Here is a 124206-nt window from a genome sequence, read left to right as displayed (position 1 = left end):
TCTTTTTGTATTCCACGTCTAATCCGTTGAGGGCGATCCTGACGAATTCCACTTCGGGGAGTGGCACTCGGCACCAATTCCTGGCCGATTTAAACCTTGTTAGGTATTCCATTGGAGACTCATCAGATGCTTGAGCCATCATGGCCAAGGATGATACGGACATCTCCATCCCTGGCCGATAAAATTGTTCATGGAACTTTTCGACCAACTCTTCCCAACTCTGCACGGAGTTGGGTGGAAGATTAATGTACCAGGCGAAAGCTGAGCCTGTCAGTGAAAAGTTAAATAGTCGTAGTTTGTAAAAATCACTATTGACGTCCCCACACTGCGCTGTGAACCGAGCCACATGTTCTAGTGAGGATAATGATGATTCCCCGGCGAAGAGGCTGAAATCGGGGATCTTAAACCCTCGTGGGTATTCAAACCTTTCCACATAAGCCGGGTATGGGTGAATGAATTTTGGAAACTTCGGCCCTTTCTTTAGGGCCGAATCAATCATTCTCTGGACTTCGGTCACGTTTATGGAAGCGACTTCTTCTCCCTGGCTTGGTCCCTCGGATCTATTTCCTGGTCCTCTTCTTTCTAAGGGGACTGGTTGCGGCCGAGCGGACCCTCTCTCGGCTGGTATGGGCACATTCGTCGGGAGCTGCCGCGGTTGGTCGACCTGGCCATCTTCGAAAGCTTTACTGACTAGTAGTTCAAGCATTCTGGTCTATGTATCGCTGTTACTACGTATTGCGTCTAGCAAATCATTCATCTTCTGACCAATCGACTGCTCGACCTGACGATATTGTTCATCCAGTCGTCTTCGAAGGAATGTCCTAGTTGGTGGATCGGAACCTTCCCCACCATCGTCATCACAATCTTCCACAATCCCTTCCATGAACATTCCAGCTGTTTGATTCGGGACTGCGGGGTTGTAAGGTTGCCCGCCGAGACAGACTTCATTCTCTCGGCGTGTTACACTTGTGGCCTCGGGCGGCGCAATTATGATCGGATTTTTTGTAGAGTGCAAATCCTGCCCAAGGCCTTGCACTGGTAAGTCAGTCGTTGACTTTCCCATGGTTGTTTTCTGCTTCGTAGACCGTGTCTCAATGGTCATGAACTCCGAAGGTTTAGCACAAATGGTCCCACTGGGCGTGCCAAAATGTTGACCCTAAAAATTACAAAACCTACGTGGCGCGTAGGCCGAGTAACTAATAAGCTAACTACGTCCTTCGGTCGAATGCGGGGCGTGCCAACTCGTCGGCCGAGTCTGGCCGAGGAGTAAAATTTGTTGATGTAGCTTTGAGCGCGTCGCTGACTTCTTTAACTTGCGATTGCGACCGAGGAAGGAACACTCTCGGTCTCTGGGTTCTACAGCCTGAAGACAAGGCTGCTAATTCTGCGGAGTTCACAAATCGTCCGAGCCCGATTCAGTCACTGTGATTATATTCGTGAGAGTATAAGCACGTCGAATCGAGACCAAGGTGTATGGGCACAAGTACTCGAGCGTGATGTATGTCTTGATGGTAAACGTAGTTCGGCCGTCAGAATGCCGAACCCTGAAACTCACTTGTGAGTATCCAATCATAAAACCACTCGGCGACCAGTACGCCGAGCAATGTAATTCGTAACACCTAACTATGCCGAGAAGGCTAGCAAGGTGACCTCTGCCAACAAAGGTTCGAAAACCTTTCTCGACCGAGACTTGGATAGATAATCGGTCGACCTCGACGCAGTGCTGTTTATCCAAACTGAAGATGCTTCTCGGTCGGCTGATTCTGCGGCAGCAGTGCTGTTTATCCAAACTGAAGGTGCTCGCCGGGCGCTTCCACAGTGCTGTTTATCCAAACTGAAGGTGTGTCGGCAGGAAAAGAAAAGGAAAAAATCTCAAGGTGTTGAGAGGTTTTGCGCAGGGCAATTGTATGCTGAATTGGAGATCTTTTTCTGTTTGCATGATTTCTTGTATTTATAGTGCCCCATTCCTTGAAACTGACTCCGATTTGGATTAGGAGTTCTTGTCCCATTTCGTTTCTTCCTCGATCAAACCTACTCCTACTGGGATTCTGAATTTCCTTCTTTTCGGGACTTCATTCCTTGCTGGTCGAGAATCCTGGTTGCAACAGGACTCCCTCGACCTTTCTATTTATCTGGACTATTTATGATAGGATTTGGCCGACCCTGTTAGCTGGCCCGGGCCTTATTATTCGGCCCATAGTATTTATCATCTCCTTGGGCCGAGCACATCCTGCTGCTCGGCCCAGCAATAATATTTTGGGCCCAAACAAGACTTGAATGAGACTGCAGAGCACCGACTTCTCAATATTATAGCACATGGAATAATATACCACGTGGCTAATGTTCCTGATCCTTATAAAAAAATTCGAGAGAAATAATGAGAGCTATTAACCTAGTCGCATGTACAGCTATATACATACACAAACAAAGTATAATACCGTAATCTTCTTTTTTGGTATGTAATTAAATCGTAATCTTCTCTTCTATGTGAGTATTCCTTGTATTTAATTATACCATGTAATAATAAAGTCTCATTACTCATCATGATTTTCTAATCGAGAATTTTAAGGCCGTGATTGCCTGGATTGATTGGTGCATTAAGAAGTAGGATTCTCTCCCTCCAAGGAGAGACGAAAGAATTTAGAAGGGAGAGAATCCTACTCCATGCAGTAATGTCATCATCGTGATTCTATGAATCCACTTTTTTTCTTTTTATTTATTTATTTTAAACAAAGTGATACGGCTCATTGTGAGGTTAAGCCCACCCTCTAGTATTGTTTGTCCAAAAAATAAAAAAATAAAAAAAAACTTGAGTTTATGTTTTGAATGCCTATTTCGTCCGTGAATTCCAAATTAATGAAGTTATTGAGAAACAAATTATGTACGACCATGACAAGGAGATAGAGATGGCAATATGCAAGATTAAGTTTGGCATTCACCGTGGGGGCTTATTCTACGTTGACAAAAAAATTTAAACAGAAAATTACAATAAAATTAGTAGCATCCAGTTCAATATACATGATAAAGTTACACAAACAGCCCTGTATGGCCACCCTCATGTGATTCACCAGCGTAAGGAATCGAACTTAGGACATGCCATATGGAATACGGACATGTAATTCGTCCCAAACCACTGAGTCACCCTATGGTGGTTGCCCATGGGGTACTAGACCTAACGTATGTCTCCTAGAATAACCTTAATATATTAATGTGAAAAAAATAAATTGTTATCGAACTCATCATTTACGATTTATGAATTTAAGACCTTTCAGGCTTTCACCTATAAGTGAACATGAATACCATTAGATTGTATTACGTATTACTAAATGGCATATTGATGTATAATTTAATTTTTATTTCTGACAAAAAAGGTATAATTTTATACTAAACTACAGGAATCCACGTAAGAATATGTAAGTAATTTGCTCAATTCTTCTAGTTTTTATTCGTTCAATTGTTTCTGAAAAAGAATAAGCTAGTAGCAAGTCCCTTGTATGTGGACCATACAAATTATAAATTGTATATGATGATTCCGGTTCGACATGCATGGTGGAATTTTCGTGTGAACCTTCCTTGGACTTTAGAATTTTCAGGATTGGCGGCATTTGCATGGCCTTCGACCCACATGACTTGACGATGAAAATCAACCCAGATGTTCATAAATTATTCATATATTGGTCGTCCTCCTTGTATGTATATGTATGTGTGTGTGTGTGTGTACACACATATAAGATTCTCCGTCTCACACATATAAGATTCTCCGTCTCACACATATAAGATTCTCCGTCTCATGCAAGGCAATGCAAAGCTTATTTGCATCGTTGCATGGATGACTGTATGTAATGCAACTCTTACGCGAATACACGCAGTATTGAGAGTCAAAGTCTCCTTCCTGAATCCTTACACACGAAGACAGACAAAGACAAAATCACTAATTAACTATTTTCTAAATATCCGACTAATTAGCCTTTAATTTAGTGGTATTTGTCTCTTTTTAGTTGGGGCTTGGATGTGTGGGTGCACAAAAAAGGATATGATTAATAACGATGATATCTGAGGTAAAATAGAAGTGACTGCGATTTAAGATAAGATAAGATAAGAGAAAATCGGTTAAGGTGGTTTGGACATGTCAACTAAAGACCTATAGATGCTCAAGTTAGAAGATGTGATTATGAGATTGAGGCTTAGGACAAAAAGGGTAGATGAACTTAGGAAGACTTGGAAAGAGACTATAAGAAAAAACATGGAGTACTAAGAACTAATGATGTAAGGTTGTGAATGACAATGAATGATGTATTGGATTACTTATGTTGTAGGCCACTTGTCTATTGGGTTGTTAACAACTTAAGTGATTTGATAGTCCTAATGAAATAAGGATTATGGAGTCTTATCCTTTGCAATTGACCTTAAAGAAATCGGATAGATTTCACTATGAAGATATAGAATCATGGTGGGACTTAAACACTCAAGTGATAGGGTTTGGTTTTCACAACCAATACTAGGCCGGCTGTGATGAAAATCCTAATGGTATAAATACTATGGTTATGTCCTTGCTTCCATAACCCCCACTCTATCAAAATACGCTAAACCCTATTCACAGCAGAGATATATTTTGAAGTACTGAAAGTAGAAGATGACCTAGTTCTGTAATGGCTTTTTAAGTAAGTTTCACGTAAAAACTTATATTGCATGAATGCATGTTGTACTTGTTTGCTGCACAGAGGCATGGTCTGTGTAATCCTATTTCCCTCTTGTTTTGTCATCGTATGCATGCTTGTGTATGCATATTATTTATGTAATCCATACAAATGAAATACTTGGCGCAAAATCGAGCACAGTTTTAGAATTCATCCAGCCGATCCAACTTAGTGAGATAAGATTTTGTTGTTGTTGTTTGAAGTCTCAAAATCGACTAACATGAATGACGAGAATGATACAAGAGATGAATTCTATACCTAATTGTGATTACTGCCTTACGTGGATATAATTTCTAATGTTGTCGTGTCATAATACATTGTGAAATCTTTACAAATACGTAATCATGGGTGAAAATATTGATAATCTCCGATGAATCCAATAATATTTTAGACCATGTTCGTAGACACACAGTCACACACATTCGAGAGCAGATGCAAATGTTCGTGTTCAGTCAAAATGTACATGGTGTCAATTATATGTGATTATTTTTTTTCCTTTCTTTTTCATTGACAAGTAGAGCATTGAACTATTTTGGTACGTGTCCTTTGCTGCTTAGCACTTTACTTGATGACTCCTGATACCAGAACAAATATATCCCACTTTGTCAGGATTCAGGAAGATGATTTCCGCAATCTTTCTGCAGCTTCTACACGCCTTTGTTTATTTTTGTCAATTAATTTTGATTTTGATTTATTTGATATAAGACGAAAAATATGCATAAATGTGCAATGAGATAAAGCTCATTGGGTTTTTAACAGAAAAAAATGTGCAGTGTGCGCGTGGGCTTGCATTTGAGTCAAAGATTTCCAGGACGCACATTCCAAACCTGCCAAGTCACAACAGATAAGGGATGGGCACGATTCGATAACCCAACCGTGTGAGAAGAACTGGTTGCCAAACGAACAAAACCGGCAGAGGCAACCGGAAAGCCATGTCGGTTCAGCCGATTTCGTGGTTTTTGGGTAAGAATACCCAGCGCTACAGAGAAGATGTATCTGTGTGCCAAATCAAGGTTCACAGATGAAAAGGCAAATATTACTGCAGTAACTAGTCAACTGAAAGATGTAAATAAAGTTAAAACCCATGATGCCAAACAACCTTACAGTTATAAAACTGATCGTCAGAGAGAACAGGCATGAGTAATTTGCTCAATGCCTCTAGCTTTTAGTTGTTCAATTGTTTCTTGACAAGAATAAGCAAGTTCCTTGAATGTGAACCATATAAATTTAGATTGTATATGATTACGGTTCGACATGCACGGTGGAGTTTTCGTGCGAACCTTCCTTAGAATTTGGAATTTTCTGGAGCTGCGAGCATTTGCATGGTCTTCGACCCACATGACTTGACGATGAAAATTGACACAGATGTTCATATATTATTCATATATTGGTCGTCCTCCTTATTTATAATATATATATATATATATATATATATATATATATATATATATATCAATTATATAATATAAATAGAAGATTCTCCGTCTCATGCAAGGCAATGTAAAACTTCTTTGCATTGTTGCATGGATGACTGTATGTAATGTAACTCTTACACGAAGACACGCCAGTATTCAAAGTCTCCTTCCCGAGTTCTTACACACGGACAAAATCTCTAATTAAACTCTTTTTTAAATCCGACTAACCAGCGTTTGATTAGTGGTATTTTTCTCCTTTAATTGAATGAAATCTTGGATTCGACTGATATAGATGACGAGAATGATGCTATGGATGACGAGAATACAGCTAATTGTGATTAACTCCTTATGCCGATATAAGCTGTAACTTTGTTGTGACAGTAAAGGTACATATTGAATCTTTACAAATACGTAATCGTTGGTGAAAAATATTGATAATTCCCGATGAATCCAATAATATTTTAGACCATATGTGTAGACACAGTCGCACACATTCGACAGCAGGAGATGTTTGCGTTCAGTCAAAACGTACATAGTGTCAAAATATATGTGATGATTAATTTTTCCTTTCCTTTTCTTTGACAAGTAGAGCATTGAACTTCTATTATTGTACGTGTCCTTTGCTACTTAGCAGTTTACTTTATCTCCTGATGCCAAAACAAAAACATCCCACTTTATCAGGATTCCGGAAGGAATATGATTTCCGCAATCTCTGCAATCTCTTTCTGCTTCTACACGCCTTTGTTTACTGTTCATCAATTGATTTTTCTTTTGGTTTATTTAAAGGAAAACTAATGAAAATAGCTTTAAAACTTTGAGTTTTAACGTTAAGGACAAAATAGAGGGTAAAATGAATAGTACTATGATTGACTTTTTAATGTAAAAATATAATTTTTCGTTAAAATGAACAGTACCGAAAGTTTTTCGTCAAAATTCCTTTTATTTACTCTAAAGCCGAAAAGTACGCATAAACGTGCAATGACAAAAACGCATTGGGCTTTTAACAGAAAAAATGTGCACTGTGCACTGTGCGCGTGGGCCCGTATCTGAGTCTAAAAGATTTCCAGGATGCCCATTCCAAACCTGCTCAGCCACTACAGATAAGGGATGGGCACAGTTCGATAACCCAACCGTGTGAGAGGAACCGATCGCCAAACCAACAAAACCGGCAGAGGCAACCGGAAAGCCATGTCGGTCCAGCCGATTTCTCGGTTTTTGGGCAAGAATGCCCAGCGCTACACAGAAGATGTATCTGTGTGCCAAATCATTGTTCACAGATGAAAAAGCAGATATTAATGCAGTAACTAGTCCACTGAAAGATGCAAAATAACCTTCATTTTCCAAACTACAATTATAAAACTGATCTTCAGAGAGATCAGGCATGAGTATACAAAAGTTTTCAACTTTCCTAAAACCAATGACCATCTGACCTTTCATTTCCCACAAAATGCAAAAAAAAAAAAAAGATGGTATCACCACCGCCAGCTAACCAATTGCTGCAAAATACTGCAGCAGCATGTACATTTGCAACGGGTCATAGCAAAAACAAAAAGGGTTAGCATAAACAAAAATGGCCAAACCTATCCAGACGACTGGTATTATCTTCTAGCAATGTCCATAATCTACGGGTGCTGCGCTTACAGCTTCAGTTTCCTTGGCCAACTTGGCATGTACCACTGTCGTCGGTCATCATTGGTAGAGGTTTTGGAATTTCTTCATCTGTTTTAACATCATTCTGTTTCATTGGTGCATCATGAGCTTCTGTTATAACTTGATAAAGTTCCGAAGGGAGAGCTGCTGGATCCAATTCCCAACAACCTATTGGGGCATTATAAGCTTCTTCGCCAGTAAGCAAGTGACTAGGGACCTGATGCGAGAAACGGAACATCTCCTCTTTAGGAATCCTCTTCACTTCCTTGGGGTCTGTGTGCTTACGGAACACTGTTTTAAAACCAGCAACCTTAGATAGAGGAGTGACAGACACACCGTGTTCCTCAGTATAGTCATCGAGTAGTTCCACCATGTCATATTTGTTGATTACTGCATCTGGTGTATGCTGATTCCAATCAGGGGACCAGTTCCTATATAGAGCCCAGATTTCCCCCTTTGTAGGAAATACACGAATCACCCCTCGCTTGCCTTTTGTCCAATTAACCTTGCTTGAGAAAGAATTTAAAGTACCAGTACTTTCATATTTGCCAGGCCAGAAATCCCCACAGGTTTTAGCAAAACCAGAACCTACCCAGTTCAGCGGACCCAATTCATTGTTGCTTCTCGAGTTAAGCCAACTGATCCGCATCTTAAACGGCCTCAAGGAGATCACTTTCTGAATTCGAGCATAATAACGAGGCATACCATCATCGTCATATGCAGCCCAAACTTGGTCCTCTCTAAAGGATCTTTCAGTTCGATCCATGTCAAAATTATGAAAATCGGGATCTGGAACATTGATCGGCATTGGTGACTTATCCTCTACATTTGGACCACTGTTTGTACTTGCGTCAACATTTCCCACACTCTTCTGTTTCTTATTTACTTTCACAGTTTCTTGCTCTTTGTTTGCCTGCTTTGCTTCAGTTGCTGAGCTCCGCTCAAGAAAATTGCGAATTGAAGTTAGAGCCATCTCAACCAGAGCTTTTTTTATTACCGGATATGGAACCTCTCTGAGGACCTTAGGCCTATCGTATGTACTAGAGAAACCATAAATTCTTTTCGTTCCAGCATTACCTTTACTCAACTCAGATATAGCTCCCAAGTCGGCTCCACCATTTCCCATGGACATTTGATTCGCCTTGTTTTTATCATAGCCGTTCAAATGAGGATCATCCATCCTTCTCTTTTTCAATGAAGGATTTCCATTCAAATTTTGACTCCTTTCCCATTCAGCAATTGACTGTCTCTGCTCTGCATCTCTCTTTACATTCTCACTTGTCTGCTGACCCCCGTCCACAGCAACATGACCCGATGCAACTGTGCTACTGATACTAGTCATTTTGGAGTTAGAGCCCTGGTTTAAGTTTGTGTTGTTTGAATTAGGACCCAAAGACCCCCCAGCTCCCACATTTTGAGTTGCAGCGCAGTGTCTTCCAGAACTATTTGAGTTACCTCCAGCAGCATGTTGTCTTGAATTCTGATGCTGCTGGGAAGAAGAGCTTTTGGACGCCTTGAAAAGCTCCGCAGGTGGAGCCCGTTCTACAGCCAAGAAAGTATTCCTACAATTAGGGCAGACAAGAAGATGACGAAGATACATCCTGACATACTGATAATGAGTTTTGCAATGGTTGCAAACAGTCCAAAAAGTAGCAGCTTTTGCACACGAAGGTATCAGGGTGGGACCATGCTGGGTCCTTGCATTCATAACATTCTGAAAGGTAGATGCACTAGGTTGCTTAGTCCTCGCATTCGTAACATTATGAAAGGTAGTTGCACTAGGTTGCTGGGTCTTCGCATTCATAACATTCTGAAAAGTACTTGCACTAGGTTGCGTTGATGGACCTCCACTACAGTGTGCAGCTTCCTGTTGAGACGTTTTTACAGTCTTCCTGACACTATTCATAGAATTTTGAAAGGTGCTTGCACTAGGTTGCACTGACGGACCCCCAGTACTGGACGCTGCTTCCTGTTGAAACCCTTGTACATTCCTCCTGTGGTTATATGCTACCCTCTTGGCCTTGTCTGATAACAAACTCCAGGCCTCTGAAACCAATTTAAATGCGCCTTCTGCACCAAAAGACTTGTTTTTATCAGGATGAAGCATGAAAGCCAACTTTCTATACTGTTTCTTAATCGTCTCATCATCAGTATATGGAGTAACACTAAGTACTCCATACCAATCCGCTTCCCCATTAATTTTATTCTCCGAAGAGATGTAAACATCAAGTATAGTCAACATTTGGGAGAGACCCTCAAGCTCGGGATACAAATTCAGAGCCTTCAAAACAAACTTCTTAGCACTAGCATAATTTTTTTCTGCAAACTTCTTCTCAGCAAGTTCCTTAGCCTTGACCGCATCATCTTTATTACACTCCATAGTTTCCTTGAGAGTCTCAGTACACTTCCTCTTTACTTAACTAGAGGAGTAAGCATAATATGAGAAAAAGTATTAGATTCTACAACAATTGGCCATTTTTCTTTCCCAGAAGATGATCATGACTACAGAAGTTTAATACCTGATCCAATGAGATATTAAACAAATCGCATCAGATTGTGTAACTTGTTAAATAGAAAAATAATACCCAATACAATTATGCTAAAAACTTAAAGTCGGATGCAGAAACAAAAAAATTCATATCGAAACAAACGTTGTTTGAATACTGCGTTTAAAACCCTCCCCCACCGACACCGGGCAAAACCAAGTCTTTGCTATAAATCTAGAAAATAAGAAATCCCATCACATTGAATAGAAACAAGTATCACTTTTATTGACAAAAACAGATAATGTACTAAATTAACTTCAAATCTCATAGATGCTGTGGCAAATTAGCAATGCATTCTTAATCTCTCCCTTTCGACTTGAACCACGGACTTTCCCGTTCAAGGACGAAAGGATTCCGCTTCATTACAAAGCCTAGGCATGCGTTTTCATCAAACACTTGGAACTACACCAACAGAACTCCCCAACACAACAATTCCACTACAATTTCCAACAGATCTAACCAATTGATGAAGCCATATATGGAGCTCCATTGCACATTATTACAAGAAATTACCTTAATGAAGCTTCACTAAATGCATACAACATGTCACATTATGAACAAAATGCAACAAATAAAAAAGCCAACTTTTCGAGAGAAAAAAAAAAAAAAAAAAAAAAAAAACCCTTCAAAATATCCCCAAAACCCACTTGGAGGAAAAAGTCCCCAACAAAATAATGATCAGAATTTACCAAATCAGAACACTCAAAGCTTACAAGATTTCTGTGTGGGTTCACAGAAACAGAGCTTTTAGGGTTTCAGTAACACCGCCCGAACTTCTGATATAAACCAATATTTTGGGTGGGAAAGGTCTGAAATTTAGCACTTTCAAAATTTCGGAAAGTCTTACAAACCCTAGCTCTGTGCCAATTGACAAAATTGAACAAAACCAGAAAAGCGCTTAAGCAAAAACGAAAATTGACAAGAAAAAGTGATTACCCACAAAGAAGGAAGAGGACGAGTCTGACTTGAAGGAGTTAGAATCTGAGACGACCATCAACGCCAGGTACACTGACACTGACCCATTAGCCCCTAGAGAAATTTCTTAATTGCAGATTTAAAAATTGAAAATTTTTAGGGAAAAAGTAGGAATGCGTTTTGGTGCATCTAGGCTCTAGTATTGTTTAGATTATATAGTGGTTTGATTTAACCCAAGAAGACTAACTAGGGTTAAGTTTTAACCTCGGCGTAAGATTTACGCTAGATAGACGCCGCATATTCTAGATGTAAAAGAACCGTTACGCTAAATGGAAGACTAACTAGGGTTAAGTCGGCGTAAGGTTTACGCTAGATGGACGCCATACATTCTAAATGTAAGAGAACCGTTACGCCAAATGGAAGAACTAAAATTATAATCGAAATAGGTCTTGAGTTCGATTCTCAACACGCATATTAACTTTTAACAAAGGTACTACAACTGTGTTCCGTTTAGTGGGTGGAAATTTAGTTTAATTAAGAAAATATGCAACTACCATATTTCTTTAGTTCTTTAATTTGTTTTTTCAACATATGGTACACACAAATTTTATATGCAATTGGGTTGGCAAGAAAAAGACCAACTCTTGCCAATAATGTGGATAAGTGTTACATTGCAAACATTCTCAAATTTTAAATGATTAAATTACATTTTATATATATATATATATATATATATATATATATATTACATTTTTAAGAAATAAGATAATTAAATATCAATAAAACATTAACATTTAGTCGTATTATAATTTCAAGCGTAGGTTAGTATGCACTCTTCCAACTGTAAACCAAATTTCATTTGGTAAATACTCTGTAATTCAATTAGTTAAGAGTATTCATTTTTGCATCTAAAGTTCTAAGGTCATATCTCTCTTCTGTAATTTAAATAAATTTAATGTAGAATATTATTATTGTTTGTCAAAATAATTGTAACTAGAAAATGAAGGTGAAAACCACAACTAGGTCAAATGAAACACCAAACATTGTCACCAAAACACAAAATGAAAACAGAAGGGGCCAAGCCACGTACAACATCAACAGCACAGGGTACAAGCAGCTTTACTCAAAATTTCACCCCCACAAAACCACAAAAACTACAAAACACCACCTGTCATTTTGCCACTCAGTACTGCGGATCTGGTAGTATTCATCTTCACTTGAAAGTGAGAGTTCTTAGGTTCGAATCTTGTCGATGATAAATTCGATATCAAATTAGGTTTCTTATTGTATGGCTTAACCGAACTCCTTTCGATAATGTAAAAATATCGATGCACTAAAAAAAGCCAAAACACCACCTGCCTGTAAAAATAACGATGCACTAATAAAAAAAACAAAACACCACCTGCCTGCGACCGACGTTTTCACTCTGTTTCCCTTCCCACTTGGTTTAAAATTTCTACTGCTTGATCTCTATTAACACCAACGTTTCAGTAAACCCTGCAGCCTACTTGCCTGCATCTGGAAACCCTAGCAGTAGCAGTCCTCCTCCTCCAAAGCCTTCCATTTTATGGTAACTCCAAACCTTTTTGTTTTTTCCTCCCCCCACACGATTTTTTTTTTCTGGGTTATTTTTCTCCTTGTTTTTGCTTCAAGATGCTTCCTTTCAGTTTTCGTATCATAAATTTTGATGCTTGTTTGGTTGCTGAGAAAAGGGTAAGAAGAAAGGAATGGAATTTCTTGGATTTTCTTGGCAACCAAACAAGGGTTCAGGGGGAAGTGATCATTGGTTGTTGGTTTCTGAGATTTGTGCTCTGTGTAGATGCCGAGAGTTGATGGGAAAACGAGAAGGAATTGTACTTTATCAATTAATTGCAGAAACAGAAAAACAAAGTTGTTCGTTTCACATAAATGGATGATTGGAAGTGGTTACATCAATCCATTTCCTTGTTTGGCATGTTATACTAATCTTATTAGATGAAAATTTGCCCGTCTTGCATATTCGACATTCCAATTGTTCATCCTTTTTTACACAATTTTTATGATATTTCAGGTCATGATTGGATTCATTGGTCTCTCTGGTTTAGCCATCATAGAAAGTTGAACGGAAGATCTCGAGCCAAACAAAAGCTCGGAGTTTAGGTGCATTGAAGTGAAATGAAGATATTGCAGGTTTTAGCATCTTTTATATGTATTCTCAATCTGCGAGTCATCGTTGATTTTATTAATCTGACAGACAATGATAGCACCCCAATTTCTCTAAGCCAGTGTTGTTGTATGAAAATCTCTTAGCTGTTTGTTGCCATAAACCATACAACTGAATTGTTTCCCCCTCCTCGATAGCCTCACATTTCGATGAGTTCAAAACAATACATTTATTTCGCGAGTCTTGTTTACTTCTTTGAGCTTCGTATCCCTAAGCAAGAGGACTTTCACAGGATAAAGAGAAATCGACGGAGAAGCAATTCCCCCGTAATGACCAACAAAATGGCGTCAGTGAGGTTCCTACGGTGGACTCTGGTTCAGTATCTATTTCCAGCAACAAGAGTACAAAAGTCACGCGTGAAGATATTGAAGTTGTAAGACATTTTTTTACTTGTTTGAGCTGTGAGTGTGATTTTTGTTCCAAAGATGAAACTTAATTACATTATTTTGCTTTGGTAATATAATGAACATTGTAGGTCCAGAATTTGGTTGAAAGGTGTCTGCGGTTGTATATGAACAAAAATGAAGTCGTCAATACCCTGTTAGATCGTGCTAGGATTGAGCCGGGCTTTACAAGCTTGGGTATGCCGCTACATACATAATTTCCTTTGTTTTTTCTTTCTCCAGATACCTGGAAATAAAGCTTTCCATTCCCTTTTATATGACATCTTCACTTTTCTTCATTGTTCGCAATGCATAAGTATTACTAGTTGATGGCGCAAAAGAAGATTTTGACTTTGTCGTTATATTGCTGCTATATGTTTCGAATTGCTCTAATTGTCATATTTTTTTATTTATTTAGTACTTGAGAAATTGGAAGTAGAAAATGCAGAATTTTTCAAGGCTTACTACATGAGGCTAAAGCTGAAAAATCAAATTGTTATGTACAACCGTTTGCTTGAGCAACAATACCATCTGATGAAACAGCAAGAGCCTCCAGAGGTTCCATTGCCTCCTTTGCATAATGGGATGCATTACATGCCTGGTATTTTCTTCTCAGAGAACTTGAATGTTTAGGCGCACGTCAGCGTTTTAAATTTTTGTAGAAGAAAGGAGTAGGAGCTGCATTGCGTTTTCTCTTCTTTCAGTACCAATGATCAGTTATTGAGTTCGAACTTTGGTAAAAAGGAAAATTGTACTTAAAAGTCAGAAAAATAATCGAGGGGAATTCACTCCTAATCGAGATACACCTTGTTTGGTTGATTTGTTGAGGCATTTCTTTCTTAAGCTTGGTCATGTAAACTAGACTGGACGCAATTGGCTAAAATGCATGTCTTCTCGTATTCAAATTCCTTCTCACTTTTGGTGTTGGTTTATTGGAAGGTTGTCGGCTACTTCTAACTGAATTCTATGCCATAGATCTAAATGTAATGTGATCCCTTATTCCTCGTTTGTTTATATTTAGTGCAGTTAACAATTTACCTATGGGATACCCCGTCATGCAGCAGCCTCCATTTCCGTCTAAGGGTCATCACCAAATCAATTCCATGGGCACTATATCGAGTTGTCATTTGGTCAATGGAATCCCTGCTCACGGAAATTTCCACCATATGCCCCTAAACTTATGTCAAGAGTGAGGATTCTATCTCACATCCACTTTTTCTTTAGTTGTTCTAAGCATTCAGTAAAGCTTCTGTCACGTATGCACACAGTGACCATCGTTTGTGATGTGTTCTTGATCATCCTTGACAGCGGTATCAAGACAGAGATGGTTTCAAGTCCTGTATCAGTGTCCAATGGCCAGTTTCCTTACACTCCATCAGAAATATCAGAGCTAGGTGCAGGCACATCGATGCTTGATCCTGCATTTACTCACTTTGCAAATTTGGAGAGGTTTGGTGATGAAGCAGATAGTGGAAAGTTATCGGGGCAGGCTCCTTGGAATTTCAGCCTCATTGATACTGCTGGATGGCCAAACTTACCAGGTAAGAACAGTATTCCTTGTTGCACAATCTTATGTTGAAGAACATGGACACGGGAAACAGTGCAGTATACCGAACTAGAGTTTTTAATAAGTTTCGGGTGTGAAGCCATCGTGTGCTGGTTATCCGTTTCCTCTTTTGTTGATGGATTCTTCTTTCATTTGTTTCATGAACAGATCTGGGATCACTTGGAAACTATTCGGGTTCACCCTTTCTGCCTTCCGACCCAGACATTATGCTTGATTCTCCAGAGCAAAATGACATGGGTACGAAAACCACATTACTCAAATGCTTCGTCCCTCGATGTTTCCATTTGAACATTCTTTCCATTTCTTACTAGTTTGATTGCATCGATGATTCTTTGATATGGAGAAGAAAACTAAGTATCACCTTACGCGTTATTTTCGCAGTGGAAGAGTTCTTTGTCGACCCTGGTCAAGGCTCTCAATCGGAGTAACGTTTCTTACGCGCCAAGGCAACACGGTCTGGTGTATTTTGGACCTCTTTTTTGTCTAGGATGAGAAAGATGCTATTTTTGAGCAATATTATGTAACCGATTGATAAGTACATGTAAATTTTGAATCTCAATTCTCTTCGTCTTCGTACGTACTTTTTTGGGTTCGACTTTTACGGGTCCGACTTCAGACTCTACATGTTTAATAATTTAGGGATTGCGCCCTAAAACATGAAGTGCGCCACTCAAAACATCCCGATCCGACATTTAACAGCTATGCAGAAGAGGTATACAATACAAACGTAGACAAATACAGCAACCAAACAGGTCGAAAACCCCGTCTTCTACGTACAAGAAATCGAAAAATTTAGATACAAAACCAATGAATAAACAAAATTGCTTTAATTTCTGTAAGCACATTCATCCATTTGCATGCGCAAATTTAATATTCAGTTTTCTTAAAAATGTTGACAAAACCACACATGCAATATGTAAATTTTCAATCTTGAGCACTGCCTGGCTCTGCTTTGTCATGCTGGAACTTCACCACAATGCACGTTATGTTGTCGGCACTGCCACGGCAAAAGGCGACCGCCGTTAACTTTCGAGCTGCTGCCTCGGGTTCTTCTTCTGTTTTGGCAACTTCAACAGCAACCTGACACATGGTGCAGAAATAGATAAGCAGGGAGCCAGGGTTCTTATCATTGCAATCATATTGCAAAACAACCGTTCGCCTACACAAAAGAACTCGCCCATCCCATGTCCGATCGGGAAAGGACCGGTGAATGGCCTTGTGTCTGCGTATGTGTCAAAATCGAAGGTTACAGCCAGGATAGAATTTACCTCATTCGTTAGCACATCCCATACCCCATCACTAGCAAGCACTAGAAACTCAAAATCTTCATCCACCACTTGGTCCTGAAACAGAGAAAAAAACTGATGAAAACTCTGCTCTAACTTCCAATCTGTGTTGGTTTTCTTTTCGACATCGGGTATGAAAAATCTTACAATCTAGGGGATACAAATATATGTAACATCCACGAGTAAACAAGTATTTTGTGATTTATGCTACCAAAATAAGACTCCTCGGATACAACAATTACTAGGAAATTACTATTTACTATTCACAACTAGGCTCCTACACCAGATTGTAGAAAGAGTAAAGACGGGTTCACCACATGGACAGATTAAATCCTCAGAAAACAAATCAAGAAATAAGTTAATTCAGAACCAAACAGCGAGAAATTCAATGATAACCTGGATCTCAGGTTCTGCAACAACATATTGCTTCAACATGCGGTTCCCAAAAGCCCGAGACATAGCCAGCACACCTCCTACCCTCCAAGTGCCTGAGAACATAGCAGAATGAAGTCGGTCACTTGCTGATTTATCATAATATTGTAAACAGTGAAACCGTATAGAAATTTCAAGCCCATGAATAAAATCAACACCTGATGCTTGAATAGCACTTTACCTGCCCACATTACAACACCCCCAGCATTTTCAATTCTCTTCCTCTCATCACTTCGATTTGGTTTATGATCCTCGGATAAAGCAATAGCTGTCCAAAATGGGAAAAACGAAAGTTAATTTTAGATATCCAGCATATCAAAATATTAAACTCTTACATTATATACGATTACATTCAACATTTTCAGCATGGAAAGGTGTCCGATATACTTCATGATGAATTCCGTTATGTATCATAATATTATTAACCACTTTTCAATGACTAATGATTCAATTTATACCTTTTCCTGCCCTTGATATTACTGTACGTGAATCTCCAACATTGGCAACATATAGATGGTTACCAACCAAGACTGCTGTTGAAGCAGTAGAACCATCATCCCGGTATGTATCTCTTTCAGAATCCAAAAAGTCTGCATCGGTCTGTTGATACGATTCACCTGCAAGGTCACCCAAGTTACACAGAAGAACCAAACAGACCTATGTCACAGGATAGAATAGTGCTCAGTGCAGGACCCCACAGCTTGATGAAATGACAGGCGTAAAAAAATTTCATCTCTTTCCATCTGAACTAAGAGGACACAAAACGAAATAATTCCACTCGTATGGGATCCTGTGTCAGAACAATGGACATGCTACAACCATATCACCCTAACACTTCATTGTATGTGCTGCACAAATTTAGGTATAAAGGAACGCACTAATAGCTAACTTTGTGTCTGTCATGAATTGTGGATGCTTCATGAGATTGTCAAATAGATGCTCCTTCAAATATTGAGCAGCACGAGAACCACCGTGACCTGTAAAGACAGACAAAAAAAATTAGAAAACCTTGCAGCATACATAGGACAAGTACTTTCTACTTCAGCCAATAGGCAAAATGCTTATATTTGACTGAAATCTCAGGACAATTACATCTTAGGAATAAGGTCAAAGTTATGTAGCAGAACCCTCAGATATATGCGAGTAATATCAACTGGCTCCGTAATTAAAATGATACAAGCTTTGATATTTTCCTTTACGTGGAAAGTTACCACACATAGCATCTAAAGCAGCAAAAGTTATCAGTTTCGCCCAACCGTTTGCCACTGCAGTTTCCTAAGGGTTCAGCCACTAAATGGTCTCAAATATGTTCGAAAAACCTAAATATACTCCACGTGTCCAGACATTCTGGATTCTTATGTAGACAGCATTCCATAGACATTGTAACGAATGATTTTTTGCCCTACAATTTAGACTTTTAATAATCAGAACATATTCCGTTATCTAAAACAAAAAAGGAATATAACGAGAATCTAACCATCGAAAATTCCAAACAGGCAGACCGTTTGCCCATCAATTTTGGACATTTTAACATCATAAAAATCCTCCATAGTTGCTCTTTTTCCCCTGAAACTTGAATAACCGCAACTCAGTTTTCCTCCTTCGCTGTCAACGAGACAAAAACAGGAACATGAAGGTAAGTCCAAAAGGCACCAGTTAGATCATTCAATATCAGAACGGGTCATCTTATAGCTGAATAAGGATATCACTTTTGCCTATAAATTTTACCCAAAAAATAAAGACGAATAAGGAGAATCGATATAACCTTCTACACCCTCCACTGGTATATTCACCATCCTCATCTTTGTCAGGCAGCACATCAAAAACGGATCCCTGGTCATCTGTCGCACCTGTATCAACCATCATCCTTAAACTCGCCCTAAAAGCTCGATTCGGCGAATTGGCAAGCATGCAAAATCTATCAGTATTGTTGAAATGCACCCTTACTAAACTCGCCCTAAATGCTCGGTTCCGCGAATTGGCAAGCATGCAAAATCGATCAGTATTGTTGAAATGCACCCTTGCCTTTGTAGACGTGACGATATGCCCAGCTTGAACAATCACACTCCTTATGTAACTTTTGCATATCATCTAAACATAAACCGGTCTACCAGCGGAAACCAGATCTTCTGAAAATGCACAGCAGAAATCGAAAATCACCAAAAGATGCCAATGTAACTAGCAAAATTTTGAGTAAATCGATTAATCGAGCCTACTCCGATTGAGCTAAAGTTAATTTCATGAACAAGCAACAAGAAGAAGCGAAATGAAAACAACATTTTCTAGTTTCTATCACTTTCCTCCTCAGCTTTCTCGGCAACCAAACAGGAAGTTAATTGACAAGTTCACAAACAGAAAACACAGACGCACGTCCACAGGCAACCAAAAGCAGATCAAGAGCTAAATTCGATCAAATTTCGCGATGAAATTAAGGAGAAAAAGTTGAATTGATTACAGAATTGTGGATGGAAATCTTCGAGTTCGAGCACCGAGTCGGATCGGATCGGATCGGGTCGGATCGAATAAACCGGGCGCAGACGGCGAGGATCCGAATCTAAAAGTGTGATCCAATCAGCTCCATGCGTGCACAGGTATGTTTAAAGTACAATTTTCTCGCTCTAAAAACCTGTTAGAATATGGAACCCTAGAGAGAGAAATTAAGAGAGAGACTGAGTGAGCGAGTGAGATTCAGGAGGTGGATAGAGAGAGGAGAGAGAGAGAGAGTAAACGAAGTGAGAAAGAGAGACGCTTTTTGTAGCTTGTCAGTGAATAGAGGTGGCCACGTGGTGGCTTTCATGCATCCACTTAAGGAGTCATATGGTGCAGCAGCATCCACGAGGGGTTTTGAGACTCGTAATACCTGTGTTTTTCTACTTTGCTCTCCGCCCTTAAGCAGTAGTAATGTTGGGAATGCAAGGATCTACGCCGTATATTGTTATATAAGTGAAAGAAAGTAAATACAATTTTGATAATTTAATATCTGACATTAATAATAAGTACCGACTTGAAAATAACGTGTTAAATTAATAATTCATTAAATTTATAAGATGAGATATTATTAAAAGTTTCATTTAGGTCTCACATAATATATAAATTAATAATTTTTTTGATTTCTTTACATGATTGAGATTAGAAACCATTGTTGCATATATGATGTGTCGTGTTACCATAGCTTTTGTTTATTTAAATAGAGTTTTCGCTTAGTTAAATTTTCGTAAAATAGAATAATTAATACATTGAAAAATGACCAATCTATTTTTGGGGAAAAAAAAAAAGAAAAGAAGCAAATGCTACATTTTACTTCGTTAAAAATATATAAAATTGTTAGTTTGTAAAGCGAATAACTAATAAGATGTATAATATTTAAGAAAATAAATAATACCTCGATAAATTTAATATTTGCTAGATTAATAGATTTTCTTTGGTTCCAAGGCTATTATCTACAGAAGTTTAATTGTAGGCGTTTTTATTTTATTTTTAGAATACATATATATGAGTGTGATGTGAATGCACATAATCCATTGGGCTCAATATGTCGATAACAATACCATATTAAAATATGCATGATTATCGCCCGCACATTTGTTTCATGAAATAACGATTGAGATTTAACTTAGAGGTTTTTGAACTTTAATCCTTAAAGAAAATTAAAATTCAGTAAAAATCTGGTGTTAGATTTGATATTGATTTTAGTCCTCTAATGTATACTTAATTCAAATTTATACTAGTAGAAAGCACACACTTTGTGTGTATTAACAATTTCTCTTAATAAGTACATTTTTTTAAAAATATTACATAATTACTGTTTTGTTTGTCCTATTTATGTAAATATTGTGTATCAAAAGTGAGAGTAAAATTGAAAAAATAAGTATAAAAAAAAGAGGGTAAAATAGGAAAATTAGGGATATGATTGCCATTTTGTCAAAATGTACAAAATTACTATTTTGCCGTCCTTTTGTCAATAGTGTATATCAAAAGTGAGGGCAAAATAGAAAAAAATGGGAAAAAAAAAAGTTGACAATGAGAGTTCTCTTAATAGTATATAAATTATATTTTTGTTTTAGTATTTAATAGATATCTTATTTAATGTCATTACATTAAAATTAAAATGATTTATTATTATACACATTTTAATTCATTATATTTATTTTACTTTCTCTAATTAGTGTACCTAAACAGCCGTATCATAATATATTTTACTAAATTAGTGAACCGAAATGTTCATACCTAAATGTATTACAGTGAATTAGTGACACTTCAACTTCCGTTTGCCCCTCGACAGTTTCAGTTGACAAGGGGAAGTTAGATAAGCTGGCACAGTTGATCAGCACCCAATCGAAAAGCTCGTCTCTGTAGAAGTCACCTTTGCCAATAAATCTTACCCTAGCAGCAGCAGCAGAGGCGGTGTAAGTCAATAGCTCACCGCGTGTGACGAAGAGCATCTCAGCAAGTGGCTCTCCCTCATGAAAAATGATGCTGTTCTTCGCGTACAGCACCAGCGTGAGATGTTTGCAGATAGCTTCCAACAGTTGTTCGTCCATGGTTTGAAGTATTGGCACTTCTCTGAGTGGACCTGAGAAGAGATGCCATGTTATATCCTTACAAAGTTCCACTGGCAGAAGGTAAAGAAAGTTCTCCATGTCAATGCGTATATTTTCTTTCAGTTTGTGTTTCACGGATTGCCAAATCCGTGCCTTTAGACTCCGAGGAAGTGAATGGAAATACATCCACAATTCTATTTCTGGTTTCTTCAATCCCATTTCCTCCGATCTCGCAACTTTTGACAGCAAATGTTTCTGTTTGACAAGTTGGAAATAAAAGACGGCTCATCAGGTTTACATATAAATGAAACTTAGATTAAATAACTGATAAACCAATGTGTGATCAGTCATTCGATAATTAAACTAAAGAATTAGGAGGGAATGGTTTACCCCCAACCTGCAGATTTCCAGCAAGAATTGCAAGTAGCACGATGCCGGATATCGAAATATAAATTTAAAAGTATACATCCCTTAAGTAGGTAGTGGGTTTGAGGCTTTGGCCGAGGGAGCTGCAATAACACGATACAACTAAACATATTAGAGTATAAAACTTAAGAACACAGGTTTTTCACTTGTTTGCATACCCATTTAACTATGGGATGCCTTGTATTTATAAGCTGTTCATGATTACATCAGAGGGTTTGAAAACCCTAATTACAAGGGGTTTTGAAAATCAAAAATACAAAACAGAAAAGCTAAACCCTATCTCCTACAAACAAGGAGTGGTAATTAGATAACACTTCCAAACTCAACAAACTCCTCAAATCATGGAGTGGATGAAACGGCAGATTGACTTGGGTTAACAGCCCCCCGCAAGCGAACAGGTGGGGGAACAACTGGAAGCTTGGAGACAAGAAACTTAAATCGTGAAGAAGAGAGACCTTTAGTAAAAATGTCAGCAAGCTGGTCTTGAGAACACACATAACTTACTACGAGCTGCTTACGAACCACCTTTTCACGAACATAATGGTAGTCGACCTCCAGATGCTTAGTGCGCGAGTGGAAGACTGGATTGGACGCCAGGGCAATTGAGGAAATGTTGTCACACTAAATGGTTGGTGGAACCAAATTTAAATGAAGATCTTTGTAGAGAGACCTTAACCATGATAATTCTGCAGCAGTATAAGCTAACTGGCGATACTCCGCTTCTGCACTCGAGCGTGAAACAGTATTCTGCTTCTTTGAACTCCAGGAGACAAGATTAAAACCCAAATAAACACAGAAACCACCCGTAGAATGACGAGTATCAGGGTTGCCAGCGTAATCTGCATCCGAATAAGCTGTCAACGTAGCAGTTCCTGGTTGGTACAGTAAGCCATGATTATATGTAGCCTTTAGATACCGAAGAATTCTCTTGACTGCCATCCAGTGTGTGTTTTTCGGGGAATGCATAAACTGGCACACTTGATTCACAGCGTAGGACAGATCAGGTCGTGTGATGGTGAGGTACTGGAGCGCCCCCACAACACTGCGATACATCTCTGGATTGACGTAAGGATCGCCAATATGAGCACTCAGTTTCTAACCAGACGACACAGGAGTAGAAATAGGTTTGGCATCTGTGAATTTTGTGCGAGTGAGGAGATTCAGTGCATATTTAGACTGACAAAGATGCATGACATCACCATTATACTTCACTTCAATGCCTAAGAAATAACTGAGCGGTCCCAAATCTTTCATTAAAAACAAACTACCAAGTTTCTGAATCAAATGAGCCACCTGGCGTGGATTGTTCCCTGTTATAAGAATGTCGTCGACATAAATTAACAGAATAATATATACACCCTTCTTGTCAAACACAAAAAGGTTGTAATCACACGTAGATTCCTCAAACCCTAGTTGAAACAAGAAATCAGAGAACCGTTGAAACCAAGCCCTAGGCGCTTGTTTGAGACCATAAAGAGATCGATGTAGCTTACATACATGATGAGGAAACTGGTTGTCAATGAAGCCTGATGGTTGTCTTATGTAAACATGTTCATTTAAGTATCCATGCAAAAACGCATTCTGCACATCAAGTTGGCGTACAGGCCACTTCTTTGACACAGCAAGACTCAACACGAGTCGAATGGTGCTATGCTTGACCACAGGGCTGAAAGTTTCGGTGTAATCCACACCAGCTTTCTGATGAAAACCATTGGCAACTAATCGAGCTTTATGACGCTCAAGAGTGCCATCAGCGTGACGTTTAATTTTAAACACCCATTTGTTTGGTAGCACATTCATTGTAGAATTGTACGGAACTAAGCTCCAAGTTCCATTTCTTTGTAGTGCATTAAACTTCTGCGCCATAGCTTCTCTCCACGCTCGATGTTTGACTGCCTGACTGAAACATGTAGGCTCAACAAGAGAGTTATCAAGTGTAGCATGCATAGCATATTTTGGATTTGGTTTGAGAACCCCTAATTTAGACCGTGTAGTCATAGAATGTCCAGTATCACTAGGGACAGTGGGTTGCACACGATGTTCAGTTACTAAAACTTGCTCATTTGATGATAGTGAGGGTCCTATAGACATGTTAGGTTCTAAAGGTGGGTTGAGCTGGGATACAGGTTCAACCATGGATGGTGTATGGTGCGGAGAAGTTTCATCAGGATAGGATTCTATGGCTGGTGTAAGGCTCGGGGCAGAAGGGATTTGTGGGAGGGGATCAACAGTAGTGAAAGTAGGATTCTCTGGTGGAGTAGTGGGTAATGGAAAGTTAGGTAAGATATGAGGGAAAAAATTGTTACCTTGTTCGTCGACACTGTCAGAAGGAGATGTGAGTCCCTTAAAAGGGAATGAGTCCTCGTCGAATAGAACATGGCGAGACAAATAAACTCGTCTTGTGGTCATGTCCAAGCATCTGTATCCTTGATGGTTCAAAGAATATCCAAGAAAAACACATGACTTTGATTTTGGTTGTAACTTGTTTTGCGTGTATGGTGTTAGCCATGGAAAGCAACGGCAACCAAACACCTTCAAAAACTCATAATTGGGTTTTCTTTGAAATAATTTCTCAAACGGAGATGTATCAAATAATACACGAGTAGGTAATCGGTTTATTAGATATGTGGCAGTTGAGCATGCATCAAACCAAAACGTAGTTGACATGAAAGACTGAGCAAGCATAACCATGGCAGTTTCGACAATATGTCGATGTTTTCGTTCAGCTAAACCATTTTGTTCAGGATGTTTAGGGCAAGAAAAACGTTGAGAAATACCATGAATATCAAGAAACCTTTGAAAAGAATGATTCTTATATTCACCACCTTCATCACATTGAAGAGTTTTTATGGATTGATTAAACATATTTTCAACTTTGGCTTTAAACTTCACAAATATCGCAAAAACTTCAGATTTTTGTTTCATGGGAAAAATCCATGAATATCGCGAATAATCATCCACAAACAACAAATAATAACGAAAACCTTCGTTAGAATGAATTGGAGAACACCACACATCTGAATGAATAAGTTGCAAAGGAAATTGAGACCTAGACTCGGACAATTGGAAAGGTAATTTAGTACTTTTACCTAGAGGACATGACTCACAAAAGCGTACATCAGAGGTACCATGAATTGGTACCAATTTATTTGAAATTAAAAACTTTATTATTGGTTTTGCAGGATGGCCAAGACGTGCATGCCACTTTTGAACCGACACTCGAACTCCCACACATGCAGTAACAGAATGCTTGAGATAGCCACTGCCATTTGGAAATGGGTACAACCCATTCTCACATCTCCCTCGGAAAAACGTCTTCCGTGTCTTGAGGTCCTTAACAAGGAAAACATGGGGAAAAATAAGTAAGTAACAATCATTATCTAGGGTAAACTGATGAGTAGAAAGGATATTAGTGGAGGCAGTTGGGCAATGAAGAATGTCACGTAAAACAAATGAGCAAGATTTAGTATTAAGTTGACTGGAACCATAATGTGCAATTGAGATGCCCGTGTGATTACCTACACCTCCTACTCCTTCATTCCCGTGATACTCTTTGGGATTGGCCAGATTCTGAATGTCAGGAGTAATGTGTGCATTGGCTCCTGTGTCGAGGAGCCAAGAACCATTCTGCTGTTTGTTAAGAGTAATTGGTGAAGAAGTCATTGTCGAGAAACGTTTGGCCGGAATTCGTCCTTCAAAGGCAGTGTTCATGCGCTGGTAGCAATCCAACGCAGGATGACTTGGTTTACCACATATTTGACACACAATTATATCACCACAAGAAACAAACATTTCGCCAGTACCTTGATTATTCTGCGAAGCATTGTAATGGCGAGGATTGGGACCTCATTGAGCACCACCACGATGTGAGTAGTTCCCGCGTCCACCACCACGAGAACGACCACGCCCACGTCCTCGAGAAGCCACGAAGGCATTAACAGTGGCTCCTTCAACCAACGAAACATTGTATTCCACCATTCTCCTTTCTGTTGTCAGCAGCAAGGATTCAAGGGCAGGATAAGTGATAGGGTTGTCACGAGCTTGTGCTGCGCTCACAGTCATCTCATACGCTGGTCCAAGATTATTCAACACAATCTGGACCAGTTCGTCATCACTCACATGTTGCCCAGCAAGAGCAAGATTGTCAGCAATCGCATTCATGCGATCAAGGTAATCCGCCACAGAGAGATCACCTTTTTTGGTCTGCAACAATTCATTCCTTAGAAACAAAATACGATTCTGAGACGTGGATGCATACCTTTGCTCCAGAGCTTCCCAAGTAGCTCGAGCAGTTCTTTTGCTTGCCACCACAGACAAGACAGACGCAGTCAGAGATCCATTAATCCAGCTAAGGATCATTTGATCCTGTTGCACCCACGTTGTGTACGCAGGATTCACGGTTGTCAAACCAGCAACATGTTTTGGGGGACACACCAAAGTGCCATCAACATACCCCATCAAGTCCCGGCTTTTTAAAATAGGGAGAATTTGAGCCAACCACAGTGGGTAGTTGGTTCTATCAAGTTTGATATTGACGACAATGGAAAAAGGTTGAAAAGTGGTGGTTTGGGGGTTAGGGTTGATAGCAGGGACATTGTTTCCAGCCATGGAAGCGATGATGGACAAAATAACAGGTTAGGATCTTTGTCGTTAGACAAAAAAGGCTCTAGAGACCATATAAAACTTAAGAACATAGGTTTTTCACTTGTTTGCATACCCATTTAACTATGGGATGCCTTGTATTTATAAGCTGTTCATGATTACATCAGAGGGTTTGAAAACCCTAATTACAAGGGGTTTTGAAAATCAAAAATACAAAATAGAAAAGCTAAACCCTATCTCCTACAAACAAGGAGTGGTAATCAGATAACACTTCCAAACTAAACAAACTCCTCAAATCATGGAGTGGATGAAACGGCAGATTGACTTGGGTTAACATAGAGGAGATTCTCAAAAGTGCTTAATCCAGAAGTAGTAGGAAATCCTTAGATTCTCTCAAAAGTGCTTAATCCAGAAGTAGTAGGAAATCCTTAGATTCTCTCAAAAGTAGGATGATTGGGATAAGTACAAACCTTAGATTTTGTATCCCCCAACCAGAAGCAGTAAGAAATCTTTGCTACAAGATGAGTTGAATCCTGAACTATAAATTCAAGGGCATCAGACTATATTCCAAAATCCATTGTGTTTGTAGAGCAGGAGTCATCGACGGATGAGTTAGCTCCAAATGTGTCATCGCAATATAAATAACAGTGTGAACCTCCATGAGATTCACAGACTTCTCGCCAGCACCTTGCTATTCTTTGTATAGAAAAAAAGTACCAAAGGGCTCCAAGAACCTACGTACAAAACCAGAAAATCGGTATACAGAAGAACAAAAGCGTCTCAGAATGTCGAAGGACTGATTAGAAAGGAAAATGACAGGAGACCATCTTTTTAGACTATATTTTATAAACCATATGATGTGGCTGTTGGATTCCTTCTTTATATCAAAATGGTCTCACTAGCATCACCCGAATTAGAAATGGTTATTGAACTTACATGACAGACATGCATAAAAAAAAAAAGAGATCAGCCCATGCAGATTCGGCAAGGATGCTAGAACCCTTTCGAGCTACTTTTAACGAGAAGCCCATTCGAAAAAACCTCAGCAGATATTGAAACACGAACATAGTGTTCCATAGCCTTGCTTCAAACGATGAATATTTTAGTTTTGGAATGACAGCAAACACTAGCACCTGGACAGATCAGAGCAAGCTTATAAGCTAGCATACCTTGTAAATATTATAGCTCAATTATATATTATATATGGCTTTTCCATACCTGCGGAAGTGGAAGAATTATAAGCATGTCGACTAGTAAGTAAATCAACAAATATTTCCGGGCTCTTGCTCGAGTCTCTGTAACTGATTCGCCTTGTCGAGAGGCTTGAAAAGAATGAGAAACAATGCTTGCACGGAATTGAAAAATGATATGAAATATATAAAAGAAATCGACGATGAACCGCATAAGCGTAGTCATGGTCCCCATTGTTCTGTCCAGCGTAAGACACTTCTGCTCAGTGTTAGCACTGAGGAGGTAAAAGAACAAAGGATCGGTTGAGAGAGCGATAACACAGACAACTAAAAGTATCTGATTCCACCTCTGTAGGACGAACTCCCATAAATCAAGAATCATTTTCTTGGGGAATTTGTTCAGTGCTTCTCTAATAATCTTTGGGAAGTTTTCTGCAACATTTTTTTCCAAGTCACAGTGATGTAGCCTGAATACAACATATTACAAACAGAAATTGGCTTAGAACTTTTACCTAAAACTCCAAAATGGCAAACATAAAAAGGATAGCATTCGCTTACCGCGGCATTTGAACCTCCATTGCCATTTGCCAGTGCCACAAATCTTAACCTAGCAGATTATTTTCCGGGATAAAGAAAGGAAAAGACTCGACAACTAGGGAAGAAGAAAGAAGCAAAAAGATCGTGTCAGAAAGGTTTCATGAAAACCAGTTGAGTTCCAAGAAATGCAATATGTTGGAAGTAAAAATTGAAGCAGGAATTAGCAGTCATGGCGACCCTAAAAAGTGCGAAAATCAACAAGTTCCTTCATGTCAACAGGGCCAACCAAGGCCATGGATCAAATTCACGCGCACATTGTCAAAGAAATTTCCAGGAGATTTCATTCGTCACAAGTCAACCAGTCCACTGCTTCTGATGACTTGATCTTATATATGCTTCTTCTTTGTACGCCTCTCCTCGGTTGCCAATCGATAACTGACCTTGATTGGATACTTCCGTTGGAAGGCGAAGGCGGTTCAGATTTCAGAAAAAGATGTAAAAGGTGCACGGGAATGCTCCTATTTTTGTATAACCGATTAGAATGGATTCATACTTGGGGTTTTGGAACAAGTACATTTATGTCATTGATCCGTCAAATAGCATTGACATCTGATAGCGGGTATTGTATTTGATGTTGTGGATTGTGATTAGAAATTGCAACCAACATTTGCCATATCCCATCTATACAGGGAAAATTATGCTGTTTTGATTAAAATTACAGCTTATTATCCTGGTTCATGAGTTTTCGTTTTGCAAAACAACGAGAGAAGTGTCATCTGAGCTTGAGTTTAAAAGGTAAAATAATTATCATGGACTGTTTAAGTTTTGGATTGCTTCGATGGATAAGAGATCAAAAAGGCCACCATTGGGGCAAACGATGCAATAGCTTCGGTTAGAGCAAAGCCCAAAATGGCGTTCATTCAGGCTTTGCTAAGTAAGCAGTTGTCAGACACCGCACGGAAGGGCTAATGAGTATAAAGTGAGCGACAAGACGAGTGGAAGTACGAAGATGTGAACGAGAAAAGTTGCAGCAGAGAAGTGAGTAGAAGGGAAGGGTGATAAAGCATGCTTACAAGGTGTTGCAGCAGAAGGAATAGCGGATCCTCACAGCCAGGCGTTTTATCTTCCTTAGGGTGTATTCAATTGAGATTTTAAGATATTTAATTCTTTTAATTAATCTAAGAGTATTCAATCAGGATTTTAAGTGATCCTCTAAAATTCAAGGTGTATTCAATTAGAATTTTTAAAAAGTTTATAACATTCCAGGTGTATTAAATTAGAAATTGATTTTAAAGAATTTGAGAAAGTTGAGGTATTAGAGGGAATTGCAGAGATTTCGTGGTGTATTTTAAACATCCACAAATCTCACCTCTTCCCATGAGATTTCGAGATAATTGAATCAAAATTTTATATGGAATCTCTACAAATCAATTAAACTCTATAAAAATTCATGAATGTATAAATCCATTAAAATCTCTCAAATTCTCAATTGAAAACATTGCATCTCTTGCCTTGCTGAGAAAATATATGAGCATTATTATATGTATCTCATAACACAAACATCGCTTTCGTTGCAAGGGAGCGCAGATATTATACAAGCATTATGTGGACCAAACATAAAAAAAGGTTCATACGCCGACGTGGACTTAGCCACTTTAGCTACAGCGGGATGTCTACGATGCACAAACACGGAGGATTACTTACCCCCACACCCCGTATCTGACACGCGGGATACGATACGTGATGGATACGTAGTTGACTGCTGGGATACTTGTAGCAGACTGTCGGGATAAGAGTATCTGACTTTCCGGGTACGTAGTTGCATTTAATCGGAAGAGAATAGGGATAATTGAGATATAACCGTGATATTGACCAAAAATTTGAAAGGATTCCGTGTATAAAATTTGGGATCTACCTTTTTATTTCTTCACTCGAACTTCAGAAATCAGACTCTAGTTGAAGACCTTCATCCGTTCACCACCGTCTACAACTGCTCGTCGTCTGGTCTGCAACTGCTGGTCAGTAACTTGGTTTCGAATTCGACGCTTTCCTTTCTATGCTTTTCTTGTTGCTCCCTTTTGTTATATTAGTTATAATATACCGTATAAAGCTGGCAGAACAGTAATTTTTTGTGTCACAAGCTTCATAAAAAAAATATAAACATAAATGTTCCTCAAATAAAAAATTTCAAAAGCAGCCTAAAATAATGCATCAAATCTTATGTACAAAGCCGGCAAATCTTATGTACAAAGCCGGCAGGCTTTTGAATAGTGATTTTTGCTGTTACAAGCTTCACAAAAAAATAAAAATAAAAAAAAATTCACAAATTCACAAGATAAAAAGCAGTCATATTCCCGGGAAGCACGCGGTCACAAATTCACTTTTCGCATCGTGGAGGTTTCCTTTTTATGGCGACGCCAAGCTGCTTGCAAAGCATAAGCTGCCCTTGGTTTCCATTGCTCCACGTTAAAGCTAGTATTAAGGCTCGAGTGGCGGCGTTGCCCTTTGGTGAAAAGCCACCAGAATTTAAAGATAACCGTCTTCAATTGCTGCGCCCTTAGAACAAACACTTCAACTTCCGTTTGCGCCTTGACAGTTTCAGTTGAAAAGGGGAAGTTAGATAAGCTGGCACAGTTGATCAGCACCCAATCGAAAAGCTCTTCTCCATAGAAGTCACCTTTGCCAAGAAATCTTACCCTAGCAGTAGCAGAGGCGGTGTAAGTCAATAGCTTACCGCGGGTGACGAAGAGCATCTCAGCAAGTGGCTCTCCCTCGTGAAAAATGATGCTGTTCTTCGCGTACAGCACCGGCGTGAGATATTTGCAGATGGCGAACAACAGTTGCTCGTCCATGGTTCGAAGTATTGGCACTTCTCTGAGTGGACCTGAGCAGAGATGCCATTTTATATCCTTACAAAGTTCCACGGGAAGAAGGTGAAGAAAATTCTCAACGCGTATGTTTTTTTTCAGTTTGTGTTTCATGGATTGCCAAATCCGCGCCTTAAGACTCCGGGGAAGTGAATGGTAATACATCCACAATTCTATTTCTTGTTCCTTCAATCTCATTTCCTCCGATCTCGCAACTTTTGACAGCAAATATTTCTGTGTGACAAGTGATAACAAAAGGCTGCTCATCACGTTTATATAAGTAAATTAGAATATCTGATAAACCAATGCGCAAACAGTCATTTGATAATTAGATAAAGAGCTAGGAGGGAATGGTTTAGCACCAACCTGCAGATTTCCAGCAAGAATTGCAATTAGCACCAAGCCAGATATCGAAACAAGAAGTGAAAAGTATATCTCCCATACGTGGATTGCAGAGGGCTTGAGGCTTTGGCCGAGGGAACTGCATAACACGATACAACTAAACATATAAGAGGAGATTCTCAAAATTGTTGAATCCAGAAGCGGTATAAAAGAGATTCGCTCAAAAGTAGGATAGTTTGGATAAGCAAAACCTTAGATTTTGTATCCCCCACCAGAAGCAGTAAGAAATCCTTTTCACAAAAGGAGTTGAATCCAGAACTATAGAGTCAAGGGCATCAGTGTATATTCCAAAATTCGTTGTGTTTTTAGAGAGAGAGTCGTCTGCCAATGGTTTAGCTCCAAATGTGTCATCGCAATATAAATAACAGTGCGCACAGGCTTCTCGCCAGCACGTTGCTATTCTTCCTAGTGAGAAAAAATACCAAAAGGCTCCAGTAACCTAAGTACAGAACCAGAAAATTGGAATATAGAAGAACAAAAGCGTTTCAGAATGTTGAAGAACTGATTAGAAAGGAAAATGATAGGGAGACAATCTTTTTAGACCATATTTTGTAAAACACATGATGTGGCGGTTGATGATTGAATTCCTTCTATACATCAAAATGGTCTCTCTAGCATCACCCGGTTAGAAATGGTTATGGAACTTACATGACCAGCAAGCATAAAAAGAAAGAGATCAGGCCATGCAGATTCGGCGAAGATGCTAGAACCCCTTAGAGCTACTTTTAACAAAGAGCCGATTCGAAAAGCCCTTAGCAGATATTGAAACACAAACATCAAGATCAATAGATTTGTTTCACCGGAAACCGTCGAGTTATTTCGTTTGGGAAAGACAGAAAAAACTAGCTCCTGGACAGATCAGAGCAAGCATATAAGCTAGCATACCAAGTAAATATTATAGCTTAACTATATATAAAACGGTTTTCCATACCTGTGGAAATGGAAGAATCATAAGCCCGTCGAGTAGTAGGTCTATCGACAAATATTTCCGTGCTCTTGCCCGAGTCTCTGCAACCGATTCACCTCGTCGAGAGGCTTGAAAAGAATGAGCAGCAATGCATACACGGTATTGAAAAATGATATGAAATACATAAAAGAAATCGATACTGAAACGCAGAAGCGCAGTTACGGTCCCCAATGTTTTGTCCAGGGTAAAGCATTTCTGCTCGTTGTTAACCGTAAGGAGGTAAAAGAACAAAGGATCAGTTGAGAGAGCGATAACACAGAAAACTAAAAGTATCTGATTCCACCTCTGCAGGACGAACTCCCATAAATCAAGAAGCTTTTTCTTGGGGAATTTTTTCGGTGCTTCCCTAATATTCTTCGGAAATTTTTCTGCAGCATTTTCTTCCAAGTCATAGTGATGTAGCCTGAGTACAACATATTACAAACAGAAATTGGCTTAGAACTTTTTCCCATAACTCCAAAATGGAAAACATAAAAAGGACAGCATTCGCTTACCGTGGAATTGGAACAACCACTGCCATTTGCCAGCGCCACAAAATTTAACCTAGCAGATTATTTGCCGGGTTAAAGAAAGGAAAAGACTCGAAAACTAGGGATGAAGAAAGAAGCAAAAAGATCCAAGTGTCAGAAAGGTTTCATGAAAACCGGTTGAGTTCCAAGAAATGCAATATGTTGGAAGTAGGAAGCAGCAGCAACGGCGACCCTAAGAAGTGCTAGACAAGTTCCTTCCAGTCAACAGAGCCATTCAAGGGCATGGATTCAGTTCACACAGATATTCTCAAAGAAACTTCGCGGAGATTTCATTCCTCACAAGTCAACAAATAAAGTCAACAAATAGAGTCAACAAATAAAGGCAACCGGTCTTCTGAGTCTAATGACTTTGATTATCGTTTAATTTTCAAATGTGGTTTCAACTGAAATTTTTTTGAATAAGTCTTATCTCACAAGAAGTTGATTAGTCTAAGGCATATTCCAAACGTTTGTTGTACGTTAGACAGTCTGTAGCTTTCTTTGCTTTTCTGTTTGTATTTTTGAATTTCGACATGTAAAAAGGGTTTTCAAATGCACAGCAGAAACCAGATCTTCTGCAAATGCACAGCAGCGGAAACCAGATCTTCTGCATATCATCTAAACATAAACCGGTCCACCAGCGGAAACCAGACCTTCTGCAAATGCACAGCAGAAATCGAAAATCACCAAAAGATGCCAATGTAACTAACAAAATTTCGAGTAAATCGATTAATCGAGCCTCTCCGATTGAGCTAAAGTTAATTCCACAAACAAGCAACAAGAAGATGCGAAATAAAAACAACATTTTCTAGTTTCTATCACTTACCTCCTCAGCTTTCTCGGCAACCAAACAGGAAGTTAATTGACAAGCACCGAGTCGGATCGGATCGGATTGAATAAACCGGGCGCAGACGGCGAGGATCCGAATCTAAAAGTGTGATCCAATCAGCTCCATGCGTGCACAGGTATGTTTAAAGGACAATTTTCTCGATCTAAAAACCTGATAGAATATGGAACCCTAAAGAGAGAAAGTAAGAGAGAGACTGAGTGAGTGAGTGAGATTCAGGAGGTGGATAGAGAGAGGATAGAGAGAGAGACAGATGCTTTTTGTAGCTTGTCAGTGAATAGAGGTGGCCACGTGGCGGCTTTCTTGCATTCACTTTAGGAGAAATTTTTAATTATAACGGAAAAACAAGTAGTACACCACGACGTGGTGACCACGTGTTTTAATAAGAATGGAGAGAAATTTTATTTTTTAAATTATTAATTTTTTAGCACATATATCCTACCATTTGTTTATTGACACGTGATATACCATCCCGTGTACCGGTCACATTGAAAAATCTCTCCCACTTTAGGAGTCATATGGTGCAGCCGCATCCACGATAGGTTTTGAGACTCGTAATCCTAGTATGCCACGTGTTTTTCTACTTTGCTCTCCGGGTATGAAAGATTTTTTAATGTGATCGGTACACGTGGTGATACATCATGATACGTCCCGACCCTGATATTGCTTAACTACCAGGATAGACACGTGCTGGTAGACACTTGAGGGTGACAAAAGCCATTAATTGATACAAAAGCTAAGAATGAGAAATAAATAAGGGTTATGAATTGAAATACAATGAATTAACAACTTAGGAACGTGTTCAAAGCATACAGCTAATTAGAACACTAAAAGAAATAATATAAAAGTGAATGAATAAAGGAGTGGGTCCTACACCGAGAGGGCTCGAACATGCCGATGCTGAAGTGCCTTGACGCCGGGATTGTATGCCTCGATTCTAAGACCTGAATAGGGGCTAAAAACAAAGGTGAGTAGACCAGGTTCATATATACAATAATAATAAAACAGTTATCAAAATACTAACCCCCACAGTTTATATAAAGAAAACTATTAGCATAATAAGTGATAGGTTTACTGAAAACCCTAGCATGCCAAAAACATCTAAAAAGACATATCGCGGAAATCAAAATATCAATCGTCTCACAGACCATCTCGTAAGCGCGGTGTGTTGCTAGTAAGATCACTGAATAAATATAACTCCCGGCCCTATGCCAACACCGTGGTCTCTGCGCCTGTAGCCAGAGATTACCAACTCCCGACTCAATGCCTGCTCCATGTCCCTCAGCCCGTAGCTAGGGATTATTTCTCCCGGCCTAACTGCCAACACCAGATCCTCGTCCCAGGCGGCATAGTGTCCACTAGGTACGCACAAATAGTTACGCCTCCAAAAAATAACCACTTCATAGTATAAAGTCATCCATCATCTATACTATAAAGAAAGGAAAAGACTCGAAAACTAGGGATGAAGAAAGAAGCAAAAAGATCAAGTGTCAGAAAGGTTTCATGAAAACCGGTTGAGTTCCAAGAAATGCAATATGTTGGAAGTAGGAAGCAGCAACAACGGCGACCCTAAGAAGTGCTAGACAAGTTCCTTCCAGTCAACAGAGCCATTCAAGGGCATGGATCCAGTTCACACAGATATTCTCAAAGAAACTTCGCGGAGATTTCATTCCTCACAAGTCAACAAATAAAGTCAACAAATAGAGTCAACAAATAAAGGCAACCGGTCTTCTGAGTCTAATGACTTTGATTATCGTTTAATTTTCAAATGTGGTTTCATCTGAAATTTTTTTGAATAAGTCTTATCTCACAAGAAGTTGATTAGTCTAAGGCATATTTCAAACGTTTGTTGTACGTTAAACAGTCTGTAGCTTTCTTTGCTTTTCTGTTTGTATTTTTGAATTTCGACATGTAAAAAGGGTTTTCAAATGCACAGCAGAAACCAGATCTTCTGCAAATGCACAGCAGCGGAAACCAGATCTTCTGCATATCATCTAAACATAAACCGGTCCACCAGCGGAAACCAGATCTTCTGCAAATGCACAGCAGAAATCGAAAATCACCAAAAGATGCCAATGTAACTAACAAAATTTAGAGTAAATCGATTAATCCAGTCTCTCCGATTGAGCTAAAGTTAATTCCATAAACAAGCAACAAGAAGATGCGAAATAAAAACAACATTTTCTAGTTTCTATCACTTTCCTCCTCAGCTTTCTCGGCAACCAAACAGGAAGTTAAATCACAAGTTCACAAACAGAAAACACATAACATCCACAGGCAACCAAAAGCAGATCAAGAGCTAAATTCGATCAAATTTTGCGATGAAATTAAGGAGAAAACGTTGAATTGATTACAGAATTGCGGATGGAAATCTTCGAGTTGGAGCACCGAGTCGGATCGGATCGGATTGAATAAACCGGGCGCAGACGGCGAGGATCCGAATCTAAAAGTGTGATCCAATCAGCTCCATGCGTGCACAGGTATGTTTAAAGTACAATTTTCTCGCTCTAAAAACCTGATAGAACATGGAACCCTAAAGAGAGAAAGTAAGAGAGAGACTGAGTAAGTGAGCGAGATTCAGGAGGTGGATAGAGAGAGGAGAGAAAGAGGGACAGGTGCTTTTTGTAGCTTGTCAGTGAATAGAGGTGGCCGCGTGGCGGCTTTCATGCATCCATTTTAGAAGAAATTTTTAATTCTGACGGGAACACAAGTAGTACACCATGACGTGGTGACCACGTGTTTTAATAAGAATGGAGAGAAATTTTATTTTTTAAGTTATTAACTTTTGAGCATACATATCCCACCATTTGTTTATTGACACATGATGTATCATCCCGTGTACTGGTCACATTGAAAAATCTCTCCCACTTTAGGAGTCATATGTTGCAGCCGCATCCACGAGGGGTTTTGAGACTTGTAATACTAGTATGCCACGTGTTTTTCTACTTTGCTCTCTAGGTATGAAAGACCGACCCTGATATTGCTCAAATACCAGGATAGACACGTGCTGGCCGATACCCGAGGATGACGAAGGCCATTAATTGATACAAAAGCTAAGAATGAGAAATAAATAAGGGTTATGAATTGAAATACAATGAATTAACAACTTAGGAACGTGTTCAGAGCATACAGCTAATTATAACACTAAAAGAAATAATATAAAATTGAATGAATAAAGGAGTGGGTCCTACACCGAGAGGGCTCGAAGAAGCCGATGCTGAAGTGCCTTGACGCTGGGATTGTATGCCTCGATTCTAAGACCTGAATAGGGGTGCAAAACAAATGTGAGTGGACCAGGTTCATATATACAATAATAATAAAACAGTTATCAAGATATTAACCCCCACAGTTTATATAAAGAAAACTACTAGCATAATAAGTGATAGGTTTACTGAAAGCCCTAGCATGCCAAAAACATCTCAAAAGACATATCACGGAAAAACATCGTAGAAATCAAAATAGCAATCGTCTCACAAATCGTCTCGTAAGCGCGGTGTGCTGCTAGTAAGATCATTGAATAAATATAACTCCCGGCCCTATGACAGCACCGTGGTCTCTGCGCCCGTAGCCAGAGATTACCAACTCCCGACCCAATGTCTGCTCCATGTCCCTCAGCTCGTAGCTAGGGATTATTTCTCCTAGCCTAACTGCCAACACCAGATCCTCGCCCCAGGCGGCATAGTGTCCACTAGGTACGCACAAATAGTTACGCCTCTCAAAAATAACCACTTCATAGTATAAAGTCATCCATCGTCTATACTATAAAGAGGGGTTTCTAAAACATGTTCTAGCATCCTATCGTCATCCATCAGATAGTCTACCAGTTCATGGTTTTTATAGAAAATACGATATATCAAACTATAGCTCAATGTAGGCTAATAATTAATTCCTCACCAAAAACGAGACAATAAACAACATATTCCATAAACATGCTTAACATAAATCAGTTCATAAAACTCGTAAGGCATACTATTCATTTATGCAATTAAACTATGAAATCATGTAATTTTAGAAGGGGTCCAGTCACAGATACTCTGTAACAGCAGAGTTATGCGGAAAAGGATTAAGGAAATCCCCACTAGCAAGTTCACCTAAGCACAAGAATGTACAATTTATCAAACTATGCCCAAACGATAAAATTCCAGGAAATAGACGCCAAAAACGGATTCGGAACATCGAAATTGGCCTAGGAGAGATTTTGGGTTTTCGGGTCCTAAGATTTTTGGTTAAAAAGAGTTAGGGTGAAAAAGGGTGGTTTGGGCTTAAACCCAAACCCACACAAACATACACACACACGGCACAACACACACACATGTGCACACACTCACATGGACACACATACGCACACACTTCACAAACACACACACATGCACAGCATATGGACACACATACGCACACACTTCACAAACACACACACATGCACAGCATGCATACGTATGCACGGCATGCGCGCGCGCGCGCGCACACACACACAGCCCGCAGGCCTAACTAAAAATAAAAGGGCTCGGGCCCAAGTTTAATAGGACCCAGAGCATGGGTTAGGTCTCTAAAAGGTTATTGGGCTTAACTTAAATAAATGGGTTAGACAAATTTGAATAAGGTTATGGGACTTGGATTGGAAAGGCCCAAAGGCCTTGGGTTTGGTGGGTCGTCGGATTCCAAGGAAGGAGATGGCTGGATTTCGGCCGGAGAATTCCCAAGCTCCGATGGAGCTCAAAACTCAACCAAAACATGTCATTCAATATACCAAATTGAAGCCCCGAAGGTAAGGAATCAAAATATACCCTTGGTTCCAGTCATCGTGGCTGGAGTTGGCCGGAAAATGGCCTGGAAGCCACGGGTACCCGCCGGAATCTTGGTTTAACACACCCGAACTGATTTCAAGTCCAACCTTCACCAAAACAGGTATACATGACACGCCCCGACCCCGATATTCCCCGAATACCAGGATAGACACGTGCTGGCCGACACCCGAGGGTGACGAAAGCCATTTATTAAGTGCAAATGCTGAAAATAAGGGATAAATAAGGTTTATAAATATAAAAGAATAATTAATATGCAAATAAGGACCGTGTTCAGAGCACACCTCTAATCTAGAACACTAAAAGAAAATAATGTAAAATTGAATGAAACCAAGGAATGGGTCCTACACCAAGAGGACTCGATGATGCCGATGCGGAAGTGCCTGGACGTCGGGATTGTATGCCTCGATGCTAAGTCCTGAAGGGGGTGCAAAAAAAACATGAGTGGACCAAGTTGATATATATATATATATATATATATATATATATATATATAATAAAACAGTTATCAACATACTAACCCCCCAGGTTTTATGAAAACACATATATATAATGATAAACATAGGTTTTCCGAAACCTAGCATGTCGTGCAACGTCTCAAATCATAATTCGCATAAAAATAGTAATCACTAGTGAATGTCCGATATAACACTTCAGGCCCTATGCCGGCTCCCCGTCTCTGAGCAGACAGTCAGAGGAAAATACACTTCAGGCCCCTTGCCGGCTCCCCGTCTCTGAGCAGACAGTCAGAGGAAAACACACTCCAGGCCCTATGCCAACACCAAACCGTCGCCCGGGACGGACCGGATCTATCCCTACGTCCCGTAGCGGAAAGGATCACTAGGTAAGTACAAAACCAGTGAACATACATATATTGAAAATCAACTTCATAGTATAAAGTCATCCATCATCTATACTATAAAGAGGTGTTCTAAACATGTTCTAAATATCATATTGTCATCCATCAGATATTCTATAAGAACATGGGTTATAGGAAAAATAGTAATAATTCAAACTAGCCTCAGTAAGCATGTTATCTCATAAAACGTTTCATAAAACATAATCATCAAATCATGCTTTTCATGTATGCATTTATACTATCAAAACATGCATTTTTAGAAGGGGTTCACTCATAGTACTTCGCCGTCGAAAAGCCATGCCATCTAGCGAAGAAGGAAACGTCACAGATAATCGCCCCTAAGCACATAAATGGTACATTTAGTCAAACTCTACTCACACAATTGAATTTGGGAAAACTGACATCGGAAACGGGTTTAGAACGTCGAAATTAGCCTAGGAGGGGTCCCGCACGAAAACTCAAAAAGTCAACAGTCAAAGTCAACGTTGACCGTTGACTAGTCAAAGTCAAAAGTCAACGCTGACCGTTGACCCAGTTAACGGTCAACGGGTCAGGGTCACGGGTCAACGGGTCAGGGCCTTAGGGTTTTGGGTTAGGGTAATTGGGTTTAGGTTTTAGGTGGGTTGGGTTTGGGTTAGAAGGAAAATGGGTTTGGGTTTGAAACCTCATGGCCCAATGGCCCAATTAAAAGGGTAATGGGTTTGGGCTTGCAACCAGGCCCTAAGGCCTTTGGGTTTGGTGGTCGCCGAATTCCAAGGAGGGGGAAGGCCGGTTTTCGGCCGGAGAATTCCCAAGCTCCGTTGGAGCTCAAAACTCAACCAAAACATGTCATTCAATATACCAAATTGAAGCCCCGAAGGTAAGGAATCAAAATATACCCTTGGCTCCCGTCATCGTGGCCGGAGTTGGCCGGCGTGCGAGGTATCAATCTCTTCGTCTCGCTGAGTACTACAACTTTCCTTTTTGTTTCACCTAATTTCATTGAGTATTGAAGAAGTTATGCTCATTTGAATCGGGTGTCGGCCAGCACGTGCCTATCCTGGTATTCGGGGAATATCGGGGTCGGGGCGTGTCAATACATACTCAGAAATTCGTACCAACATCTAAATTAAGATAGAGTAAGATGATTCTGAGCCTCACCTACTCGCAAATGGTGGAGTTCAACGAAGTTCACCATTGCACCCTCTCGGTGCTTGCCGTGGCAGAAGGAAGAGAGAGACTTCAACGTGTTGAAGATCCTAATGAGGGAGTCTCAAGGGTGATGGGTTCATCAAGGCTACAAAAGGGTGGGTGGTCTGCATGCGTGTGTGTGGTGCTCGGGAGAGAGTTGAGAGAAGAAAGAGGGAAGGAGAGAAAGAAAAGGGTCACAGGGTGGGGGACACAAATAAAGGGGTGGGCCCTTGAGCTCACTAATTAAGAACAAAAAAACCATTTTTAAATAAAATAGGGGTGGGTTTAACACATCATGCGTTACTGTACAAATGATTAGATTATAACTTTTTCCCATAACTCCAAAATGGCAAACATAAAAAGGAAAGCATTTGCTTACCGTGGAATTTGAACCTCCATTGCCATTTGCCAGCGCCACAAAATTTAACCTAGCAGATTATTTGCCGGGTTAAAGAAAGGAAAAGACTCGAAAACTAGGATGAAGAAAGAAGCAAAAAGATCAAGTGTCAGAAAGGTTTCATGAATACCGGTTGAGTTCCAAGAAATGCAACATGTTGTAAGTAGGAAGCAGCAGTAACGGCGACCCTAAAAAGTGCTAAAACCGACAAGCTCCTTCAAGTCAACAAAGCCATTAAAGGGCATGAATCCAATTCACACAGATATTCTCAAAGAAACTTCGATCAGATTTCATTCCTCACAAGGCAACCAATAAAGTCAACCTGAGTCTGATGGCTTGGGCTTATGACATTAATTATCATTTAATTTTCAAAGGGTATTTATCATTTATAACTAAAATTTAGCACACAAATTCATTAATGTCAGTTTTTGTAAGACAATTCAAAATTTTACTTGAATAGACCTAAATACCCTCAAAATTAAAGCTTAATTACACCTAAAACCAAAACCTAATAAAGCATCATTGTTCACCAGTAACATTGCTGCCATATTGGGATCAAGAAGCAACAACATCAATTTTCTTAGACTTTGGATTTGAATCGTCATATATATGATTCTCCTCACGGAAGAAGCCAATCACCATAAAATCGATCTAAAATATTCTCATCTTCCAATGCACTTGTCTGGAGTGAATTTCCCTTAATTAAATGCCTAATTTGGGTATCCCTCTACTTAAAGAGATCATATGCAGAATGCATAAGAACATGCAATCACAGTTTCATAAAAAAATACCTGCCGAATACTATTTAAAAAATATCCAGAAGTTAATAGTTCTAACAAAATTTTCTAAGAAATATCAATTAATTATCACACAAGAATATTAAAAAATTGTAGTTATGTATCATGATCTTCGTTGTAGGCTTGTAAATTAAGAAAGGAAATTTGATAATTTGATTGACTTAATTTCCATTAGAATAAATACCTCTTTATTAAATGTTTAATTTCATCATGCTCCTCTTTCTATCTTTTTGGATTCGAATTGAGATATGAAAATAATTAAACCCTAAAATGAAAAAAACACAAATAGATCTCTTTGGCGTTTGTTTTTCATTTTGAGGGTAATTTGGTATATTTGTGATAGTTCGTCCCGAAATATTTGTATCGATGACGTGAGGGTAATTTGATAAATTCAATGTTTGCTAGATTAATAGATTTTCCATGGTTCCAAGGCTATTAATTTATGGAGGTATAATTGTAGGCCTTTTTTTTTAGAATACATATATATTGAGTGGGGATGTGATATCCACACACTTTTTTTTACTTCTCACACACTTTTCTAATTTTCAACTGTCAGATCGGATAAATTGAAGAAAATTAATAGACAAAAATTAACAAAGGGTGTGTGAGAAGTAAAAAAGGATGTGTGGATAGCACACCCGTATTGAGTGTGACATGAATGCACATAACTCATTGCGGCCAATACGTCTATAACGATACCATATTAGAAATTAAATCTACTTGTTACAAAGTAGCAGTACAATGATTCTTTACTTTACCCTATATAGAAATAACCAATGATTCTTTACTTAACCCTATATAGAAATAAAATCTACTTGTTACAAAGTAGCAGTACAATGGAGAGATTCTCAATAATTAACTTCTCCTTCGCACCATCGAGGTTTCCTTTTATGGCGACGCCAAGCTGCTTGCAAAGCATAAGCTGCCCTTGGTTTCCATTGCTCCACGTTAAAGCTAGTATTAAGGCTCGAGTGGCGGCGTTGCTCTTTGGTGAAAAGCCACCAGAATTTAGAGACTACCGTCTTCAACTGCTGCGCCCTTAGAACAAACACTTCAACTTCCGTTTGCGCCTTGATAGTTTCAGTTGACAAGGGAAAGTTAGATAAGCTGGCACAGTTGATCAGCACCCAATCGAAAAGCTCTTCTCCATAGAAGTCACCTTTGCCAAGAAATCTTACCCTAGCAGTAGCAGAGGCGGTGTAAGTCAATAGCTTACCGCGTGTGACGAAGAGCATCTCAGCAAGTGGCTCTCCCTCATGAAAAATGATGCTGTTCTTTGCGTATAGCACCGGCGTGAGATGTTTGCAGATAGCTTCCAACAGCTGTTCGTCCATGGTTTGAAGTATTGGCACTTCTCTGAGTGGACCTGAGCAGAGATGCCATTTTATATCCTTACAAAGTTCAACGGGAAGAAGGTGAAGAAAATTCTCAACGCGTATGTTTTTTTTCAGTTTGTGTTTCATGGATTGCCAAATCCGCGCCTTAAGACTCCGAGGAAGTGAAAGGTAATACATCCACAATTCTATTTCTTGTTCCTTCAATCTCATTTCCTCCGATCTCGCAACTTTTGACAGCAAATATTTCTGTGTGACAAGTGATAACAAAAGGCTGCTCGTCACGTCTACATAAGTAAATTAGAATATCTGATAAACCAATGCGCAAACAGTCATTTGATAATTAGATAAAGAGCTAGGAGGGAATGGTTTAGCACCAACCTGCAGATTTCCAGCAAGAATTGCAATTAGCACCAAGCCAGATATCGAAACAAGAAGTGAAAAGTATATCTCCCATACGTGGATTGTAGAGGGCTTGAGGCTTTGACCGAGGGAACTGCATAACACGATACAACTAAACATATAAGAGGAGATTCTCAAAATTGTTGAATCCAGAAGCGGTATAAAAGAGATTCGCTCAAAAGTAGGATAATTTGGATAAGCAAAACCTTAGATTTTGTATCCCCCACCAGAAGCAGTAAGAAATCCTTTTCACAAAAGGAGTTGAATCCAGAACTATAGAGTCAAGGGCATCAGTGTATATTCCAAAATTCGTTGTGTTTTTAGAGCAAGAGTCGTCTGCCAATGGTTTAGCTCCAAATGTGTCATCGCAATATAAATAACAGTGCGCACAGGCTTCTCGCCAGCACGTTGCTATTCTTCCTAGTGAGAAAAAATACCAAAAGGCTCCAGTAACCTACGTACAGAACCAGCAAATTGGAATATAGAAGAACAAAAGCGTTTCAGAATGTTGAAGAACTGATCAGAAAGGAAAATGATAGGGAGACAATCTTTTTAGACCATATTTTGTAAAACACATGATGTGGCGGTTGATGATTGAATTCCTTCTATACATCAAAATGGTCTCTCTAGCATCACCCGGTTAGAAATGGTTATGGAACTTACATGACCAGCAAGCATAAAAAGAAAGAGATCAGGCCATGCAGATTCGGCGAAGATGCTAGAACCCCTTAGAGCTACTTTTAACAAAGAGCCGATTCGAAAAGCCCTTAGCAGATATTGAAACACAAACATCAAGATCAATAGATTTGTATCACCGGAAACCGTCGAGTTATTTCGTTTGGGAAAGACAGAAAAAACTAGCTCCTGGACAGATCAGAGCAAGCATATAAGCTAGCATACCTTGTAAATATTATAGCTTAACTATATATAAAACGGTTTTCCATACCTGTGGAAATGGAAGAATCATAAGCCCGTTGAGTAGTAGGTCTATCAAATATTTCCGTGCTCTTGCCCGAGTCTCTGCAACCGATTCGCCTCGTCGAGAGGCTTGAAAAGAATGAGTAGCAATGAATACACGGTATTGAAAAATGATATGAAATACATAAAAGAAATCGATGCTGAAACGTAGAAGCGCAATTACGGTCCCCAATGTTTTGTCCAGCGTAAAGCATTTCTGCTCGTTGTTAACCGTAAGGAGGTAAAAGAACAAAGGATCAGTTGAGAGAGCGATAACACAGAAAACTAAAAGTATCTGATTCCACCTCTGCAGGACGAACTCCCATAAATCAAGAAGCTTTTTCTTGGGGAATTTTTTCGGTGCTTCCCTAATATTCTTTGGAAATTTTTCTGCAGCATTTTCTTCCAAGTCATAGTGATGTAGCCTGAGTACAACATATTACAAACAGAAATTGGCTTAGAACTTTTTCCCATAACTCCAAAATGGAAAACATAAAAAGGATAGCATTCGCTTACCGTGGAATTGGAACCACCATTGCCATTTGCCAGTGCCACAAAATTTAACCTAGCAGATTATTTGCCGGGTTAAAGAAAGGAAAAGACTCGAAAACTAGGGATGAAGAAAGAAGCAAAAAGATCAAGTGTCAGAAAGGTTTCATGAAAACCGGTTGAGTTCCAAGAAATGCAATATGTTGGAAGTAGGAAGCAGCAGCAACGGCGACCCTAAGAAGTGCTAAAACCGACAAGTTCCTTCCAGTCAACAGAGCCATTCAAGGGCATGGATTCAGTTCACACAGATATTCTCAAAGAAACTTCGCGGAGATTTCATTCCTCACAAGTCAACAAATAAAGTCAACAAATAGAGTCAACAAATAAAGGCAACCGGTCTTCTGAGTCTAATGACTCTGATTATCGTTTAATTTTCAAAGGTGTTTCATCTGAAATTTTTTTGAACAAGTCTTATCTCACAAGAAGTTGATTAGTCTAAGGCATATTTCAAACGTTTGTTGTACGTTAAACAGTCTGTAGCTTTCTTTGCTTTTCTGTTTGTATTTTTGAATTTCGACATGTAAAAAGGGTTTTCAAATGCACAGCAGAAACCAGATCTTCTGCAAATGCACAGCAGCGGAAACCAGATCTTCTGCATATCATCTAAACATAAACCGGTCCACCAGCGGAAACCAGATCTTCTGCAAATGCACAGCAGAAATCAAAAATCACCAAAAGATGCCGATGTAACTAACAAAATTTCGAGTAAATCGATTAATCGAGCCTCTCCGATTGAGCTAAAGTTAATTCCATAAACAAGCAACAAGAAGATGCGAAATAAAAACAACATTTTCTAGTTTCTATCACTTTCCTCCTCAGCTTTCTCGGCAACCAAACAGGAAGTTAATTGACAAGCACCGAGTCGGATCGGATCGGATTGAATAAACCGGGCGCAGACGGCGAGGATCCGAATCTAAAAGTGTGATCCAATCAGCTCCATGCGTGCACAGGTATGTTTAAAGGACAATTTTCTCGCTCTAAAAACCTGATAGAATATGGAACCCTAAAGAGAGAAAGTAAGAGAGAGACTGAGTGAGTGAGTGAGATTCAGGAGAGACAGATGCTTTTTGTAGCTTGTCAGTGAATAGAGGTGGCCACGTGGCGGCTTTCTTGCATTCACTTTAGGAGAAAATTTTAATTATAACGTAAAAACAAGTAGTACACCACGACGTGGTGACCACATGTTTTAATAAAAATGGAGAGAAATTTTATTTTTTAAATTATTAATTTTTTAGTACATATATCACACCATTTGTTTATTGACACATGATATACCATCCCGTGTACCGGTCACATTGAAAAATCTCTCCCACTTTAGGAGTCATATGGTGCAGCCGCATCCACGATGGGTTTTGAGACTCGTAATCCTAGTATGCCACGTGTTTTTCTACTTTGCTCTCCGGGTATGAAAGATTTTTCAATGTGATCGGTACACGTGGTGATACATCATGATACGCCCCGACCCTGATATTGCTTAAATACCAGGATAGACACGTGCTGGCAGACACTTGAGGGTGACAAAAGCCATTAATTGATACAAAAGCTAAGAATGAGAAATAAATAAGGGTTATGAATTGAAATACAATGAATTAACAACTTAGGAACGTGTTCAAAGCATACAGCTAATTAGAACACTAAAAGAAATAATATAAAATTGAATGAATAAAAGAGTGGGTCCTACACCGAGAGGGCTCGAAGATGCCGATGCTGAAGTGCCTTGACGCCGGGATTGTATGCCTCGATTCTAAGACCTGAATGGGGGCTCAAAACAAAGGTGAGTAGACCAGGTTCATATATACAATAATAATAAAACAGTTATCAAAATACTAACCCTCACAGTTTATATAAAGAAAACTACTAGCATAATAAGTGATAGGTTTACTGAAAACCCTAGCATGCCAAAAACATCTAAAAAGACATATCGCGGAAATCAAAATATCAATCGTCTCACAGACCATCTCGTAAGCGCGGTGTGTTGCTAGTAAGATCACTGAATAAATATAACTCCCGGCCCTATGCCAGCACCGTGGTCTCTGCGCCCGTAGCCAGAGATTACCAACTCCCGGCTCAATGCCTGCTCCATGTCCCTCAGCCCGTAGCTAGGGATTATTTCTCCCGGCCTAACTACCAACACCAGATCCTCGTCCCAGGCAGCATAGTGTCCACTAGGTACGCACAAATAGTTACGCCTCTCAAAAATAACCACTTCATAGTATAAAGTCATCCATCATCTATACTATAAAGAGGGGTTTCTAAAACATGTTCTAGCATCCTATCATCATCCATCAGATAGTCTACCAGTTCATGGTTTTTATAGAAACTACAATATATCAAACTATAGCTCAATGTAGGCTAATAATTAATTCCTCACCAAAAACAAGACGATAAACAACATATTCCATAAACATGCTTAACATAAAATCAGTTCATTCTCGTAAGGCATACTATTCATTTATGCAATTAAACTATGAAATCATGTAATTTTAGAAGGGGTCCACTCACAGATACTCTGTAGCAGCAGAGTTGTGCCGGAAAGGATTAAGGAAATCCCCACTAGCAAGTTCACCTAAGCACAAAAATGTACAATTTATCAAAATATGCCCAAACGATAGAATTCTAGGAAATGGACGCCAAAAACAGATTCGGAACATCAAAATTGGCCTAGGAGAGATTTTGGGTTAAAAAGGGTTAGGGTGAAAAGGGGTGGTTTGGGCTTAAACCCAAACCCACACAAACATACACACACACGACACAACACACACACACATGCACACACTCACACAGACACACATACACACACACTTCACAAACACACACACATGCACAACATGCATACGCGTGCACGACATGCATGCACGCACGCGCGCGCACACACACACACACACACTCGACCCGCAGGCCTAACTAAAAATAAAAGGGCTCGAGCCCAAGTTTAATAAGACCCAGAGTATGGGTTAGGTCTCCAAAAGGTTATTGGGCTTAACTTAAATAAATGGGTTAGACAAATTTGACTAGGGTTATGGGACTTGGATTGGAAAGGCCCAAAGGCCTTGGGTTTGGTGGGTCGTCGGATTCCAAGGAAGGAGAAGGCCGGATTTCGGCCGGAGAATTCCCAAGCTCCGATGGAGCTCAAAACTCAACCAAAACATGTCATTCAATATACCAAATTGAAGCCCCGAAGGTAAGGGATCGAAATATACCCTTGGTTCCCGTCATCGTGGCCGGAGTTGGTCGGAAAATGGCCTGCAAGCCACGGGTACCCGCTGAAATCTTGGTTTAACAGACCCGAACTGATTTCAAGTCCAACCTTCACCAAAACAGGTATACATACTCAGAAATTCATACCAACATCCAAATTAAGATAGGGTAAGATGATTCTGAGCCTCACCTACTCGCAAATGGTGGAGTTCGACGGAGTTCGCCATTGCACCCTCTCGGTGCTTGCCGTGGCAGAAGGAAGAGAGAGACTTCAACGTGTTGAAGATCCTAACGAGGGAGTCTCGAGGGTGATGGGTTCATCGAGGCTACAAAAGGGTGGGTGGTCTGCATGCGTGTGTGTGGTGCTCGGGAGAGAGTTGAGAGAAGAAAGAGGGAAGGAGAGAAAGAAGAGGGTCACGGGGTGGGGGACACAAATAAAGAGGTGGGCCCTTAAGCTCACTAATTAAGAACAAAAAAACCATTTTTAAATAAAATGGGGGTGGGTTTAACACATCATGTGTTACTGTACAAATGATTGGCTTATAACTTTTTCCCATAACTCCAAAATGGCAAACATAAAAAGGACAGCATTTGCTTACCGTGGAATTTGAACCTCCATTGCCATTTGCCAGCGCCACAAAATTTCAGCTAGCAGATTATTTGCCGGGTTAAAGAAAGGAAAAGACTCGAAAACTAGAAGGAAGAAAGAAGCAAAAAGATCAAGCGTCAGAAAGGTTTCATGAATACCGGTTGAGTTCCAAGAAATGCAACATGTTGTAAGTAGGAAGCAGCAGTAACGGCGACCCTAAAAAGTGCTAAGACCGACAAGCTCCTTCAAGTCAACAAAGCCATTAAAGGGCATGGATCCAATTCACACAGATATTCTCAAAGAATCTTCGAGGAGATTTCATTCCTCACAAGGCAACCAATAAAGTCAACCTGAGTCTGATGGCTTGGGCTTATGACATTAATTATCGTTTAATTTTCAAAGGGTATTTATCATTTATAACTAAAATTTAGCACACAAATTCATTAATATCAGTTTTTATAAAACAATTCAAAATTTTACTTGAATAGACCTAAATACCTTCAAAATTAAAGCTTAATTACACCTAAAACCAAAACCTAACAAAGCATCATTGTTCACCAGTAACATTGCTGCCATATTGGGATCCAAAAGCAACAACATCAATTTTCTTAGACTTTGGATTTGAATCGTCATATATATGATTCTCCTCACGGAAGAAGCCAATCACCATAAAATCGATCTAAAATATTCTCATCTTCCAATGCACTTGTCTGGAGTGAATTTCCCTTAATTAAATGCCTAATTTGGGTATCCCTCTACTTAAAGAGATCATATGCAGAATGCATAAGAACATGCAATCGCAGTTTCATAAAAAAATACCTGCCGAATACTATTTAAAAATAATCCAGAAGTTAATAGTTCTAACAAAATTTTCTAAGAAATATCAATTAATTATCGCACAAGAATATTAAAAAATTGTAGTTATGTATCATGATCTTCGTTGTAGGCTTGTAAATTAAGAAAGGAAATTTGATAATTTGATTGACTTAATTTCCATTAGAATAAATACCTCTTTATTAAATGTTTAATTTCATCATGCTCCTCTTTCTATCTTTTTGGATTCGAATTGAGATATGAAAATAATTAAACCCTAAAATGAAAAAAACACAAATAGATCTCTTTGGCGTTTGTTTTTCATTTTGAGGGTAATTTGGTATATTTGTGACAGTTCGTCCTGAAATATTTGTATCGATGACGTGACGGCCAACACGCCTTGATTTTGGTCGGGGTGTGTCAATATTGATGTGAGGTTTTGGTTATAAATGATAGTTTTTATAAAAGCACCTCACCAAACCAGTACTTCCTCTCTCTCCGTCTCTGTCCAAACGCCTGTCTCAAAGTCTATAATTTATTTAATCACGAGGAGGGGTAGGCCAATGGAGTGTTCAACTCACTTGACTCGGGACCCACCAACTTACTTATTGCCCTACGCATTTCCCAGAACCTTCGTCTTCTTCTTCTTTTGCTTCTTCGTCCTCTCTAATCAATCTCTCTCTCTCTCTGTCATTGATTGAATATCGAGCATTAAAAGCTATCTGGGTCTTGGGAGATAATCACAAGGAGAAGCTTCTGTTTGGGTTGTTCCGCCATGGATAATCTGCTCTCTTGGTCGCTCTTAAACTTTATTGTTTGGTGAGTTATTGTATTTTCGCTGCTTTTGTTGTTGGGTTTTCTTCAATTTGCTGTTTCTGTTCATTTTTTCTTTTGTTTCAATAACATGGTTTTACCCAAGGTTTTAAAAAACGCTAGGCGTTAATCGGGCGTCAAGTTGGGGCCATGTTGCCGCCAGAAGCCCGTATTTCGTCTAGAGAATCTCCTAATTGTTCCCGAGCAACTAGAAAAAGATTCTTTAACTAGAAAGAATTCAGTTCAGATGTAGGATACCTATCCAGAAGGAATTTTGGGTGCTTAGGCAGCTAGGCCGGTCCTAGGCAAATTTAAGTAAATCTGTTATATTTTTGGTAAATAAATATGAATATATATAATTAAATCATAAATTATAAAATAGAATTACATGTATATTATGAAGTACTGAAACATAATGAAAATATGAGCAACAAACATATAATGTGTGTTCATTTAAGTATTCAATAAGTCTCTTACAATTTATTAAAAAAAAATGCAAAATGAAAGTTATCTATTGTTTTTTTCTAAGTGAGTCACAACATAGGTGGGTGTCTAGGCAGGTCTGGGCGGACTAGGTGGGTGCTTAAGCGGGTGCCTCAGCAGGTCTAGGCGCCCTTTCTAAATTTTCAAATGCCTAGGCATTAATCAGGACAGTGGTCAACCGTCTAGTGCCTAGGCGGGGATTTTTAGAACGGTGGTTTTACCTCAAAGATTGGATTTTTAGTTTTTGAAATGTAAAAGATTTAGTTTTTTTGGTCTTTTTTTGGAAAGGATATGAAATTGGAAATCCAAAAATATCAATTATTTTTGTTGAAATTCGTTGGCTTTTGGTTCAAATTTTGAATGCAAGAGGTCCTGTTGGTCCATTTGTGACAATATTTTTTATTTACTTACTATATTTTGTTGTTAGCATTGATTTTATGAATGTATGAAAAAAATGGATGCTAAATTAGGGAGATATTGCTCAAACGAAGATATTTTTGTATGGATATCTAGCGTTAGTGCGATTTCTGCTTTTTGAATTGGGGCAAACTGCACTTGGACATTGCTCTTGGACCCAGATAAAGTTTCCCCTTTTATTAACGCGCTTAGGCGAGTAATTCTACGAAACATCTTGTGAAATTACAGAAGTTTCTATGTTGAACTCATTTTGCTTCACTTTGAATCGTTGTCTAGGGACTGCTTTTGGAAACTTGGTGGTGCACGAGGAAGCTCTTCGGGTTATTCAAACGTTCGGAGGTTAACTTTCCGTTTGGAGATTCTTTCGAAAACAAATTGTAGTCATGAATTTTCAGCAAGAGAAGTTCGTCAAGGGCCATTCCTTCAGAAGTGGAATAAGATATTTGTATTGGCATGTATTATTGCCGTCTCCCTTGATCCCTTGTTCTTTTACATCCCTGTGATCGATGATAAGAAAAAGTGCCTTGGTTTGGACAGGAAGATGGAGATAACAGCTAGTGTTCTGCGTTCATTCACAAATATATTTTGTATTGTTCACATAATTTTCCAGTTTCGTACTGGATTTATCGCTCCTTCTCGAGTGTTTGGAAGAGGTGTATTAGTTGAAGATGCTTGGGCAATTGCAAGTAGGTATCTCTCGTCATACTTCCTAATTGACATTCTTGCAGTCCTTCCTCTCCCACAAGTAAGCTAACCCTTCCGACTTTGCATGAGGTGCAATAATTTACTGTTCGGTTTCGATTTAGTGCTTTGCTTCCCACCCTTAAGCAGTGGTGATGTCACCCTTAGACGTTTGATCTAAAAGTATATCAAGATAAAAGCACATAAAAGATGATTCCAACCCCTCCCTTTCCACCCAAACAAAAAGTGATCAGCGTGTAGTAAATTAGGAGAGATCCATGTGCCGAAATACGAGTACATACATCATATATCAGTATACAAGCAGAAGCAAATAAGTACAACCTCGATAATTTAATATCTGATAAATTAATACCGGTTAAATCTTGGTTAACAAATATATAGAATTATTAGTTTGTAAAGCGAAAAATTAATAAAAAATACAATATTTAAGAAAATAAGAAATCCCTTGATAAATTCAATGTTTGCTAGATTAATAGATTTTCCATGGTTCCAAGGCTATTAATTTATGGAGGTATAATTGTAGGCTTTTTTTTTTAGAATACATATATATTGAGTGGGGATGTGATATCCACACACCTTTTTTTACTTCTCACAGACTCTTCTAATTATCGACTGTCAGATCAGATAAATTGAAGAAGATTAATAGACAAAAATTAACAAAGGGTGTGTGAGAAGTAAAAAGGGATGTGTGGATAGCACACCCCTATTGAGTGTGACATGAATGCACACAACTCATTGCGCCCAATATGTCTATAACGATACCATATTAGAATAAGCATGATTATCTCCGGCACATTTGTTTCATGAAATAACGATTGAGATTTAACTTATTAAGATTTAGTTAAATCTTAACCGTTTCTTTTTGTCTTTTGATGCTTATGAGAGCAAAGTGTTGTGCCTCGTTACCTCACCAAGATATAGACCCACAGTTAAACAGAATAAAATACAAGAAATAAAGACACTGAGAAATTTACGAGGTTCGGCAAAAATTTGCCTATGTCTTCGGAGAGATATTGATCTTCACTATGAGAATAACAGTACAAGTACACATGAGTTAAATCGACATAACCCAATCCCGAATCTCTTGTACACCCACTCATAGAATTTTCCCAAAAGCCTCACTCTACCCCTAAGAGCTCTTTCACCGGAGATCTTTCACTCAAGCTCTCTTAATTTCTCTCAACCCATGTTCAACCTTTTCATGGGAGAGCCGGATGCTCTCCCCCTTGGATGCTTCCATGATGCTTACTCTCTCACTCGGCAAGCATGCCTAACGCAAGCATTTCCTTGCATTAAATAAAGGACAAGGATTGTCTGTCCTCTAAGCCCTTTCATACCCTCTTGTTTTGTGTGGTTACTGTTAAGCTACGTTAATATTTTATATTTTTTTTTTTATAAAGATAATAAGATAAAAATGAATAGTAATATAAAATGTTGATATAGCTCAACCGTGATCATACAAATAAAAAAGTACGAAATGACACCGAAAATGAAAAGGCAGACGATCATTGTCTTTAAATAAAGGCCAAGTCATCACATTTCTAACAAAATGCTCCCAAAGTCAAAAAGCAAACCCACTTTTGCTTTTCCTTTGTAGCACTTGTCACTTCCAATGCAGTCCACAGACATGTGATATTTCCACCGAAAGCAAACACACAAAGTCACAAATCATCCACTACCGAAAGCACACGGGTTAATTCATTGTTGCCAGCTCAAGATATGAGCCAATCACAACACAAAGCTCATTAAAATACATATGAGCATCCATTCTAAAATCATTTAGTGGTACGAGGCACATGAAAAATAACGTTTTGAATAACCTTATTGCTAAAATTTCTATTGAGTGTTCATCATCCTCTGGCTGTGGCGTCTATGGAGTACCTCAAGTTATACTTCTTACTTCTAAAGTTCGATGGGGCAAATTCTCGATGGTCTATCAAATGTTGACATATAATGAGCAGTGTGATTTGAGAGAAACCAACCTACAACACGGGAAGAGAGTTTCAAACACGAAACTTCGGGTGCTTGAGCGAATAACCAATGATTCTTTACTTAACCCTATATAGAAATAAAATCTCCTTGTTACAAAGTACCAGCACAATGGAGAGCTTCTCAATAATTAACTTCTCCTTCGCACCGTCGAGGTTTCTTTTTTATGGCGACGCCAAGCTGCTTGCAAAGCATAAGCTGCCCTTGGTTTCCATTGCTCCACGTTAAAGCTAGTATTAAGGCTCGAGTGGCGGCGTTGCTCTCTGGTGAAAAGCCACCAGAATTTAGAGACTACCGTCTTCAACTGCTGCGCCCTTAGAACAAACACTTCAACTTCCGTTTGCGCCTTGACAGTTTCAGTTGACAAGGGGAAGTTAGATAAGCTGGCACAGTTGATCAGCACCCAATCGAAAAGCTCTTCTCCATAGAAGTCACCTTTGCCAAGAAATCTTACCCTAGCAGCAGCAGAGGCGGTGTAAGTCAATAGCTTACCGCGTGTGACGAAGAGCATCTCAGCAAGTGGCTCTCCCTCATGAAAAATGATGCTGTTCTTCGCGTATAGCACCGGCGTGAGATGTTTACAGATAGCTTCCAACAGTTGTTCGTCCATGGTTCGAAGTATTGGCACTTCTCTGAGTGGACCTGAGCAGAGATGCCATTTTATATCCTTACAAAGTTCCACGGGTAGAAGGTGAAGAAAATTCTCCACGTCGATGCGTATATTTTTTTTCAGTTTGTGTTTCATGGATTGCCAAATCCGTGCCTTTAGACTCCGAGGAAGTGAATGGAAATACATCCACAATTCTATTTCTGGTTTCTTCAATCTCATTTCCTCCGATCTTGCAATTTTTGACAGCACATATTCCTGTGTGACAAGTGATAACCAAAAGGCTGCTCATCAGGTTTACATAAGTAAATTAGATTATCTGATAAACCAATGCGCAATCAGTCATTTGATAATTAGATAAAGAACTAGGAGGGAATGGTTTAGCACCAACCTGCAGATGTCCAGCAAGAATTGCAAGTAGCACCAAGCCTGTTATCGAAACAGCAAGTGAAAAGTATATCTCCCATACGTAGATAGTTGTGGGTTTGAGGCTTTGGCCGAGGGAGCTGCAATAACACGATACAACTAAACATATAAGAGGATATTCTCAAAAGCGCTTAATCCAGAAGCAGTAAGAAATCCTTAGATTCTCTCAATAGTAGGATAATTTGGATAAGTAATAACCTTAGATTTTGTACCCCCCACCAGAAGCAGTAAGAAATCCTTTTTACAAAAGGAGTTGAATCCAGAACTATAGATTCAAGGGCATCATAGTATATTCCAAAATTCATTGTGTTTGCAGAGCAAGAGTTGTATACGGGTGCGTTAGCTGCAAATGTGTCGTCGCAAAATAAATAGCAGTGCGCACCTCGATGATATTCGCAGGATTCTTCCCAGCACCTTACTATTCTTTCTATAGAAAAAATATACCAGAAGGCTCCAATAACCTACGTACAGAACCAGAAAATTGGTATACAGAACAACAAAAGCGTTTCAGATGTCGAAGGACTGATTAGAAAGGAAAATGACAGGAGACCATCTTTGTATGATTGGCGGTTGATGGTTGGATTCCTTCTTTATATCAAAATGGTCTCTCAAGCATCACCCGAATTAGAAATGGTTATGGAACTTACATGACCGGCAAGCATAAAAAGAAAGAGATCAGCCCATGCAGATTCGGCAAGGATGCTAGAACCCCTTCGAGCTACTTTTAACGAGGAGCCGATTCGAAATACCCTTAGCAGAGATTGAAGGACAAACATATTTTTCGATATACTTGCGACAAAGAAAGCCCTCGAATGTTTAATTTTTGGAATGACAGCAAAAATTAGCACCTGGACAGATCAGAACAAGCTTATAAGCTAGCATACCTTGTAAATATTATAGTTCAACTATATATAAAATGGCTTTCCATACCTGTGGAAGTGGAAGAATTATAAGCATGTCGACCAGTAGGTACATCAACAAATATTTCCGTGCTCTTGCCCGAGTCTCTGCAACCGATTTGCCTTGTCGAGAGGTTTGAAAAGAATGAGCAACATTGCTTGCACGGAATTGAAAAATGATATGAAATATATAAAAGAAATCGATGCTGAAACGCAGAAGCGCAGTTACGGTCGCCAACGTTTTGTCCAGGGTAAGGCAATTCTGTTCGTTGTTAACCTTAAGGAGGTACAAGAACAAAGGATCGGTTGAGAGAGCGATAACACAGAAGACTAAAACTATCTGATTCCACCACTGCAGGACTAGGTCTGGTAAATCAAGAATCTTTTTCTTGTGCAATTTTTTCAGTGCTTCCCTGATATTCTTTGGGAATTTTTCTGCAGCATTTTTTTCTAAGTCACAGTGATGTAGCCTGAATTATACAACATTTACAAACAGCAATTGGCTTAGAACTTTTACCCTAAAAATTCAAAATGGCAAACATAAAAATATAGCATTCGCTTACCGCGGAATTTGAACCTCCATGGCCATTTGCCAGTGCCTCAAATTCTAACCTAGCAGATTATTTGCTGGGATAAAGAAAAGAAACGACTCGAAAACTAGGGAAGAAGAAAAAGGTAAAATGATCAAGTGTCAGAAAGGTTTCATGAAAGCCAGTTGAGTTCCTAGAAATGCAATAGTTGGAAGTCAAGGGAGCCGGCCAAGGCCATGGATCCAATTCACACACGCATTGTCAAAGAAATCTCCAAGAGCTTTCATTTTCACAAGTCAACCAATCAAGTCAACTAGGTAGGGGTGGGCACAGTGCAGCTTAATCTAGCTCTACCCTAAAATTGGAACCAGAATCAGAAAATACCAACAGTTCAGTTTGGTAAGGTTTTGTTTAAATTTATTACTAAAACAGCTCCGGTTTGGTTTACTACAGCTTCGGTTCAGTTTATGTCGGTTTACGGTTCTAAATACTAAATCATTTGAATCTTGCAAACATACATTTAGAGCACATAAAAAAGTCGAAGAATTTTATGGTAAAATATAGTAATTGGATCACACAATGAAGAACATGCATGATTAATCATAAAGAATGATGAACTACAATTGAAGGAGATTTAAAAGTTAAATGGCACCAAAACTTTAAGTTAATGAATATTATTCATATCAACAATTCACAAAACAAAAACACATAACTAACAAATTTAGCTCACCAAACCTATTATGGTTTACTAATTTAACAATCTAGAAACGAAGACTGAAGCACTTTTATTAAGAAACACGATCAAACAGTTACAATTCAGAAAATTTTCAAATCCTAATTAATTATTTATATTCAAGGTTTGGTTCTAAGTGGTTCCACGAATATGAAAACCGAAATCGGAACTGCATTGAACAGTTTGGTCTAGTTCTTGAATCTAAGTTGACTTTTTTTTGTCAACTCGATCTTTTACAGTTTCTCTTATCACAATTCGATTCGATTTCTCGGTTCCACGATTTTTATACCCACCCCTACAACCTGTCTAATGATTCTGATGATTTGAGCTTATGCTTCTTCTTTCTATGCCCTCTTCTCGGTTGCCAATCGATGACTGACCTTGATTTGGCTACTCCGGTGGGAGCGAGGTGATAGCTGGGACTGTATTTGATGTTGTCGATTGTGATTAGAAATTGCAACCGACATTTGCCATGTCTCCTCATAATTTAGATAAATTTAGCACAAATTTTCTATCATTTGTCCAAAGATAAAAATTTAAAATTTAAAATTGCATAGCTCATGAGTATATAATTGAAAAAAGGGATCATTAAACTCATTTTCTCTTTACATACACTTATTTATTTTTACATTTGAATTTGATAAATTAAGCAAATCGAGAGAAAAAGACAAACAAAATTATGTAATGAGTGTGCAAAATCATTTTGATAATTTAATTGCTTAAAACTACTTTTAACGTGATTAATAAAAAATAAATTAATTCAACTTCTTAGAACATCTCCAACCGATGAGTTAAAACAATGTTATTTCTTCCAACCGAAATGTTATAAGTTGACATGGATTGGTTGCATTGGGTGTCAAATGCTTTTAATTCAAGTTATCCAATACACGTAGCATTTAACTATTACGTTATATAAATAATAATTAAAGAAAATGCTATTTAACAAGATTATAAAACTTGCTTATACAAATTTTGGGCTTAACCAAATTAGCTACATTGTGTACTTTTTCTTTTGCACCTAGACTCTAAGTTTTTGTTGGCCATATTAGTAATTAGCAGACTGCATTCTCTCTGGATCCTTTCCATCGGGATCCTCGAGATCCTTCAATTCTAGAGCTAGGAGAGATGGAGTAGAGGGAAGAAAAAGGAAGAAGATGAACATTAGAAGGTGAACATGGAAGAAGATGAAAGAAGATAAACATAGGACGATGAAGACAAAAGAAGATGAACAAGGGATTAATTCTTAGCCGTTTGATTTTCGATTGAATAGATGAGATTGAAAGATCCAAAGAATCCAGATGGAAGGGATTTGAAGAAAATCCTAATCCCATATTAGTCAGTTGTGGCTCTCTCAAGGACAATTATCTGTAATTCCAACCAAGACATGTTTATAATAACAACTAATCACCATTGGTCACGCAATACTCTCCAAGTGGGATTTAAAATCTGTTTGTTACAAAGTAGCAGCAGAATGGAGTGCTTCTCAATAATTAACGTCTCCTTCGCACCATCAAGGTTTTCTTTTTATGGCGACGCCATGCTGCTTGGAAAGCATAAGCTGCCCTTGGTTTCCATTGCTCCACGCTAAAGCTAGTATTAACGCTCGAGTGGCGGCGTAGCTCTTTGGTGAAAAGCCACCAGAATTTAAAGACTACCGTCTTCAATTGCTGCGACCTTAGAACAAACACTTCAACTTCTGTTTGCCCCTTGACAGTATCAGTTGACAAGGGGAAGTTAGATAAGCTGGCACAGTTGATCAGCACCCAATCGAAAAGCTCGTCTCCGTAGAAGTCACCTTTGCCAAGAAATCTTACCCTAGCAGTAGCAGAGGCGGTGTAAGTCAATATCTTACCGCGCGTGACGAAGAGCATTTCAGCAAGTGGCTCTCCCTCATGAAAAATGATGCTGTTCTTGTGACAGCCCCATTGCACTTGACATCAAATATGTCAAAAATCGACACGAACACTCAAAGATTAATGTAATGTAGGTAGATATCAGTAAACACACAAGATTTTCCGCACCTAAAATGAACATCAGTCTCCCTCCCCGTATTTCCCCATCATCATCACACTCCCTTCACTAAATAAATGAAATAAATGAATCTGAGAGTACAGAAGAGCCAACTTCATTGGTGTTTCGAGGATTCATACAGTCGACCACAAATAGTGAGATAAGACTTTGTTGTTGTTGAGAACAAAGAAGAATAGTCGGCATCACACACCGTCTGCAAAAAGATTTCTCCAATTTTTGTTATTGAAGAGTGCGAGCTAAAATTCTCCATGCTCAGAAACAATAATCCAAATCAATTCAGGCATCCAATGTATGTAGCACGAACCTCAAAACTCATATAAAATAATAATTTAAAAAAAAAATCTTAATGAAACACTTATGGTATTGTTCATTTTTAACGAAAATGACATTTTTACCTTGAAAAATCACTTCTGGTACTATTCACTTACACCTTTATTTTGTCATTTTCGTTAAAATCTAAAGTTTTTGATGACTTTTCGTTAGTTTTCCTTAAAAAAAATGCTAGTTAGGAAGATAATAAAAATTGCCTACGCAGATTTTGGGCTTAATCATATTACTACAACTGTATACTCTTTCTTTTGCGCTTGAACTATGAGTTCTTGCTGGCATCCCCCTCATTTGGATATAGAAATAGAGTTGGAGAAGAGAGAAAAGAAAGAAGATAAACATGAAAATGTGAACATGAAAGAAGATGAACATGAAGAAGTGAAGATGGGAAAACATGAATAAGAAATTAATTCTTGGCCGTTCGATTTTAGGTTAAATGGGTTGGAATTTTTTTTTTCTTTCGTTCATGTCTTAATATAGGAATTTATACATCTTCCATAAAGGAGCCAAATGAAATCAAAGTTTCACGTTCAACCTTGAATTAGAGACACTAAAAATAATAAATTAACTTTGACTATTACCCCTAGCTTTCCAAGCTAACGATGCGGGTTCAATTACTGCTACCCGTTTTTGTTTTATTTTTTATTAAATTAATAAGATAAGAAATAAGAAAATGATTAAAGGATTTGGAGAATCCAGATAAAAGAGATGCGAAGAGCATCCTAATCCCATATTAGTGAGTTCTCTCTAATACAAATTATCGACAATTCCAACCCAAAAATGTTTATATATAATATCGACTAACCATCATTACTCACGCAATACTTTTCAAGTGGGATTTAAAATACTAAATATTTGTAATAATTGCCTAATAAAAAGACAATTTTGGATTCAAACGTACAAACCTGATTGAAAAGATATTATTCTGGTATAACCAAAAGAACAAAAAAAATTTTCCAAGCGGGATTTTCTTTTCCAATTTCAGAAATAGAAAGCCAGAAAATAATTGGGAGAGATTTGGAGTGCAAATTTATGATACTCCTGCATTCTTACAAATTTTAAAAAGAATAATTTTGTTAGTGTGACGTTATCCACCCACCTATTTTATCCCTCACACACTCATTGTTAATTTATGTCCTTTTATATTCTTCAATTATTCGTTCCGATAATTAAAAAAATCGAAAAATCTGTGTAAAATGTTTAAAAAAAACAAGTGTAAATATCACCACACTTTAATTAAATAAGGATAAATTAATAAAACAACCGAAGAAAACAACCTCACCCAACGTAGATTTTTCAAATAAAAATAAAATATTTAAAATACCAATAATTTGAAAAAAAAAATTGTCACGCGCATTAGAGTTTGAGGAGAGGCTAGTAAAAAAAATAAATTCTAAATTCCAAAAAAAAAGAAAAAAAGAAAAAGAAAACGATTGAAACAGGAAATAAAAAATGGGCTTTTGGATGTACCTTCAAAAACATAGGTAGTTTTTTAGACTGAGTGTGACATCCCATATCGTCTAGGGGAGTGATCCTTATATGTATATTCTCATCTCTACCTAGCACGAGACCTTTTGGGAGCTCACTGGCTTTGGGTTCTATGGGAACTCTGAAGTTAAGCTAGTAGCACCCAAGAGCACTCCCAAGATGGGTGACCCATCGGGAAGTTCTCGTGTGAGTTCCCAGAAACAAAACCGTGAGGGCGTGGTCGGGACTCAAAGCGGACAATATCGTGCTACGCTAGAGTCGGGCCCGAGAAGTGGTCCCACCCGGACTGGGATGTGACAATTTGGTATCAGAGCCTAACCCTGGCCGCGTGTGTGCCAACGAGGACGTCGGGCCCCTAAGGGGGGTGGATTGTGACATCCCACATCGCCTAGGGGAGTGATCCTTATATGTATATTCCCATCTCTACCTAGCACGAGGCATTTTGGGAGCTCACTGGCTTCGGGTTCCATGGGAACTCCGAAGTTAAGCGAGTAGCGTGCGAGAACACTCCCAGGATGGGTGACCCATCGAGAAGTTCTCGTGTGAGTTACCAGAAACAAAACCGTGAGGATGTGGTCCGAGCCCAAAACGGACAATATCGTGCTACGGTGGTGGAGTGAGCCAGGGAAGTGGTCCCCCCCGGGCGGGGATGTGACAATTTGGTATCAAAGCCTAACCCTAGCCGCGTGTGTGCCGACGAGGACGTCGGGCTCCTAAGGGGGGTGGATTGTAAGATCTCACATCGCCCAGGGTGTAATAACCCGTCCCGGGATTTACGTAAGAAAATGGGTATTTTTGTATTTTCACTAAGTTTGGGGATACTTTCCTTTTTAAAATTGTTTTTGAGCCTTAATTGGTGAGCCCAAGGGGCCCACCCCCTGTTTTTGTTCCCCGGTTCCCTTTCCCTTTCCCTTCTTTTCTTTTTTTTCTTCTGAAAAGTCTTCTCAGTCTCTCTTCTCTCTTTCTTTCTCTCTGTCTTTTTCTCCCTCCCTCCGAGCAGAATGCGAACACACACACACCCACACACACCCATGCCCACACCTATAACTCTTTTCTAACCCCGTGGTTGTGTTTTGGACGTCAAACCACGAAGAAACCACCCCGGAGACATTTCCCAGTTTTCCGGCGAGCACCGCCCCTTTCGAGGCAATTTTCGGCCAAACCACGGCGAGTTGGCCGGCGTGCAAGGTATCAATCTCTTCGTCTCGCTGAGTACTACAACTTTCCTTTTTTGTTTCACCCAATTTCATTGAGTATCGAAGAAGTTATGCTTATTTGAATCTTACCCAGTTTCCGGCGGACACCCGTGGCTTCCAGGCTGTTTTCCGGCCAACTCCGGCCACGATGACGGGAACCAAGGGTATATTTCGGTTCCTTACCTTCGGGGCTTCAATTTGGTATATTGAATGACATGTTTTGGTTGAGTTTTGAGCTCCAACGGAGCTTGGGAATTTTCCGGCCGAAAACCGGCCTTCTCCCTCCTTGGAATCCGGCGACCACCAAACCCAAAGGCCTTTGGGCCTTTCCTGCCAAGCCCAAAACCTGGGCAGCCCAACCCAAGCCTTTTATTATTTGTATTTTTTTGTTTTGTTAATTTTAAGGCCTTTGGGCCGTTTCATTTAGGGCCTTTGGCCTGTTAACCCTAAACCCATTAGACCAAAACCCTAAAGCCCAAACCCGTGACCCTGACCCGTTGACCCGGTCAACGGTTGACTTTGACCGTTGACTTTTTGGGTTTTCGTGCGGGACCCCTCCTAGGCTAATTTCGACGTTCTGAACCCGTTTTCGATGTCCGTTTTCCCAAATTCAATCGTTTGAGTAAAGTTTGACTAAATGTACCGTTTATGTGCTTAGGGGCGTTTAATTGTGGCGTTTCCGTCTTCGCTAATGGCGTGGCTTTTCGACGGCGATGTACTGTGAGTGGACCCCTTCTAAAAATGCATGTTTTAATGGTAGAATTGCATACACAGAAAAGCATGACTTTACAATTATGTTTTATGAAACGTTTTGAGATAACATGCTTACTAAGGCTAGTTTGAATTATTACTATTTTTCCTATAACCCATGTTCTTATAGAATATCTGATGGATGACGATATGATATTTAGAACATGTTTAGAACACTTCTTTATAGTATAGATGATGGATGACTTTATACTATGAAGTTGATTTTCAATATATGTATGTTCACTGGTTTTGTACTTACCTAGTGGTCATTTCCGCTACGGGACGTAGGGATAGATCCGGTCCGTCCCGGGCGACGGTTTGGTGTTGGCATAGGGCCTGGAGTGTGTTTTTCTCTGACTGTCTGCTCAGAGACGGGGAGCCGGCAAGGGGCCTAAAGTGCATTTTCCTCTGACTGTCTGCTCAGAGACGGGGAGCCGGCATGGGGCCTGAAGTGTTATATCGGACATTCACTAGTGATTATTATGTTATGCGAATTATGATTTGAGACAGTGCACGACATGCTAGATTTCGGAAAACCTATGTTTCTCATTATATATATATGTTCTCATAAAATCTGGGGGTTAGTATGTTGATAACTGTTTTATTATATATATATATATATATATATATATATATATCAACTTGGTCCACTCATGTTTGTTTTGCGCCCCCTTCAGGACTTAGAATCGAGGCATACAATCCCGACGTCCAGGCACTTCCGCATCGGCATCTTCGAGTCCTCTCGGTGTAGGACCCACTTCTTTGTTTCATTCAATTTTATATTATTTTCTTTTAGTGTTCTAGATTAGTGGTGTGCTCTGAACACGGTCCTTATTTGCATATTCATTATTCTTTTATAATTATAAACCTTATTTATCTCTTGTTTTCAGCATTTGCACTCAATAAATGGCTTTCGTCACCCTCGGGTGTCGGCCAGCACGTGCCTATTCTGGTATTCGGGGAATATCGGGGTCGGGGCGTGTCACAGAGGAGTGATCCTTATATGTATATTCCCATCCCTACCTAGCACGAGGCTTTTTGGGAGCTCACTGGCTTCGGGTTCCATGGGAACTCCGAAGTTAAGCGAGAAAGGGGCTAGAGCAATCCCATGATGGGTGGCCCACTGGGAAGTTGCTCGTGAGTTCTCAAAAACAAAACCGTGAGGGAATGGTAAGCCTAAAGCGGACAATATCGTGCTACGGTGGTGGAGCGGGCCCGGGAAGTGGTCCCCCCTGGGCCGGGATGTGACAATTTGGTATCAAAGCCTAACCCTGGCCGCGTGTGTGTCGAAGAGGACGTCGGGCCCCTAAGGAGGGTGGATTGTGACATCCCACATCGCCCAGGGGAGTGATCCTTATATGTATATTCCCATCTCTACCTAGCACGAGGCCTTTTGGGAGCTCACTGGCTTTGGTTCCATGGGAACTCCAAAGTTAAACGATTAGCGCGTGAGAGCACTCCTAGGATGGGTGACCCATCAGGAAGTTCTCGTGTGAGTTCATAGAAACAAAACCGTGAGGGCGTGGTCGGGGCCCAAAGTGGACAATATCGTGCTAAGGTGGAGTCGGGCCCGGGAAGTGGTCTCGCCCAGGGCGGGATGTGACATTGAGTCCAGTTATTTAATTACATATTTTGAAATCAATTTTGCCCCTTCAGATAAAAATATTTAATTTCTTTAAATTTTTTTTATCATTTATTCCGTTTTTAAATTTTGAATATTTAAATACTCAAACTAAAATATTATCTAGTAACTACCTACTATTTATGAAGAAAACAAAACCAATATAATCTAGTAACTATCTATTGTATAGGAAAAAAGATGCTCTATACCTACAAAGCAGATATAATCTACCTGCAAAACAAAAATAAACTACCTATTGTATCAGAAGAAAAATTCTGGGAACCTACATGGCGGAACATAGAAATATAAATATGATATAATATACCTCCATTAAAGGAACGAATTTGGAGGGAAGAACATAAAAGTATCACCTATGAAAAGGAGACAAAAAAGAGGAGGACTGATTCCATGATCTAACGGAGGGAATTGCTTGGAAGAAGGAAAGAAGGAGGGATGAAGCGGACTGGGGGTTGAGGTGATCATATGGCTATAACTAATCCTACAATTAAGGGATTAGTTAAACCACAAATAATCCCATAATTAAGAAATTTTGTGTATTTACTGTAATTCGTAAGCCTAAAGGGTAAATATGATACAAACCATAAATAAACATACGTGGAATCTCAATTATTGAACCTATTTCAATGAAGTGGACTAATCCTACTAATGGCTCACAAAATTCGATATATATCAAGTTATCCCAATAGAAAAAGACACAAAGCAGCAATACTCCCGGGAAGCACGCGGGCACAAATTCACTTTTCGGTCATCGGCGAACGTACGCAACGTTGCGAATACTAACCGCAGAGAGAGAGAGAGAGAGAGAGAGAGAGCACAAAATATTTTAGTTCACGGGAGTGGAACCCAGGCCACAAGACTTTGTTCGTCTGCCTAATCACATACTTTGTTGGACTTCCTCTCTCTCTCCGTCTCTCTCTCCCCGTCTCTGTCCGAATGCCTGTCTCAAAATCTATAATTTAATCACGACGGAGCGGTCGAGTCACTTGACTCGGAGACCCACTGACTCACTTCCTACGCATTTCCGAGAACCTTCGTCTTCTTCTTCTTTTGCTTCTTCTTCCTCTCTAATCAATTTCTCTTTCTCTCTCTCTCTCTCTCTCTCTCTCTCTCTCTGTCACTGATTGAATATTGAGCATTAAAGCACGAAAAGCTATCTGGGTCTTGGGAGATAATCACAAGGAGAAGCTTCGGTTTGGGTTCTTCCGCCGTGGACAATCTGTTCTCTTAGTGGCTCTCAGACTTTATTGTTTGGTGAGTTCTTATATATCAGCAGTTTTTGTTGTTGGGTTTTCCTCAATTTGCTATTTTTTTTCCCTTTTTTCTTTTGTTTCAGTGACATGGTTTTTCCCCCAAAGATTGGATTTTTAGTTTTTGGAATGTTAAAGATTTAGTTTTTTGGTCTTTTTTGGAAAGGATATGAAATTGGAAATCCAAAAATATCAGTTTTTTTGTTGAAATTCTTTGGCTTTTGGTTCAAATTTTGAATGCAAGAGGTCCCGTTGGTCCATTTGTGACCATATTTTTTTTTTACTTGATTATATTTTGTTGTTAGCAAGGAATTTATGAATGTATGAAAAAAAAATGGATGCTAAATTTAGGGAGATATTGATCAAATGAAGATATTTTTGTATGGATATTGAGCGTCAGTGCGATTTCTGCTTTTTGAATTGGGGGCACACAGCACTTTGATATTGCTCTTGGACCTCGGATAAAGTTCCCCCCTTTATTAACGCTTTTAGGCGAGTAATTCTACGAAACATCTTGTGAAATTACCGAAGTTTCTATGTTGAACTCATTTTGCTTCACTTTGAATCGTTGTCTAGGGACTGCTTTTGGGAACTTGGTGTTGCACGAGGAAGCTCTTCGGGTTATTCAAACGTTCGGAGGTTAACTTTCGGTTTGGAGATTCTATCGAAAACAAGTTGTAGTCATGAATTTTCAGCAAGAGAAGTTCGTCAGGTTAGTTTGACGATTAGTACTATAACCTTACAAACATGTTATCATGTTGACTAGTTTGCAACTATACAGCAATTTCCTGGCTTTTGGGGCCAAATAGGTCAGGATTTTGATGTTATGTTGTCCTGCTACTATGAAGTACTTGCCGGGAGTTTTATATCACGGTGGCGATGGGATGCTAATAATGTGCCACCACTGTTGCTAATATCACTTCTTTCACTGGTTCTGTCCGCACATTGGCACATAATTCCACCACCCTGTCCCTGTCCCTTCGTTCGGAATTATGTTTAACTGTTGTATGTAATGCTAGATGCTTGGAAACCTCCTTGCGTGTTATTTAAATTGGAAATATAATGTCTTGTTTCAGGTTTCAGGATTGGACTGCAGAGAAAAATGTTGAGCCATTATATTCTCCAGATGATGACATGCCACCAGGGAAGTTCAGAAGAACGATTAACTCGGTGTCAGTCAAATTCCAAAGAAGCTTGGAATCTGGTTCTGAGCGGATTAAGAAGTCATGGAAATCTTATTCAATTGACAGTGTTGTCGGCAACAGCTTTGGTAGTGGAATTCTTGATCCTCAAGGCCCATTCCTTCAGAAGTGGAATAAGATATTTGTATTGGCATGTATTATTGCCGTCTCCCTTGATCCTTTGTTCTTTTACATCCCTGTGATCGATGATAAGAAAAAGTGCCTTGGTTTGGACAGGAAGATGGAGATAACAGCTAGTGTTTTGCGTTCATTCACAGATATATTTTATATTGTTCACATAATTTTCCAGTTTCGTACTGGATTTATTGCTCCTTCTTCTCGAGTGTTTGGAAGAGGTGTTTTAGTTGAAGATGCTTGGGCTATTGCAAGGAGGTATCTCTCATCATACTTCCTAATTGACATTCTTGCAGTCCTTCCTCTCCCACAAGTAAGCTAACCCTTCCTACTTTTTATGAGGTGCATTAATTTACTGTTCAGTTACTCATCTAATATGGCGGGTTGAGGGGTATCTTTATGCACAATCTGTACTCTCTCTGCACATGATGTGTAATCATTTTGGCCCAATATTGTGTATACTTTTGGTGTTGCGTATGTTACTTAATTGTATGTAGTATCTGCACTTTAAATTCGGCATATAGTGTGGTTAGTGGTAGTCGATGTCTTGTTTAGATTAGAATGTTTGTGCATTATTTTGATTCTGCTTTGGACCCCTAATGATACTATGAAATATTTCCAGGTGGTTATTCTAATTTTCATTCCAAAACTGGGAGGCTCAAAAACGTTGAATACAAAGAATTTGTTGAAGTTTGTTGTTCTGTTCCAGTATTTTCCAAGGTTTATACGGATATATCCATTGTATAGAGAAGTCACAAGGGCTTCTGGTATACTGACCGAAACTGCTTGGGCAGGAGCTGCATTTAATCTTTTTCTTTACATGCTCGCCAGTCATGTAAGTTTGATCGTGATATTCATAGCTACAATATAATTGTCCTTCTTCTTTGAATCTTTTGATTTTCAAGTGATATGCTGTTCTTAGGTATTGGGAGCTTTTTGGTACTTGTTCTCTATAGAACGTGAAACCAAGTGCTGGAAAGCAGCATGTGGGAACAATACAACCATATGCTCGCTCAAGGATTTATACTGTGATACCGTGAGCTTGAATGCTTTTAGTAAGATCACATTCTTAAATTCTTCCTGCCCGATACAAGATGAAGATAAAACACAGTTTGATTTTGGAATATTCCTTGATGCCCTTCAATCTGGTATTGTTGAGTCAAGCACAGATTTTCCTCAGAAATTCTTTTACTGCTTTTGGTGGGGCCTACGGAATTTGAGGTGTGCCTATACAACTTGTCTTTGTCTGCATTCTTAGGGTCTTCTGATGATGAGCTCAGTAGAGTTGACTTATAAAACGAGTATTTTATACTTGATACAGTATCTTTATTTCATATTGATTCTCGATATTTTCATTTTGCAGTTCACTTGGTCAGAACCTTGCAACCAGTACATATGTATGGGAAATCTGCTTTGCAGTCTTCATTTCTATCGCTGGGTTGGTGCTATTTTCATTTCTCATCGGAAATATGCAGGTTGGTACTTAATGTTGTGCCTGTAGTTTTACAGGATTGACATATCGTTTCTGTTTCTGTCGTGAGGTTCTGATGGACTTTAAATTTTTGAAACAGACATATTTGCAATCTACAACCACAAGATTGGAGGAAATGAGAGTGAAAAGGAGAGATGCAGAACAATGGATGTCCCACCGCTTGCTACCTGAGAATTTGAGAGAGCGCATCAGGCGGTATGAACAATATAAATGGCAAGAAACCAGAGGTGTTGATGAAGAGAATTTGATATGTAATCTTCCCAAGGATCTTAGAAGGGACATAAAGCGCCATCTCTGTTTGGCTCTGCTTATGAGAGTAAGTTTCTCCACCATTGTTTTTGTTACCTTAATGTGCATTTGAACCACTAGATATTGATTCTTACTCTTTCCTTGACTGCATTAAAGGTGCCAATGTTCGAGAAAATGGATGAACAACTGCTCGATGCAATGTGTGACCGTCTCAAGCCGGTACTATATACAGAGGAAAGCTATATCGTTAGGGAGGGAGACCCAGTGGATGAAATGCTCTTTATTATGCGGGGCAGGCTATTGACTATGACCACGAATGGTGGAAGAACCGGTTTCTTCAACTCTGAATATCTCAAGGCCGGTGACTTTTGCGGCGAAGAACTTTTGACATGGGCTCTTGATCCCCACACATCAGCTAATCTTCCAATCTCAACCAGAACTGTCCAAGCCCTTAGTGAAGTCGAAGCCTTTGCTTTAAAAGCGGATGACTTGAAGTTTGTAGCCTCTCAGTTCAGGCGACTCCACAGCAAGCAGCTCCGGCACACATTCAGGTTCTACTCACAGCAGTGGAGGACTTGGGCAGCTACTTTTATACAAGCAGCGTGGCGCCGTCATATGAAGAAGAAGCTAGAAGAGTCTCTGCAGGAAGAGGAGAATAGGCTGCAAGATGCACTGGCCAAGGCTGGGGTCAGCTCCCCAAGTCTAGGGGCCACCATTTATGCCTCACGTTTTGCTGCTAATTTACTGCGTACTATACGGCGTAGTGGTACGCGGAAGGCAAGGGTGCCAGAGAGACTACCGGCCATGCTACTTCAGAAGCCGGCGGAGCCTGATTTTACTGCTGAAGAGCAGTAATAGGTATATAGAGGTTTTGATTAAGTTATATGATCAGTCGTCTTCTTGTTGTAAAATGTAACCGAGAAACCGTTTTTAACTGTTAAAAAGGAAGGAAGAAAAGTGTAACAGCATAATGGTAGAGAGCCGCATTTTGTTGAGTGTACCAACTTCTGTAAAATGTGTGTTGTATATGGCAATGTCCGATTCTTTTTTTCTCATTTTACGGAAGATGAGAGAAAGGATTACAGTTTTCTTTCGTTTTACTGAAATTTTTTTACCTTTGGTCCGTCAATATTGATACTTGCTTAGCATCTAGGAGCAATTGGATGACGCCACATCTGAGCCTCTCGATATCGTTGTTCTGTAATCAAGAGCCTTCCCTTTCACCTTTTACATCTTGTCTGAATTCTTAAGTCGCCTTCGTCCTTCCACCCGCATATCCGATCGCCTTCGATTATCGATTGGTAATCGAGGAGGGGTTTGCAAAGAGCCAAGAGGATAAGTCTTGGTACACAGGAGCTCAATATTGAAGGTTCCTGCACTATTTACATTTCTTCACTTGAAAGGCCGTTGACTTGAAGCCTTCGTCTCCTCTCTCTCTCTCTCTCTCTCTCTCTCTCTCTCTCTCTATGGTTTGAGCTTTTTATCCACAAACTGTCGTCTCTCTTCCTGCGGATAATTTAGTATAATTATTCTATCTTTGGGACGTGGGTTTGAAGAGGATATTGATGGATTATATTAGGAGAGTTGGAGAAACAATGACCGCTTACCATGAAGTTTTGGGTTCCAAGAGGAGTCGTCTTGGCCCGCGGGAGATCCGAAGGTTGAATGATGTGTATCTAATTTTTTGTGTAATTGCGCTCTCACTGGATCCGTTATTCTGTTATATCCTTGTTTTTAATGTTCAGAAGAAGTGCCTTAGATTGGACACAACACTGGGGACTCCAGTCGTTGTTTTGCGGTTCCTCGTTGATTTCTTATATATAATCCATCTGGTTTTTCAATTCCGTGCTGCTATTCGTAGTCTTTCTTCTCAAGCTTCCGGAAGAGTTGAGTTGTTTAAACAGATGCGGGCAATTGCATGGAGATATTTGTTCTTCTACTTCCCGGCAGACGTATTTGTGATTCTTCCACTGCCACAGGTCAGGAATTTCATCTCCCTTCACCTTTGGGTATATTATATGACTGCATTTGTGGACTCATAAGCTTTGCATCAACGTGTTCAGGTCCTCATTTTTGCTATTGTTCCAAAACTAAATGCTTCAAGGGTTTTGGGTGCAACAAAATCATTGAACTTCATAGTTGTCTTTCAATATGTGCTGAGGCTCCTTCGCATCTGTTCCTTATTGAAAAAAGTTACCAGTAATTCGGGCATCCTCGCTGGAACTGCATGGGTTAATCTCTTTCTATACATGCTTGCTAGTCATGTAAGTCCCGTAACCATTTCCCATGTTTTCTTGCAGAATTGATGCTTTACCAATGTATTATTTGGAAATTTGTGCAGATTCTGACAATCCAGTGTGGTTTGTTGACCCTGTAGGTTGTTGGAGCCTTTTGGTACCTGTTTTCTATAGAAAGGAACGTAAGTTGCTGGAGTGAAGCATGTCAAAATCATACCGGTGTACATTGTTCTTTATTTTGTGATGACACCTTCGGAGCTAGATCATTTCCAAACGACTCTTGCTCTACAAAGATACCAAGCTCCACACCTTTTAATTTTGGAATATACGCTGACGCCCTTGAATCCGGTGTTGTGAACGACTCAGCAGATTTCATAGAAAAGATTTCTTACTGCGTTTGGTGGGGACTGCAAAATTTGAGGTTCAACATTTCATCCTATCGCATTTGTTCGTTAAGGATTTTTGTCTGCACTATTTACACTAGCTTCTCATATGTTTGAGCCTTATATTCTGCAGCTCCCTCGGTCAAGGCCTCAAAACGAGTACATATGTTTGGGAAGTCTACTACGCAGTTTTCGTTTCACTTTCTGGGTTGGTACTGTTGTCATCTCTAATTGGAAATATGCAGGTAGGTGGTATTTAGTCCATGTAATCGCTCTCAGTTATGTGGCATACATAATGTCCCTCCAATTCTTTAGTCTAATCTCTAACGACCAATTCGTCATGCATATATTGTTTGGATATACGTATAAACCAAACTTGTATGACACGTTTGTTTAACGTTGTTTAGGATATGATCGATTAATAAGTGTATCTTGTTGTGGATCACAGACATATTTGCAGTTGAAAACTGCAAGATTGGCGGATATGAGATCTAAGGAGGAAGAGAGAGAATATTGGATGGCCTCTTATGCACTTCCCCCTCATCTCAAGAAGCGTATTCGGGAATACCAAAGAGACCAATGGCAAGAAAACACAGGAGTTAGCATGGAGAATTTTTTTCTGAGTCTTCCCAGGGAACTCAGGAGTGATACAAAGCGCCATGTCTGTTTGCCTCTGCTTATGAGAGTGAGTTTCTTCACCATTATGTTATTGTCATCTTAGTATGTCTTTCAAACCACTAGATATGGATTCTTACTTTTTACTTGACTGCATTAAAGGTGCCTATATTTGCGAAAATGGATGGACGACTGCTCAATGCAATGTGTGACCGTCTCAAGCCGGTACTATATACAGTGGCAACTCATATTGTTCGGGAGGGAGACCCAGTGGATGAAATGCTCTTCATTATGCGGGGCAGGCTTTTGGCTATGACCATAATTGGTGGAAGAACCGGTTTTTTCAACTCTTCATATCTCAAGGCCGGTGACTTTTGGGGCGAAGAACTTTTGACATGGGCTCTTGATCCCCACACATCAGTTAATCTTCCAATCTCGACCATAACTGTCCAATCCCTTAGTGAAGTTGAAGCCTTTGCTTTAAAAGCGGATGACTTGAAGTTCTTAGCCTCTCAGTTCAGGCTACTCCACAGCAAGCAGCTCCGGCACACATTCAGGTTCTACTCACAGCAGTGGAGGACTTGGGCAGCTACTTTTATACAAGCAGTGTGGCGCCGCCATATGAAGAAGAAGCTAGAAGAGTCTCTGCAGGAAGAGGAGAATAGGCTGCAAGATCCACTGGCCAAGGCTGGGGACAGCTCCCCAAGTCTAGGGGCCACCATTTATGCCTCACGTTTTGCTGCTAATGTACTGCGTAATATACGGCGTAGTGGTACGCGGAAGGCAAGGATGCCAGAGAGACTACCGGCCATGCTACTTCAGAAGCCGGCGGAGCCTGATTTTACTGCTGAAGAGCAATAATAGGTATGTAGAGGTTTCGATTAAGTTATATGATTGGTCGTCGTCTTCTTGTAAAATGTAATCGAGAAACTGTTTTAATTGATAAAATGGAAGAAAAGTGTAACAGCATAATGGTCGGGAGCCACATTTTGTTGAGTGTACCAACTTCTGTAAAATGTGTGTTGTATATGGCAATGTCCGATTTTTTTTTTTTTCTTCTCATTTTACGGAATATGAGAGAAAGGATTACATTTTCCCTTCGTTTTACTGAAATTTTTTTACCTTTGGTCAGTCGATATCGGACTTGCTTAGCATCTAGCAGATATTGGATGACGCCGCATCTGAGCCTCTCGATTTCGTGGTTCTGTAAATAAGAACCTTCCCTTTCACCTTTTACATCCCTTTCTGAATTCTTTGTTAGAATGAGCATGAGATAGAGAAGTTTTAGGGACCGGCTATGGGTATTTAGTTTGGTAGAAAAGTATTATTGATAAGAGGATTGCTAGTCCTTAACGAAGAAAGGTTTTGCATAGCATTAGGATCAGTTCTTATGGAACAAGTAAAGCAAGTATTTGTTTTCTATAAGGATTTTAATAGGGAATCCTTTTCTGGAATGGAAAAGATTATATATATATATATATAGAGAGAGAGAGAGAGAGTGGCCTCTTCTCTCACAGGATACACGCTCATAGTGAGACTTAAACCTATTGTAAGTTGAGTTCTTGATTTTCTGCAAGAGAGAAGAAGGCTCACTGAAAGCTTAGCTCTATGGCTTCTAGTTCGGGAACTTCTGCAGGTATGTTTTCTTCTTGGTTCACTCACACACAAATTCTGGTTAGTTCTTATTAGGTTGTAGTTCAAGTTTTAATCTTGGTTAGTGTGTTAATTCTTACATTCTTAAGTCGCCTCTCTGTTAGAAGTGTTCCAGAAATGTCTGCGAATGAGTAAATAGCTCTGCGAACGAATGGATCGGATCAAATTGGAAAACGTAAAGATTTGTACAAGTTATCCCTTTCGTCACCATTTTATGGAAAATCGTTAGGTATGAATATGTTAGACACCTGTAGGGATTATATTAAGAGAGTTGGAGAAACAATGACCTCTTACCATGGAGTTTTATGTTAGACACCTGTAGGGATTATATCCGAAGGTTGAATGATGTATATCTAACTTTTTGTGTAATTGCGCTCTCACTGGATCCGTTGTTCTTTTATATCCTTGTTTTTAATGCTCAGAAGAAGTGCCCTAGATTGGACACGACACTGGGGACTCCAGTTGTTGTTTTGCGGTTCCTCGTTGATTTCTTTTATATAATCCATATGGTTTTTCAATTCCGTGCTGCTATTGTCAGTCTTTCTTCTCAAGCTTCTGGAAGAGTTGAGTTGTTTAAAGAGATGCGGGCAATTGCATGGAGATATTTGTTCTTCTACTTCCCGGCAGACGTATTTATGATTCTTCCACTGCCACAGGTCAGGAATTTCATCTCCCTTCACCTTTAGTTATATTATATGACTGCATTTGTGGACTCATTAGCTTTGCATCAATGTGTTCAGGTCCTCTTTTTTGCTATTGTTCCAAAACTAAATGCTTCAAGGGTTTTGGGTGCAACAAAATCATTGAACTTCATAGTTGTCTTTCAATATGTGCTGAGGTTCCTTCGCATATGTTCCTTATTGAAAAAAGCTACAAGTAATTTGGGCATCCTCGCTGGAACTGAATGGGTTAATCTCTTTCTATACATGCTCGCTAGTCATGTAAGTCTCGTAACCATTTCCCATGTTTTCTTGCAGAATTGATGCTTTACCAATGTATAATTAGGAAATTTGTGCAGATTATGACGATCCTTTGTTGGCCCTGTAGGTTGTCGGAGCCTTTTGGTATTTGTTTTCTATAGAAAGGAACGTAACTTGCTGGAGTGAAGCATGTAAAAATCATGCCAGTGTGATACGAAGCGATATGTTTGCATGGGTGCAATCCAAAGTGACCGATGGCAAGAAAACACAGGAGTTAGCATGGAGAATTTTTTTCTGAGTCTTCCCAGGGATCTCAGGAGTGATACGAAGCGATATATTTGCATGGGTGCAATCCTTAAAGTGAGTTCTTTTCAATTGTCCCAATATGATCAGTTTCATTCAGAATTTCCTAACTTACATTCCGAACAAAACAAAGGGACTTGAGCATCATCGAGACTGAGTCTGTTTAGTATAAGTGTTGGGTTAGATTTTGTGACTGTTTCTTGATAATATTTCATTTAATTTTGAAGGTGCCATTCTTTGAAAATATGGAGGAACGACTGTTGAATATACTGTATGACAGTCTGAAGCCAATTCTCTTTTCGGAGGGAAGCTACATTGTTCGGGAAGGAGATCCAGTGGAATCGTTGGTGTTGATAATGCGAGGTACGGTATTGAGTACCACCGTGAGTGATGGAAGACACTCCAGTTCTGCAGATCTCAAGGTTGGTGACTTCTGTTGCGAAGAACTTCTCACATTGTTTGTTGATCTCAGCGCATCATTGTTTAATCTCCCAACTCCACACGAACTTCCCATTCTTGTTGTGAAGTTGAAGCGTTTACTTTAAAAGCAGAGGACCTGAAGTTTGTAGCCACCCAGTTCAGAAGGTTTGCTGGCAAACGGGCACAGCACACATTTAGGTTTTATTCACGGCAGTGGAGGACTTGGGGAGCATGTTATATACAGGGAGCTTGGCGGCGCTATTGCAGAAAAAACTCAGAAAAGTCTCTGCGGAAAGAGGAGAATAGGTTGCAAGATTCACTGGGCGAGGCTGGTGGTGGCTCCCCAGCTCTAGGTTCCGCCATTTATGCCTTGCGTTTTGCGGCTAATGCACTTAGTGATGTACGGAATAGTGACCACCGCAGGCCCAAGCTGGTTGAGAAGCCAGCTGATTTAAACGATTCCGAGTAAAAACAGCTAATAAGCTAGTTATGTGTGGAACAAATGAATCAACGACAGCATCCGGCATTAGCATGGAGATATTGTTGAACGACTTACAAACATGGTACGGAAAATGTGTTAAGAGTAGCACTTTTGCATTTTGTTTGAGTGTACCAACTTCTGTGAAGTGTTTTGTATACGGCAAAGTCCGATTGTTTTGCAATCTCCTTGATCGGCCGGACTCACGCAGTCGTTTGTCTATTTTCGTTCTTTGCGAAAACAGAAAATCAAATGACTTGTTAAAGCATCTCGATCGGTCATGAATTTTGAACGTTCGTCGTGGATTTGTAAGTTTCTTCGCTGAAACGTTGTTCGGTTTGAACCTCAAGTCAGCATAGACTTTGCTTAAATTTGCTTGCAGGGTTTTATAATTCATTTGGTAAACTGTTGGTAACTGGACTGTACCTTCCTGGCGTTAGCTAGCAAGGAAATCAAAAGACCATTTTAAGAGGTAATACCTACATTTGGAGCTTTAGCAACCAAACTGTCATACCAACATTGTCTCCCAATGTGGACATTACATCTCTCAATCGGTAGATGTGGGGGTTTTAAACAAAAGGTTTGGACGTTATTAAAAGTGAAACCATACACTTACACTTGTTAGATCTACGTCCATGTCGTAGTGTGTCCATAGGCATCGTCTATGTCATGTCATTAATCAATGTATTCTGTTTGAACGACTTAGTTAAAATTTCTAATTTATGCATTCTTTTTTGTTCATAATATGAATTTTAAATTATATTACAATGATAATAATTAATTACCAATTACTAAGATATAAATTCTTACATACATATGAAAAGAATTCAAGTTTACGTATAGCATCCTTAGTCTATAACGAACTTGAATCACATATGATGGTGTTGAGAGTCAGACCAAAATGAATCTTTGAATCTTCTCAATCCCTAAAAATGGATTATCGTGATAATTATAAAAAAAATAAAAAATTTACAACTCCCTCTTTCTTTCTAGAATAATATAGAAAATTGTCTCTAATTTAAAAAAAAAAAAAAACAATTATAATGAACAAGAGCGGGTGCTTAAATGAAAAATTAAAAGTAAAAAACCTCCAATTAATTAATTAACAGATGGTAACAATTAGAACCGTAATTAAGCACATTTTAATGTGAATTAATGTCTACTACATCGTTAATCGTTCAGTAGCCTCCTATCCTATCCTCTCGTCAAATTTTCTGGTTCTTTGGGCCATTCATGTTCATACATTTATTGAGAGAATATTTTTTCCTTACCATCCTCAAGTGATGGTGATTTCACCGTTTTATTTACCACCGTTTGATGAATTTAAATTTCGAGATCTGTAAAGTGGATAAACATAAATATTAAAATTAAAACTAATTCAACGATAATAAGTAGGGTGGTAAACATTACCACCACTTGAGTATAGTGAACAAAAGCGCACACCATTTATTTATGCATGCATTGCATATGCCTCCACATGCATACACGGTCCATCACCTCTGCGGTAGGTATCCAAACGTATATATCCACCTCATCTCCACATTCGGTATAAAACTCATTCACATTACTTACGCATTCAGTATCAAAACCATCCTCGTTACGTACACATTTGATATCAAAATCATTCCCATTACTAATATGCAACACTCAAATTCATAATTAAGCCATAACCAAGTCAATTATTCTTGAACATTATATTCATAATTAAGGCATGGTGCGGCCCCTTTTGTGATTGGTAATTGCTCACAAATAAAATTTCCCATTTAGTAAGTACCCCTTTTGAGAGCGTCTGCACGAACTTTAATTCTCATCCCATCTCTCCTTCCCGATTCAATCAATTTTATACTCTCTTCTCTTCTGGTTAGTTCTCCACTCTCTCTAGTGATTCTATAAGCTCTCCAAAACTCTCCAATGGCGGATTCCATTTTCTCCCAATATCTGGTTCCAAAAATTGAGACCGACCCACATGAGTTTAACTTCTCCATACCGTACTACCAGGACCCATGTCAGGATCAAAGGTAAGATGGTCAAAACATATATACTTTTTTATTTTGCCTTTTGGTCTTCCATTTATTTGAAGAATGCCATATATATATGTGTATGTGTGTTAATTTGTGTGTATGTATATGTTTTATGGTTATTAGAAGTTAGAACATGGGTTATTTACTTTTTCAGTGCTGCGTTAGAAAGTCTGCGGCTTGAAAATTTCAATCAGTTTACTTCACCCCCATTGCCGTTGCAATACAATCCCAACCAACTTCCACAAATGGGTTCTCAAGATTTTGAGGATTTAGGCATCTGGGACTATATTTTGGACGATGCTGCTCTTCCATCACCTTTTGATTACGAGGTGGTTGATGAAAATCCCCTGACAACAATGGCGGAATCCATCGTCTGTTCGAACAGTGTTTCGGGTGATTCGGGTGATGTTTTCAGGATGCTTGATTGGGGGATGGAAAGTTGGGGGAAATACGATGGGGAAGGCATGACAAAAAATGGGAGTTGCTCTAAGAGAATGTCTGCTGCTCCATTGGAATTGGACGAGATTCAGAAGTATTTCGACATGCCGATAACTCAGGCGGCCAAGGAATTGAAGGTGGGATTAACGGTTTTGAAGAGGAGGTGCAGGGAACTGAATATCATGAGGTGGCCGCACAGAAAGCTTAGGAGCTTGAATGCTCTCATTGAAAATGTTAAGGTACGTTTGCATGTTCATGTTGTCAACTTGTCATATGATATTTAGTGCCTTTTCCTTCTAATTTATAGGAATTTTGTATTATATATGTCAAAATATTCTATGCTAATGATTGAAACTAAAGCCTTAGTTGTAGTTCCTTTTTTGTCCAATGCTGCCGATTTCCCTCGAAACGGGAAAGATTTCGGTGTCATCGTAGTATAGTTTCATGTTAATATATTTTACTTGTCATGAGACGAGAGATATACTATAAAAGGGTTTTCCTCAATACATTTCTTTAAACAGTGACTAGGTTTCCTTTGTTTCAATGATGTAATTGCGAGATTACGTAGTTTATGGACCAAATGTTAAAAGGGGGTTTGAAATTGCTTTTTTTAGGTCTTAAAAAATCTCCGATATATCCTACATATTAAGAAACATGTGATGCGATGAGAATGACTCCAAAATAGATTTATGATGCTTGATCCGTATGACTGTGATGATAAGTTTCGTTTTGGGAAGTTATATTAGTGTAGGGATTGACTGTTGAAATGCATGATGCAGGGGATGGGATTGACGAATGAGCTGAGGATGCTGGAGGAGCACAAGAGGCTTTTAGAGCAGCTGCCGGACATGGAGTTGCCGGAGAGAGCCAAGAGGCTGAGGCAGGCTTGCTTCAAAGCCAACTACAAGAAGAAGAGGACTTTGTGTTTGACTGCCGGTCCATGATTTAGTCTAGCTTTAGCTTAAATGCACAAAATTATAGAGTAGATGAGAAAATCAGGACATGTTATATGGGAGGGAACACCACGTGTCATGGTGTTCCCATCACACCTAAAAATTTTCCCATGCTGTGAGGGTGAATCCCACCTCTTCGGGACAAGTGACGAGATCGGTATCTTTTCGATTCAAAAACGTCTAAAGCTTAATTTGTGTTGATGTGATCTTGAACTTTGTGTCTAGGTATTTTTTTTTTTTTTTAAAGTACTCGTCTCCTTGCTTGATGTTGGGACCTAGAAATTGCGTTTCATTCTTTTACTATTTTGATGTTGTGGTCAATCTAGCTCAGTTGGATGAGAGCATTTGTCTATGTACTTGGGGTACTATGTACGAATTCCCTTCACGTAACTTAGATAAATTTAGTGTAGATTATCCTATTGTTTATCAAAATAAAAAAATAAAAAAATCAATGCCACATGCTAAACCACATAATTCTACCATACATCACTATAGTTTCTAACTGCCTTTGTACTGTTAGACGTGATGGATTTACCATTTCCTTTTAGGTGTAGAATGATAATTTCCGTTAGATGTAAAAACGCTTGACATACACACTAATCTCCTGCGTTTGTTTAACCATATCTCGTTCATTCCTAAGTTTGAACTGAATTGCTCACCAAAATATCTGTCTTTAACTACTTATCTCTTGTTACAGTATACCCTTTCTCTCTCTTATCATATGATTAGTCAAACATAAGCGTTAAAGAAGTTTATCTCCCAAATAAGGAAATTTATGACGAGAAAAAGTCAAGTAACTAATGTAACAAAAAAATTAGAGTAGATGCTCAGAAATTTTGAGAAGGTGAGCAAATTGTTGGTACACTGACAATTATAGAAGACTAATGAAGCTTATGAATTTTAGACTAATTTCACTATTTTCAATTTTCTGATATATTTACACAAATTTTTCAACAAGTAGGAAATGGATCGCCGGATCGGGTTGATCCAACGGTTGCGAAGGGCTTTCTTTAGGAGGCCATTTTTCTCATTTTTTCTTGCCTGCGTCTCCATGGGACCACCTGCTTAAAGCTTTCGCAAATGCTTGCCTGCAATTATAAAAAAAGTAATACTAATTAATTTTTTTAGGCAAAAATACTAATTAAATTTTGTGAGCTTAGCAATTATGAGTGACAAATAATCACATTTAGGTAACTGATTACAATATAATACCAAATGTGATTATTTTGTAATCGATTAAACGAATAAAGAAAAGTAACGAATTTTAAAATAATCATCATTACAAGTATTAATTTAGCAGAAAATGGGAAGATAATGCGCACAATGCTAATATTTGGAGAGATATTTTATTATATCGGAAACACGGCGTGAAACACTAAGTGTTATAATTTAATTGATTGTAAACTAGAAAAAAAAATTTCAACCAATTGTATTATGATACTTGGTGTTTTGGGTTGTATTTCTAGCACATGAAAAAAATTTCCAACATTTGACAAGCATTTTTAATCTTATGAAGAAATTAAAAATCAAGGAGTGTGACATCAAACATTTTGCCCACAAAGAGATGATTATTATATGGTAATACGTTATATTTTGACCTATTGATTTAATGTTTTTTTTGTTGATAACGATGCATAAGTCCCAAAAAAAATATATATATAGTATAGATAATATCATTTGTTAAGAAAAAAAATATATCAAGAGACCACGAAACTTCAATTATATATGCAACTAGCAATCGAGGCTAGGAAAAAACATTATAACAATATATTGTTTGTTAGTTTCTAACAACACTAGGAAAACTGACTCAAATTCATCATACGAATACTTGGTTACTTACCCACATACGTGACCTTGTGTTGGAATCATTCAAGAAACTGGCTCTCCTCCCAACTCTTGTGATATTCACCTTCGTTTCACCACCGCCACCGCCGCCCCTAGCGGGAGGAAAAAAGTCAAAGCCACCCTGGCCAACAACCTCCTTGCTCTTCCTAAAACTCCCCCACCTCATAGACCCAAAACCGCCGGCGCCCCTCCTACAACTCTCCTTGCTCAACCTCTTACTGATCCCAAAAGCATCAGGGCTCCTAACTCTGAACGAAAAAGACATAGTCCGCCCAACGTCAGGCCCGTCCAACACGGTGATCGGGGAGGGCATGTTGGTAGTTTTGGCCGCCTCGCTCAGCAACCTCGGAGGCAGCTCCAAGGATCTGGCGCACTTGGGTTTGGATTCTGGGCTGCCACCGCAGTTCCTCGGCTTTCCTGGAGCTTCCTCCCACTGGAATGGAACCGAGGCGGAGGTTTGGAGCGGCGGAGTTAGCATCCCCGGCGACTCCGGCGACTGGGAAGGAAGCGAGAACAGCGACAGCTTCGGTGTTATGCTTATTTCCGAGACCATATTGATACCTCTTATCGATTCTCTCTCAGAATTTTTTCTCAAAACGATCTGTTTTCGATAAACAGAGACAGAGGATTCTCGAAAACTTTGAGCTTCGTTTTCTAGTAAGGTGGAGAGATGGGATGGGCGAGTTTATATATATGTGTGTGTATTGAGAGAGAGAGAGGGGAAGAGGGGGGAGGGAGGTTTAGGGAAAGACCTAAATACCCCGTAGTCAGTGAGGTTTAGGGTCCCACCCTGGAAAATCTTGGTGTTTTGGATTGACGTGGATAACGACCATCAAAGTAAATAGGGTTCAAGTAAGTCGGTATATGAATTTGGATGCAAAATAGGTTCGAATTTTGCATTTCATAGTTGAGTGATGTTTTTCTTAAATTCTAGGTTCGAATTTTGCGTATATCAAATTTAATAAATCATGCTAAAATTTTAAATTGAACAAATCTGAGTGGGAACTCCCTTCTCCTTTTAGTCAGTTTTGTGACGTGAAATTTGAAATATTTGGAAGAGAGCTCTTTATCAAGCTTTAGCCAGTCAAAAGGCACACAAAGGTGGCACAAATGCATGCCTTGAAACTTCATTTTCTAAAATATTGGGGCAGAGAAACAAAAAAGAAAAAAAAAAAAAAAAAAAAAAAGAAACAATACCGAAAACTATTATTAAGTAGCCAAAAAAAAAAAAAAAAAAAAACACTTGCATCAGTATAGTCATGTGATAAGTGAGACAGTGACACGAAACTAAGAGAGATATGTGGCTTGATAAGTCGTACTCGTTAATCAAGCTGCATGAGGCTTTTGCCACAATGACTGCATATTTTTATTCAAAAAAAAGGACCATCTTGTAGTTTTGTCATTGCAGTACTCCACCCTTCCGACAGTCAAAAAGACTCACATAAGCATTTTTCGCCTCTTCAGACCACCACTGCATTTATCTGCTCGTTTATACATTCCTGCCGACATATTATGGGGGTAAAAACATAACAGAAATATTGCATCTTGTTCCGACCAAAAAAAGGACGCATTGCAATTGACTTTTATTGTTCTTGTATACATATTTATTAGGTCACTTGTTTTGCATTATTATTGGTTGAGAAAAGTAAATAATACTTGCTAGCTGGCTCTGAAGTTCTAGTAACAAGTTTTTAAGAACACTTGTTACCGTGTTGTTTTATGATTATTGAGCAGTAGTGATTTACGCACTTTCGTCTTGTGTTCTTCTTCTACATTCGTTTTCTTGTTTTTATTCTTCAATTCATCTTTGATATACATTCAATACAAAGGCTAAAAAGAGCAATCTGGGTGAGAAAATGAATGTGCAAAAGTTGTTTTCCTTTGTAGTTCTAGTTTCTCCCAGCAGGGAAGTACCAGCAAGTAAAGAGTCATACTTAAACATGATGTTTTTTTTAGTATGGAATAAGTGTTGGACTTTATTTTTAAATACATAGTTGTAGCTAATTTGAAGGGTGTGTTTATGATAGAGGGGAAGAAAAGCCAAGCCACTACCTGCGCATTAGGTCTTTAATTTCCTTTTTCTTTTTCCAATTGTCTAAGCATGTTTCTAATACTTCTACTTTATTAAATTGTATCTTTTCTTTTGCAAACGTAAACGAAGTCAAGTTAACTAAAATAATGTATTCCTTATTTGCATTAAAATTGAATCACTCACTTTATAATTTAGATTAAATAAGAATACCGCTCGAATAAATGTGCCCACCAAATAAATAAAAACTACATTTTTCGTCTTTTTTATTTACTTTTATTAAGAGTAAGGGAAAAAATTCAATACTATTACAATAGTTTAGGAAATGACGCATGAGTAGAACCCAACACCCTATTCATTAGGATATTAAACCACATGTTTGCAGAAGTTTCTATACCTAGCAACTCAAATTATTGGCTCCCTAAACGACGAAACAACATGTGTTGACTATTTTGGAATAGAAAAATAATAAGCATCATGAAAAAGATTGTTTTTGATGAATGATGAGGAGTACAATTCAACAGAGAGAGAGAGAGAGAGAGAGAAATAATGCAGGTCATTGACAAGAGAGCAACCTTCTCCTTCACAAGATAGGTTGATGATCAGCTGATGACCAAAGCTTTTAATCAGCAGAGCCCCAACACAACCACCCCAATTCAAAATTGTAGTGCAAATTGGGAACACATGTAGATGTTGATTCATTCGGCCTGATTGAGACATCCCCAAGCCCCATCCCACCCATTAATGGCTGCCTCTCTAACTTCTATAACTGAGTGAGAGCTGTGAGCATTTCACTTTTCATACATTAAAAACCATGGGATTGAAACCCCTAACAAGTTCATCTCAAAGCTTCATGAGGTATTGTTTGGGATTGAATTTGAAATGGCTGAAAACGCTTTTGAACCACCAACATAGTTTTATTAGTTGTAGAAACGCTTTCTGAAGAATCACCTGCACTTTCAAGGGATTTTTGACAAAGCACTTGGATGTTTAATAACAATTTCGACATGTTTCCCATGAAAGAACCTATATATGAGCAAAAAATTCCTACCATAGCAATCCCTTGCCAGCACTTAATTAGTTGTGACAACTACCGATTTCTTGTAACGTGTTAGCTTCACAGGACAAAGATCAGCAGGTATTGGATTCGGCTGATGCCGGAATAAATGAGCACAATGACCATAATTTGTTGCGACAAATAGTAGCAAACAGTACTATAGTAGCGTGAAAACCCAACAAAACTAGTCCTACAATTCGACATTTAACCAATTTGGTTTTTTTTTTTTTTTTTAATAAAGGAAACGAAGCTCTTCAAGGTCCCCAGATTGAACTTGAAGGAGACAAGCTATGGAGTTTGGAGGATGATCAATGTTTTGTCAGGTTAATTAGTAAATTTAGACGACAAATAGCCAGTTAATCATAGTTTAGTGGTAATAATCCTATGTGTTTATCACTTTTTTACCCATCAAAAGCTTGATATGCAGAGATATTTGGTCAGTCAAAATTATAGTACAAGAAAGTTAAATTCTTAGCATTTCTTCTGCATTAAAATTATATATGTTGTTTGTCTATGAAGTAGAATTCTCTCTCGGAATAGAATTCTCTCTACTCCTCTTTTCTCTCACTTTTTTTTTTTTTTCTTTTTCTTTCACTCTCTACAAAGAAGTCAACACAAGATGTTGACGTGACTTAATCGAAGTCCTTACGTTTTTTCATCACTACCTCCTCAAATGTATCATCCCATCACCAGCCAAGTTCCCCTCAAGATCTCCAATAATTCGCGCTATTGAACTTCCTGGAAGAGAGTTCTAATGAAATCGGAAGCAGTTCATGTCGAAGCTTGCAGACGTATCTAGCTCTTCCGCAACACCGGCAAGTACAGAAGAAATCTTGGGTTGGATTTTCCAGTGAAGCTAGTAACGATGTGCTAGTTTCAATATTCACTTCAGTTTTCGACCTTTTTGATCCCGTTTAGATCCTAAATTTTCAAGGAACTACAACTAGATGGTATTGATGTTTAGTCGGAAACTGTTACGAATTCTTGCTGAACTTTCACTAACTGGATTAAGAATGGAAGCTTACCATTCGTTGGCAGAGGTCATCAACCTGCCCTTGGAGGGACTGATACCAGCCAAAGGCAAACTAGGGGAACTAGGTTTAGGGTTTAGTTGGATTCGCTTGATACCCATAGGGTTTTTAGGGTTTTGTTAGGTTCGTTTGATACCCATTTTATTATTGTGTTAAACAGTGGGAAGATAGCTGGATGAAATGAGAGATATAGAAAGTCGAGCAATGATGGTGTATGAGATGTAGAAAAAACAAGGCAAGAGTAGGCATCAACGGCAGGACAACCAAAGAAAACCCTAAAGAAAGAACCAACAAAATCGAAGCAGAAGAACCGGTGATGATAGACGCGTGGCATAGGAGGGCATTTCCGTCATTTAACTGTGCAACCAAGAGTAAAAACGCCTGGCGGAAAACCAAACAGAGGTCATTTTTGCCATTTTACTGTCCGTGAACAGTACACCCGAGTTTGGGTTTTAGTATAGGATAATGTATAACAAAAGGTACGTGCACTGGAACCCTTTCTATCTCATGATTAAAAGAAGAGTAATGTTATTCATATCATATTTTTATACCACATTTTTATGTACCACAATCATTATTTAATTAACTAATTTTTCTTAATTATTAGTTTCTTAAATAATGAACTAAATTTAAAAATCTGATTAATTCAAATGATGTGACTGTCCACATCAAATGCCACCTAAGGTGGTATGAAAATATGGTACAAAAATATAATAAGAATAACATTTCTGTTAAAAGAATGAATTGAAAATTAAAAATAATTTGTTACAAAACGACCTTGATGGTTCTATGAATGTCATCTTCATTTTATAACGACATGCATATTGAGTCTTTACGTGATCAATTTTCTAAGAAAGTTGTAGGGTGATATTATTCATACATTTATTTTTATCTCTTATATATTTTTTAATTTTCAACTGTCGAATCAAATGAGTTGAAATTTGTTTTGTTTGACCCGGAACTAGGCTTGAGATCCACTATAGACAACCCGTGCACCGCTCCACATCCAATTCAGCCCCACGCTAATTTACGCCGGAGGCGCGTATCTCTCACTATAAATACCTCCCATCTCATTTCCTGAAATTTCTTAATTTTTCCATCTTCTTCTCCAGAATTCGATTCCCAAATCTGGAAACCCTATTTTTTCAAATTCGCGATTCAACCGCCCTAACATTTCTGGAAATTAGCAATTCGAAGCTTAAACTAAAACCACACCAGAAGAAGCTCCTTTTCAAATTTCATGGGAGAGTTGAACATGGAGGACATGCCTCTGCCGGCACTTTTCGAGCAAGCTCGGAAGATCCACCTGGGGGCGACGGATTCCGGGGACGGTGTTGATCAGGTACACTTATCTACACCATAAGTTCATAGTCTCGCTCATTTTTTTCAAAAAGTTTTAATTTTCGTTTTTGTTTTGTAATTAATTTAATTGATTTGGGGATTACTGGTAGGAGGAGATTAGGAAGGGGTGCAGAGCTTTGGAGAAGTGCGATGAAATGATAAGCAATCTGGGTTTGTTCTCGGCCAATGAGACCAAGGAGGATATCAGCACCACCAATCTCAAATATCTTCTGGTAATTCTTTTGGGTATTTGTTTTTATAGTCGAAAACTTTGAATGATTGTGAAAAATCGGCATTTAGTAATCATCTGATGGAATAGTTTGGAAAGTTTGGATTTTTGGTTTGAATGTAATGAGCTCACTTGTGATGGGTTTTGATCACAGGTGCCGTATTACCTCGGGGAGTTAATCGAAAAGGTTGCGCGGAATGACAGGATATCGATTCTTAAGGCTTCCCAGGCTAAGTTAAAGGTGAAGCATTTTCATTAGTTACTTGATGATAAAGCAATACTACATCGGGCATGTTTTGCTAGTCAGTGTCTCTGTATGAGAATATGTGTTGATTGGTTGGTTTGAGATTTATGTTTCTGTTAAAACTAACTAGGATGGCGGCGTGTTGTAGGAGTTTATTTCAATTTGCGAGACAATGGAACTTGTTCCAAAAGAGGAGTTAGAAGCATCTGCAAAAGATGGCCCAAATTCACATGTTGATCGAAGGGCTCTAAAGGTACTGTAGTTTTCTTGTCGTCTTTTTTTAGAAAGCATGAAAATCCTAGCTCAAATTTCATGGATACTTATGACTTTAATTATTGCATTTTGTTGTGCTGCCAACTGTTTCACATGTTGCGGGGCAGAAAATGTGAAAGTATAGGCTTGGTGTTTTTATTTGTTACTTACGCTACTTGCATCTGTATCCAGATTGCTCGATTTAAAAGGCAGAGAGCTGCAGAATCAAAATTGCTGGAAATTAAGGAGCGGAAAGAGCGAAGAGGGCGTTCAACTAAAGCATCTGCCTTGTCAACTCCTATTGAGGCAGGAGAGGAAGATGTGCTGGATGATGACGGAGAGGAGGAGCGGGAGGTTTGTAGATTTCGTGTTACATATCCTCTTTACTGAAATGTTAATTGGTTCTACATCAGAATGTTTTCATAAGTTTAAAGTCTAATTACATCGGTTAAAAGAAAAAAAATAAAAAAGCTCTCTAATTGGAACCCTTGTTTTTGTAGGCTTGGTTTACTACAATCTCTTTGGCAGTTAGTAAGGTTAGTTTACAGCTTAAAGTAATCCTCCTAAGGCAATTGTTTTTATTCACGTCAATTCATACTCATGTCTTTTTGCCATGCAATCATGTTCAGGCTTTTGATCTGTTGGAGATGCTAAAGAAAGAGGAAGAAATGCTTGTAGCTTTTAAGGAAAGGCAATCAAAGGTATTTAATATTAACACTCTAACTTAAGAACTTTTATTGTGTTATTATCAGTGTTGGTCTTTGAGTTTCATTATCCTTTCATGAATTTTCAAGTTTTAGTCATAATTAGGAGAGAGAAAAATTTCTGGAGCAGCGTGCTAAATGTTATAGAAAAAAGCTGCATGTCTCGCAACTAGACCTATTTCTTTACGTGGTAGATGGTTTGTCAGTAAACTTAATACTATTTAGTAAAAAAAGCTCTGTTCTAAAAGCTTTTGTTTTTGTCATGTATTTCAGGATGGTGGCAAGGAATTTTATCAAGATGTTCTTGATGATCGTGCCAAGAGGGCCGAAGCTTGGCATCGTGATGCTGCAACCCGAGTGCTGTATAGTAGACCGGCAGAGCCTATCACCTGTGCAACTTTTGCTCAAGACGTTCTAGAAGGCAGAGCCAGGGTTTCAGAGATGCATGAACACAAACATCAGCCACTAATATTTGGACCAGCAAGTCTTATAGGTGGAAACCCAACAAGTGAGAGGGAAAGGATGGCGGCTCAGGTTTTCCAGCCCAGTCATAGGTAAATCTCCATGTTCTGTTACTTTGATGTGCCAAGTCTAATTTATCACGAGCACAAATGATGGAAATATCTGGTTTTCGTGTTTGTGATTGCATCTTTCTTTGTGTTAAACAAAATTAAATCTACTGTGCGGCAAGGTTGCCGACCATGAGCATAGAGGAAGCCGGATTGAAGGAGATGGAGATAATGAATACGTGGCAAGAGAGGAACGTGAAACTCATGGAAGAAGCCAATTCTGCATGGTACAAGGAACCTATGAAACCAGGACCACCACCGGAGGGGGAAGATGAAGACGATGATGCCGCTCAAGACAGGGCGAGGGCTTGGGATGACTGGAAAGATGATAATCCTCGGGGTGCTGGCAACAAGAAGCTCACCCCTTGTGGATAAAATGGCACCTGCTGGATTCAAAGATTTTGATTTATCGCAAATTAGAAAGTTTTGTATTCGGTGTCGTTCTTCTTGTGACTAGATTTACGTTATGTATATTGATGTCACCCAGATAATTTATTTGAATAAAATATAAGAAATTTTAACGAAAAGCTTTTTGTACTGTTTATTTTAACGAAAAATCACATTTTCATACTAAAAAGTCAAATTATGTTATTATTCATTTTATCTTTTATTTTGTCTTTATCGTTAAAATTCAAAGTTTTTCAGTCATTTTCATTAGTTTTTCTTAAAATATATTCTCATAATCAGTCTACATTTTGATTGTCAAATTTAAATTTCGTTACCCTAGCACACTGATAGAATTGTTGACGGAATGACGGGTTCGGGAATTACATTGATTGATTTTTAAAATAATGAGTTTCGGTCAATTTCATAATCATTTGCAATAAAAAAGCGAAAATCAAATTTAAATACTGAGCAATGTTGTCCACACATCATTTTTCTCTCCCACAAGCACTTGTTAATTTCTATTTGATTTTCTTCGATTCATTTGCACCGATATTACCGTTATACAACGGAATCAAGCAAAAAAGATTTAGCTTCTTGGTCTTTTAGGTAAAGAATTAAATAAAGAGACGACTGTGGAGGAAGCGGAAATAAAATCCAGAAACAGAAACAACTTCCATTAAAGCTAACAAACAGTTTCTACTGTTAAAACCAAATATCCAGACATCTGAGAAATTACAACATCAACTGAAAACAATGGAAGGAAACCAAACACAATGCCTGCATAGTAACGATCTGTAAGTATACACAATTTGATGCACTACTTGGAAACGCTTATCGCTAATTGTATAACACAAAATGTAGCTTAAGATACGTACAAGAAGCTCACCGGGAGGGCTAAGGAGACCGTTACCGGTACACAACCGAAGCAGAGCCTGCGAACGCATTGATTTCGCTAACTCATCCCTCCGAGTGCTTGTTTGTAATGTCACAGAATTGTCAACTATCTTCGAAGCACAAGCAGTCAAGCACCATACAACACGGAAACATCAAAACCTTCCGAAATCCCCCGAAATTCAACTGGCAATGCACTTGATTCCCCTGCAAACCCACAACCAAATCCCTAACAACACGGCGCAAACGAACAAGTCGAGCATCAAAACCACCCAAACATGCCTCCTCCAAACTTGCTTGGCCTTTTGGCGGTCGCCCGAATGCAAATGATCACTCTTTTGCGTTGGCAACGAAAAATCCCTAAACCCGCAGCCATTAGCATCGTCGCACACATCCACCTTCTTCTCCATTGCAGTCGCATCTTTGCAAAGATCACCATTAACCTCTCCAGATAACCTCTTCTTCTTCTTCTTCAACCCTTCGTTCGGCTTGTTCCCAAGCAGTGGCGTCAGCACCATGTTCTTCCCTTTACTCGCACTCAAGCTCAGATTCCGACTGGCTGCTGGTGAATTTGGCAAGTCCGAGGCCATTATTTTCTGAATAATCGAATCAAACTGGACTTGCAAGCAACTAGGGGCAAAATTATCCCGAACCAAGATCGACCCACTTCCAGTAACCTCCTCAAAATCCGATTTCAACCGGTTTAAGAACGAAAGCGCCTCGGATTGATCGAGATCAGCATCGTAGATAGCGAAATACACAAAAGGGTCATGAATTGAGAAAATGTAAGTTCTTTTTCTTACGGTGTGAGTGAACATGGAATGGTGAGGAGGGGCTATCTCCACGCATTGCTGCGCTAAGTCTCCGAGACCCGGCTCTTTCGAAAACTCGCCGAGAATCGTGACCTTGTGGGCAATGCAGGCGTAGAAAATCAGATTCGGATTCGAAATCATCGATTTGTCTTCCAACAAAGCCGAAAAATTTCAAGCTTTTCAATCGGAGATTCAATGGATGAAGAGAAAGATGGGATTTCGATTCGGAATCGAGTCCGAGGATTCGCATGCTAAATCTGAGTCGTTTCGTGGGTGTTCGATTCGGAAAGATCGAATCTTTCGAAACCCCCACGACTTCGAAACGTTTCTTATGAGTTTCTCTGCTACTTTCTCTCTCTAGACCATTTCCCTGAGGATTGGATTTTCTTTTGTTTCTTTCTCTCTCTGGAAATGCAGAAATCTGTGTGTGTAAAATATCAAGGGTTTAGACTCCTCCGATTGAAGGGAGGAATCAACCGTTGGAATGCGTGGGAAGCGAAGGGAAAAAGAAACGGAATAACGGTTGCTTTTTATCCAAGTGCCCTCGCAGGAAGGATTTGTTAAGGATGTACCCTTCAATTTGCAGCAACCATTCTTGCAACTCTTCCCTTAGACAAACTCTAACTCATGGTATAAAACTTTAAAATCCTCCCAAGACATCTCCAACCATTGAGCTAAAATAAGCTTTGGAAAGAAAATTTATCTCTGTGCTAGATTTCCCTTAGAATTTAAGTTTGGCTTAAATTATTCTAGACCCACCAAACTGTCATATTTCAAACATTTTTTTGTTTTTTACATATAATCTAACGGTTGTGATCAAATGAGATCAAATCTAATGGTAAAAAAAAAAAAAAAGATTTGAACGGCCCAAAATTAAATATAACGTTTAAAATAATTTAAGAAAATTATGTAAATCAAATTTAACTTAAAACTTTATAAATACCTATGTACTTCTATGATTTTTAATTACTTATCGGAAATTAAATATTTTTAGATTAAAATGTTCAAAAAAATAAATTAGAATAATCCACATAAATTTTATTTTCAAAAAAGTTACTGAAAAAGAAAAATTAAGCTAAAATCATTATTTAATAATCTCAGGTTAAAATTTTTAGCCATAAAGGTTGGAGGAAAAAAAGCAGTTTCTGAGTTACGATTTAAAATTTTCTAGCTTAAATTTTTAAGCTTTATCCTCAAGGTTGGAGATGGTCTTAAACCTTCTCCTTTTTTTTTTCTTTTTTTTTTTTTCTCGTCTTTCTCATACATCGTAATGGAAGTAGGGACCAAGGTGGTCCCAAGACCACTTGAAGTCTAGAAAATATATATGTGAAGGTCCTTTGAGGACCCTTCAAATATATAGTATGGGTCCTTTTTGTGTCGGCTAAATGTTTAATGTAATACATACTAGGTATATCCCGATAGGTTGCATCGACAACACTCATCAAACTCTCTCTATATCACTCGTGACTCATCAGATTGTTGACATATATTGTTATCTGTTGACATGTGCACAACATAGTTTGGCTGCTGACAACAAGACTACTAAGAGTTCGACGAAATGCCTAAGTGAATAAACTTTCTTTTTTAGCATGTTTTGCACTCTATTTTTATCTAAATAACTTGTATTTAATATCGAGACCCTCAAAGATTCAAATCCTAGATCTACCACTATATCATACAAAGGTTTTTGCATTCTAGGTCATCTTTTATAAGTCAGCTCTGAAAAAACAATCATCAATAGCAAATCATGAACATTTAACTGTTTAATTGGTATGATAAAATTTGAGTATTTAAGTAAGAAACATAGTTCGTCTATTCATTAAAAAACTACTAGATGGCTAAATAATTTTGAATTCATTAATTTTTTTTACATAGATATTCTTTGAAAATGATAAAAAAAAAATAAACACTTCCAATCATCAGAAAACATTATAGTATGAGAAAGAAAAAGGAAGTTGTTCAAATTAGAAGGTTTTTTATTTTTTTTTTAGTACATCAATAATTTTACACTAAGAAGATGGGAAGTTTGGCTAAGCCACACAGTGGACAGCCTAATTTGGTATCAAATTCGCCATCTACTAGATTCGAACTTAAGACCTTTCACTTCCGAGTGAAGAGGAATACTACCAAACCGTAGTATTGAGTGACAAGGTTATTAGTACATATTTTTATTATTTTTCAATAAAGAAAGAAAATATTATATTATATTTTAGTTGAATGATATAATATAAAATAATATTGTTAAAAGAAAAGCTATTTTATATTGTGTAATGTGGAAAGTTCAGATCGGCGCTTGCTGGCCTGGTTGATGCAAGCACATGTTATCCATTGTTTATATTTTGCAGGGCACGAGCTTGTATGCTTCGTATGGCTGTGCTAAGGGTGGTACGGGCCGGGTCGGGCCCAAATTTGAAGGGACCGAGCTAGACCTGGGTGCAAAGGAGATGGGTCGGGTATAGTCAGGGATTACATTTTCTTATATAAGAACTGGACCTTACCCGGGCCGGTTCGGGCTAGATCCACGGGTGAAAAAAAAAAAAAAAAATTGGAATTTGCACAGATTGCACAGATTCACCAGTGCAGCAAATTATGCAATAGGAAACCCAGATAATGCAAGAGGAAAGATTTCAAAAAATTTCCAATTCCAAATGCACCCCCTTCCTTATAAAATCTTGAGCATAAACATCTCCGAACAAAGCAGATCAATACTCACAAGAGAAACCAAGATAATATAATCCATAGAAAATTGAAACGCATAGCGAAATTAACAAGTTTAAATATTTAGCAGGTCATTAAGTATATAGGCATCACAAGAAATCCATGATAAATACGAACAGATCTCGATATGAAAGCCCTAATACGAAGCTAAGAGTGACCTAACACACATGGAGAGATCAGTACTCTTCGGCCTTAGCATCGTCACTGGCGGCAGCATCGGTAGATTCCACCGTAGAGCTCGTAGTCTCGGACTCCGTGGCGCCGTTTTGAGCAGCGGAAGCAACAGCATTCCCAGACTTGACGATGTCGAGCATGCGCTTGCTGATCTCCTTGGAGTAAACCTGCAGGATCTGAATCTCGTCCTCCTCGATGAGGGGAGGGGACGACACACTCGAGACGGCGAAGGAGAGGTGACAAATTGAGAAGATGGTGGTGGGGTGGCTGGGTTTTATAAGTCTGGGTCCCTGGGATGTCAAATCGAGACGGCGAGAGAGAGGTGACAAATCGAGAAGATGGTGGTCGCCTGGGCCGTCGTGTTGTCGGGGTGGTGGAGGGAAGGGGATGACGCACTGGAGACGGCAAGAAAGACTCAATCGATAGAGTGATAGTGACAATTGAATTCAATAGGTTTGAGGACAAGCAAACCTAAAACCAACGATTCAGATTGGATGAATAGATGATATCTTCAATCTCATCTGTCCATTCTAACTACAAACGGGCCGATCCGGGTACCTACGATTCCTATACTTCAGGAATCGACCCGAATCGAAAATTTCAAAGGCCCACCCCGCCCCGTTTCTGTTTTTACAAAATAGGAACCGGCCCGTACCCGCCCCGAACCTTAATTACCCGCCCCGACCCGCAGTTCCTGTACCCGTTTGCCCACCCCTAGGCTATGTTGTGAGTTGGCGAAGCATAAAATTGCATTGGTAAATGATTTCTATGTTTATTCGAAAAATATTGTTACTAGAGAGAACATCCATTCGAACTGTATTTTATAAAATTATATTTTGTCGATTATATTGAGAATGAGTAACTGGAAGAAGATTAGCACATAGGACGCAACTCTCACTTTCTTTGCATTTCCATGGCACTTGTGTTTATTTTTTACTTTTGAATTGAAATTGAACGTGAATCAAATACGGAGCGTAAGACTTGGAGCCAAACTTATGGTCAAGAAAATGATGAAATGCTTTTGTGAGTCTTCACAACTCCAGAAATGATAGATAACCATGACTTGCCACTAGTTATCCTTTTTTTTTTTGGAAAAAAATAAAATATAGTGTAAAAATGAGAAAATGGATAATTGTTTCCCATAAAATAAAAAATTTAATGAAACACTCCTAATAGTTTCACTTTTAACGTTAAAGAGATTTTTAGCCTAAAAAATCACTCCTAGTACCATTCACTTACACCTTTATTTTGTCATTTTATTTAAAACTAAAATTTTTGAAAGCTTTTCGTTCATTTTCCTTCAAAATAGGGTGTTGAACTTGATAGATAACATATGCTTGTACTGAGACCAAAAGTTTTATAATATAACTAAATGAATAATTATTCTTTTTCTCTAAGTATTTGAATAAAGAAAAACTAATGAAAATAACCTAAAAACTTTGAGTTTTAAGAATAAGGACAAAATAAAGAGTAAAGTAAATAGTACCATAATTGACTTTTTAATGTAAACATGTAATTTTTCGTTAAAATGAACAGTACCGAAAGCTTTTCGTGAAAGTTCCCTTTGAATAATCTATCTTTCTGGTGAAGAAGTGAACCTTGACTTGCTTAATTTGCAGAAAGCATTCAGAACATATAACTAATCCCATTTCTTATAACAATTAAAGTATAACATCATTTGTAAGTGCTTTTAAAATGACTAAAAACGCTTTTGATGAAAATGTTGTCAGAACCAACCTTCAATAAAAGTGCCAGTGAATTCCAGCATTTCAAGTGTTTTTACAACCCAATTTTTTTTTTTTTTTTCTAAAAGTATATTCAGTTATTTTAAAAGCAATATCAAACAAGCCCAATGTCTACTAATCACGGCTCAAAAGGATGAGACTGCTTTCATATGTAATGGGGAGTGAAACTGCAGGATGCTTATTAATTTGCACTCAAATGAATCAGAATTAATAGTTTTACGCATGTATATACCTACCACGTCGACAACCGAAAAACAACTAACATGAAACGAAAAACTTATCTGTTGTAGCGTGTTTGATCTCTCAGCTGACGGATAACAAATAGATTACCCTATACATAGGACTGAAGTGCGAAATCTTTTGGTCGTTGTTCTTCATCTCTCGGCCTTTCTTTTGTTTTCGAGTCGTTTACTTGACGTAGGGTGGATCGATAGAGGCCCATCCGAAGACCTGCTCGTACTTGATTGCGGCACTTTCCCATGTGAAGTCTCTCTCCATGCCTCTCTTCATCAATCCCTCCCAGGAAGGCTTGTACTCTCTGAATGTCCTACAAGCAAGTTTTAGTGCCTGCAATGGATTAACCGTGAGTCAGTACGGCAGAAAAGATTCTCAACATTAAGTTTAGGTTGAATAAACTCCGCGAGACTATATGAACATCCAACGTACTGGGTTCTTTGATATAGAACATTGTAACAATTGATGTTTGGGTTTAAAAAACGCAAACGGTGAGAGACGTAGCAGAAAAAACTTACCGCCAACATACTCTCTTTTGTTAATGGAGAAAAGGTCCACCTGCCAATGTAGTCCACAATGATGCCATAAGTAAGATTCTACGAAATTTTTGTAACAGGAAACTATCAAGGAAATGCGTTGAGCAATAGAGTCGAGTAATATACCCTGTCCCGTCACCCTTGCCTCCTTGAGCATATGGATTGAAATTCACTACTGTATCCTGGAACACAAGTAACAGAAAGCATCTAAGAAAGAAGCAACGTCATGAGGAACGTGATGAACCAGATTTCATTTTTCAAGTATTTAAACTCACTCTAAGTCCTCCTGTGCTATGAACCACTGGTACAGTTCCGTATCTCATTGCATACAATTGATTTAGTCCACAAGGCTCGAACCTTGATGGCATCAAGAGTATGTCACAGCTGGTAATTCCAGGATCGGGGTCAATATGATGCATGTATGTAGTAAAAGCCTAAACAATGAAACACAAAATCTTGAATTACCCTGCGGTTATTCTATGGGAAACTGGAACATTAAATCCAACCCAACCCCGGAATTTATCTTTGTAAGTTGCTTCTGCTGCTCTCATCCAATCTTCACACACTGGATCCCCAGATCCCAGCATAACCTGAAACATATACATACCCTTAGTTGAAACTTGAAACAAAAGAGCATTTATGAGCCTTAGTATATGGTACAAAAGTTCTCAGTAAAAACTAAAAACGTTAATGTCGAACGTTGGGAGCAAGCTACTTAAAATAACAATACCAAAATCAATGGAAAAGAGAAAAACTCACAAATTGCACGTCATCTTCCATAAGTAGTGGCATTCCTGACTGAATCAGGTCAATACCTTTCTGGTAGTCCAGTCGTCCAACGAATCCAATCTATATATTTCAAACTCGGATCAATATTAGGAGCGGAGTATAAATCGTAACTGAAACTGAGCATAAGTAGACATTAACGTCTTAAGTCTTACCAATGGGCAATCCGGCCTAAGGGGAAGACCTAACTCCTTCTGCAAAGCAAGCTTGCACTGAACCTGCAGCCGGCACACAAGAACAGTAAGAGAATTATATTATAATAACACCATAACGCCCCATCTTAAAATGGTAGACTTAGTCACCTTTCCGGAAAGATCATCAGCAGAATAGTGGGAAGCAGTGTGTACATCAGTAGATGGGTTCCATTCAACCACATCGACCCCATTGGTGATTCCTGTCAGATGGTATTATTCCATTAATTGAGAGTTATTCTCCTTGAGCATGGCACACGGTAAGCTAGACAATGAAATATGAAGTTTAAGTGAAGTACCAGTAATAACACTCTTTCTACTGCTTAGTAGCTCATTTAGACCATATCCACCTTCAACGGTTGTTATTTCCCAGGAGTAGCCCTACAATTTGAAGGCATAATTTAAACATGAGATATAAGAAGAATAGCATGATGAAAAATATGGAGGCACATGTCTGTTTGGAAAGTTTTGGAAACGCTATAATCTTCATCATACAAGTGGCCCAAACATTTTGCAATCATTATTATACGAACAAGATGCAAAAGGTCGAAAAATCCGACAACAGGTCTTATTACCGATCGCCATAAAAACGTTTGATGCTTCATTAAATGAGACACAACAAAGCCTATATATGGAATACAACTGACCTTGCTGACTGTCAGAATCCGATCAGATGTCACAATTGCACCCTTCAGGATGTTCACTGCTTCACCTTTGTCAAGAGCATGGGCCCTTGCCCATGTTGGAAACACCCATTCCAGTGCTCCGTACCACTCTGCAGGTAGCCCCAAATTCTTGTATGTTACTCCTGGTTCCACTCCCTTGCATATCAAAAGACGACATTTAATAAAGCTGATCGGATATATGACTAAAGATTGATAATAAAACAAACAAACAAAAAGGAAGGAAAGAAAAAACATCAACCTGATGTGCAAGGTTATGAATTACAAGAATACTTCGTGCATCCTTATAAACTCCATACGGACGATACTTGGCAGCCAAAAGCCTGAAACAGAGGGACATGTAATGATCAGAAGTCCACTATCAGTATGTATACTGAAAAAACGAAAAGATAGAGCAATATAGGAAAGATTTAAAACAAAATCATATATAGCTAATTCATTTAATTAGTTGAAACTACTTACAATGGCACAAGGCCAGCATGCCAGTCATTGACCATGAACAGGCTTTTCTCCCCATAGGTGAACCCTCCCAATGGAAGCACTAATGGTGCTTCACACGCTGCATGGCAAAGTAAAGTGAACCGAAACTGTAAAACCAAATGAGAATAAAACGTATCATTATTCGTGAATAAAACAGGATACTACTTAAATGATATATCCATTACGTACAACTTTTCAGTTCAAAACTATACCTGATTGTCACCAAATGCACCCAAACTATCACCATATGGACTTCCAGGTCTGTGATAAGACGGATGGTCCACAAATACCTAATGAACATAGGAAAATAGGTCATCATTGGCAAAAATTCTATCAGTCTGCAGAAGGCCAAACTGTTTAAAAAGGGATCAACTAGAACACAAGAAGTATCCCCAATATCTTACCCAATCAACACCTGCCCTATATTCATGGTAGAAAGAAACTTCTTGCTCTGCACCAAAGCAATAAACCTTGACGCGGGTTTCCAAATCAACAGCACCAGAATATTTCTGGTCTGCAGCAGTACCGTTTTGATATCTAGGAGAGACAACCATAACACGGTGCCCACGTGCTGCTAGAACAATAGGCAAAGAACCACAAACATCTCCTAAGCCTCCTGTCTTCGAATAGGGCGCAGCTTCAGCACTAACAAACACAACATTGTACCTTACACTTGCTTTGGATGTTTCTTTGCCATCTATTTCCACTGATTCTTCCCCTCTAACATAACTTACATCTTCAGGCGAGTTGATGACATTGAGTTCACCTGCAGTAAAATATCAGATGGGCCACACAACTAATTCACAAACAAAATTTAAAATATCTCAACACGCCGGGGTTTGGAAGTATTCCTCAAAAATTGCAGTATTATTCAATTCAACCAATGAAAATGCAGCATTAAATCACGAACCAAACAATGTACATGCTATGAGGTCCAGATATGGGGACCAGAGTGGAAAATATACAATCTGAGGTGGAGACCACAAGAAATGAAAGGACCTGGAGTCCTCACATGCAAATTGATGTGGACATCCAAATCCAAGGATGCCTCACAAACAAGTGAAGACTCCATCAAGAACCACCATACACTCAAAATAGCAAACTTCTGACACATCACAAATCGCTTAACGAACGAAACGCAATGATTTTCGGAAGAGACGTGGGTTAGATAGTTGGCCATGACAGTGTCCCTCCCCGTAAATCATAGTTTCGAATATCGCTTTGCAAGACAAAAAAAGCAATGATTGTTAGGAAACTGAAATGGGGCAAGCATCAAGTAAAATCTAAACCGCATTTACTCCATATTTACCAACCAATGCATCAAATAAAACATCTATCATCATTTCGAGGTTAGCTTGTGTCTCCATCAGCATGCCACAAAATGTAATCACACTCAAATCTTTCTGGTAACAGCATTCAAATTTCTACTCAAATTTTCCCATTAAAAAAATAAATTCAGAATTTCGACTTCAACAAAAGGGAAACTCATCAATCATTTAAAATACTTCAAATTTCTCAAATAATCCACCAAACCAATCCAAAAACAATGAAAAAGCAGGAGAATTTATGAATAAATAATCAAAACCAAGCCTGAACATTTACCGTTGGGAGGAATCAAGTTAAACCCAATAACAGCGCCGGAACCATCTCTCTCGGCGCCCAAAAAAACACCCTTTTTGTCCTTCTGCTGGTCTTCCACCGCCGAAGCGCCGTCCTGCCCGCCGCCGCCACTTCCGCCTGCAACCGACGCTCTCAGCCGCAGACAAGCTGCTCCCCTCCTTTTCCACAGAGGAGCAAAACCCAGTTGCCCGATCGCCTCGTGATTCGCGTATTTAGTTGGAATCGGAATTAAAGACGACGATTTGCATGGGATCAAGCTAGTGAATTTCAGAGACCCCATCAAAGTCTGACAGTTCTAGAGAGAGAAAGAGAGGAGAGGAGAGGAGAGAGTGCAGAGACTGGAGAGAGAGAGAGCGAGGACCCGAGTCCGATATAGGACGGAAGGAATCGAGATTTACGTTTGACGGAATAAAGAAGAAAAAAACAGGAAGAAAAATAAGGAAGTCACACACAAACAAGGAACCACGCACATCTGTTGGGATCAGATATGTGCGATCCAGAAAAAGCGCCAAACCCAGAAACTGATTCCCAGTTCTCAACCACGAGAAACTGGTTCGTATTTTTTAAAAAATAACGAGAAATTTTATTTTTTAAATTATTAATTTTTTAACCCACATATTTTACGAGTATATTTTTGTTCATCATCATGTGTTTGATTACCATTATATTTATCACCATTAAATAAGTTTGAATTTTGAGATTTGTGTTTATCTATGTTACGAATCTCGAAATTCAAACTTATCAATCGATAATAAATAGGCTAGTGAGCATACATCACACTAAATAGTGATGAGAAAAAATACTCCCCATATTCTACTAGTTGTATAAAACTCTACCTTCAATAGGATGATGCCACGTGTTAGTAAATCAGAACTTGGTTTTTGTAGGGTACGACGTGGCAAGATCGCGACTGGGGAGACGGTTTTTGATGTCGGCCAGTGACGTAAGTGATTGTGCTTAAGCAGGTGGACGTGGCGTGGTCAGAAAGGAACACGTGTAAAGAAGTAAATTCGTGATGAGAGACACATGATGCCAAAGGTAAAGTGAACGTAACTTGATGTCGGCCTGTAAGTATACTTGTTGAAGACTCGAACAATTTTGTCCTTCTCTCAGATCACATGAATTTATGTGTCCTGTGAAGATAATGATTTTCACACTTTCGTCTTGTTTTCTTCACTTTTTTTATTTGTTTTGCCTCGATTTTTCTCTTAATTATCTTAATTAATTTAAGATTTTTATTTAAAATTGTCTATGAGATTGATATAACTATTTACTTTGGTCTTTATGGTTTGAAATCAATAGAAGTGGTTCTTGAGATTATCTACGGTCAATCATTTTGATCATCGGTGACAAATCTCGGTTAAATTGAGGATATTTTGTCAAATCCACCCCTCATTTTGGACTATTGGTTTCTTCAATTTAACGGAGATTTTTTTATAGAATGACCAAAATATTTGATGATGGACAATCTCAAGAACCACTTCTGTCAATTTTAAATCCATGGAACATGAGAAATTATGACAATCTCAGAGACAGTTTTGACTAAATAGCCATTAAAACAAAAAAAAATCCAAAGCAGATCACCTATGGATGCAAATTAAATAGCCTTTGAAGAGTTAGCTAAGAATTCATCTATGATGAATTTCGGTTCATGCTATGGGCCAATCCATACTAGACAGTCAGAAAAAAAAGAAATTTGTATAATATTTTCTCTCTTTTTTTTTTCAGAAAAATACATATCACGAGACACAGGAACACAATTTTGTATAATATTTCACAATATATATATATAATCATTACAAAACCTCGTGGATCCATGCCCATAAAATAAATAATACGATGTTTGTTCATATCATAAGCAAAAAATGTCTTGCAAATGGAAAATTTATGTCACACCATATTAACTTGCACCTAACCGAAATTATGTCTCCAACCATGAACACCAAGCGGCAGGCCCCAATCCTCACCATGGGGTGAATCAGGCCCAAAGCCCACAACCCCTCTAGCATGCCCACGCGGACCATTACTTTTCGGGCTTGGGCTACTTGGGATCAGGTAGTTTGCTGTCCCTCCACCCGAGCTCGACGAATCGCAGCCCGACCCAACAACAGACCCCTTCCTCATTGAAGGGTTCCATTGAGGAGTTGACGGGCTGCGCTGCTTGCCCGAGCCTTGGCCTCGAACCTTGGCCTTCGCAGATTGGGTCGGGGACATGTAACTAGGGACGTTATTCGACCCTTGTTGGCGGTGTTGTCGGGTTGGATACGCATATGAATCAATCATGTCTGGATTGAGTGGGCTCATATTGACGTGAGGCGAGCTTGAAGGTGCGGTAGTGTCCATTTCAACTCTTTTCTCATACAAGTTCTTCCTTGTAGTTGTAGTGTTGATGGGTGTTCTGTAAGAGGTATCTCGAGTGCTTGAGTGGTGGTCTTGGTAGGGTTGTGATGACATCCACTGCTCGAGCCAATTCCATTCCCATTGGGCCTTCTCAGGCATATTGGATTCGAGCCCAAATCCAGGTCCATCTGAAATGGACTGTAGAAGTTGTTGTTGTTGTCTCTGTTAAACAAAATCGACACTTTATTAAACACTGTCACGCAAAATAAAAAGTAATTTTTCAGTGTGATCGTCACAAAATCACTTACATGATAACTATAAGCATAAGCGAGAGCCCTCTCTCTTTTCACCACAGCATCATTTTCCTTGAAACTTTGATGCCTTTGATGCCTAGTCCTATTCGTATTTTGCATTTCATATTTTCTCAGAGGACTCTCGAGCTTTTGCTCTTCCTCCTCCATTAATGCTCTTCTTTCTTCTTCTTCGTCGTAATCTTTCTGATCATGATCCTTCTTGTGATGCTTGTCTTTGGTTAATTCGAGTCTTCGAGCTCGTACTCTTGCTTGCACACGCACTAATGCCTGCATGCATCGCATTGTCATTTGCGCTTGCTTTCGTACGTTATACCCTCTCACCAATGCTTGCAACCTCACCAATCCCTTCAACGCACGTAGCGCGCGACGAGCCTAAAAAACAATTGATTTGTCACGAATTATCTCAGTAACAAGGTGAACATACAATTCGGGTATTGATGTCATACAGATCCTTGAAGTAGAATTTTAGAACAATGTACAAAAATATAGTAAAGATTAAGGTAAAGGGTAATTACTAGGTATCCTCTATAATATGACTGAATGAAGATTGCAGCTCTTTCTTCCCTAGAGTGACGCCCGTAACCGCTCAATCGGACAACTTTAGCGGCGGCCTGTGCTGCGGCAACAGCAGCTTCAGCAGCAGCTGCAGTTGCCACAGCAATAGCAATGGCATGGCTTCTATCTTGACGATCATTATTCAGAGGAGTTGACGACTCAATGGTTCTCTCATCGTTCGTGACGTCCGGTGAGCTCTTTGCCAGAAAATGATCTAATGACACCACTTCTGCTGCATCGTGCTGGCATTTCTCACCGATTTCCTTCTGAGATTAAATCATATTACGTAACAAGTATCATAATTCACACTAAAACCAACACTTAATTAGCAAATAAGTTAACTAATATATATTGATGTGATGGGTTAGGTGGCATGACAATAATAAGTCACGTCGAGTCATGTGCCTAGCCAGGAAAGATATAAAGCTTATAGTTACAGTATTATGTATGCATATGATGATGGTGATAGGGGACCATATAGTGTTGGGGCATGCATCTTGGTTGCGTTCCTGGTCCTAAAAATGCCAGAGCCGAAAGGGTAGCTCATGCATCTTTAATGTGAGGCAAACCATTTCACTTCACCTCCAAACAAACAAAGGTCACGATCTTGATAGTTGATATGTGTTTTCTTCTATATATCCAACCCAAATCATTAAGTTAATCATTTGCTAGCTCATATTGGTTTGTAATAAGATTACTAGAAGCCATTAGTGATTCATGAATACAAATTATGCGTACAAATTCGAGTTATATAACGGCAAAACAATGTGTTCACCTCTCTGTATCTAAGATTGAATCATCTCCAACAACAACGAAAAAACTCGAATCCCTTTTCAATAATTTATCTTAAATCATTATATTGCTTAAATAAAAAATGGATTAATTAGGTATAATAAATTGTATCATTGCTTGCCTTCTTGGTGTGATCATGATTAGTACAAAAACTTCACAGAAAATAAACTCAAAAGAAAAAATAATTTTGTGAAGAACAACTTTTTCTTTCGAATTAAGAAATTATATGAAAAACTATTTGAAAACTTGCCAAGAAAAATGAAAGAATGGAATTAAGAGAAAACCTTTTTTTCAGGCGAGTCCTTAGATTGTTTGAAAACTTTCTTGACGGAGGAGAACCAGCCGCTTCCTTTCTTCCCCATCTCCGGCCCGCCGGCCAAAAGATCAACTTCTTATTGCCGCCATCATATTGCTCTCATCTCACGGGAGCGCATACACACAAACACATATATATTTTTCAGAGTTCAGACATATATATATATGTATGTATTTATGTATATATGTGTATGTATATGTTTGTTGGGAAGTAGCCTCTCTCACAGACTGAGAAAATGAGCTGATAATATCAAGACTGAAGAGATCTAGAGAGTGAAAAGATGTCTGAGAGAGAGAGAGAGAGAGAGAGAGAGAGAGAGAGAGAGGGCCGAATGGGGAAGTGAGGAGTAGTAGTTTTGTGAGGGTGCGCAATCGCCGTTACTATTTAACGATTTCACGTGTGAATCGATCTTGTAGAAATTTGTAGCTACTTGTCCAGTACTAGTTAGTTACTACCTACGTACACTATGCATATGTATATATGATGCAGTTGGGGCTGACCCAATTTGGCGAGAAATTTTTTAATCCGGACACCTGTATGATTTATACACAAAAAAAAATCAGTTTGAAAGTGAAATTAAAATATAGATAAATAGGATGTTACGTGCATGCCTGTAATGATAATATGATATGATCGTTTGTATTCAAGAATTTCTTTAATATTGGACTTCTACTGCATCATTTAGAGATGCGAAGTAGGGTATTTCTAATAAAGTGGTAAAGGTTTTGATGTATATTTACAAATGATTAAACCTTTTTTTTTATTCAATACACAAACTACCAAACTTGTACAAGAAGCAAAAACAAAAGACTTTCCCTATCAAGTACAATATTAATTTAAGTAGTTGAAACTTCAAAGCCATTTTGCCCCCTACAAATACAAAAAGCAGAAAATAATTTCAAATAATTAAGGTGTTTTTAGTTGCAGAAAGAGAAGGACCATGGTAAGTGGTAAGCAGTGAGTCAACAGTGACCCAACAACACAAGACATCCTCTCAACATATTTGTCATGATATTTGGTTTCTTTCTCTGTGAAATACTTTTCATTTCTTTTTTATTTTTTTAAGATACATTGTAGCAATATTTTAAATTAATTATATATTATATTTTAATTTTTTCATACGTAACACATGATTAATTAATTAAAAATTACTACACAGTGTCATTATGTTGTATGAATTTTTTTCTCCTTCATCCCTGGTTGCAGCTCCGGCTCCGGCTCCGATTTTCATCAACCACCCTGGCGCTTTTGGCGTTGACCAAATTCTTTTTACAGCACAACCCCCACACTTTAACAAAATTATACGCTTCCGACTTAGCCAAACCCAAACATACTGATTTGGGGAAAACTCCAACTCCAACCCCCTTGTCAGTAGCCAACCATATTATTGTTTTTGTTATTTTCAACGAGAAATTATGTTCGTGTTGGTGCCATGTTGTAAAACTTATCATTATTCACCTGTGAAACACATAGATTTAAAATATCATTCAACTACTTCCTTTTGGTTATTTAAATAAGGGCCAATTTGGTATTGTTATACTTAAAAAAAAAAAAAAAAAAATTGATTCTGCTGTGTTGTGAGAATACGCTTATTTTTGCTGTTTCACGTTTTTTGTTTTTTTTTTTTCATCCAAAACTGTGAAAATAAGCTGTTTTTAAGTGTTTATTAAACATCTTTTTGAACTCAGCTTTTTTTTTTATACCCACTTTTTATAAAAGCACCTCAATACTAAGTGTGTTTTACCATTGGGTGTTACTTGTGAGGGAGGAGAAAGACCTAGTTAGAGCCAATGAGGGCTGGCTCAGTTGGTAAGGTTTTTGTATGTGTCGCCCCATCAAAGTTTGATTGTTACTAACAGCAATTGATGTTGGTGTGCGATCTATAAACATTTACGTAAATCTATACCTGCGTCAGCTAGTAGTTTGGTGCAACGTGTAAGTCCTTCCGGCTCGAGATTGTGGGTACATCTTGGCGTTGGTGAATATAGTAACCAATCTTCTCCTCCCAAACTTTTTACAACCACAAAAAGAGTTCATTAGATGTCATTCATAATAATAGTATCTCAAGTCAATATGAACTACCACATGAAAAAGTTAGACATTTGGCACTACGTGATGTTTGGATACAGCTACAATGATATTCACATGCAAGTAATTTTTCTTGATGCATGATATACCAAGCCAATACAAACTGCCATGTAAAAAGATTAAATACACAATGATGCGTAATTAATTTAAAATATTATCACGATAATATTTTTTTATTGTACTCTCAAAAGAATAGATTAGATTTGTCTGTTTTGATGAATTAAGAAACATGCAGTGTAACCTCCTTCAGTCATCTGCTGAGCTGTGTGAAGTTATATTAGACCAAAGTCCTGCGCAGAACCAAGCTTGAGGTAGTATTGGTTGTGGTTGAGACTTTAAAATCGAAAAATAAAAGAGTTTAATTAAGGTAGATATGACCTAACACTTGCATTTAAAGGGACATTCAAGCAAGATATAAAGAAAATGCTTCATTAGAAAGGAGAAAGAGGAGTCCCACAATCTCACCTTTAAGCCCTACTTTTGATGGATTAAATTATGACTGGTGAAAAGCACCTTTCAATATAGTTAGGGCTGGTTTGGTATTGTTGTGCTTTAAAAAAAAGCTGATTCTGCTGTGCTGTGAGAATAAGCGGCTATGAAATAAAGCAGCAGAGTGTTTGGTAAACTTTTTTGTAAAAGTGCTTTTGAAAAAAAAAACAGTATTATAGTGTTTGGTAAACTTTTATGTAAAACAGATGTGAAAAAAAACCGATTTTTCAAAGCTGGGTTTTGCAACTTCTTGTTTTTGGCTTTTTTTCATCCAAAACTGTGAAAAAAAGCTAAAACTGAATGTTTACCAAACACAAAAACAGCTCCTAGCTTTTTTTGATACCAGCTTTTTTCAGAATCACCTCAGTACCAAACCAAGTCTTAGTACTAGTTTGGTATCGATGTGCTTTTATAAAAAATGGGTATAAAAAAAAACTAAGCTAAAAAAGTGTTTGGTAAACACTTAAAAACAACTTATTTTCATAATTTTGAGAGAAAAAAAAGCTGAAAACGTGAAGCAGCAAAAATGAGTTTATTCTCACAACACAGCAGAAATAGTTTTTTTTTTCAAAACACAACAATACCAAACCAGCCCTAGTCATATTAATATAATCACTCAGCTTCAAATGAGAAATTTCTTAAATAAACTTATTTAACAGACATGGGGCTCATTTCATATTGTATTTCAACTAAACCGTCCAGCTTTAAAGTTTTGTCCAAATTGGTAACCATGACGTATTAGTATCTCTTTTGTTGTGTGATAGGTATATATTCTCATATTAATTAGTATATCTTTCAACTAGTAATTCATATCACGTAATCAGGGAGATATTGTTACATACGAGAGAATCCCTCATTTGCACAGATGAACCACAAAAACTCATATATGGCTTTAGACTACTTGGAATGGTGCTTCCAAAGTAAGACCATGCACTAATTGGTCTCTCCACGTAATTATCATTATAGTCAAGCAATAATGTATCTTATCCAAGTTACCTAATGCAAGTTGATGGAATGAGATGGTGGTGTTCAACTACCTAAACTAAGAGGTCTCAACTACTACTAATTGTTATCATCATGTATTTACCTTCCTTTAATTCTAATTAAGATTTGGTAAACTGAATTTCTTGTTGAATCTTTACTTATCAAGTAGTTAATCTCTTTTATTTCATTTTTTAGTTAATAACTAAACAACAACGGATAATTACTTATTTGTGTTTGTCGCATTTGGTTATGACTCAATATCTTGCATCGGAAGAATAACATATTTTCTAGTAGTTATGAGGACCCTTCCTTTACAAGTAGTTTAAGACATAATTGGGGTCGACCATTTATAGATTAATGAGAGTGTGCTCGAAATACGGAGTGACACTACTTGTTATTATATAAGTAGTGAGATACTTATGTTAAAAAATTAATAACTTAAAAAGTAAAACGCTCCCATTAATATAATGACATCCAGTGTACCACCATATTCCGAACACAATGAAGAACTTCTCATGGATTAACATGTTAATTGCATATCTTAGAGTGGTTTGAGAGCATTAAACGGGTAGCACCGCAGCTTTATCGGGTTAGGTTACTTGGCTGCTACACCGAAGTTTGTATGGTCTGTTTTTGGAGAGATTTTTTTCAAGTTCAGGGTACTAAGCAGTATTACATAGGGGTGGGGACGAGTCGAATCACAAGAAAGCGTTGAAGAAGGCCAGGAAGAAATTGAAGAAGTAACAGAAGCTGATAACAAAGATGGCGGAGGAGTTTCAAAAGAAAATGACTGCAGTATAGATTACAGTTGAGAAATGAAGAGTCTCTTCTTACTTCTCCAGTTACTTGTTCATAGGTTCTTACGTTTCGGGTCCGATAACACGGTTGTTTTGTGCACACAGGAAGTGCTACAAGTAGTGTGTATATATTTGTCCGTCGTAGGAATCACTGATGACCTGTAATTAGTTTTGCAGCACTGACATTGGCTTCATGTTCTTCTGAGTTATATATATATATATATATATATATATAGTTGCAGTGGTTGGAGTGTATGATGTTATGCAAAATATCAAATTCATTATCCTTTTGATTTACTGTCGTTTGATTCTCTTTTAGTTCATAGGATACTGAAAAATCATAATATTTCGATTTATCTTATAAGAGAGAAACTTTAGAAAGAGGATCCCGCTCTACTGTTTATGTTGAAGTGGGATACTTGATAGGTTGTAGTATGTCATCCATATAACTGCTGCAGTATCGTTGCGTGCGGATATGAGATGTTGATATCAATGTCAAATTGTCAATAATGCTTCAATATGGATGTTAACATGTTAGTAATAGTGTAAAAAAAATGTCTTGATACATTGTTAGATAGATTTGCAGCGGTTTATGATGTACTGCAACTTACGTGTATGAACACATTTTTAGAAAATGAGAGAGAGAGAGAGAGAGAGAGAGAGAGAGAGAGAGAGAGAGAGAGAGAGAGAGAGAGAGAGAGAGAGAGAGAGAGAAGAGTAGGAGGTTTTTGTTTTTGTTTTTTTTTTTAATACTGGAGGTATTTTAACATCACATGTAAGTAAGACTTCAATAAAAAACAGTAAAATTTGGACATGTGAAATTACATTATTGCTCATTATTTTTTTTTGTGTGATAGATGACTAAGTAGTATTTTCACCCTCTTTTGATTGACAAAAAGGGTTTCATTAATTAATAGAGATAATATGTCATCTTACATTGTCACATTCGGGGCTCGACTCCACCGTAGCACGATATTGTCCGCTTTGGGCCCCTATCACACCCTCACGGTTTTGTTTTTGGAAACTCACACGAGAACTTCCCAGTGGGTCACCCATCATGGGATTGCTCTCGCGCGAACTCAACTCCGAAGTCAATGAACTCCCAAAATGCCTCGTGCTAGGTAGATATGAGAATATACATATAAGGCTTATAAGATCCACTCCCCTAGGTGGGATGTGAGATGTAATAATCTACCCCCCTTAGGGGCCCGACGTCCTCGTCGGTACACTTCCGGCTAGGGATTGGCTATGATACCAAAATTTTCACATCCCGGGCTCGACTCCACCGTAGCACGATATTGTCCGCTTTAAGCCCCTACCACACCCCACTTCCGGCTAGGGATTGGCTATGATACCAAAATTGTCACATCCCGGGCTCGACTCCACCGTAGCACGATATTGTCCTTTTTGAGCCCCTACCACACCCTCACGGTTTTGTTTCTGGGAACTCACACGAAAACTTTCCAGTGGATCATCCATCCTGGGATTGCTCTCGCGCGAACTCACTTAACTTTGGAGTTCTTACGGAACCCGAAGCCAGTGAGCTCCCAAAAGTGCTCGTGCTAGGTAGAGATGAGAATATACATATAAGGCTTATAGGATACACTTCCTTGGACGATGTGGGATGTAACAAACACCCTTGCCCAAAGTATGGATTTCAATATATCCTTTGATTTTTGAAAAAAAAAATACATCCTTTGATTTACGGTCTTCCAACATCACTAAAAATAAATTTTCAATTCTTTAAAATAGGTGAATAAAAACTAATTTTCACTCCAACTAACTGAGAATTAAGATCAATACTCGTTACCAAAATTAATTTTGATTGACATTTTTTTAAAATCACAAAATGTTGATTATATTTATATTAATATGAAAAAATTTTGTGACCTCAAATAAATTAAATTTCGATAGCATTGACATGAAAAAGATTTTATATTTTGAATTAATGTTTTCTTTTTCGAAATTGCTTCTGTTATGTCATAAGAATAAATAACTATGAAGAGAGCAATTAAAAGTAATTAAATATTTAGTAAAATATAGTGCTAAAAGTGCTTTTATAAAAAAATAATAATAATTGTCAATATAAAAATTTCATTACTTGGTATTGTTCGCTTGCTTTAGATGAAAAAAGCTTTTTTTTAAGAAACATACGAAGAGTTGCTTCTGCTTTATGTTGTTTTAGATTCATTAAAAAAAAAAATTATATTGCAACACAATTAAGGTTTCAACTTTTCTAACAAACTGCTTTAAAAAAAAATTAAACAATCCTAAACCAACCTAAAGACAATTAAAAAAGCTATAGAATTCCACTTTATTCGTAAGTGATCAAGTTACGGCCCTTGGATCATATGGGCCTAACTATACCGGTGGATCCAATTTGATCCAACGGTCCTCGATTCCGCCGAGGAGAATAAGGCCCAACTTTATAACTCAGAAAATCAGAGACAGTTGCAGCTGGAGAGAGAGAGAGTGACTCAGTGAGCGAGAGCCACCGGCGAGAACACTGAGTCAACTCGGAAGATGTTCCAACCCAGCAACCAGGTGAGAACCCTATAAATTTTCATTCTCTGCCCTCTGTTTGGCAGCCCAGAAAATGCAAGAAAACAACTGGGTACCTCTCTTAGGTTGTAAAGTTTCAAAATTTTCTCTGCTTCTCTCCTCTCTTGAAGCATTTTACCAGCCAGTCAAACGCCCAGCATAGAATTAGCTGTGGTAATTCAAATGCATGTCGTTATTCTCTTCGCCATTGATTTTTCCTGCTTCGAATGCCAAAAAATTAAACCTCAATTCGGTGCTCAATGCAATTCTTTGATTTTTAAGAGCTTTTTGGTAACTGAGTTTGGTTAATTTTCTCGAGTTTTTAGCTTTACAATTAAATTTTCCGGTACTGTAAGCTTCCAAGAGGAAGAAGAAAGAATGGAAAATCAGCATGCATCTTTGCATTTTCGGCATTGGCAGTTTTATGGGGAATTTGGTGCTTATAAATTGCTTGAATTAAGTTTTCGAATTGACCCTTTAGAGGCGTTTGCGATTTGTAGTCTGAAACCGCGGTCTTGAATTGCGTAAATTCTTTCGTGGCATGAGGCGTTAGTGTTCTAAAACAATTTTCCGGTTGATTTAGTTTTCGCTGTAGACACTGCCGTTAATTTAAGAACTTGAGGCATAGAAATATGTATGTGCCTTGCTGCAGTGGTGACTGGATATTGTTTGCAGGCCTTTCTTGTTGGTAAAGAAACATATTGAACATTTAGAAAACCCTGTGCTTGTAGGTGCTAGTTTGTACTTCCAGGAACTTATTAGCGAGCGGAGATCACTTCTAAGTTGTGCTCATTTTTTTTCGTGCCCAACGTCAAACTTAATGAACAGTCTGCATAGTCTGTGTACGTGCATTTTGGTTTCTGTCTGTACTATTTATGCTATTTAATCATTCTTTTGCAGGTTCCAGGTCAGCCGACGCCATTGTCTGTTCAAGATCCTGCAGCTTTGATGCAAGTAGATAAAAAAGAAACTAGTGTAGTTGTGCAGGATGAAGTCAAAACTGAAGGCTTCTCGCAAGCAGAATCCATCATCTATTACACTAAGGTCGTACAAGAACCTATGCTCGAGACCCTTTATATTTTGATATACCATGCATTTTGGTAATATATAGTTGATATTTCACCTTGCATTTCATTCGAGGTAATTAATTAATCATAACAAAATTGTAGCATTTCAATGTTTTTGTTATTCATGATTAATGAAATTATTGTGGAGGATCCTTTTTTGAGCAAGGATGGATCAAACTAACTGACTTTCAAAGAGCTAATCTATGCAGAAACTTCAAGACGATTTACAAATGATGGGAATGAAAATTAAACAACATGAGGACAACATAAAACTGCTGAAGTCTCAGAAGCACAAACTAGATGACTCTATTCTCGATTTGCAAGGTACAATATCTTCTTTTTCTTCTTCCTCCACTATCTACATTTCATTGGTGATGTAATAAATCTAGTTCAAACAAGTGAACTAAAAATGTTAATAAATATGTAAGCACACAGTTCGGAATTCTTTGTTGGGCACTTTTTCCTTTGTTCCCATAGCTTCTCTACTGAAGCATTTCCTTTCAGTTATTCTAGGCAAGTATCACACCTCAACCACTCCTAAAATCGAAGATGATGGCCATTCTTGCCGTAAAAGTGAGGAGGAAACTACTGAAAAGATTCTTCAGCAGGAGAAGTCTGCCGCAGGCATTTTATGGCAGTTGAAAACTCGTCATGGTACTCAGGCTGCCCTTCTTTCCCCGATCAAGGATGTCGTGGGTATTGTTGGTATGCTTGGCAAAGTAGAGGATGATAATCTTAGCAGGTCAAAGTTCCCATATTGTTTGTTGTTACTTATTTCTCAAGTTGTGAAATTGTGCTTTAGTCATTAGTTGTGTCTCTGCTTTTCCGTGCATTTCACTACTAGTCCTTTGATTTTGGATAGTGAGGGGTGAGTTTAGGTGCCATAGTACTGCAATAGATATGTTTGTTGTAATAGAGATGGAATTTTACTGACCAGGTGTAAACGGATCCATTAGTTTAGGGGCGGTGTAGAATGAGCACATTGATAACACCTGGCCATGAAAATGTTTCTAATTGACCCCCTCTCCAGCTCTCCCCTTCCCACCCTATCTATCTAGGCCAATAACTATACCAGACCTAGTTTTCATTCCGCTTATTTGGGATGTGCAGGATTTTTTCAGAGTACTTAGGGATCGAGACTATGTTGGCAATTGTCTGTAAGACTTATGAGGGTGTTAAAGCTCTAGAAGTGTATGAGAATGAAGGCTGCATAAAGAAATCTGCTGGTCTTCATGGACTTGGTTCATCCATTGGTAGGACATTGGAAGGCCGATTTCAGGTCATTTGTCTTGAAAATTTAAGGTATGTGTCCTATATACTGTCATACCTCAAGCAATCTGAACAAGTATTGATTTGTAAACTTCATTATATCGACTATGAAGTCAAATTCTTTTATTTTTCTTTTCTGCAGACCATATGCTGGTGCATCTGTGCCCGATGACCCACAGATGAGGCTTGATATTATAAAGCCTAGGTTAGCCAATGGGGGGTGTCCACCTGGATTTCTTGGTTATGCTGTAAATATGATTAATGTGGATAGCACTAACTTATATTGTCTCACAGCCACTGGATGTGGCCTAAGAGCGACTTTATTTTATAGCCTCTTTGGTCGCTTGCAAGTATATAAAACAAGGGCAGATATGGTTCCTGCTCTTCCTTGTATTAGTGATGGAGCCATTTCTTTAGATGGCGGGATGATTAGGTCAACTGGTGTGTTTTCTCTTGGCAACCGGTAAGAAGCTCTGCCAATAAATGAAATCAAAAACTAAATTTAACCCCATATTATATTGAAGTAGTTTTGTCACACCGTCTTTTGAAACCACTTTTGAAAATTTTAACGTGCAAACAATTTAAGATATATATAACTTTTGAAATGTCTAGATATTGTGGTCATTTGTTAATGCTAACAAGGATTTTGTTTGCTGCTAACGTCTTAGTTTTTAAACATATCTGATGTCAGGGAAGATGTAGATGTGAGATTCCCCAAACTGTCAGCAACATCAGGCCTACGCAAAAACTATCTCGAGTCTGAAAGACAAATCAACGAGTTGAAGTGGAAAAAAGACAAACTGCAGGAAGATATGAAGAGTGAACAATCATTATTGGACAACGCAAAGTTCAATTTTGACAGAAAGAAGCAAGATTTTCTCAAGTTCCTGGCTGATAGCTCATCATATGTAACGCAGGTAACACCCGTAACATATCTTAACTAACAATAAAGTGCAGTACAGTCGTAAAAGTAACCTGCCATGTGCCTTCAGTTGCAGGCACCAACCCGATAAAAAGAAATTATTAGACTAGTGCTGGATTCTAGGACCCTTTTTCATTCAGTCCGTCGGCTGTGTTAAATACGTTTTCATCCATTATTGTGGGAAATTAGGGAATATGGATAGTTATATAAATCGTGGATACTGAAGTAAATCATTTCAAACTTGCTATTGCACTAGACAGGAGCCCGTATTGAGTAGTTTATCATCTGTGTAGTTTTGCTTTATTTTCCTTCCTTCGTCAATGAGTTTTAATTGCGGCCTTTATCATTGCAGCATCAACTTTATGCACCGCAAAGCAGAATGACCCCGAGGTGACAACTGACATAAATTGAAGGAACGAGGCACCGTCGAACCAAACAGAAGGGAGAGCCTTCAGATCTTTGTCCAGTTGAGTGTCTGGCGGAGGATCACGTTTTCATCTATGTTTTAGAAAGCCACAAAAGCCTAGTGGGAAAATGCATATTCTTTTAGTCAAGTGGGGGGCTCGTTTGTTGTAGTTTAGGGCCTCGTAGAACTAGAATTAGGTAGAGGAATTTTTCTATTTGTTTCTCCTCTCAAATGCTTGTGACTTTGTGATAAAAATGTATGCACCATTTTTCCATACGAAGACGACCTATCTACTAGGATAGAAACTTAACACCCTATCTGCTAGAATATCGAGCTAAAATTCGAAGGGAAGTTCTCCTTGCAGGAGAGGACTGGCCATATGACCCGGCGAGGAAAGAAATGAAAACCAAGAGGAAAGGGCACGCGGTTGACAGGATGGCCTAGGAGAAACGGGAGAACACTGAGAGGCTGATGGCGAAGATGCCGCAAATGCTGGCCGATTTCAAGAAGCGCAGGTGGGAAAAGAAGATGAAGGAGGAAGAGAAGGCCAAGGACTGCTTGTCTGAGATGATGATGCTGTTGTAGTTTTGCCTGCGTGTTGAATGCTTGCTAGAACTACTTAGAAGATAAATGTGTTCGGATCATCGGTGTATAAATACCAACATTTCGTTCTGTTGGCTATTGTTTTTCTTTTAGGACCTCATTGATCAAAAGTGTGCATTGCAGAGCAAGAATATGGCAGCGTACGCTAGACGTTATCTAAAACTAGACGTTATCTAAAACTAGACGTTATCTAACAGACCACAAAACCTTGCCGTTAGAATAGCCTGGTAGTTTCATATTTAACAGTTTCAAGGGACTGCTGAAGGGTAACGACAGGTCTTATGAAGTCAAAGATTCCAGTCCGAGGAAATCACGACGAATAAAAAGCTGACTTGTCAGACTCAAAAAAATTAAAAAAAGGAAACTCTTATCAGATGTGGCCGCCCTAGTGGACTGAGGGAAAGGGATGATCCCTTCATTTTTAATCTATCAAGTTTAAGAATTCGGATCATTGAAATTTAATCTAATGATTATAAACAGAGTTTACTTTAAAAGTTATAATAACTTTAGCCATTAAATCAAATTTTAATAATCCGAATCCTCAGACTTGGTGGATTTGGTAAAAGGGATCCGGAGATGATCTCTTTCTTGGAATGAGGATCCTTTTCGGATCCTCAAATCATGTCCGTTCATCTTAAATCGTGTGGCCAAAAATCATTTTAAATACTTTTATTTTAAATTAAATATAAATAGTATTTAACGAAAACTGACCGTATAATATACAATGATTTAAGGATCCTCAGAATCCTAGTAAAGGGAATCCAAAGATGATCCTCCTGGACACTAGTGTAACATGAGATCACATAGATTTTAGTTGTGTCAGCTCACTTCCGGTTACGCCACTATTGTCTTGTCAAAATAGTCACGTTTTATTGGAAAAAATTAAAAATATAAATGACTTTTTTTTTTTTTTCCTTTTTTTTTTCACACCCCTAATTGTAAAAGTGTTCCAAATTTTAAATATTTTAACTTTTTCACATGTCATGATACGATTGATTTCAACGTTAATTCATTTCTATTTAATTTTAAATGAGAGTTTTTTCGTTTCTTAAAATAAAAAATTAGAAATCAAATTATAACTGACGTCATTTTCCCAAGTCATTTTCCTCCACCTCTTGCCAACAAAATAAGATCACATGGACAGTTTAATAGAGAAATTTTTTAATACGTCGAGGACATGATATGGTACTTTAAGTGTCATAAAATTTGGTGTCACGAAATTTATTAGCGGCACACTGAAAAATCTCTGGGTTCCAATCCACCACCTATCCATGAAAACGACGTCGCCCAAAGTTACACATGGGTGTTGTCTGTCCCTTCCATCTGAAAAAAAAGCCAGAAAAGATGGTTCGAATGCCGAGGGACTTCTCGGTGTCTGTTCGGCCCAACAACATTTAATGTCCCAAAACAATAGTAATTACGAGTAACAGAAACACAAAACAGTAGGCAGTTTCGTTTCGTTTTCCGAGGTGGTTTTTTGAATGTTTGATCATTTTCATGTTGTAAGAACTTGGAATTCTGTGAGCTGAAGCGGTATGTCTGGTTGCAGCTGAGGAGTGAGCGGTTAAAGGAGGATGGAGAAGGTGGTGGAAGAAGCGGAGAGGAAGAGGAAAGCTCAGGAGGAGGTTGGGAATGGTGAAAATGGCGGGGGAGCTGAGGGCGGTGAACAGAGGCAGAAGAGAAACAGGCAGGAAAGTGGTGAAATTTTGGGAAATGGGGATCTGGGTGTTGCAGGGGAGGTAGCTGAAGGGTGGTTCGGCGGTGGAAACGGCGGCGGGCTGAGTGTTGGGGATGAAATTGCGCGCCTTTTTGGTGAAGTGAGTGGCGGCGGCCTTGGGATTGATGGTGAAGGTGTGAGCTTTTGGGGTGGTGGTGGTGGAGATGTATGTAAATTTGGCGGTCAAGGTTTTGGAATTGAAGAATTTCGAGGTGGCTTCGGCGGAGCTGGTTCTGGAAATGGAGGTAAGATTTTGGGTTGTGAGAATTTTGGATTTGGGTTTGTTGGAAATAAGGACCCTGGTGGCTGTTTGGGTCTTGACGGTGGTGGCGGAGGCATTGGGTTTTGGGGTGGTGAGCATTCTTGTAGCGGACTTGGCGGTGGTGTGGGAAATCAAGATGTTGGGTGTGATCTGTATGCTTGTGAAAATGCCGGTGAGGGAATTCAAGGCCTGTTTGGTGGTGGAGTCAGAGGCGGAGCCGCCGGGCTTTTAGGCGGTGAGAGTGGTTTGTTATGGGGTGGTGAAAGAGATCAGGGCTGCTTGAGTGGAAATGCGTCTGGAAATGGAGGTGGAATGGTGGAGAGTCGAGGTGAATGTGGCGAAGATAGGCGTGGAAAAACTGCTAAAGAAGAGGGGGTTGGGTCGAAAGGGAGGCGTGGGAGGCCGAAAGGATCAAAGAACAAGAAGAAAGTTGTTGGTGCTGAAGAGGGTGTTGTGCAATCGAGTGGAATTGCTGCAGAAAATGTGGGTGAAGGCGAGATTGTGAGGCCAAAGAGCAGGCAAGGTCGACCGAAGGGGTCCAAGAACAAGAAAAAGAACAACCTTGCAGATGATGAAAATGAGGGTATGCCTGGTGAAAATGTGGGTGGAGAAGGGACTGTGAAGCCACAGAGTAAGCAAGCTCGACGAAGGGGTTTCAAAATTAGAAAGAAGGCTATTGTGAATGATAAAATTGAGGCTTTGGCGCCCGTTGTGGGTGACGAAACTAAGGAATTGATTGCCATAGCCACCACCAGCAATGAAGTTGGGAATGAGATCGTTCGGCCAAAGAAAAAGGTTGGTCTACCAAAGGGTTCAAAGACTAAGAAAAATCTTATAGGAGAGGAAAATCATGGCATGTCAATATTAGGGGCTGAGGGCATTGACATATCTGCTCCGCCTATCGGTTTGAAGAAAGAAATGCTTGATCTCATGTGTGAACAAAGCGAGAAAATGGAAGTTAAAGTGTGCAGTGGTTATGAAGTTGGAGATGGGATTGTGCGGTTGAAGGCAAAGCGTGGTCGTCCTAAGGGTTCAAAGAATAAGAAGAAAAATGTTGGTAATGATAGTAAGATTGAGGTTGTCTGTTCGACAGGGCTGGAGGATGAGATCATTATTGGAGAAGAAATGGGGAGATTGCCAAGTGGAGCCACTTCTGAGGATGTTCAGATGAAGAAGAAGCGTGGTCGGCCAAAGGGTTCAAAGACTAGGAAGAAAAATATTGTAGGTGAGCCAATTCAGGAAACGCCTGGTGATATAGTAGTTGGCAATCACGGTAATGGTGAAGATGCTTCCGTGACGGGTTTGGAGAATGAGATGCCTATTCTTTTGGGTGAGGAATATAAGCGAATGCCTGTGGAAGCCTCTGGTAATAATGAAGGAGGAAATGAGGACGCCCAACAAAAAGATAGGCATGGTCGATCGAAGGGTACAAAAACCAAGAGACTAAATGCTGCTGCTAGAAAACACCGAAGGCAGGAAGGGGAAAACGTTGAAAAAGTTGATGGTGGAGATGAGAGATCAGAGAAAAAGCGCGGCCGACCTAAGGGTTCAAAGAAAAAGAGACAAATTCTTATTGCTGAAGCTTGGAGTAAGATTGCAGCACTGCAGCATCAAAGTTCAGCATCTGCATTGGAGGTAGAACATCAGAAAGAAAAGGATTTGAAGGAGGACTTCGGTTTCCCTGTGGAGCAATTGAAAAACTCTCTTATGGAAAAACATTATCATAAGAGGCCTAGAGGGAGACCCCGGAAGGACTTCGGTTTCCCTGTGGAGCAGTTGAAAAACTCTGATGGTATAGAAAACAATTGCCATAAGAGGCCTAGAGGGAGACCCCGGAAGTTCAACAACCAGCATCCGATTGCCACTGAGTTTAACAGGGGAAAATCTACTGATATGTGGGTGAGTTGTCCTACATTCAATATTTCCTAAATTGATTAACTATCTGAACAAGCTTATTAGGATGTTACTCATTTGAACAAGCCACTTCTCTTTGTACAAATATCCTGTGTCTTTTCCCTACATATAGAATATATATACCTTTACAAGTTAATTCAAATCTTCTATTGCAATGCATTTTAACAGTTTTTTTCTTCTTCTTTTAGGATGATAAAAAGGAGAGTTTAATGTGCCACCAGTGCTTGAAGAATGGCAGAAAAGGTGTCGTTGTTTGTTTAAACTGCAGAAGGAAACGCTATTGCTACGCTTGCCTTGCAAAGTGGTAATTCCAATTCAATGATCATTTGGTTGTCACAATGTAAACTTTTCTGTTAATTGTCGATTAATATGAATGTTCTTTCATCTCGCTGATATGAATGAGTCTCATCAAACGTTTCTGATGGTATGTTCATTCAAATGAATAGGTATCCAGACAAGACAAAACAGGACATAGAGATTGCTTGTCCATATTGTCGTGGTAACTGCAACTGCAGAATATGCCTCAAGGAGGATTTAGTTGTGGTGGTGTGGGCCGTACCTTGATTTTCTTCTTCTTTTCGTCTCGTTTCTTCCTGCCCTAGGAAAGCAATTTTTTCCTTTTTATACCAAACAAAGTACTTGTTTTACAGGCTGGGAATGAAGAAACAGATGCAAATGTTAAGTTGCAAAAGTTGCTTTACTTGCTATGCAAGACACTTCCTCTCCTTCGGCATATCCAACAGGAGCAGAAATCTGAGTTAGATGTGGAATGCTGTTTGCGGGGTATTGTAATATGATTTGTTTTCCTTTTTAACTTTCATTTTATATGCTAGATTGATGGTTCAGAAATATTTAAGGACAGGTTTTCCGTACTTGTTCTTATAGGCGTCCAATTGACAGAGGAGGACTTCACGAGGTCCATACTAGAGGATGATGATCGAGTGTATTGGTATCATCTTATTCGACCTTATGATTGAAGTTGAAATACTACTTATCTATGAAGTTACTTTTTCAGGAATTTCATAAATGTGTACGTTAATGTAATCAGTTACGTTGATAAATAAAATGGTTACTCTGTTACCATCTTACTAGGTAGGTTTGGACTTGACCGATCACATAGTTTTCTGGGGGGTTACTTACCAATGAGTACTGGTGTTCATGAATATCCTACGATTTGAGTAAAATGTATTTTAGTTTCATTCATATGGTACAAGTTTGTGACCGTGAACAAATTCTACAGTGACAATTGCAACACATCCATTGTCAATTTCCACAGAAGCTGCCCCAATCCTGATTGTTCTTACGATCTCTGTCTCACTTGTTGCTCGGAACTAAGGGAAGGATGCCAGCCTGGAGGTGGTGAAGCAGAATCATCTTGTCAGCAGTCTTTTCAAAGAGTATATGGTAAAGGCACAGTCACAAATGGCCAGATTCCTGCTAATGGGAATGTATCACAGAGCGAAATGGCTGTACCATTAAATGGGTGCACAAGTGACATGTCATCTGATTTTCCTGATTGGATAGCGGAGGCTGATGGTAGGATTCCTTGTCCTCCTAAAGCACGGGGAGGTTGTGGTGCCCAATTACTTGAACTGAGACGTATCTTTGAAGCTAATTGGGTTGAAAAACTAATTTTGAGTTCCGAGTACCTCACTATCAATTATCAGGCACCAGATATTGATTTTTCTCGAGGATGTTCTTTGTGCCATTCTATCAGTTCTGCTGGAGATGGAGTAAAAGCTTCTGAAGTAAGGCAGGCGGCTTATAGGGAGCACTCCCATGATAACTTTCTCTACTGCCCAAATTCTGTTCATCTGGGGGACAATGATATTGAGCATTTCCAGTTACACTGGACGAGAGGCGAACCTGTTGTAGTTCGGAATGTACTAAAAAAGGCTGCTGGCCTGAGCTGGGAACCAATGGTTATGTGGAGGGCTTTTATTGGGGCGAAAAAAGTATTGAAAGAGGAGGCTGTCAGGGTCAAAGCCATTGATTGCCTTGATTGGTGTGAGGTACGTGGTGGACTTTCAACATGTTGAATGCAGATTTCATCTCCCCTATATTTGTTTAACTGTCTTTCAATTTGGCACTGCAGGTTGAGATTAATATTTTTCAGTTCTTTAAGGGCTATATAGAGGGCCGTAAGTATAGCACTGGGTGGCCAGAGATGTTGAAGCTGAAGGATTGGCCTGCATCAAATTCCTTTGACGAGTGTTTACCAAGGCATTTTGCCGAATGTATTGCCATGCTTCCATTTTGTGACTATACCCATCCCAAATCGGGTGTTCTAAATCTTGCGACTAAGCTTCCTGTTGCCTTAAAGCCAGACTTGGGACCAAAGACGTACATCGCTTATGGAACAATGGAGGAGCTTGGTAGAGGTGATTCAGTAACAAAACTGCACTGTGACATTTCTGATGCGGTACACAATTAATCAACTTTAGATTTGTTCTTTATTAGCTATTGTTGCCTATCGTTCTCATTTTTCTATGCAATTCCACTGCTACTTCAACCGTTTTTCACAATTTCTGTTTAGGTTAATGTGCTGACACACACAACGGAAGTAAAGATTCCTCCACGACAGCGGAAAATCATCAACCAATTACAGAAGCAATATGAAGCTGAAAATGAAATAATTGAAAGGAATTCATGTAACGAATATCTTGAGCCTTCTAATTTGACAGAAGACATGAAGTTTGTCAATGCCCTGGAGTCCAGTTCAATTCCAACTAGAAATGCTCGAAGTAATGATACTTCAGAGGTTGTATATGGAGGTGCTGTGTGGGACATTTTCCGTCGCCAAGATGTACCCAAGTTAAAAGAGTACCTACAGAAGCATCACAAAGAATTCTACCACATCAGTAATTCCCCCGTGAATTCTGTACGTATCATGGCTTGTCCCATTTTCAAATATTACTTTGAATTAAGTCGTTTCTAAGTTGATGTGCTGCACTTGAATTTGCTTCAGGTTATTCATCCTATTCACGACCAGACTCTTTATCTTAATGAGAAGCATAAAAAGAAGTTGAAGGAAGAGTTTGGTAAGGAGTTGCGTGCATTTAGCAAGTCATTCTTGTTAACCAGAATTATAACCGAGTAATTCTTGCTTGACGAGTTATTAACTGTGAATGTGAATTACTTTCAGATGTTGAGCCTTGGACATTTGAGCAACACCTCGGCGAGGCTGTTTTCATTCCTGCTGGATGCCCACATCAAGTGCGAAATAGGAAGGTGAGATTTCCTCCCATTGATTTGCCAATTTATCACGACTTACTTTCTTTAGCAGCGCTAGATTATCAATATTCATGTAATGTATCAAGTTTGACACTGTCTTCATTTTCTCTTCTCTCAGTCATGCATTAAAGTGGCCCTCGATTTTGTTTCCCCCGAAAATATTCAAGAATGCATCCGACTAACAGAGGAGTTTCGCTTGCTTCCGGAAAAACATAGATCCAAGGAAGATAAATTGGAGGTAGTGTTAATTTGGATTGGTCCTGGAGCTCATCGTTAGGTGGTTTTGCATCCCGAATAATCTGATCGTAATAGGTTGAACTATTAGTTTTGCATGCAGGCAGCACTACGATTATATGATTTTCGTATTATGTCTGGTTACAGAAAACTTGTATATTTCTATACGTTAGCAAAGAAGTATACCTGCACAGTGAAAATGCTACGGGCTTAATCTTATATTGTCTCCGTACAATGTATACGATACAAGGCAAGAATGCGGCATGTCTGGAGTTGTCTCTTGGGCTTAACGATTTTGCTGTTTTCAGGTGAAGAAGATGGCGCTATTCGCAGCGAGTGATGCTATAAATGAAGCCAAAAATCTGATGTCAAAAAAAGAGTGAGGGGTCTTTCTCTGAAGCTCATTATCCAATGCCGAAAAATAACAATCTCATGATGAAAGTTCTTGTGTCTGTTCACAGATTCTGATTGTTTTCGGGGACCCTGCAGTTCATTAAACGGAGCGTGGGAGCTTAGGAGGAGCAGCCATTCCGATTGAAAGTGCCCGTCGGAGATATCGGTTTAACGTTGTAGAGTTGAGGATTATGAAAGCTTTGCTTGTAGAGAAGTGATCTTTCACCTTCTTAGCTTGCATTGTAACTATTTCATGTAAAGATGTAAATGATAATGTTTAGATTTCTTCGTAAATAAGCCCCTTTTTTCCAAAAAGGGGACCAGCTAGCGTCACGGCAGTCCACCCTTCTCTCGTTAATAAGCCCCTATTTTGATGTGTTCATTTGTCACTTTTTTGATAATTCACAAGTTTAGGCAATCTCGAATGGAGAGGATTAAAGGTCTAAAAGCTAAAAAATCGCTTGAAAATTCCTCTCTAATTGATGGCTGGTTATAAGCCTATAATTATATGGAGCTTATTAGATCATTAATTGTCTAAAAGGCATTAGTCTGACCAAATGTAACCTCTCATTGGCCCTTTTTGGGGTCCATTTGAACAACTAGATTTGAAAACGGTTAATGGTAGTTTAATTAAATTAATCAATAAATTTAAAGTTAAAACTAATAAATCATTACGGAGGTTACGTTCAACCCTTTGGTTGAAGATTGTGTGTGAGTATGGGTTGACATTGTTTATTTCAAAATAACTTCTTGGAAAATGAGTAAATGAGTTGTTCTATGATTTCTTATAGCAAGTGACATAAA

The 124206-nt window shown here is 38.8% G+C and overlaps 17 protein-coding genes, 1 long non-coding RNA gene and 3 pseudogenes across 23 annotated transcripts; 9 read left to right on the top strand and 12 right to left on the bottom strand.

Annotated features, from left to right (window-relative positions):
• Positions 1-7449: 7449 nt before the first annotated feature.
• On the bottom strand, positions 7450-11384 carry LOC137720872 (uncharacterized). Its single transcript, XM_068459983.1, has 2 exons — positions 11245-11384; positions 7450-10281 (listed from the first exon to the last, which is right to left on the bottom strand). Exon 2 carries the CDS (start codon positions 10140-10142, stop codon positions 7758-7760), a length of 2385 nt encoding a protein of 794 aa, XP_068316084.1. The 5' UTR covers positions 10143-10281; positions 11245-11384; the 3' UTR covers positions 7450-7757.
• Positions 11385-12672: 1288 nt separating this feature from the next.
• On the top strand, positions 12673-16038 carry LOC137719997 (uncharacterized). The gene is made up of 9 exons (XM_068458987.1): positions 12673-12793; positions 13274-13392; positions 13659-13799; positions 13902-14007; positions 14228-14410; positions 14836-14998; positions 15118-15350; positions 15524-15613; positions 15758-16038. The coding sequence occupies exons 2-9, from the start codon at positions 13378-13380 to the stop codon at positions 15802-15804; spliced, it is 978 nt and encodes a 325-aa protein (XP_068315088.1). The 5' UTR covers positions 12673-12793; positions 13274-13377; the 3' UTR covers positions 15805-16038.
• Positions 16039-16184: 146 nt separating this feature from the next.
• On the bottom strand, positions 16185-19830 carry LOC137719996 (probable protein phosphatase 2C 76). Its single transcript, XM_068458986.1, has 9 exons — positions 19550-19830; positions 18860-19223; positions 18572-18699; positions 17973-18071; positions 17553-17711; positions 17276-17362; positions 17059-17150; positions 16645-16719; positions 16185-16456 (listed from the first exon to the last, which is right to left on the bottom strand). The coding sequence occupies exons 2-9, from the start codon at positions 19183-19185 to the stop codon at positions 16301-16303; spliced, it is 1122 nt and encodes a 373-aa protein (XP_068315087.1). The 5' UTR covers positions 19186-19223; positions 19550-19830; the 3' UTR covers positions 16185-16300.
• Positions 19831-21293: 1463 nt separating this feature from the next.
• LOC137721062 (cyclic nucleotide-gated ion channel 1-like) lies at positions 21294-28437 on the bottom strand (annotated as a pseudogene).
• A 2170-nt stretch (positions 28438-30607) lies between these two features.
• Positions 30608-33295, bottom strand: LOC137720481 (cyclic nucleotide-gated ion channel 1-like). Of its 5 annotated transcripts, none has more exons than XM_068459556.1 (7): positions 33121-33291; positions 32591-33029; positions 32308-32508; positions 31851-32098; positions 31624-31738; positions 31087-31491; positions 30608-30978 (listed from the first exon to the last, which is right to left on the bottom strand). In XM_068459556.1, exons 1-7 carry the CDS (start codon positions 33144-33146, stop codon positions 30760-30762), a joined length of 1653 nt encoding a protein of 550 aa, XP_068315657.1. In that variant the 5' UTR covers positions 33147-33291; the 3' UTR covers positions 30608-30759. The 5 variants fall into 5 exon arrangements, with proteins under 5 accessions (XP_068315657.1, XP_068315659.1, XP_068315656.1 ...); XM_068459558.1 differs by having other exon boundaries at positions 30608-31491; positions 32591-32667; positions 32910-33029; positions 33121-33262; XM_068459559.1 differs by having other exon boundaries at positions 30815-30978; positions 31125-31491; positions 33121-33295.
• Positions 33296-42795: 9500 nt separating this feature from the next.
• Positions 42796-46271, bottom strand: LOC137720568 (cyclic nucleotide-gated ion channel 1-like; annotated as a pseudogene).
• A 7797-nt stretch (positions 46272-54068) lies between these two features.
• LOC137720567 (cyclic nucleotide-gated ion channel 1-like) lies at positions 54069-56895 on the bottom strand. Its single transcript, XM_068459648.1, has 6 exons — positions 56749-56895; positions 56217-56655; positions 55934-56134; positions 55485-55747; positions 55252-55366; positions 54069-55118 (listed from the first exon to the last, which is right to left on the bottom strand). Exons 1-6 carry the CDS (start codon positions 56772-56774, stop codon positions 54384-54386), a joined length of 1779 nt encoding a protein of 592 aa, XP_068315749.1. The 5' UTR covers positions 56775-56895; the 3' UTR covers positions 54069-54383.
• A 2043-nt stretch (positions 56896-58938) lies between these two features.
• On the bottom strand, positions 58939-59319 carry LOC137721061 (cyclic nucleotide-gated ion channel 1-like). The gene has a single exon (XM_068460183.1). The coding sequence runs from the start codon at positions 59317-59319 to the stop codon at positions 58939-58941; it is 381 nt and encodes a 126-aa protein (XP_068316284.1).
• Positions 59320-62482: 3163 nt separating this feature from the next.
• LOC137719514 (uncharacterized) lies at positions 62483-64206 on the top strand. Its single transcript, XR_011066401.1, has 3 exons — positions 62483-62654; positions 63149-63210; positions 63918-64206. It is a non-coding gene; the product is annotated as an uncharacterized lncRNA (long non-coding RNA).
• Positions 64207-65726: 1520 nt separating this feature from the next.
• LOC137719446 (cyclic nucleotide-gated ion channel 1-like) lies at positions 65727-70275 on the top strand. Its single transcript, XM_068458482.1, has 8 exons — positions 65727-66133; positions 66706-66841; positions 67206-67758; positions 68068-68280; positions 68368-68666; positions 68809-68920; positions 69017-69253; positions 69343-70275. The coding sequence occupies exons 2-8, from the start codon at positions 66813-66815 to the stop codon at positions 70039-70041; spliced, it is 2142 nt and encodes a 713-aa protein (XP_068314583.1). The 5' UTR covers positions 65727-66133; positions 66706-66812; the 3' UTR covers positions 70042-70275.
• A 137-nt stretch (positions 70276-70412) lies between these two features.
• On the top strand, positions 70413-73515 carry LOC137719447 (cyclic nucleotide-gated ion channel 1-like). The gene is made up of 6 exons (XM_068458483.1): positions 70413-71165; positions 71250-71450; positions 71564-71844; positions 71940-72051; positions 72255-72491; positions 72584-73515. Exons 1-6 carry the CDS (start codon positions 70752-70754, stop codon positions 73280-73282), a joined length of 1944 nt encoding a protein of 647 aa, XP_068314584.1. The 5' UTR covers positions 70413-70751; the 3' UTR covers positions 73283-73515.
• Positions 73516-75023: 1508 nt separating this feature from the next.
• Positions 75024-76644, top strand: LOC137719444 (cyclic nucleotide-gated ion channel 1-like; annotated as a pseudogene).
• Positions 76645-77873: 1229 nt separating this feature from the next.
• On the top strand, positions 77874-79607 carry LOC137719537 (protein RKD4-like). Its single transcript, XM_068458576.1, has 3 exons — positions 77874-78213; positions 78371-78893; positions 79434-79607. The coding sequence occupies exons 1-3, from the start codon at positions 78107-78109 to the stop codon at positions 79596-79598; spliced, it is 795 nt and encodes a 264-aa protein (XP_068314677.1). The 5' UTR covers positions 77874-78106; the 3' UTR covers positions 79599-79607.
• Positions 79608-80617: 1010 nt separating this feature from the next.
• On the bottom strand, positions 80618-82005 carry LOC137721059 (uncharacterized protein At4g00950-like). The gene is made up of 2 exons (XM_068460182.1): positions 81448-82005; positions 80618-80695 (listed from the first exon to the last, which is right to left on the bottom strand). The coding sequence occupies exons 1-2, from the start codon at positions 82003-82005 to the stop codon at positions 80618-80620; spliced, it is 636 nt and encodes a 211-aa protein (XP_068316283.1).
• Positions 82006-86668: 4663 nt separating this feature from the next.
• On the top strand, positions 86669-89435 carry LOC137720853 (PP2A regulatory subunit TAP46-like). The gene is made up of 9 exons (XM_068459964.1): positions 86669-86911; positions 87021-87143; positions 87294-87380; positions 87532-87636; positions 87828-87989; positions 88136-88171; positions 88265-88336; positions 88613-88893; positions 89031-89435. The coding sequence occupies exons 1-9, from the start codon at positions 86810-86812 to the stop codon at positions 89281-89283; spliced, it is 1221 nt and encodes a 406-aa protein (XP_068316065.1). The 5' UTR covers positions 86669-86809; the 3' UTR covers positions 89284-89435.
• Positions 89436-89943: 508 nt separating this feature from the next.
• LOC137719370 (phytolongin Phyl2.2-like) lies at positions 89944-91856 on the bottom strand. Its single transcript, XM_068458416.1, has one exon. It carries the CDS (start codon positions 91137-91139, stop codon positions 90369-90371), a length of 771 nt encoding a protein of 256 aa, XP_068314517.1. The 5' UTR covers positions 91140-91856; the 3' UTR covers positions 89944-90368.
• A 2036-nt stretch (positions 91857-93892) lies between these two features.
• LOC137721058 (WPP domain-containing protein 2-like) lies at positions 93893-94699 on the bottom strand. The gene is made up of 2 exons (XM_068460181.1): positions 94694-94699; positions 93893-94285 (listed from the first exon to the last, which is right to left on the bottom strand). The coding sequence occupies exons 1-2, from the start codon at positions 94697-94699 to the stop codon at positions 93893-93895; spliced, it is 399 nt and encodes a 132-aa protein (XP_068316282.1).
• A 1081-nt stretch (positions 94700-95780) lies between these two features.
• On the bottom strand, positions 95781-100726 carry LOC137720059 (starch synthase 1, chloroplastic/amyloplastic-like). The gene is made up of 15 exons (XM_068459065.1): positions 100148-100726; positions 98950-99311; positions 98758-98835; positions 98528-98652; positions 98307-98388; positions 98030-98203; positions 97682-97763; positions 97494-97585; positions 97347-97409; positions 97165-97254; positions 96871-96995; positions 96681-96789; positions 96532-96587; positions 96388-96427; positions 95781-96202 (listed from the first exon to the last, which is right to left on the bottom strand). The coding sequence occupies exons 1-15, from the start codon at positions 100443-100445 to the stop codon at positions 96044-96046; spliced, it is 1935 nt and encodes a 644-aa protein (XP_068315166.1). The 5' UTR covers positions 100446-100726; the 3' UTR covers positions 95781-96043.
• Positions 100727-101912: 1186 nt separating this feature from the next.
• On the bottom strand, positions 101913-104592 carry LOC137719404 (protein IQ-DOMAIN 21-like). The gene is made up of 4 exons (XM_068458443.1): positions 104451-104592; positions 103335-103640; positions 102814-103191; positions 101913-102727 (listed from the first exon to the last, which is right to left on the bottom strand). The coding sequence occupies exons 1-4, from the start codon at positions 104526-104528 to the stop codon at positions 102077-102079; spliced, it is 1413 nt and encodes a 470-aa protein (XP_068314544.1). The 5' UTR covers positions 104529-104592; the 3' UTR covers positions 101913-102076.
• Positions 104593-111296: 6704 nt separating this feature from the next.
• LOC137721078 (protein DEFECTIVE IN MERISTEM SILENCING 3-like) lies at positions 111297-115791 on the top strand. The gene is made up of 8 exons (XM_068460199.1): positions 111297-111384; positions 112282-112425; positions 112658-112772; positions 112953-113190; positions 113559-113750; positions 113860-114180; positions 114409-114634; positions 114992-115791. Exons 1-8 carry the CDS (start codon positions 111364-111366, stop codon positions 115031-115033), a joined length of 1299 nt encoding a protein of 432 aa, XP_068316300.1. The 5' UTR covers positions 111297-111363; the 3' UTR covers positions 115034-115791.
• Positions 115792-116893: 1102 nt separating this feature from the next.
• Positions 116894-123793, top strand: LOC137720060 (uncharacterized). Of its 2 annotated transcripts, none has more exons than XM_068459066.1 (13): positions 116894-119526; positions 119730-119845; positions 119988-120087; positions 120192-120324; positions 120427-120490; positions 120782-121553; positions 121637-121963; positions 122078-122422; positions 122510-122582; positions 122687-122772; positions 122894-123013; positions 123318-123388; positions 123499-123793. In XM_068459066.1, the coding sequence occupies exons 1-13, from the start codon at positions 117223-117225 to the stop codon at positions 123545-123547; spliced, it is 4560 nt and encodes a 1519-aa protein (XP_068315167.1). In that variant the 5' UTR covers positions 116894-117222; the 3' UTR covers positions 123548-123793. The 2 variants fall into 2 exon arrangements, with proteins under 2 accessions (XP_068315167.1, XP_068315168.1); XM_068459067.1 differs by having other exon boundaries at positions 116895-119526; positions 123471-123793.
• The last annotated feature ends 413 nt before the right edge of the window (positions 123794-124206 follow it).

Source organism: Pyrus communis, chromosome 16, assembly GCF_963583255.1.
Source record: "Pyrus communis chromosome 16, drPyrComm1.1, whole genome shotgun sequence".
In the NCBI taxonomy this organism is placed as follows: Eukaryota; Viridiplantae; Streptophyta; class Magnoliopsida; order Rosales; family Rosaceae; genus Pyrus; species Pyrus communis.
The sequence above is the reverse complement of the archived record's forward strand: the minus strand, read 5'-3'. Positions and strand labels throughout refer to the sequence as shown.

Bases quoted from the DNA above. Each gene is read 5' to 3' on its own strand.
- LOC137721059 (XM_068460182.1), bottom strand. From the start codon at position 82,005: ATGGTCTCGGAAATAAGCATAACACCGAAGCTGTCGCTGTTCTCGCTT. The intron at 80,696-81,447 runs GTAAGTAACCAA...TTATAATTGCAG, and splicing joins ACACAAGGTCACGTATGTGG to GCAAGCATTTGCGAAAGCTT.
- LOC137720567 (XM_068459648.1), bottom strand. From the start codon at position 56,774: ATGGCCATGGAGGTTCAAATTCCGCG. The intron at 56,656-56,748 runs GTAAGCGAATGC...TGTATAATTCAG, and splicing joins ATGGAGGTTCAAATTCCGCG to GCTACATCACTGTGACTTAG. The intron at 56,135-56,216 runs GTATGGAAAGCC...TGATCTGTCCAG, and splicing joins TAATTCTTCCACTTCCACAG to GTGCTAATTTTTGCTGTCAT.
- LOC137720853 (XM_068459964.1), top strand. From the start codon at position 86,810: ATGGGAGAGTTGAACATGGAGGACATGCCTCTGCCGGCACTTTTCGAG. The intron at 87,144-87,293 runs GTAATTCTTTTG...TTTTGATCACAG, and splicing joins CCAATCTCAAATATCTTCTG to GTGCCGTATTACCTCGGGGA. The intron at 87,381-87,531 runs GTGAAGCATTTT...GGCGTGTTGTAG, and splicing joins CTTCCCAGGCTAAGTTAAAG to GAGTTTATTTCAATTTGCGA.
- LOC137719447 (XM_068458483.1), top strand. From the start codon at position 70,752: ATGGATTATATTAGGAGAGTTGGAGAAACAATGACCGCTTACCATGAA. The intron at 71,451-71,563 runs GTAAGTCCCGTA...TTGACCCTGTAG, and splicing joins TATACATGCTTGCTAGTCAT to GTTGTTGGAGCCTTTTGGTA. The intron at 72,052-72,254 runs GTAGGTGGTATT...TGTGGATCACAG, and splicing joins CTCTAATTGGAAATATGCAG to ACATATTTGCAGTTGAAAAC.
- LOC137719537 (XM_068458576.1), top strand. From the start codon at position 78,107: ATGGCGGATTCCATTTTCTCCCAATATCTGGTTCCAAAAATTGAGACC. The intron at 78,214-78,370 runs GTAAGATGGTCA...TTACTTTTTCAG, and splicing joins GACCCATGTCAGGATCAAAG to TGCTGCGTTAGAAAGTCTGC. The intron at 78,894-79,433 runs GTACGTTTGCAT...TGCATGATGCAG, and splicing joins CTCTCATTGAAAATGTTAAG to GGGATGGGATTGACGAATGA.
- LOC137719404 (XM_068458443.1), bottom strand. From the start codon at position 104,528: ATGGGGAAGAAAGGAAGCGGCTGGTTCTCCTCCGTCAAGAAAGTTTTC. The intron at 103,641-104,450 runs GTTTTCTCTTAA...ATTTAATCTCAG, and splicing joins AGGACTCGCCTGAAAAAAAG to AAGGAAATCGGTGAGAAATG. The intron at 103,192-103,334 runs GTAATTACCCTT...ATTGTTTTTTAG, and splicing joins CATATTATAGAGGATACCTA to GCTCGTCGCGCGCTACGTGC.
- LOC137719446 (XM_068458482.1), top strand. From the start codon at position 66,813: ATGAATTTTCAGCAAGAGAAGTTCGTCAG. The intron at 68,281-68,367 runs GTAAGTTTGATC...TGCTGTTCTTAG, and splicing joins TTTACATGCTCGCCAGTCAT to GTATTGGGAGCTTTTTGGTA. The intron at 69,254-69,342 runs GTAAGTTTCTCC...ACTGCATTAAAG, and splicing joins GTTTGGCTCTGCTTATGAGA to GTGCCAATGTTCGAGAAAAT.
- LOC137720872 (XM_068459983.1), bottom strand. From the start codon at position 10,142: ATGGAGTGTAATAAAGATGATGCGGTCAAGGCTAAGGAACTTGCTGAG.
- LOC137720481 (XM_068459555.1), bottom strand. From the start codon at position 33,146: ATGGCAGTGGTTGTTCCAATTCCACG. The intron at 33,030-33,120 runs GTAAGCGAATGC...TGTTGTACTCAG, and splicing joins GTGGTTGTTCCAATTCCACG to GCTACATCACTATGACTTGG. The intron at 32,099-32,307 runs GTAAGTTCCATA...TTCTGTACTTAG, and splicing joins TTTTTATGCTTGCTGGTCAT to GTTACTGGAGCCTTTTGGTA.
- LOC137720059 (XM_068459065.1), bottom strand. From the start codon at position 100,445: ATGGGGTCTCTGAAATTCACTAGCTTGATCCCATGCAAATCGTCGTCT. The intron at 97,764-98,029 runs GTCAGTTGTATT...TTCAAATTGTAG, and splicing joins GGATTCTGACAGTCAGCAAG to GGCTACTCCTGGGAAATAAC. The intron at 97,410-97,493 runs GTGACTAAGTCT...TGCCGGCTGCAG, and splicing joins CTGATGATCTTTCCGGAAAG to GTTCAGTGCAAGCTTGCTTT.
- LOC137720060 (XM_068459066.1), top strand. From the start codon at position 117,223: ATGGAGAAGGTGGTGGAAGAAGCGGAGAGGAAGAGGAAAGCTCAGGAG. The intron at 119,527-119,729 runs GTGAGTTGTCCT...TTCTTCTTTTAG, and splicing joins GAAAATCTACTGATATGTGG to GATGATAAAAAGGAGAGTTT. The intron at 122,583-122,686 runs GTAAGGAGTTGC...AATTACTTTCAG, and splicing joins GAAGTTGAAGGAAGAGTTTG to ATGTTGAGCCTTGGACATTT.
- LOC137719997 (XM_068458987.1), top strand. The intron at 14,411-14,835 runs GTATTTTCTTCT...TATTTAGTGCAG, and splicing joins TGGGATGCATTACATGCCTG to TTAACAATTTACCTATGGGA. The intron at 14,999-15,117 runs GTGAGGATTCTA...CATCCTTGACAG, and splicing joins CCCCTAAACTTATGTCAAGA to CGGTATCAAGACAGAGATGG.
- LOC137719370 (XM_068458416.1), bottom strand. From the start codon at position 91,139: ATGATTTCGAATCCGAATCTGATTTTCTACGCCTGCATTGCCCACAAG.
- LOC137719996 (XM_068458986.1), bottom strand. From the start codon at position 19,185: ATGATATGCAAAAGTTACATAAGGAGTGTGATTGTTCAAGCTGGGCAT. The intron at 18,700-18,859 runs GTTATATCGATT...TCTCGTTGACAG, and splicing joins ACCAGTGGAGGGTGTAGAAG to CGAAGGAGGAAAACTGAGTT. The intron at 16,720-17,058 runs GTTATCATTGAA...TCTCTGTTTCAG, and splicing joins TTGCAGAACCTGAGATCCAG to GACCAAGTGGTGGATGAAGA.
- LOC137721061 (XM_068460183.1), bottom strand. From the start codon at position 59,319: ATGCTCTTCGTCACGCGCGGTAAGATATTGACTTACACCGCCTCTGCT.
- LOC137721078 (XM_068460199.1), top strand. From the start codon at position 111,364: ATGTTCCAACCCAGCAACCAG. The intron at 113,191-113,558 runs GTCAAAGTTCCC...TGGGATGTGCAG, and splicing joins GAGGATGATAATCTTAGCAG to GATTTTTTCAGAGTACTTAG. The intron at 114,181-114,408 runs GTAAGAAGCTCT...ATCTGATGTCAG, and splicing joins GTGTTTTCTCTTGGCAACCG to GGAAGATGTAGATGTGAGAT.